Here is a 120143-nt window from a genome sequence, read left to right as displayed (position 1 = left end):
CGAGTAGAAGATTATTAGAAGACGTATGTAAAAGTTGAACAGATCAATTTGGTCATTTTTTTAGGACTATATGCCAACAAATAATGAAAGAGAGGAAGATATATGCACAATTAATTAGAGGTAATAATTATGAATGCCCCTGGAAGGTAGATTTTGATGGTTACTGATGCTTAACGAAAGTGATTGAAGAACACAGTTAAAGATGAGCCAGGAAAATGTATTGATTGAAGTAGGAAAGATTAAATATAGTGATTGGGCCAGGAGATAGATAGGGTGAGGTAGTGAGATAGGGATTAGGAACAAGGAATTACCTTAAGAAGAAAGCATTGCAGTTCTGCAGAATAAGTGGTTTAATCATAACGAAAAGCTGGTTTTAACATCACAATGCACTTAGACATGGAAAATACCAGCAGATCAGAGAGATATCATTTAGATTATATCATGGTGAGGTAGAAATTTAAGAACTGGGTATTTAATTTACACAGTTTCCCGGAAAGTTTTGTGGATTCCGGTCGTAGTTTAGGCCCAACAAAGTTTAAAGATAGATTCGAGTGAATATAACTGTAAAGACGGTTGAGAAAATTGAATGAAAAAGAATTAACACGGATGAGAAGAAATGAGTACTAGTAGGTGATGAAAAATTTATGATTGATGACAGGGACAAGGGTAACTACTTAGAAGAAAGATGGGATATTTCAAAAAAGGTACATTAAAAACCGCAAACCAAACTATAGCAACAGTATACAGCCAAAGAATAAGTAACTGTGGATTAAAGACGAAACGATAGAGGAGATAGACGTGAAATGGAATTATGCAAACAATAAATTGGGTGCAAATTGATAAACCTGAGGTGGGAAACCAATATTATGAAAGAATCATAGTGGAAGACGCTGTGCGAGAATATAAAAATTTTAAAGAAAAATGATGAAATTAATGTGATATACAGGAACGCGAAAGCACCTTCAGGAAGTAAAAAGATAAAATCTGTGAACACAATTAAAGGTAAGTCAGGAAAATTTATTCATTGAAGCAGGAAATATTAAAGAAGAGTAAGAGTTCAACAGATTCAAGCGAGATGTAGTGGAATTTCGTCATCTTGAGAGAGTGAAAATTTGTTTTTTCTCATAATGGAAAGAATAAGTAAGAGAATCTATATGGAAAGCTGCGAAGCCAAGAAGTTAAAACAGAGAAAGGAAAATGATTTCAATAAGGATCACTCGCGTCGAAGCATACTTTATTGCGAGGTAGAAAGGGCGTTAATAGAAACGGCACTGCTTAAGGGCCCAGGAAAACGCGGAGGAAGAATTTTTATGAGCTAATTCGTAGGATCAATGAAGGAAGAATCTGGCTTGAACATTTTGTCCGATCATTGTTAGTCCCCATTCCAAAAAAAGAGGAAAAATCAGCCATATGTGAGGTGTATAGAACAATAACTTTGATTTCGCAAGCAGCTGAGATGATACTTGGAGTATGATTACCTAGGGAATGACCAGTTAATGCTCAGGAAGCAAATACGTGTAATGCAACATCATGTTTATCGTGCAATTATAATGATGGTACTTATAGAAAGGAACATATAGTGCTAACATCAGTTATGTGTTAACTTCATTGATTTCGTTAAGATGTTCAATAGAGTTATTTGGGTGGAAATAATAGATGTATTGCAAAATATATTAGCAGAATGGAAGGAAATATGTGACTCATCCATAATCTTTATGTTAGGGTGGGTCAAAAAAACATTCTTTTTTCGCAACCCCTTCAGCGCTAGAGCTCAGCATTTGAAATTTTTTGCCATTAAACTAACCTGCTCAAAATTTCTGGTAGGTCAATCAATTTGTTCATATGCTTACATTTCTTCAGTTTACGGGTCCGATCTAGTCTGAAAAGCACTATTTTTACATTTTTTTCCGCGATCCATCGTTATTGCGGAGCGATCACTGTTGGTTCCACCCCAATGGTGTTTTAATTATTTTGAATTCATAGAATTCAAATTAAATCATTAAAATCTAAATATATATAATCTATCGCTCTAAATTCATGGCGATTTTTTTATTAATTTTCTACTTATTGTGTTTTCGCGCAGTTCTTGGCTTCACAAACGAAAACGATGGCTAAACGAGTTCCTCTAGTCTCCACCCAACCCTCCTTTCATAGGAAACTTGGGGAAGAATCTAATGGTATGAATACACTACTTCCTTAGTACTCTACATCTATTATAAATATTCTCTCTATGCAGATTTCGTTTGGTAATGACGGCTTGTTCGCAATTACTGGTATAAAATGTCTAGACATAGTATTAGACCAGATGAAATTAACTCCATAGTCTCCCCAAAAATAGAATATAGGTGCTTCTCCAACTGTAAAATTCTCAATACTCGTGTCCATGATAATAAGGCGTGCGTTTGCGCGTCTGGGAAATAAGCGACCCCTGTCTCACTTTATTTTTACTTCGAATTCCCTCCCTACCATCCCCTTTATCGGCTGTCATTTGGCGGTTAATACCTCCCCTCTAGCGGAAGTAGAGTTTTGGAGTCAACTGGCTTTCTCTTTCTCAACAACTGGAGAGGGAAGGGTCTGACCCTCAAGAGGGAACAAGTGCTCCTTTTCGGTGGAAGAGAAGGTAGTCAATCATCGAGTACGTGCCAGGCAACCGGTAAGTTAGCAACCCTCTTCTGAGGATATCCCTATCCACAATTTTATTTTTTTGTTACTCCCACGCATTTTCCATCTCCGTACTCTTAAGAAGATATCTTCCGAAAGATTGGGGCTTATTCACGGCAAAAGGGAGTACCCTATTCGGCGCCCATTCTTGGGCATTGATGAGGAGTAATCAGTTCAGTAGTCGGGTGCAATTTTATCGGATAATCTGGTAATCACGGCTGATGAATCAAAAGGAGTCGTCACGCGAGATCAATTCAACGCAGAATTTAAAAATTCCGTGGTTCAGACGTGACCATGACCAGTTTGAAAGGTGACTGCATTCGTGGGTTTCTCGGTCAACGAACTGGATCAATCCGTGAAGGATTTTTGCGTCGTTCAAAGTTCAGCATTTTTCAAACGCACGTTGATTTTTCGTACGAAGCTTATTCCAACTTTAAGATTCCTTAAGACCTAAGTAAAAATTATTCGGGTTTATTTTCCGTAGCCGCAAAGTTTTCACCTGATATTGATGGTAATTTTTTTTCTCGGCATTCAATGTTTGTTCATAGTTCCATGGCATCACCGCCCACTTTTTTGAAAATATCTTGTTATAAATGTAAATTAGGCAAACTTAAAACCCAAAATTTGCGGAAGTTCATTTTGTTTTATCATGCTAATAGATTTTAGAACTTTTTTTTTTTAATCTGAGAAGATGTTGAATGCCATTCCCTTGGCTGAATAAACTCTTTCAAGTTTTTGTCAATAAAAATATTCAAATTTTGCAGACATCATCACGGTCCAACCTTCAAATATTCATCTCCTCGTGGAGGTAGTCGACCAGTTAAAGTGTCTTTTCCCACCAAAGTTGAGGAGGTGTCTGAGGTAATGTCTTTAAAAAAAAGGGGAACAGTTCATTGCCCTGCGTTTTCTTGTATGAATGTAATCGTCATTCATTCAAGCGTTCAATATATCCCCATTGAGTGTGCGATAGCGAGAGGAGTTCGTTCGGTCAATGTAATTGTTTGAAATCGGGTCGTTGGTCCCCGAAATACAAGGTGAAGGAAAAACGCTCTGTGGCCTTCGGCAAACGATAAACTTTTCTGTGGAATAAGAGGGTACTTGTTGTTCTGCCTACCCCATTCCTCGGGACACGAGGAATTCACACGCCCCTTTCGCAGTGCCCGTTCGTAGCTCGGAGTCTAGACACGAGAGCTCGACATCCATTACGCACTACATCAATGTCAGAATGTATTGCTATCTACATCTACATAATACCCCGCAAGCCTCCGTAGAGGTGTGTGGTGGGGGGTGTTAGGTCACCACCAGTAAATAGGAACAATACCACATGTAACACGAAAGCGATACAACATGAAAAACTAAACCCACAACGGCGTACACACTCATGCAAAAATCCCTTCATCCAACACTCATACAAATACATATACCATAAACCAACAAACAGCTGCACCCCAGGATGCAGCACGAAAGCCACCGAACAACACGCAAGCCAGGACACAACAAGCAAGAATGTGAAACTCCAATACCACATGAGCATGCACCACAAAACGCTCTCCTCCCCAATGTGACTGAAAAACTACACTATCAAATACATAATATGTGTACAATAGACGGGCGACGAAATTATGTGGCCCATTCAACTTATACGCTGGATCACGAGTTTGTTATTTCCTCCGCTACAGTCAAGAGAACGAAATAACCTGTCTGCTTATCGTGGAACCTGTCGGCTAATCATACGAGCTCTCTCAAAGCTTTTGAAGCAAACTGAAAGTTGTTCGTCTTCTGTTACAGCGTCGAGGTATATTACTTATCCAGATTTAAGGACAAAGGCTGTTTACTTTTCTAACATAAATTGACGAGCCATATTCCGTAGTACTAGTAGTAGTAGTTATGGGAGGCGATCGGCGGCTAAGCTCATTTGCGCCATAGGGGATGGACAGGAAAGGATGAAGGGTGGAGAGAAACCCGGCATCGGCATTACCCTACTCTTTAAGAAAGGCGCCAAGGGGTCCGCAGCTTAACGTCCCATCCGACGGACGGTGTACTCACTCAAATTGACCTCCACAAAGCACCTCTAGTAGGGATCGAGATACCTCTGACAAATATTCAACACCGCCGGGATTTGAACCCGGGCCCTCTGGGTGGGAAGCCAGTACGACAGCCACCGTACCAATCCCGATTCCCTCCATATTTCGACCGCATCTCTTCCACTTCTGGCGCTATAGGAAGTGTGGACTTTGGGTCATCCGAATTGCGATCAAATGGGGATGAAGGATATGGCGTGAATTTAATTTCCTCCATTCTCTACTCAACGAGCAGAGGAAATTCGAGTGCAATGGACTTGTTTCCGATGAACTTTGTTTACGTTTGGATCTTAATGGAACACGAAGCTTGTTCATTCAACTCTTCAGGTCATGAATCAAAAACTTACGACCATTCGTATTCGGTTTTTGAAGCGATGCCTTTAGAGGTGACATAGTTTTGGGAAATAAAAATACCCACTTGTCAAACTTTCAAAATCCACGATGCTCATCTATATACAGACGAGCGTGCGTATGTTTACAAACTCATTACATGGATTTAATGGGATGATATGTGGTGGGTCAGTCCTACAAACAGTCGGTTTGCCTTCACTCAACGTCGCAAATGGGAAAATACATAGTGTAAACTAAACAATCAACCAGAGTTGAAGTCAAAATAATTTTTTTGCGAGTACATCAAGTCCTTGATCAAATTACTTCAAAATTTCGTCTGGGGTTTACTAAGAATTTCTTGGAATTAAGAAATCTGCGCGACTAGTTTCATGCGTCGGCGAGTACGTCGACCTTCGAGTATTCTGCTGGTAGGATCTATGAAGTACGAGTAGGTCCTCGTAAGTTGCCAAAGAGACATCCTTTATAACTTAATCAAATTGATTCCATGATATCGTCTTTGTTGTGGATATTCAAGATATACGTACCGTCGCATTTCATTGCATTCTGATAATCTTAAGTACGGAGCGATTCTAGGTCAGCATATATTATGGCGAATTGATTGCCTTCCGCCAAGCCGTTGAAAAGTATGAATTAAATACTTAATACGAGGTGAAACCCTTTCTTGCAATTAAGAAGGCGCTTCATCAATTACCACGCGACGGAGGAAAACATTTTCCCTTCGCCAGTCATGCCATTCTTAGCGATGCTTACGTGGATGACGTCGTAATCGAAACCGAGTTAATTATAATGGAGTTTAAAATTCAAAGTGAATTAATCGGCCTGCTATTCAAAGAGGGATTTCCACATCACGATTTATGATCCAATCGTTGCACTGGTGCGTGTTCATTTCGATGTTGAACAATAGTTCACGAAGGAAAGGGTAAAACCGGTGTGCTGTACAGGAATATGAGATAACACTCAAGAACAAAGAGGTGAAAAACTCGACCTAACTATCAAAGATAGTCAAGGAAAATTGTAAATAATACCAGGGAAGATTCAGAAGAGAGGAACTTTATGACAAGGACATTATTCCTGCAGGATTAGACTTGGAAAGAGAATATGACGTAGATAGGTATAGCTTAGGTCCAAGCTTACTCAATTACGTGATAGAAATTGCATTAAGGGAATTGAAACCAAATAAGGCCGTGGGAGCAGGCAATATTCCCATAGAACTGCATAAAAGTTTAGGAAACCACGGGAGAAAGAGTTTTCATGGACTAATTCGTAGCATTTATGACAGAGAAATATAGCCGGAAGATTTAATCAGATGAATGTAAGTTATTCATCCAAAAAAGGGAAAGGTAGCCAGCTATACGTGAGGACTATAGAACAGTAAGTTTGATTTCGCATGCACCTAACGTCACTCTTGTGATCAAAAATAAGAGGAGAGAGAAGAGGGAGAATAATATGCAGGGGATGATCAGTGTGGGCCAGAAAGGGGGAGCTGCTGCTATGGCATCACTTCTACCCACAATACGTGGGTACAAGTGATGCCATAACAGTAATGAGGTCATTAATAGAGAGGATTATCGAACGCAATCTGAATGCATTTGTTTGTTCCGTAGAGTTCGCGAAGGCGTTCAATTGAGCAAATTAGGTAGAATTAGTTAATATATTGCAGTAATTAGGAGTAAATCGGGGGGATAGGAGACTTATCGGCAACCTGTACGTGTCACGTACTCTTCAGGTAAGAGTGGCGGGTCAATAGTCGGGATAAGCAGCATTAGGAAGAGAGGCGAGACAGGCGTGTCAATTTTCACAAGGGCTATTTAATGTGTATATATAGGAAATGAAGTAAAAGGAGGCATGGGAATAACTTCAGATAGGAGTGAAATTCGGTGTGGAATTCATAAATTTGGCCAGGTTTTCGAATGATAATGCTTTAGCTAGCCAGTCAGCCGAGGGTTTGCAACAGTGCTTAAGCGCATTGAAAAGTCAGTGCAATAGTTATGATTTGAGAGTCAATGCCAACAAAGAGAGGCTTTGCAGTTTTCGAGGAAGAGGAAAGCTAATTTGGCGGCATTTTCGAAGAACATGGTCAAAAGAAGTAGGCATATAAGAAGAAGAATTATGCTAAGCAAATTAGTTGTCACAAAGAGGAAGGAGTTGAAGGCAGAAACGTTGAATAAGGATATAAAGATAAGATTTCTAAAAACTTTGATATGGTGTGTGGATTTATACGACGTGGAAGCATAGTCGCTGAAGAAGACTTCATAGTGAGCGTAGATTGGAGGTTTTTGAAATGTGGGTGTGGAGAAAGATGGAAAAAGTGAAATAAGAATATAGGAAAAGAAATGAAGTGCTAGGAATTGTTGGGATAAATCCAGAGGAGACAGTAAAAGTAAATATCGAGCATTTTGTTTGGCAATGGGGTGTAGAATATTCTGGCATTGAGGTGAGAATGCTAGACAAACGAGAAAGGGGTAAAAATTGGATAGGTATGCTCGATGTAAAGAAGGGAGGAATAAAGTATGCGGATTGGAAGAGGGGCTTATTGAAGTGTGGCATGTAGTCTCTTTTTGGGAGAGGCAATCAAATTTTTCGTTGCTCATTTTGTGTACGTTAAAAATGTACCTAAAAAGGCAGAATACCATTAATAATAATGAAAATGTAATGGAGTCCTTTGGGCAGTTATGGATGTTTTGAGATAATCCTCTATCCATAGAAATCAATTCAAGGTCGTCCGAGTTAGTAGCTCAGGAATTATAACTGTTCAAAATTAGTATTGCCAGGTGCAAATGTTCTTCGATTGAGTGTATATATCAACTAACTGGAGTTTTCTGAATCATCAGAAAAGTTTGATGTGGTGGTATGTTATCTCAGGGTTATCTTAAGAGGAGAAAAACGTAAGATTAATTTTCTCGCTGTACAAAATAAAGTAGTCTTTTTGAGAACTCTTACCATTCCCAGGTTAGAACCTAGAGTGGCATTATTGTTGGCTAAATTATCGAATCCAATTAATTATTCGATGAGGAATATGATTCGTGTATCTGGCGTTTTTTTCCGGGACAAATTCTGTAATTGTGTTAGCATGGTCTAATGCGCCCATTTATTTACTCAAAATACTTGGAGAAAACCAGGTGTCTGTTTTCGTTGAGATAATCCTTTTATTTTGTTTATTACGTGCCATCGACTCGCACCTCTGCGGAATATGCACCTTACGGGTGGTCTCCTTGTAAACTGGTAGGGATAGACAATCACAAAGCCTGCGGTCTGTCATTTGCTCCAAGAGGAGGCTTGATAAATCAAGACGGTATTTAGTGACTATGTCGAATCTGGATCTTGTATTTACATTTACTCAATACCCCGCAAACCGCCGCAAGTACGGATGGCAGGGTGCAAGGGCACCACCCGTATTAAGAAAAAAACGCATGCGCAAGCCACAAATTTATACCAACTACAAACAAAACATGGTATACGTTCATGCAAGAACACTTACCCCCCACATACATGCAATCACTCAAACTACCAACTAACATACGCATGTACCTGCAAGTATACCTAATATATTTGCAATGTTTAATTTTGTTACGACTTGTAAATTCAATGTTTTTAATATTTCTAAAGTGACTTCGGTTTCTTACTATTGTGTTTTCTGATTGTTCGGGGAATGAATGAATATTTGTATCTATCTGTGCTGGAATCTATCTCCCTTATTTTATCTTTTTGGTCTGATCCACATAAGTTGTGTGGGGCCATTATAATGCCTTTAGTGTCATCGTTTAACTCGCTTGTTCTGAACCTTTCTAAAAGTCTAAGTCTCGCTTGTTCCCTTCTTATTTCAAGTGGCTCCCAGCTTAAATCCCCTAAGATACCTGTCACACTTGTGTCCTTGTTATATCAATTTCTTACGAATTTGGCAGATTATCTCTGGACTTAATCTAAATCTTTTTGCCAAATTTCCTCACCAGAATCCCAAATACTTACGGCATATTCCAAATGAGGTCTAACTAGAGGAAAATAACACCTCTCTTTAACTTCTCATTACATTTCTCCACAACCCGTTAAATGAAGCCGAGTTTCTTTGAAGGGGATCCGCATATTATCCTGATATGTGTTCCCAATGAAAGGCATGGTGTTAGAACTACTCCAAATGTTTAACTTGATTGGCCGTAGTTACCACTGAGAGTATGAGAGAAGTGCTCTGCTGAAATTTGGTGCTCCCGTAAAATTTTAGACCACATTTTTCTGTTGTGAAGTTTGACCTTTTCTGCGTCAAATAGAAGGGCAGTCTAAATGACCAACAAAGTATTTAATCTACTTCGTACTTCGAGGGTTTTTGTGCTTTTGGAAACTTTTTTGTATTTCAATTTATTTTGGATCTGCTGAACTGATGGATTTTTGGAACGGACAAATATATATATATATATATATATATATATATATATATATATATATATATATATATATCTTCTCTTCCGGAAAGTATAAAAGGTTGAATCCCATTTAAATGTCTTTCAAATGTAATGGGAAGATATTCTTCTTACATGTATATCAATTTAGAGAAGTTTATGATTTTAATTAGGAAATTTGTGAATTTATTTGACAGAAAAAGGATTCACCTTCTTGTCCAATTTCTTGAAAAGGACTGTTTGCCTTCTTCACTGGATAAAACTTGTTCGAGGATATCGTTTTATGGTACTCTTAAAACTAGTAAAACGAGGACGTATGTTATCTTCTGGGCATGGCAAGCTTCACCCCAAAAGTAGATGCAAATGGACTCCTTAGAGTTGAGGGCGGAATCCAGTACGTTCATCGTTCGTTCAGCGACCTCTCTTCCTGCCCAAGAATACGCAATCATATGTAGAACTATATTATTAATCACTGCCCCTGGGTTACCATTTATGACGGACCATGCAACGTGGAAGGACTTGTTTATCATTAATTATGGCTTCTCTTCTAGTTTTTGAAGGGCAGTAATTTTTCCTATGCCTAAGTTTTTGACTACATACGAGGGTCGCTGCAAAAGTTTTGAGGTAGACTATGTTTAAGTCTATGTATAATTAACTTTTCAAAAAATCGGGTCGATGACGGTGTCCTTTCCGAGTAAGGCGTGCGAAGGTGTGCGTGTTGCAACTTGCTCGCCTTATCGCTATCAGTAATCGTTCTTCTCTTTCTTTGAGTTTACACGGCATGTAGGTGTTGTGAAAATGGAGCCGTTAAGATAGCACTTTTGGACAATTATTCTGTACTTCCATGTGGTAGTGGGAGTTCGCCTTCTTAAATTTCAAATTCTAGCTTGCACGTATTTGAATAAATTTTGACTACGTTCTAAGGTGTATTTGTTTGTTGGTTGATGGTATATGTATTTACATGCTTGCAAGATGAAAGGGTTTTTGCATGAATTTATACGCCACTGTGGGTGTAGGTTTGCATGATTGTGTTGATTTTGCATGTAGTATTGTTCTCTTTTCCGGGTGGTGACCTAACACCCCCCGCCACACGCCCTTACGGCGGCTTGCGGGGTATTATATAGAAGTAGATGATGACTTTAAAAGTGGTTTAAAGAAATCTGAAACCCTTGATCTTTTGCAAAAGACATTTGGAAAAATTAAACCTTTCCAATGCGTCAATTTTTCGGTGGTTTCAAGAATTTGGAAGAGATCAAAGTACGTTGAAAGACGAGGAGAAGAGCGGACGTCCGGCGACAGCAGTGTCTGAGGAAAACATCGCTCCTTTGGAAAAACTGGTGCGCGAAAACAATCGTATGACATTTAAGGATAATGAAGCGTCACAACCAATTGCATTGCTGGCAGTTTCCAAAATCCTGCACGAAAATCTTCGAGTCGGGAAAGTTTCATCTCGATGAGTGCCTCACACTTCTGACCGAGGCACAAAAGCCCATCCGTGTTGAATGGTATGAAAAAATGTCGAAAAGATTTGACCGAGGCAACTCTTGGCGCGTTTTGACATAGCTACTGGTGATGAAACGTGTATTTATCAGTTCTTGAAAATAAGCGCCGGCCGACTTTATGAAAATTTTTATTAAACTTTAATTACAAGAGCAATGGGTAAATGTGATGAAAAAGTCAAAGAGAAATGTTATCTTTCGCTGGTTAGCCATAATTTAAAATATGCTTCTTGTATATGGAATCCACATGAAGCTGGATTGATTGCCGCATTGGATCGCGTCCAACATAGATGAGCTAGATTTGTAAAACGTTTTTATGATAAACTCAGTAGCGTATCAAAAATATTAGAGGAGCTAGGTTGGGAATCACTCACAGAACGAAAGTTAAATTACAAATTAAATCTCTCGCATGAATTGGAAGGAGGTCTCTTTAGAAGTGATGTTTAAAATGTATTATTACCCCCATCGTACTACAGGAGGAGAGATCATGCCAATTAAATTATAAAGATCAAGTGTAGAATAGAGAGATTTAAGATGTCATTTTTTTCACGGGATCAGAATCACATTATATAATGAAAAGAGAAACTTTGTAATTCCACATAGATCCATCCATCCATGTGGAATTACAAAGTTTCTCTTTTCATTATGTTAAGTCGATTCCATGAAGTCACGCCCGAGACAACGAATTAGAATCACATTATCCGACCGCGGCAGGGTCATATTCTGGTCAAAATTAGTCTGGTGAGTACTCAACCCCTGCCACACACCCTGGCGGTGGTTTGCAGGGAACTTAAATAATTAAATTTTTTTAAAATAAATAAACCCAGAATGGTTGGACTACTGGTCCTAACACGGATCATCGGAGAGAACTCCAACAAAAGTGAAGTGGGCTCTGAAGAACCCGAAAGAAAATTGTTGCAACTTTCTTCTCTAAAAGCAGTCACGTGACAATTGTTCTCCCGGAAGAACAAATACCTTATACTGTTCTGTGTCGACACAACAGTATGCCTACCGAAATTTACTGAAAGATTCAAGGACGGTGGCTGGAGACAGGACTGCAGGAAATCGTCCTTCACCATGACAATGCGTCTGCGCACACAGCCAACCTTACCATGCAGTTCCTGGATTCCACAAGGGCTAAACTAATGACTCACCCTCTTTACCGTTCTTACCTGACCCCATGTGATTATTTCCCGTTTTCTTAAATCAAAATTCGTATGTGTGAAAGGAGGTTCTCCAACCCTGAAGAAGCAAGCCAACTAAAGTGAAATTTCAGCACTCGATGGAAATGAGTGGAAAAATTATTTTGAGGAGGGGTTCACGAGAATTCAAAAATATAAAGAATATCGTGGCGAGTAATTTGTGAAAATATAGTTATCAAAATAATTTCATGTTTCTTAGGTTTTGTGAACCTAAAAACATTCGTAGCGACCCTCGAATGTAATCGTTCTCAAAGGTAGTTTCTTCAGGGGAGCAAAATTTGATTTTACCTTGACTCTGGTTTGAAAATAAATTGTATAATTTGATGCATTAGTTTGAAGAAGATTCAATACGTTGAAAAAAACCTGAAAGATCTAAATGTGCGTAATGAATGACTTTCAATTTAAAAAAAAGCATTGTAGCGTATACATTTATGATACGCGTCAGAAGTTTTCTTTGATTTTAGGGTGAGTTTTCTGTCCGAGTTAATAAAATAGAAACTAGACGTTATCCATGGGGCATTTTAAGTATTTCCAGGTCGCGGTCGGCTAGATCATGAAACACACTACAGTAGACGTGGCTTTACACATTTAATATAAAAAATTTCAATCAATATTGAGAATTCGTTTGTCTATTTCATTTAAACGTTAATTTCCAATCGCTTAGAATCCAATAAAAGGCGAGGATTCTCATAGTAAAAATCCGAATGTCATTAGAAAACTCTTTCCTGCAAGTGTAACAAAATTAATCCAATCAATAAAATGGCGGTTTGGTATTTCATTGAAATTCACGTTAAGACTCGGTGGATGTGGTCAACCCGTATAAACATATCATTCTCCTCACCGTATACACGGCTGGTCCTTGCACGTCCGGAATCACCTGAATGTACCGAGCTTACATTTAAAACTTTAAGAAATCCTTAAAAAGTGTTTTTAACCCTTAAAAAAAATGATCAAGACGGTGTTCAGTGACCAAGATGTATCGAATCTGGCTTTTGTATGAGAGAAGCTCCATGATGAAATGTGGTACAAATGTAAAATTTTGTACTGCTTTATTTCAGTTGCGAAGTTTGATCTTTCCTGCATCAAATTGGGATGATAATATAGATGTCCGTCGAGAGATTTCATTGACTTGACGAGGGGCTTCTAATTCTCATTTCTTTTCTTCTGACTTTATTCTTGATGATAAATGTTGGTTTGCCTGCTTCAGCAACTACCTGTATTTCAACGCCTTTTAGAGCTGCTGACGCAATGGTTGCTGCTATGCTTGAGCTTGATTTATTTTTGATACGATAACATATTTTAGCAACAGAGGGCAGTTAAATTTTCGTCTGAGTTCATTACTTAGCGAGTTCTTAAGTCCAATAATCACATGCGATCATGGCTGTACAATCGTTCACAATCGTATGCGAATTTAATTGAACTCCCGAGGAAAAAGCCGTTTCTTTACGACCATTTGATTAATGAAATAAATGCACGAGCAATGATAGAAATATTCAGAAACTTGTCACGTTCACGCTTGTTTTTTCATCTTATTACCGCAATTTCGACTTCAGTTGTTTTTACAGCTGACACACCGGAGCTTTTGATAAAAGGTTTGTTACTTTTGGTGAACGTAAAAAAATACAATCACATAGACAAGACAAACCACTTCAATGAATGACTGAGGTTCTGGCATTTGTTTGGAAACATGAATGACATTGCTGCGTACGTTAACGGAGAATTTACGTTGATTCCTTACGTTAACGTTTCTTACGTCTATGTCTTACATTGAATATGAGCCGGTATTAAGGTTGTTGGTGAGAACTGAATTGTCAGCATTTTTTCTAGTATGCGATTTATTCGTACTTCATGTAAAATTTAAAAAATGTTTTATCCAAACAATTTGGAAAGACTCCGAATGTAGGAAACGTTGGATCGTGGAAGGCACCTGGAGGGGGATGTGGATAGCACATGGTCTTCTGATCCTCCCTGGGATCCGCCACCGACTCTTATGCGACTCATTTCTTTATAATGCAGGTTTGCTGCACAGGCAAGGCGAACCTGAGACTGATTTCAATCGGAAGTGGCCAAGAACTACGAGAAGAAACGAAAACACCTTTCGACATGACGCTCTACAAGCGACCAGAAGACGTTTGGGCTGACCTAGTGACTGGAGAAGGATGAAGGACCTCCAAGGACGACGCTCTGAGTAAGTCAGTCAACAGAGTTGGCTTATTACTCTTTTCCCCACCCCCCTCCGAACACCCCCACAGCCATGTTGGTCACTCACCATCTTAAATTTCCGAAGCCAAGCATGGTGCGACTACTGGTCCTAACGCGGACCATTGGAGTTAGGCCACCGGATCTATGTTCTTCAATTGACATGAGGAGATAAATCACGTTATGGATAGCGATTAAATTGCCAAACGAACAAAACCAGATCTGTGATCTCACTCCAGGGTTCAAAGGGGTTCAGATCGAGAAAGAAACTCTCTCGGTCGGCATCGACAACTTTTCTGTTTGAATTGGCTTTCAGTATTCATTTAAAAACCGTTAACGTATCGAAGTGGAGAAATGTGCGTGAAGTAGAGTTGACTAAATCACGTTGTAAAAGAAGAATTAACGATGTCTGAGCATGTGTCCTCAAATAAACTTCAAATTAGACTTCACAAGGGAAAATAGAACATTTGAAGAGACGCATGAGTGGACAGAATTTAGTTTCGCCACCACGTCAATCACCACCCATTGATCTAAAGGCTAAATGGATAGAACAAGTGAGGAACGAGGAAGTATGTACTTGTAGATATATGAGCTTAAGAGGAAAGGGCCATATGGAGAGAACCCTTAAGGCAGAGGAGAACTAGATGGATTGGACACACCTTGAGGCACAGTAGATTAATTACAAACATAATAGAAGGGATGGGGGTAGACCAGAGGTATTGTGTCAGCCTATGGAGCCTAAGGTCGCTAGTTTGATTACTGTAATTGGTGAAAATGTTTTAGCTGAGAAAATTGGGTAATGTTTTTTTCGGAATGAGACAAACACACATCAACAGAAAAATACAATAATGATATTTCGGAACGAGGCAATGAGAAAAATAGACTCCTAATAAAAAGCTACCCTGAACCCATGGTGAAAGGCAGCAGTTTCAACATTAGGCACAGGTGGCGCAGACCGAGTGGGTCGGCCAGGTATCAGCTGCCACAGCTCCTGGCGAGAGTGAAGTTCACAGTATCGGCCGCAATACTGCGATGTGGAAGGCAACGGGAAGCCACCACATCAATCTCCCTAGAATATACAGTCTTGTATTCAAATAGAGTAGAATTTAGTAGCTGCAGTAAACCAATCCTTGGATTGAAATACAAATAACATGACTGATGACACAATAGAAGTAAAGATGCAAGAGGCAGGTAAATGTGGACGTATTAAAAAGGACGTAAAACGGAAATTCTATCACAGGGATTCAGTCATAAATAAGGGCAATTGGAGGTCCGTAGTACACCAATATTGATGATTCTTGATTCTTTAAATATGGAGGTTTGATTCACATATTTTGAATTTTTACACAATTTTCGATCTTTGGTGAACACGTATGGCATCCAAATCGTTCAAATGAAACAATTCGAATGGATTAATAACAATTAAGCATCAGTTTGCATCATCGATCTTGGAGGACGAATCTTCATAGGTTTCCGCTGGTAAATAGTCCTTGAGATCAGGACGCAGAGCTGCCAGCGTCTTCTTCAGCCCCCCTCCGGAAGCTGATGATGCTGTCGTCCCTCGCCACGTCCTGATTGGTCGAACCATGCAACAATCCCCTCTTCCGCACATACCACCTCCAGCCCGCAGCACCGCCAACGGCAGCTATGATAACCACGACGGCAGAGACGGTCGCGACGGTGGCGACGCTGATACCTGCGGAGGCGAGGGGAGAGAGAGGGTGTTGAGACGAAGGCAGAGGCCATCCACATCCTCAGAGGGAATGATGGTATTTAAGAGGGAACATGCATCTAAATCAATACTTAGTGACACATTAGGAGAAGTACAGACTCTTAATGGAGAGTCGTTTCCCAGTTATAATCCTACAAGGACGCTGGTGAAGTTTCCCCATTTCTTATTTTTTATTGGGAAAAACAATGCTTGTTTAAATGGGGATTTTTTTCAATATAATTAGTAATCTCTGATAATGTATTGACGCGAAAACTGTTTTTTCACCTTTTTTCTTCATCTCTTTTTTATCCTTAAAATATAAATAATAATTTATTGAACTTTAATATTAATAACCATAAACTCATATTTATTATATAAACAGAATTTAGGCTGTTATAAGTATTAGGCATATTTATGAAACTAAAATTATGATATATGCAAGATAAAAATTAGTCATCTGCTAGAATACTGATCTTCAAATAGACCGATCGTATTAACTTAGAGAAAACCACAATGTCATTTTTGATGGAAAGAGGAATATAATCAACTCCAAGCCAAAGTGAGCATAGCAGATTTCAATTAAGTGTTTAGTAAGTAATATTAATGTGTCATGCGCTTCGCTATTTTTACGCCAAGTCCTTTCAGGTCAACTTCGCGTGAAGAAAGGCTGTATACAGGAGGTTAGTCTTAAACAGTTTTAAGGGGAGAAGTAAACTTCCGGGGATTTCATATTATATATTATATATATACGAGGGTCATCCGGAAAGTAGAACCCGTTCGTGAAATAAAGACACAAAAGTAAATATTAACAAACATAAAAAATTTTATTTGAAAGAGGATACTTTAAACTACTTCTCAACATAATCTCCAAGCAAATTAAGGCATTTGTCATAACGTGTGACAAGTTTCTGTATTCCTGCTGCATAGTCCTTCGCCGCCAGCTCATTGAGATACGCGAGGGACCCATCTTGCACAAATTTTTGCATAATGCAGATGGTGTTTAACAATTTCATGAACAATTGTTCGAGAAACATTGGGAAAATGCTCACAGATGTCATCAATTGTGACGCGCCGATCGTTCCTCACGAATTCGTCAACTGAGCTCACCAGTTGGTCTGTAATGACAGACGGTCTCCCCGAACGCTCATCGTCGTGTGTGTTCCCCCTCCCCATGTTGAAGTTGCGACACCACCGCCGAACAGACGACTCGTCCATTACATTGTCTCCATACACCTCCTTTAATTGGCGATGAATATCACATGGGCGAACGTTTCTTGCATTGAGGAATTGAATCACTGCCCTCACTTCACAACTGGCGGCGTTCTCAATTTTTTTAAACATTGTAAACAATCACAGAAACAACACAGGCAATGCTAGCGTCACGCAACTTGGCTCAGAGAAGGCAGACAAGCCACTGAAGCTATCTGACCTCGTCCAGCGGCTACTCGCGTCGTCAGCACTTCATGCGGCACGAACGGGTACTACTTTCCGGATGACCCTCGTGTATGTGTATATATATATATTTACTAATACATGTGTCCATATGTATTAAAACGGCGGAGAAACGATGCGGTATTTCCAAGTGGAGATCTCAACAGTCAAAATGAATGATCTCAAAATCTGTCGGAAAGCCAAATGAAAAGACAGTTCAGCCAGCACCTCCTAGTTTCACAAAAAGTATTTATACTGATTATAAAGCTCAAAAGGGTATATAAAACTATATTCTGGTCATGTTTTTTTATTATTTTTTGAAAAGGGCATAGCCATATATTTTTAAACCATTTTAATCCAAACCCTATTCTGCACACCATTTTAAAAAATATTGTTTGAGTCCATGTTTAGTAGTTGACGATCGGTGTTATGCGCCATTTCCTTGTTAATTGCGATTTCGCTGGATATATTCTAATTTACTTTTGAGGTGATATCATTGATGTAAACAAGAAGTTGAGGGCCTATGGCGCTACACTGAGAAACGCCGAATGTCATTTGTACACCATTAGAGCTTGAATCAACCATTATTTTTACTTTTTGTTTGTGGTTAATGAGGAAGGCCCGAACTAAATTTATTAAATTATCGTTTATTCCGTACCCTCGTAACTTTTATATCAATTTTTTGTGTGGGACTTTAATATCAAAGACGTTTTTAAAATCCAACATTTTGGCATCTTCTTGTTTGGCAGCTTCTTGTTTCTTCTTGATGAACATATTTTTTATGACGCAGACGCCATGATTGCATGGCCATCGAGAACGTTTTTGCAGTTTGGGTTGTTTTTGCCCACTGGAAAAACCGGCCGTCTGTGTTCGAGGCTTTATTGGGTTCGTTTGGGACTTATTTGAACTGACACACACACACGAATGCACATATTTATACATTTTCAAACGCACATGCATTCTCAGATAAAAAACAAATTTTGAAATTTTACTCAAACACACCCATCATTACATGAAGGAAGTAAACAAGCATGTTTAATTATCTGAAACATGTATTTATATTTATGCAGAAGAAATATACTACATAAATGTTTGGTGTCTTAGCAGCCCATTGCAGTGGTTTGTGGAGTATGATATTTGTATGTAAATTCTTTCACCTCCTCAGGTTTTCTTCCACTCACAATCCTTATTCGCTTATCCTCAAGACAGCTTCTCAGTTCCGAAATCAGATTTCCTGGGCACTTTTATAGTCTTAATTGGTTTAGCAGGCCAGTGCAACACTCATCGTATTACTCTATATCTAATTTCTCTATAGTCCTAATGAATGCCTCGATTTCAAGCACATCATAACACAAACATAGTAAGATATCAAGTAATGAATAAGAATTACTTAATTTTTCCACACAATCTTGTGTGTGTTGTTGTGTGGATTGTGTGGAAAAATTAAGTAATTCTTATTCATTATGAATCGTTTCCACAAAGTGACGGCGGATACTATACAAGATATCAAGTAGTCATTTCCTTACCTTCCACAAAGTGATATTGTCTTCCGTGGAAATAATCCTTGATTTTTACCTCGGCCTTATACTGAGCCTTTGTTCCACTATCTACACCATCACTGACTCGATCGAATGATTGGGTCGTCATGAGTTAATTTTTTTTAATTAAAAGCTCTCTGAGTTCCCTTAAAGCAAACTCTGCAGTATGCCCATCTGCCATGCCATTGGTAACTCAATTTTTTTTTAGAATTCCGTTGCTATTATTCAGGAGCACGTCCATAAACCTTAGATTGGCTCTTTCGATGTTACGTGCTTTCAAGCAATCTATTTCGGGCGATTTCTATTGCTTAATGGTTTTTACAGCTCGGAAGTATAGTTCTTTCATCAACTGTCACCTTTGATTTCCAAATTTTTTTAACCATTCACATTTCCTGTTTGTCTTCTGGTCTTGGTCGTCTAAAGGTTGAAGTATTTCTAGAGGGAGCTGAGCAGTTTTCTGAATGGTGGATGTGTGAATCGCCCTCATTAGGCGACCCGAAACAGCTGATGCTAGTTCTTTAAATATGCGTACTTATATTTGATCATGTTGACCATTATCACCGTTGTTGTTCAACCTGTATGTGGAGGAGATGATTAAAGAGGCATTAGAAGAACTGGAGGTAGGAATGAAAGTGAGCGGCAGATTCGTAAAATCAGTTAGGTTTGCTGGTGACCAAGCTTTAGTTTGTCAGTCAGCCAAGGGGCTGCGAGCATTGCTGAGTGAATTGAAAATTCAGTGCGACAGGTATGGGATGAGAATCCATATTAATAAAACAAAGGTAATGCGATTTTCTGGAAAGAAAAAGGCTAAGCTTAACATTAAAATAGGAGGGCAAAAACTAGAGCAGGTAGAACAGTTTACGTATCTCGGTAGTGTTTTGGACCAACACGGTCAAAGTAGTAGAGACGTAAGGAGAAGAATTGCGCTAGGCAAAGAGGCTTTCACAAGGAGGAGGGAGTTGATGACGGGGACGTTGAGTGAGGATGTTAAGAAAAGACTCGTAAAAACTTTGATATGGAGCGTAGCTATGAACGGTGCGGAAACGTGGTCAATGAAGCAGGAGGATAGACGTAGACTGGAGGCTTTTGAAATGTGGGTGTGGAGAAGGATGGAGAAGGTGAAATGGACAGAGAAGAAGACAAATGAGGAAGTACTTGGTATGGTGGGCGAAGAAAGGGGTTTGTTGGGAGAAATCCTAAGGAGGCAGGAAAAGTGGATGAAGGGGGTATTGATAGGTAGTGGGATGTTGAGGACTGTAATAGAGGGGAGAATGTTAGGCAAATGAGGAAAGGGAAGAAAAAGGATAGAGATTTTGGACGGGATGAAGGGAGAAAGAAATTACTCAGAGATGAAGAGGGACCTGATGTAAAGTAGGTGGCTAGATTTTGTTTTATTAGGAATTACAAAATATTTATTTAGTATTTGTGTCCATCCATAAACCTACCTTAACCGGTAGATTACCTTATAATAATAATATTTGATCGGGTCCGAAGGATTTTATAGGGTTGATGTTTTTGGCAAACTTTCCATTCCATTATTTGGAATTTCAATTTTGGTCATTGGCTGACGAGAACGATTTGGTAAGATATCGGAGGTATTCTGTGACATATTAGTGAAGACGCTTTGAAAGAAGAAATTTAATAAGTTAACCGTTTCCAAACTGCTGTTTACTCTTTCGCCTTTATCGTTTTTGGGTGAATCAACTGTATACTTATTTCTCTGAACCTCTCTGACGTACGATCAAAATGTTTTCGGATTCTCTTCCAAATTTTCTGAAAATCTTTGCCTTTTGAATTCGCTTAACGCTTTCCGAAATTCTTCCTTGGTGTTAATCAAATACATCTTATAGTCCTGAGTAATTTCATTCCTATTGTGGCCAGAGATGTCATTCCTTATATTTTTCATACTGGTGTGGCGCATAGCCTTTTTACGTCGTAATGATTTTCTAACATCCCACATTACAACAATAAACCTTGGGATGAGGGAAAAGTGAGATACTATAAAATTCTCATTCCTAGAGGAACGATGTTTATGATTCAGTCGTTTGTGATATGAAAATGAATTGAAAATGTATCGCGTAATTTTATCAGTCAATAATACACGGAAAGTAATAATAATTCCGAACGAAACATGTCGACGGGGTATCGTTCACATACCTTTTCTGGAGAGACTTGTCAGAATGGTTTTGATTGGTCCGCGGGCAAGTTCGTGCATAAGGGAACAATATTTCCCTTTTATTGACTCAATTTACTCGACTTGCGATAATGTTACCAAACAAAGGATATAAAAGAAGCGAATGCCGTCCTGATTCCCAACGGTCGTAATCTTCGCCTCGACTGGCTTTCCAAAAATACCTACTGGTCTCTGATAGCCGCGCGACATTCACCCAAAAGGGAAATGAATTGCGTTTGACTATGTTAGAGATAAAATAAAAGGACGCCGCTGACCTACATTCAAAATATCCAGTGCCATCTCAAGTGGTATGTTCTCATGTTTTTGATGGCTGCGATCACCGCAACCACATGAAAATAACCACGGGGCGAAGACTCACAAACGGTAGCGATAGCATTCACCTCCAAGAGAGCAAGACATAGTATGTACAAAGCGGTGAATATATTTTTCCGGCAGTGAGATGAATGCATAACCCCTTCGGCGTCAAAATGTTGCCTCTTTCGACGTTGAAAATTTACACCCGGGTTTCGGTGAACGTGATTCATAATATTAATAATTATAATAATAATACTGGATTGTTTGAAACTTCGTCAATACATTTCATAACGTGTTTTTTTTTTGGTTTTCCTCCTGTTGCCGTGGAATTGACATCTAGGCTTCTACATATTATCCTTAAAGCCATCTCCAAGGTGTGTGGCAGGGAGTGAGATGAGCACCAGATATGCAGTATAAAACATTAGGTTTGTCTTACCTTTAAGCCATAAAATATATGCATAATAATTACAATAAGGAATATACTGATAACTACAGATGCATATAGTATGGTATTTACACTTCTCTACGCGTACCAGAGGAGCTATAGGTAGCAAGAAGGTCGACAACCGAAGAAAAATAAGAAAAATACAACGTATTAGGCTAGTTAGTTTAAAAAATAAAAATAATATTCCCTCCTAGCGCGGTCAGATACAGTTATTCTTATCCCTTATCGTTCATAGGAGAAATGACATTTTAAATCATTCTGCTCTACACTTAATCTCTCTACTTTAATTGAAATTCTCTCTCCTGCCGTAGTAAGATTGGGCTAATAATGCATTTTCAAAATCATCGCTAAAGAAACAACCTTCCAATTTTTGAAAGAGATTTAATCTGTAATTTAACCTTCACTCCATGAGTGATTCCCAACCTAGTTCCTCCAATAATCTTGATACGCTACTAAGTTTGTCATAACACCTTATTAAAAATCTAACTTCTCTGACTATTTGTTTAATGAGTATCTTGGGGTTCGTCTTTGTTAAATATCCTTAAAATATTAACCTGAGTTTTTTTAAGCTCACTATGAATGTTTGTGTATTTTTTTATTTCCTGTTTGCGCCCGACGATCGAATGTTTGTCGGCGTATTTTGGGTCTCAATTTTTTCTTTTGAGATTGTGTTCCTGTTTCTCGATATCTCAAAAGGACAAAAACTAAAAACTGGCAATCATCTCTCGAGAACACATTCAAAAGAGGAAGCCTTCAAGTTACAAGTTTTAACACGTGAAAAATTGATCGAGAGGTAAAAATTGAAGAAAAATTCTGAACCTGATTAATTTGTAGTGACGAAAGCAACTCACAGGAAAATAATGTCAGGACTTAATGGACACGAAGGATGGAAAATTAAATCCTCAAGTACTTTGCTCGGATCAAATAGACTTTTTTCGTTTCAAAATAGACAATAACTATTTCTAATCGTTTATAATTATTTAATGTGTCAACTACGGCAAAATAATTGGGACTTGAAAATCTTTAATTTTTTTTATGATAACCAACATGAAATTTATTTTAAAATTGTATTTTGCACTCATAAATATCCTTACTAATCGTGTCAACTTTTGATGAAATTTCATTTTTTTTAGATTATCTAGTACTCATTTCCTTAGATGCGCTCAAAACTTCAGGAAGTTGACCGATTCGCCTGTTTTATGGCACGTAGATTTACTTATTCGCGTTTCAGTGTGTATATTTTTGTATCTGTTACTACTTTAAAAAATATTGCTATGGTGGCAATAAAAGTTGGTGAGAAAGGATGTATACCATACACGTGTATTACGTAATCAAAAACAGAAACCTTGGCATAGCTTGTGAAAGTGAATTGGCACACCATTTGGACGCCAAACATCACAGAGTGGAATATTGGCGGGACTATCTTACGATCGCATAAATCGCCCAGATATGGATGTGAAGTGTTTGGAATGACCTCAACGAGCCGGAATGGCTTAATCGAGGGCACGATTAAGGCTAATGCAGGAACCGTTGGGGAAATGACAGCGTATGAATAACACACATTAAGCTAAGTGGGTAGAAAATAATCGAAAAAAATAATTTCCTTCGAAATGTTCCTGTCCGTTTTCCGCTTCACCAATATCCTAGAATTTGCGGACAAGGAGAGAGAAAACCAGAGAATAATACTTCATTGATATAATTTTTATTTTCATATTTTAGCACCTTGCAAGTAACCTAGGGTGCGTTATAGGCGGTGAATACACACCAGACTAATTTTGACCCGAATACCTACCGCGGTCGGATAATGTGATTCTGATCCCTTATTTTTTGGGAAAAAATGACATCTTACATCTATTTGTTCTACACTTAATCTCTCTAATCTTATTGATATGATCTTTGCTACCGTAGTACGATGGGGATAATAATAGGTTTTCAACATCAGTACTAAAGAGACGTCCTTCCAAATTATGCAAGAGATTTAATCTGTTATTCAACCTTCGCTCCGTGAGTGATTCCCAGCTTTGTTGCTCTAATATTTTGGATACGCTACTATGTTTATCATTACAACGTTTTACAAACCTAGCTCTTCTTCGTTGCACGAGATCCATTGCGGCAATTAATCTAACTTTATTAGGATCCCGTATACATACATGTAGCATATTCTAAATGAAGCCTAACCAGTGAAATATAACATTTCTTAATAAATGAAAAAGAAACACTTTGTTCCAATCCACCACTTAAAGTGGTGGATTGGAACAAAGTGTTTCTTTTTCATTTATTAAAATGAACTTCCACAAAGTTGAGGCTGAAACTATTGAGATAAAATTTCTTGTTGACTTTTTCATCACATTTACCTTGCACTCTTCTGATAAATCCTAACTTTTTGTTTGCTTGTACACATATTCCCCGTATGTGTTTTGCCCAGGAGATATCGTGAGTGAGGGTAACGCCTAGGTATTTAATTGAGTCTACACATTCCATTTCGGTATTCCCGACGCAGTAGGCGTTCGGGTGGGAATTGCTCTTTTTCTATAAATTCATCACAACGAGATTTTTTAAGTTTAATTCTAATTGCCAAGTGTCGCACCAGCGTTTTATAGCATTTAGGTCAATCTAATAAGACCTTATTAACTAGTTGTCCCGATTCAATTTTGAAGGCTGTTCTCCGTATTCTGTTTCAGATCCGCTTACTAACTCTGTCGTACTGCGATAAAGTCTTATAACGATGGGTGATTTCTACTATCAAAAATTAGAATGCCAATATAAAAGTCACCCCTCTTCATGGCGGAGTTATTGGTGTAAATCAATGAAGAAAATGGAGAATAAATGAAGTGATTCAAGTAACCGATCGGAAATAGGTTTCCCCTCCACTCGGGGAAAAGGGGCAAGGAAAGGGACAGAGCAAGAAAATGTCGCTCGTAAATGCCGTTGAGATAGCGATAGCTATTAGGGGAGGACCGACCGACAGATGAGGTCTATCGCGCAATTAGGTATGTTAATTTGGTAGGTTAAGATGTTCATGGGTGATGAGAAACCCGACGTGGTCATTAGTCTACTCTAATAACGAAAGGAACCAAGGGGTCACACATTTTATCGTCCCATCCGACGGACGGCTTACTCAGTACGAGGTGCTATCTCTTCATATGGCACGCCAGTAGGAATCGGGATAGCAATGAAAAATTCTATCACTGTCGGGATTCGAACCTGGTCCTCTTGTACGTTCTCATGAATTTCAATTCATACCCTGTTGTCCGACAACTTATAGCGTCGCCCAGGTTATGGGACCGAATACAATTGCTGAGCAAAAATGCCACAAGGACGTGTGGCAAGGGGTGGTAGGTCACCAGCCATTCTACATACCTTCCCTCTATTTCCTCATGCACCTGGTACCCCTGATCCACCAAAACCCGCGTGGAAACGTGCGACCCTACATCAATCATGCAATATATATAAACATATGATGAGTATTACGCGGTTAGCACATATTCCTATGCCTACACAAAGAGGACAAGAAAATACGTTGGAAGAGGGCAGGCGCACATGCAATTCAGTCACTTATTACCGGTTAGTATTCTACACGTTCCGTACGGAAAATTTACAAATACAATAGACTTTATATACATTCACCTTCAACCCACCTGGCACAGGGGCGCATGGCGTTAGGACCCCAGACTTAGGGTTTTTTGGGAGTTTAATCTTGTATACCCCTATTGTAGACGGCTTGTACTTATTATTTTCTTAGGTGTTCCCTCTTTTATTGTTGTCACGAATAGTGCGCGGGAAAAAAGGAATACTTGAACCCATCAGTTCGACAGTTGAACTCTTTTCTTAGCAATTGTCGGTCCTACCAATGCCATTAGGGGGCATAATTATATCTCCAATGTCGGTTGCAAAATTACACACATTTTATCTTTGTAATGAGTTTAATCTTCTAGGCCTGAGTCACGTTTCCTTCAATTTTTTGCCGCTACACCTTTCGACTATAGGCATGACGAATGCCAGCTTTTTTAGCGCGCCTCCACAAATAGTGCGTATGTTTTCCCCAAGAAAGATCCGATTCAATGGTGATCCCCAAGTATTTTACTTCATCCACAACGCTCATCTGAACACCTCCGAATTTGTAAGTTGGTTAAGTTTGGCCGTGTTTTCTATTATTTAAGAAATGCATAACGGTACATTTCTTCGTATTTAATTCCCGCCTCCATTGTTCGCACCATTTTTATTGCTGTTCAAGTCAGATTGTAGTGATATACGATCTGCGTCATTCGCTATTTCTCTGTAGATTACAATGTCATCGGCAAAGAGTTTTATGTTGCTTTTTATTTTACAAGTGATATCATTAATGTATATAAGAAATAGTAGTGGTCCTATGACGCTACCCTGTGGGACGCCGGATGTTACTTTCACATAGGTATCACTACCCTTTGTTTGCAGTCAGTGAGGAAGTCCCGAAACCAGTTTTTTACTTTGTAATTTTCCTTATCATTGCAAATTGTGAATCAATTTAGTCTGTGGGACTTCATCAAAGGTCCTTTTGAAATCTAAAAATATCGTGGCTACTTGTTTATGTATTTCCATTTTTTTTAGAACTTCATGTATAAAAAGTCCCAACTGCGTTTCACATTATCTCTCCTTTCTGTTTTTTTCTGTTGGATAAATAGGTCGTGAGTGTCGAGGAATGTCATGGCGATACTAACAGTAATGTTTTCCAAGACTTAACATGAGAGGGAGGTTAGCAACATTGGTCGGTAATTACTCGGTCTTGTTTAATTCCGCATTTAAAAATAGGTGTGACGTTAGTTATTCTCCAGTCCAGGGGAGCAACACCTGCTGAAATCGATTTGTTGAATATTTATTTTAAAAAAAAGGCGCTATTTCGGTCGTGTTCCCTTGCGGGATTATCCTCTGGTCCGGGTGATTTATTAATTTTAATTGGTAGGAGTTGTTTCGTGATTCCTTTGCGCGTACTTCTAATATCATCCATCTTTGCGAAAGGTGTGACGTGGCCTTCACTGGGTATTTCTCTGTCATTAGTGTACACGCTGTGAAAGAAATTATTTAAAACATTCCCTTTTTGGGTACTGCCTGAATGTATATTACCATTGCTGCCTATGGGAGACTCTTGGTTGGAGGTTTTCCCAGTAATTCCCCAAAGTACGACCATAATTCCTTAAGGTCATTCTCCAAGCAATCGCTCCGAATCTTTCTTTAAAAATTTATGGCGGCGCTTTGTATTATTTTCTTTGTTTCCCTACGATGTGTTAAGTATTTTCTTTGTGCTTTTTCAGAAGGCGCTCCTTGGCCGTTTTTCAAAGTTTTTTTTGTATTTCGAATGCAATTTCCTTTGTTGACTTAAAGGCCTTCTAACCTCACTGCTGTTCCATCGTGGTTCATTATTATTTTTCTCTTTGATAGGGATATATGTCTCTTTAATGTGTCTAATTAATCCCAATAAAGTCTTCCATGCAGCCTCAGTCCCAGCGTTGAGCGTTTTCGTAATGTGTAATTGTAGGCTTTTTCTAAGACACGCGGCAAAATCCTTGAAGTAACTTTTCTCGAATAGGTATATCTTTTGTCTGGGGTTGACGGATTTTGTTTACCGAAACAGATAATTCTATTACACTTGCTTTATGGTCACTTATTCCTTCCGTTACATATGAATAAGTGAACATTTCGGGATGCTTTATGGAACAAAGATCTAGAATTTTGCTGTCCCTAGTTGGTGTTATTATTTGGCTAATTGTGTTGGTAGTGAGCATATTAAGGGTAGCCTCGCATGAATCGTGGTTTCTCGCAGCGGTATTAATGCAATATTTATCCCAGTCTATTGAAGGAAGATTTGAAGTAACCCCCAACCACAGTATAATATAAATTTTCGTGTTCATACGGATAAAATGCGTTATTTGGTTATTACATCTGAAGCAGAATCAAGTCATGCGTGTATTTTTTTCTGGTTATTTCTCTCTATTGTGCATCAAACGCTATCAATCTGGTCATAAAATTTTTGCGCACAGTTTAAAAGTGTTTCTTTATGGAAAAGAATACGCCTCCGTATCTATTAACCCTGTCTCGTCAGTATATATTCTTATCTAAAGGCAAAAATTCGCCGTTAGCCAGCTCTCCGTTCCTAAAACTATGTCCGCATCTAAACCTTGAAACGTACGTTCGACCTCGGCTCTTTTGTATTTGATATTGCGACAGTTTAGTATTATTATTTTGATCCGTTTCTCGACATATACTACCTTTAGTTTTGGTTAAAATTGTTTGCCAGGAGTATAAAAAGGGTTTTCCTTTACATGATTTACTTTAATGATTGCTGCGTCTGTTTTCTCGTGTTGGTTTTGTTTTCCATGCGTTTTACCGCTGATATTGTTATAGCATTCATTAGCTGCAGCATAATTAAATGTTCAAAGCGACTTACTTTGAAACTTATTGTAATCTCTTTCCGAATTGCTAAGCTGTAACAATTGTATTAGCGGCCCAATAAATTAACTACGCATTGCCCCACTCTCTATCCTAAAATAGGCCGAGTAGAATAGAGGACGAGTATCCTATCCGCTACCTTACTTGCCGCATCCGCCGTGTAATGGGTCCCAGATCGGTTCAGGGGAGTCCTGCACGACGATTGGTCTCCGAGCAGAATCTTCAAAGTATCTGGTTAATGCCTTCCACTCGGATCAAAACCAGAGACCAACGATCCTCGGCCTAATACTGCAGATCGTTAAACCCAGCTTTACACCATGGGCGCCCTGAACACACTTCACCTCTGAGCTACATCATCCTCGGAGCTACAGTCCTCGGAGGGCGTAAATAACTACAGGCCTCTAAGAATACCTTTAGCCACTAAGGTTACCACCACACTATCCAAAACTAGCAACAAACAACACAAAAAATAGCTAAATTAACTGCTTCGCTAGATTTTAGCTAACACTACACTGCACTTTACTAAGGAAGAAACAAGCGCAGATGCACAGATGCAAATGCAAACACGTGGGTAGGATCAGATAGGGGCAAACCGATTCTCAGGAGCGAGTTCCAAACACGTCCGTCCTCGTCAAGAAACAGGAAGAGGGGGATCGGGATTGGTGCGGTGACTATCGTACTGGCTTCCCACCCAGAGGGCTCGGGTTCAAATCCCGGCGGTATTGAAAATTTTTCAGAGGTATCTTGAAGTGCTTTGTGGAGGGCACTTTGAGTGAGTACGCCGTCCGTCGGATGGAGCGTTAAGCTGCGGACCCCTTTGTGCCTTTCTTAAAGAGTAGGCTAATGCCGACGCCTGGTTTCTCTCCACCCTTCATCCTTTCCTGTCCATCCCCTATGGCGCAAAACACCTCAGCAGTCGGTCGCCTCACCTAAATACTACTTCTACGACAGGAAGAGAGTCGGTCAGGTTATCGTGGTCAGTAAGGATTTGTTCACGCTCTCTTTAGCATCTTACCCCTGTTCGCACATTGTAGGGGGAATGTATTTGTGCGTATGAGCAAAGCAGTGACGCTTAAAGGAGTTGGGCATCAAACTTTCCAGAGAGAATGCCAAATGATGTTCTTTCTCCAAGTGGCTGAACAGCGGGAGACCGCAGCGATATCTTCATACTGAAATATACGCGATGTTAAATGCGTGATTTTACGTTCCTTGCTATATAAACACCTCGTCCTAAACTCTGGCGTAACTATCTCCATGATGGTATTGTAATTCTGCGCCCGGATCGACAAGGACAAGAACTGAACAATCTCTCGACCCAATTCCACTCATTGGTAGTTATCCCTCTCTATCAAGCGAGCATATCTTATCCTTAGAAGGTGGTGGTGAAGGGGGGAAGGTGGCGAGCTGGGGCAACAATTGACTTTCTCAGAATCTAATACAGATTTCACTCTTGATGGGGATCATAGAAATATCTCTAGAAGGCACTTGACGCGAACATAAAACATTTTTCAAGATTAAGGAGTAATTAAGCGGAAAAAATTGAATATCAAAGCGTTTCAGAAACACAAATAAATAATATTCGGAATAAACAGATACCTAATTGCATATTTCTGGAATATAATCTCACTAAATCTCTCGAACAATAAATTTTATTCGATTCGGTATCATATATACTAGGCAGGCATACTTAAGCGATTGAACGGTACACGAAAATGCATGAGTCAAATAATTTTTTTGAACTGCTGGACCACATTTTGCGAAAAGAAGATTTTGGTCAATATTCTCCAAATACTACCTTGATCAAAAAGTTCCCGGAATAACCACCGTGTGGCGCTCCCATCGTTCCGATTTGAGTTCTGTTTTTTTTTGTTAAATTGGTACATCTGTTGTTGATATTCCCTTTAAATCTTAGTGTCATAACTTGACATTTGCAAAAGTTACGGTCGGTTTTCGGTATGTCCATCAGTGCTTCCTGCGATTTTTCCATTACTTCCTCTCGGCTGCTAAAACGCGTTCCCCGTAATGGTTTTTTAACTCGATTGAACAGAAAGAAGTCACAGGGAGCCAAATCAGGTGAATTCGGTGGCTGTTGGATGGTATTTGTTGCATTTTTCGTCAAAAAATTACGAATAATGATAGCACTGTGCGACGGTGCGTTATCATGGTGCAAAATCCACGAGTTTTCTGCCCACATTTCTGGTCTCTTTCGGCGAATTGCTTCACGCAAACGTCTCATAACGCCCAAATAATACTCTTTGTTTACTGTCTGGCCTTCTGGCAAAAATTCATGATGCACTACACCGTTGTAATCCATGAAAACCGTCAGCATTGCCTTCTTTTTTGACTGAAAACGACGTGGTTTTTTTGGTCTCGGCTCATTTGGTGAACGCCATTCACTTGCCTGATGTCTGGATTGCGTGTCGTACTCATAAACCCACGTCTCGTCTCCAGTAATGATCCTTTTGATGAATGTGGGATCGGATTCAGCCTCGCAAATCATGTCTTTTGCGACGTCAACACGGTCTCTTTTTTGCATGAAATTGAGGTCTTTTGGCACCAACTTTGCTGCTACACGACGGAAACCCAAATCATTAACCACAATGTCTTGGGCGGATCCATAGGCAATGTTCAAGTCCTCCGCTATTTCTCTGATGGTTAATTTGCGGTTATTGACCAACATTTCTTTTACTTTATCAATTTTTTCACCGACTTTCGATGTCGATGGTCTGCCACTGCGTTCATCATCTTCGATTGACTCACGACCACTTCTGAACCGCTCGTGCCACCGGTAAACGACCGTTTTTTTTAGAGAATCGTTGCCGAAACACTTTTCCAACATTTCCAACGTCCGTGCGCCACTAAATCCGTTTTTTACGCAAAATTTAATACAAGTTCGTTGTTGCAAATTTAAATCCATTTCTGAAATTGTAAAAAATCGCCAACACACACAGAGATAGATGTACTCTTGGCTACGTAACTTTTGTAAATGTCAAGTTATGACACTAAGATTTAAAGGGAATATCAACAACAGATGTACCAATTTAACAAAAAAACAGAACTCAAATCGGAACGATGGGAGCGCCACACGGTAGTTATTCCGGGAACTTTTTGTTCAAGGTAGTATACGAATTCAGAAAATTAATCGAAAGAAAAGAAAGTTAAGAAAAAATGTTGTCCTATTTTTTTAGTTTCAGTAATCCTGGGTAAAATAAATTTAAAAAAATTAAAATCATTTGGAATTGAAATTGAAATAATATTTGCTTCGCAAAACTCTTTGAGCCTACCGTTACCGCATTCCAAATAGAGATTGCGAAAATCACGACAAGTCTGCCGTGATTCGCTCACCTCGGTCGTAAAGTGTGATTAATGTGGGAGAGGGTGTGGGAGGGGGCATTCGAGACTCGAGGGAGGGCCCCCGGGCGGCGGCGTGGGTTGTAGGCGCCGGTGAAGGGGCGTAGCTGGTGGTTCCGCGTGAATGAGCCAGCAAAGACGGTAAAGCTTTCGGCAAAGTTTGCGGAGACAGACGGTGGACGTGCGGTAAAATCGGTCGATTTGCACTCGGCCCCAAACTGCTCGCGATCCTCCGATTAATTTTATTCCATTGGCATTGATTCAAGTATGTCCTCAAATTGTTGGAACATTTAAAAAATTAAACATTGCATAAATCTTCACTTGATGTGGGGTTACCATCGCAAGACTTCATTGAATGTTATGTCCGTACTATAGATCGAATTGAAAATTACGTAAAGTTTTGGTATATAAACCTCCACAGGCAGTATAGTCGAAATATATAAGATGCATTATGAAGAAGAAGGGGGGGATGTATCAATGAAGTTACAATTATTATTCCTTTAGTTAAAAAATACTTTGGCGAAGAGGCGGGAGAAGGATGGAAAATGCGGAATGGGCCGAAAGAAAAACAAATGAGGAAGTGTTAAGTATGGTGAGGAAGGAGGGGGATTGTTGACAGAGATTTAAAAAGGCAGGAAAAAATATGAAGGAAATACCGAGTTCCAATGAACTGTAAGAGAATGTGATAGAGGATAAAATGTGTGTATAAGTGTATGAATGTATATACAAGTAACTCTGGGCACCTGCAGCTCCGCCCAAGCTATGTGATTTTTCGGGTACCAGATCTTTCTGGGAAACCATAACCGGCACAGGGAAAGGAACTGGCCCCCCTACCCTGATATGTGAATTATTTCACTCGCCGTCGGGCTTAGTACTGGGTGAACTCTACAATCACCTACCAAACCGACCTTCCGGTTGATTACTGTGTTTATGGTTTATATATATATATATATATATATATATATATATATATATATATATATATATATATATTTTTTTTTTAAGTAATCTACCGGTTAAGGTAGGTTTTTGGACTGACACAACTACCAAACAAATATTTTATTACTCCTAACAAAACACAAAATCAATCATCCTACTCTATATCAGGTCCCTCTTCATCTCCGAGTACTTCCTTCCTCCCTTCATCCCGTCCAACAACCCTATCCTGTTCCTTCCCTTTCCTCTTTTGCCCAACATTCTACCCTCTATCACAGTCTTCAACATCCCACTGCCGGTCAACACCCCCCTCATCCATTTTTCCTGCCTCCATAGGATTGCTCCCAACAAACCCATCTCTTCGCCCACCATACCAAGTACTTCCTCATTTGTTTTCTTCTCTGTCCATTTCACCTTCTCCATTCTTCTCCACACCCACATTTCAAAAGCCTCCAATCTACGTCTATCCTCCTGCTTCAATGACCACGTTTCCGCTCCGTACATAGCTACGCTCCATATCAAAGTTTTTACGAGTCTTTTCTTAACATCCTTACTCAAAGTCCCTGTCATCAACTCCCTCCTCCTTGTGAAAGCCTCTTTGCCTAGCGCAATTCTTCTCCTTACGTCCCTACTACTTTGACCGTGTTGGTCCAAAACACTACCGAGATACGTAAACTGTTCTACCTGCTCTAGCTTTTTCCCTCCTATTTTAATGTTAAGCTTGGCCTTTTTCTTTCTAGAAAATCGCATAACCTTTGTTTTATTAATATTGATTCTCATCCCATACCTGTCGCACTGAATTTCCAATTCACTAAGCAATGCTTGCAGCCCCTTGGCTGACTGACAAACTAAAGCTTGGTCATCAGCAAACCTAACTGATTTTACGAATTCCCCGCCCACTTTCATTCCTACCTCGAGTTCTTCCCATGCCTCTTTGATCATTTCTTCTGCGTACAGGTTGAACAGCAACGGTGATAATGGGCAACCCTGCCTTACACCCCTTCCTAACACTGCCCATCCTGACTCCCCGTTTCCCACCCTCACCTGAGCAGTCTGAGACATGTACAGGTTGCGGATTAGCCTCCTTTCCCTCCAATCTATTCCTATTTTCTGCAATATACTCATTAGTTTTTCCCAATTTACTCTATCAAACGCTTTTTCGAAATCTACGAAACAGGCAAATACCTCCTGGTTGTGTTCTATATTCCTCTCGATTAATAATCTCATTACTGCAATGGCATCACGCGTACCTCTCCCCTTCCTAAACCCAAACTGATCATCCCCTAAGTAATCATTTGCCCTACTCTCTATCCTTTTGTTTATGATCCTGAGAACAACCTTAGCTGCGTGGGATATCAAACTAATTGTCCTTTAGTCCTCACATGACGTGGCCTTTACCTTTTTCGGAATAGGAACTAAAACTGATCTCACAAAGTCTTCCGGCCAGATTCCCTCCTCATAAATACTACGGATCAGCCCATATAGCCTCTTCCTCCCACATTTTCCCAAGCATTTCAAAAGTTCCACGGGAATGTTATCTACCCCCACGGCCTTATTTAGTTTCATCTCCCTTAATGCCCTTTCTATCTCATTGTCTAGTATGCCTGGACCTAAGCTATCTTCCTCTACGTCATGTTCCTTTTCAATGTCTAACTTTGTTGGTCTAAGCTCTTTACTATACAGGTCTTCTACATATTCCTTCCATCTCTCTTGGATCTTTCCTGCGTCAACTATTACCTTACCGGCCTTATCTCTAACTGCTATCGTTGATCTCCCTTTCTTACTTCCCGATAAAGATTTAACTATGCTGTAAAGCGCACCGATTTCCCCCTTCCTCTGCAGACTTTCCATATTCTCGCACTGCGTCTTCCACCATGCTTCTTTGGCTTTATTTGTTGCCCGCCTCAATTTATTGTTCAATTCTTTGTACTTCATTTTGCCTAATTCTGTATTTATATTCTTCCATTTTCGCCGCTCATCCATTTTTGTAATCATCTCATCCGTGATCCATGGTTTACGAGTCCTTTTAGCGTTAACGGTTCCAATAGTGTCTTTTGCCGCTTTAGACAACCCTTTTTTGATACATTCCCATTTTTCTTCAATAGTACTTAGCTCTTTACCGTCCTCCATGATTTTCTCTACCGCCTGTTTGTATTCCTTTCTTTTCAACCCATTTAATGCTTCTACATTCCATTTTCTAACTCTCCGCCCCTGCCTTATCTTTTTAAAACGTACGCTACATTTCATAACAACTAAATTGTGGTCTGAGTCCGCATCCGCTCCCGGGAAGCTGTGGGAATTTATCACACTGTTCCTAAACCTGTGTCTAACCAGGATATAATCTAGCTGATATCTTCCCGAGTCACCTGGCATTTTCCATGTATACCTGCGTCTTTTGTGGTGTCTGAACCAAGTGTTGGTGATAACTAACCCCTGTCTCCTGCAGAACTCAACTGCTTTCTCCCCGCGGTCATTCCTCGTGCCTAAACCGTAGTCCCCCACCTCATCACCATCTCTTCCTTCGCCTACTGTCGCATTCCAATCCCCCATCACTATCAAATGTTTCCCTGCAGGAACACATGCAATCATGTCCTCTAACTGATCGTATATCCTATCGACCTCTTCTTCCTTATGGTTGCTCGGTGGCATGTATACCTGGATAATAACTAAGTTCGTCGGTTCTGCTTTTATCTCCACTAGTAGTATTCTATCCGTTACCTGCTCTATGTTGACGACGCTTCTTCCTACCTCTTCATTTAATACTATGGCGACCCCTCGTTGGCTCTTGTCCCCACCGCTGTATATTATTCTATACTTATCACTCCAGTAATCCCCGCTATCTTTCCATCTCACCTCGCATAGACCTAAAATATCTATATTTCCCCTTTCCATCTCTCGCTTAACATTCTCCAATTTCCCCGTCCTCATCATTGTCCTAACATTCCACGTTCCTATTCTAACTAATTTGGTCTTCTTCTCCTGCGTCTTCTGTCCTGCTGCTGCTGGTTTTCCCTTGCAAGGGTTTCGTGGGATGACGACCGCGGAAGCCTTGCCTCCCCCGCTGCCGGGCACGACACACGGCCGATTGGGCCGAGCCCCGTGGTTGCCAGGACTCAAAATATCTCTATTGTCCATCACATTGTTCTTGGGAATGATAATTGAGGTGGTTTCCCGTTGCCTTCCTCATATATATATATATATATATATATATATATATATATATATATATATATATATATATACACACACCATAAACACAGTAATCAGTGTGTGTGTATATATACACATCTATATATATTTATATATATATATATATATATACATATAAATATACACAAACCACAAGCACAGAAATTGGATTTCTCTCAACAATCCCATCTTCTCCAAAACCATGCCTAAAGCTTCGTTTGTTTTTCTTTCCATTTCACCTTCTCTACCCTGCTCCCACATTTCAAAAGTCTCAAATCGACTCATTTCGTCTTGCTTCAATGACCATGTTTCCGAGACGTACATGGCCACACTCCATATTCAAGATTTCACCAATACTTTATTAATGTCCTTATTCAACGTTCCTGTCGTCCCACACCTATACGCTGAGCTGATGTTACTTTGGCGAGTAAAAAACTTGGCACTAAACCTATGCAAGAATGAGGTGTAAAGCAGTAGTTGGAGTCCAGCTCCACGAAAATGCCGGCTCTCCCAAACCAACCATGTATTTACTTCGTGAATCGGTTTGCTATTCTGCTGCCAAATCTACGTTGCCTTTATTTGCATGTTTTTCACCATTAATTTCCCACTGATTATCCCTTTATCAATTCTACGGATTTCATTCACTTTATCATCTACACATTTCCTTTCTCTTTTCTTCCCTTTTTAAAATTCGTACTTGCGAAACTTGAACTCTCCCTCTCTCGAAATTCTCATTTGATAATGATGTAAAAACATTGATACAGGTTGAAATAAATTCCTTAAAGTGGGAAACTTAATTAACTCATTATATCATAATGAATGAGTTCCATTACATCAGTCCAGACCTGCTATCCGTCGATCGTAATACGTAGCAACACCTTGATTGTCCACTTGTACCCTGCCATCCATTTCCGTGGTTCCGTAGGCCATCAATTATAATCCCTGAACGTGCAATGCTCTTAAGCGCGTCCCGGTGTTCGGTCATCTTAGCGTCGTATGCCGTGAGACATGGCGATTGTCATGTCGAGTTACGGTGCTTGAGACTAAGAGCGGCGTTGAAGACGACTTTGGAGGTAAATCAGGGATGCGACCAGTGACCGAAACTCTGGAGGCGAGCCTAGCAGTAGTAGTATTTAGGGGAGGCGACCGGCAGATAAGGTCATTTGCGCCATAGGGGATGGACAGGAAAGGATGAAGGGTGGAGAGAAACCCGGCGTCGGCATTAGCCTACTCTTTACGAAAGGCGCCAAGGGGTCCGCAGCTTAACGTCCCATCTGACGGACGGCGAACTCCCTCAAAGTGCCCTCCACAAAAACCCCCCCAAGGAGGGATCGAGATAACTCTGAAAAATATTCAACACCGCCGGAATTTGAACCCGCGCCCTCAGGGTGGGAAGCCAGTACGATAGCCACCGCACCTACTCGATCCCCGAGGTGAACCTATTCATAACGGTTGAGTAACCGGTTGAAACTTGGGGTCCTTTTTTTTTGCCACAGTTATAATTTCAGTTTAGGTTACGTTATTGATTGCAGTTATCATATCGGTTAAAGTACCTGTTCCGGTTACAGTTATAGTTTCGGTTAAGATTACAGTTATAGTTTTGTTACAGTTATGGTTTCGCTCATTCGTACAGTTATGGTAGCGTTAACAGTGACGAATACGCAAAACCATGCACCAACAAAAAACAATCAATTTCTTGTCCGACGTAGACTGAATTAGGACTGAAACCAAAAAATAATAAGAACAGCAACTAATGAGTTATGTTCAGTTTCTTCACCTTCAAAAGTTAATTCATATTTTCGAACTTTTTCCTTCTTGTCCTGCATGATCCAAACCTACTGATTCCTCCCACGTTTGACCAAGGCCTGTACGTGAGCTAGGTTAGATCTGCAGTAGTACAACTAGCACTGCGCATGAAGAGTATTTACAAGAAGATTTTAGTTTGGGGCACATATGATCTAAGGGAGCTATTTTTTGCCCAGTTGTCTCACTTCCGGAAATGTATGCCACAGTAGCGTAGAATCCGTTTTCAAGTTCTTTATCGGAAATTGAAATAGCATTCACATGGCGAACTGTTCCGCATTGGATAAAAGAGTATTGTCAACATCGATTTCTGTTGTTGCGAATGCGTTAACAAATTGATTTATTCCGTTATTTGAAGTATTAATGAGTAATTTAAAGTGAAAGAAGTAACTTGGCAACTCCATACGAACTTTATTAAAGTAAGACCTAGGTTTCGACGCTAGATGTCATCATCAGATATGATGATGACGTCCAACGTCGAAACCTAGATCGTATTTAAATGAAGGTCGCGTAAAATAATAGTAAATTAAAATAATAATAAAAAGTTACTGCTTTAATTTTAAATATATTGTATAAAGTCCATAAAATTACGCCAGAGACAAGAAATTTCATAAACGAGTAAAATAACGTGTCGTTAATATAGCATAACACCTTTATGGGATCGAAGGGTAACCTTAGCGGGAACGGAAAGCACCTAGAACGTTTTTCCGAGGCTTTTTTTTCCTCAGCACTTGTTCTTTTGTACTGAAAGCATCCCTGGAAATCGCACCAGTTTAGGACTGAAACGTCGTCTCCCCAACCGTCGGTTCTCATAACGACACAAGTGGACACAAAAGTCCGTGTCAGAAAAAATTAGTTTTATGAATGCTCACGACACCACAGTGTTACTTAAACAGATGTTGAATGAAGAAAAACTGTTTTCATCCGTGATCGTGATGGACTAGTGCCTTAGAATCCACCCCCTCCCACCCTGACCCATTGAAACTCACCCTTCTCGACAACCTGGAACCGGATGTGGATGTCCTCCGCGGAATCCTGTGCTTTGGCAACGCAAGTCCACTCCCCCACGTCTTCCGCCCGAATAGACGGAATGCTGACAGCGCAGAAGCCGGCGCCCAAGTCGCCCACGGCTCTCACCCCGTGCCGCCACGAAGTCCTGCCGTAGAGAGGGATCGATTGAAAAGTGAAAAAATTTGGTCAAAATTAATAAAGCCATTCTCTCAATGCCTTAATGAAGCATTTGGTGAGACACTTCAAAAAAAAATGTTGAGCCCTCAAGTTCAATTATGAAATCAATTTTTAAATTCTCTAACGTTTGTCTCTCTGAAAAGTTCATGATACATTTATCTTGTTTAAGTCCTTGGAATTTTGATGAAAGTCTTATTTGGGTACCATTTAAGGCTTAGGGGCCGCAAGAGTTTCTCGGGTAGGAAAAAAATCCACAAACGCCCCTTCCTGTGAAAATATGAAGCGCATTCATCTCAGAAGCATGTCGACTGATTACAGTACGTAAGTGTAGGCGTACAATATGTTACTTCTCCCTCAGCAGCGATAGAATTAATCGAGTGGGATTCCCATTTGCTCGTACCTGTGAACGTCCGGATGCCGAGAATCAATGACGGTGACAATAGAGTAGTCCGGTCTCTCGAAGCGACAGTGCTCCAAGGCCACTCCCATCACACTGCGGCAGCGAAATTCGGCTGGGTAGCCTCTCGACACATCTCCTTTCACTTCCGCCACCAGTTGCTTTTCTGTAAGGATACGGGAAGGCGTGCCACAAGGGCGCGCAGTGTGGCCGCTCAATTTCCGAGCGGCGGTGGATGCAAGAGAAGCATGTGCGTTCAGTTGGCGTGGTAGCAATTTACACGGTGTCGTTTAAGTAACTCTAGGAACTAAGGAAATTATATAAAAGAGTGAATAATAATATCACTAATTGCTATTAATTTTTGAGTTATATTAAATATAAAAGTGTAAAAATCATTAATCTCTACATATGTCGTCAGATAAATGTTAGTTCCTATCTCATAAAAAGAAAAGGCAGCCAGATGTGAGGAATACAGAAGAATAAGTTTGACTTTGCACGTAGATGAAGAGGTTCTAAGGATCATCAGTAAGAGGACGGAGAGCAAGGTGAACGGTTACTAAGGGGATGATCAGTTTGCGTTCAGGAAGGGGAGGGGCACGCCTGATGCCATAGATGTAATGCGGTCACTAATAGAGAGGAACATAGAATACAATCAGCGTGTATTTGTCTGTTGCGTAGATTTCGAAGAAATGTTCGACAGAGTGAACTTGGTAGAATTAATTAATCTATTGCAGGAAATAGGAGTAGAGTGCAGGGATAGCAGACTTATCGGCAACCTATACATGCCTCAAACTGCTCAGGTGCGAGTGGCGGATGGAGAGTTAGGATGGACAGTATTAGGAAGAGCTGTTAGACAGGGTAATCTATCATCACCCGTATTTTTAACGTGGAGAAAATGGTTCAAGAGGCATGTGAAGAACAGGAGATAAAAATTAAACTCGGTATAGAATTAATATAGTCATTTCGGTTTGCTGTTGATTAAGCTTTACTTCGCCAGTTAGCCAAGGAGTTCCAAGCATTACAGAACGCATTGGGAATTGAGTACGATATGCATGGAATGAGAATAAATGTAAACAAAACGAAGGTTATGCTGTTTTCGAGAAAGAGATTGAATGATAAAATTGGAGCTAACAAAATAGAGCAGGTGGAACCGTTAACGTAGTAAAGGCCGACGGATAAGCAGGTTATGTTCAGAGGATTATCAACTTGAGAAGTCATAAGCAGAAATAAAGCTTTTTGGAGGAGCTACATACTGGAGGATTACAAAAAGGAAAGTGTATTTGCGAGTTACGACAGTAACAGAGGCAAAAAGGTATCTGTTGAAGAGTATAGCGTGGCTTAACTTAGATCAGGGCCAAGTGGCGTTTTGGCAATGAGGCATTGCTTTTGTACAGGCTTGAAAAGCTGTACTCGACGTAAGAGTCGAATGGAGATACGGCAATCTTAATATGTAACTTGGTTATTCGGAATCATCTTTAATTAAGATGCTGGCAGATATTTAGGGCAAATTCATAGGACTATCAAAATCGATCGATACTTGCGGAGGGATAACAAAAAAATATCGATAGGGAATGAAGACAAATTCAGGAACGAAGAGTTGTCCGCTGACAGTAGAGTTTGCATCTAAGGTGTAACAGGTATAGGAGGTGAGTGGACGAGGAACTTGGAAGTTTGGAAGGACTTCGATATTGTCCAAGGTTCATGTTTAAGACCACCACAAACCCCGTTTCTGGCTGTTATAGGCAAAAAAATGTCCGACCCCCTTGTAGTGATCGATACTTTGAAATATCGTCGACGGGAGGAGTGTTTCCTTCGGATCATAATCCTTCGCTCTGACTGCATCGAACACTCACCGTGCACGTGAGTTCGGATGGGTAGCGCGACTGCATCGCCGTAGTCGATGCTCACCACACACTCCCATTTGCCCGAGTGCTCGGAGGTGGTGGCGGCTTGCACCTGGAGGCCGCAGTCCCCCAGTCGCTCCCCTCTGCCGTACGGTTGGAATGGCGCGCCGCTGGTGGCTATCCTGGGTGGTACCGTTGCGTTGCCGTCGGGAAGGCGGATGAGGCAGAGGGTCAGAGGAGCGTCGGCTGAGCAACCGATGACCAGTGAGTCGCCGGACATCACCTCCATTTCGACTTCATCGCCAAGGTTGTCAGTTGTGCTTCGTATGGTGTTCTTACGTGGTATCCAGGTCCTCAGCGTCTTCAACTTCTCTTCTCTCGTCCGACTGGCTGCATAAAGAAATCGCAGTAGCGTCTTAATTTTCATTTCCATGTCCGCAATACTTGCATGAGAGCTCATACGTTCAACAAACTAGCATTTAATCACGGGCTAAGGAGGTGCAAGATAAAGCAATTACTTGGGTTCCTCGAGTGCGGATTCGAATGATCAATGCTACTTTATATACAGGGTGCAGCGAAAAAATCCGGACAAGCACGCGTGTCCTCGAATGAGATTTCCTTACTGGGGTAGCGAAACTTTTCCCAGACTTCTCAAAAGCATCATACTTAGCCACAATATCGTAAACAGTTTTTGTGGGGTACCAGAAGAATCGAACTATTTCGAAATATAACGCCCAGCACAAACACTTTCGAAAATAGCGGCTCTTCGATTGTACTCCGCACTTGTACGTAACATCGCGGCTATTTTGAGGTTACGACTGTTTACTAGATTCCTATAGCTTTCAAGAACGCCAATCGCGACCTCCAGTGGAACTACGATGTGGCGAGTAATTCAAATTGAGGTTGTCCGGATCTTAGCGCCAAACTCGATATTTATCTGTCATATTGGCATAGCTCAAAACAGTTAACAATGCAACTGTTCACAGTTCATAATTGCCCAGGGAAGTAACTGTTCGATGATAATTAAGTGCCATCATATTAAAATATATGTAAGACATCTAATAATTGAACGATTGAATATTTTATCTTTACTTAGGTGGCGAAACTCAAATATCCAATTGGTGTGTATGGCTTGAACCCATACCATTACGTTCTGAAAATGTATGAGTGACTTCTTAGCCTCATCGTCACTTTCACGATAAAACAGCCTATCAAAAATCTATTTTTCCCGAAATGTTTAGTATTTCTCATCATGAGATTTTGTTTCACGTTTACCACGTTCAACTGTTACTCGACCCTTCGTACTTTTACGCTATATGCACCGCATATGAGACCTGAATGTTACGGAAACTAAGGCAATAGCTTCCCACCTAGAGGTTCCGGGTTCAAATTCCTAGGTTGGAGGACTTTTCAGTGGAATATCATACCCACTTTTGAGTAATGTGTGGAGATCACTTTGCTAGTGGACAACGTCTTCTGTCAGATGGAGCGTTAAAAACTTTGTGACCCCCTCGTTGTCTTTAGCTATTTGAGTAGGCTAATGCCGACGCAGCTTTTTTGTTCACCCTTCCTTCATTCCTTACACATTCTACTCCGAATTACACAAATAACATCAGCTGTTTGGCTCCCCCCCCCCCCTATTGTGACCGTTCTCTTAGAATTCCCATGGCTATTGTTCAGAGCATATGACATGTACCAAATGTACAAACGTATGTAGCAGTTAATGCGAAGTTAAATACTCAACTTTTTACAGATGTTAGTGCTGAAAAGTATATGAAAGAAATTAAAATATGTAAATAAAATCTACAGAAGTAAAGGCTGTCGAAGTGTAGGTAGACAGAAGTTAACATTTGTTTGCATACTAAAAGAGTCACTAGAGTAATTTTCTTCCTTATCCTAGAGAATATATATATACACGAGTATGTATACATATATATATATACGCGCAACCATAGCATATATATATATATATATATATATATATATATATATATATATATATATATATATATATATAAAATATCTTCGAAATGGAACGCTCTTCGGCGACACACAAATATATAAAAACACAGATGTAGATTTTTAGAATATAGAGACACAAAGAAAGGACACTCACAATTTGTTATTTTACGTTTCGACAGCACGGCTGTCGTCTTCAGATTCTGAAGACGACAGCCGTGCTGTCGAAACGTAAAATAACAAATTGTGAGTGTCCTTTCTTTGTGTCTCTATATTCTAAAAATCTACATCTGTGTTTATATATATATATACGCGCAAATTTTTATTTTTTTTGCGCGTGTATATATATATATATATATATATATATATATATATATATATATATATATATATATATATATATACATACGCGCAAAATTATGTTTTCTTTAGCGGTAAATGATAACGACTATAAAACGGCAATCACTATTGCGCGTTACCTTCTTTGCCATTTCCGTGTCCCCTTGCGCGTCTTTTCGCTATCACATGACCTTTGTATCGACCTGTGATTGTTTTCAATGTTCCCTCTCCGGTATGATGCACCATATTTGGGTCTAACCTGGGACACGCTTTCAGGTTGTCTGGTACCCTTTCTCATGTTCTCTGACACGTTCTGGGGATCGAGTCCTCTCTGTCTCTGAGTGCCATCGTTATTGCCCTCCTTGGCCATCTGGAGGTAATCTGGGTGCTTTAACCTAGGGACTGATCTTCTAAAGAGTACGCAAAACTATCATCGCTCCATCCCAACATTTCCTCTAAGGTTTCGAGTATACGAGCACAAGTTGTTAGTAAACATTTGCTCACATTCATAACCTGGATTGGAAATGGTACCCTACCTACCTTCTCTCGAAATATCACTCACCGATTCCGACTTCGAGGAATCCCCCTCTAAGAGCCCAGGGGTCGACGGAGCTGATGTAGGCCTCACAGCGCCATAGGCCGATTTCTTGAGGCTTTAGGGGTTGCTCCACACTCAGGCCACAATCCCCGTTCTTCAGGCCTCGCCCAAAGTAAGAGTACCTGAAGGGAGGGGAAAGAGAGGGAGAGAGATGGAGATGAGAAGTCCGGGATTTTGACAGCTCTCGGCTGATGTCGCTGTGCATTGCGATGAACTCATCCCTTCGACCGACGCTGCTTATCCGTCGTTTTCTCTTAGGTGCGCTATAATTCCTGGAGAAGCTACTTGATACTGGAAAAGTTACTTACTACTTACTCTCCATCTCTATCACTATCCCGGTCAAGGCGAATGATTTTTACTCTCTGAAATTGTTCCATTGTAATGCACATTTAGCGGATGACTCTATTAAAAGGTACTGTCGTGGCATCTCTTGTTACTTGGCAATTACTTGGAATTTACTCACTCTCTGTTTATTGTTAGGAGAGGTTTTCATTGAACAAAAATCATTGATTTGATTCTCAGAATTGTGGCGGTCAGATTTAATTCCATGAATCGCGTTAGGATAAAAGAGATTGGAGTTTTAGATAGAATTAATTGGCAAAGACCAAACCATAGGCATGGTGAAGCAGGGGAAATGGAAGAAATAAGGATAACTAAAGGGACTGGAGAGGTTAGAATCACAGAGACTGGTATAGCTGTCGACCGGATAACACTTTGATAAGTCACGTGCTCATTCACGTCACTCGTCCAGAACTCTTGCCAGTACTATAATCACATGACGATCAGTTACCCCAGGTCGGGTTTTAAGTTGGCGTCAATCATCAAAAAACGTAACTTAGATACACGTTCACCGATATGTTTTGCGATTGATCAATTAACCGAAAAATTAAATAAAAATCATCGCCCATATTTTTTAATGATCGGGTTTAATGGTCTTCTCTTTAACGGTCATCGAAACACGTAGTACGTGTGGGCATTGTTTGAACATGCAATTAGGAACCAGTCGCACTTAGTACTCGACGGTTGACGTACGCGATTGACACCGTCGGAGATTGATGGGAGTCAGTTTTTGCTTCGTATTACTTTATATTATTGTGGCAAAGTATGCGGAAGAGAGTTATTTCTGAAGGCCAGGGACCCAAGCTTGTAGCTTGGGTTTTCTGACCCTGACTACTGGGTCAAGTGGTCAGAGCCTGTAAATATACCTGCCAGAGGCTAGTCCGTCCCTGGGGTAAAGAGTTCCCCCACCGGGCATCACGAATTTACACACGTCCACAACTGCGTTGGCCAGATAGTTGCAGTGGAGGTTGAGGGCAGGTTTACTGCGTCCCGAGGGTGAACTGGTGTTCCTCCACACAAACCCTACATCTTGGTCACTGGGTACCGCTGTACACGGGAGAAAACATTTCATTTAGAGTTTACTAGTAAAAGGCATGCATACAGGCGAAGGTTTTGTGAGGGTATACAATGGCTGGGAGGCTTTCAGGTCTCTCTTGAGGGGTTCAAAATTAACGCATCCCCAAGGGTCATCCAACCGTTTGAATACCCATATTACAACCTCTTTCGTCATTTCCCTATTCCCGCCAAGCGGTTGCTGCCTGCAGACTTTTGACGGATATGCCTACGTGTTCAATGCTACGCGCACTCACCGGCATACTCTAGGTCCACCTTGGACGTCCGCGGCACCATGGACCCGCTGCTGGTCCACTCGCACGTCCAATCGCCAACCACCAGGTTGCTGAAGTTCACCTTGGGTGTCTTACAAGACTCTACCTGAGGAGAAGTTGTGGCCACTTTAAGAAAAAATCTTCCGGATCAAACTGGGGAAACAAAACCTCGTATTTCGGAAGATTTCATCACGAAACAATACGTATTTCTAAAACATTAGATGAGAAAAAAGTCGTGGTATGGATACTATACACTAAAACTATGAATAATAAAAAGACAATGGTCATGCGGTGTCCGAGATAGAGAAAAGTTTAGCTAAATAAAATAAGTGAACTTGAGAAAATGAAACAGCGTACCTAATTCAGTTTTTTTAGGCCAAAATGGTTAGAGTAACAGAAACATAATCGAAGTTGACAAATAAAAACTTCCACAAGAATGCAAAAATTTCAGACTGTTAAAATCATTCGCCTTGATCGAGATGGCGAATTATTTCTACACTCTGAAATTGCTAGGGAAGGTGGGAATAGATGAGAAAAATGTTGATTAAGGATAAGAAGAAAGGACTTTTTAAAACTAAAGTATGGAGCTTGGTATTGTACAAAGCGGAAACATGGTCATTTGAGCAAGGTGATAGGCATATATATGAGGATTTTGAAATGTGGGTGTGGAGAAGGATAGAAAAGATTGAGTGAACAGAAAGGAAAACAAACGAGGAAGTAAATGCAACAGTTTCTGGCGTCACTTGGTGGAAATTCTTCATATTGAAATTAAGTTTAAAATACTTCGCCTTTCCACATACACCACTTTTATTACTACCTAGGTTTCGTTATGGTATAACATCATCAGGTCTGATGATCAGACCTGATGATGTTATACCATAACGAAACCTAGGTAGTAATAAAAGTGGTGTATGTGGACAGGCGAAGTATTTTAAACTTAATTTCAAAACGAGGAAGTGCTAGGTATGGTGGGGTAGGAGAGAGAATTGTTGAGTTGAACTATTACAAGGCAGGAAAGATGGATGCAGAGCATTCTGATTGGCAAATGAAATTTTGAAGACTGTGATAATTAGGGGAAGAATTAAGGCAAAACGAGAAAGGGGTAGGAATAGGATAGGGATGTTGGACAAAATGTAGGGAGGAAGGAAGTATGCGGAATTAAAGAAGGGTTTATTGTATTATCTACCTCTACATCTACTCAATATTTATAAATTTTATTTATTCGTCTATATCAATGTTAACTCCTTCGAAATAGTCCCCATTTTATATTATACACTTATGCTAACGATTTTTTCAATCTTCTAATCACTTCTGGTACTCGATTTTTTGCATAATTTTTAGCTCCCTCAGCGATATCAGTGGGCCTCCCAGTGAGTTTTAATCTATCTAAAGGGTGCGTTCCGAAAGTAATTTAATTATTTAAAAAATTAATTTATTGAACAGATTTGCACAAACACTTACAATTCTTCAAAGTACTGTCCTTGGGCCAATACACTTTTTTTCCTGTGTCTCTACGATGATTGGTACGCGCCCTGGAAGACGTCCTCGAGGACCTCTCGCAAGGTCTTCGTCACGGCTGATAAGATCTCTTCTATGGAGGAAAAACGGGTTCATTTCAGGGCCACCTTAATCCGAGGAAACAAAAAGAAGTCTGCTGGGGCGACATCGGGACTATAGGGGGGGTAAAGCAGCGTTGGCATCTGGTGTTTGGCGAGGAACTCGCGGACTCGTAGCGCATTGTGGCAAGGCGCGTTGTCGTGATGGAGTTGCCAGGTAGCGAAGATGTTTTTTCTCGTCCTGATGAACCTTTCCGGAGTTTTTCCAGTACATCCACGTAGTAATCAGCATTGAATGTCTGTCCTTGAGGATCAAACTCCTTATGGACCACTCCTTTACAGTCAAAAAAGATAATGAGCATTGTTTTCACTTTTGATTTGCTCATTCCTGCCTTTTTGGGCCTGGGGGACTGGTCGGTGTGCCAGTCAGAACTTTGGCGTTTTTTCTAGGCCATATTCAAAAACTCAGGTTTCATCACCAGTGATGGTGTTGTCCAAATAATCAGGTTCATTTTCAATGCGTCGCAAAAGTTCACTTGAAATTTCCGCTCGGTTGGTGTTTCGTGACACGGTTGGTGCGCATAGGTTTACAATAACTGACGTCCTGCCGCTTCCACAGCTTGGAGAGTACTAAGACCAGTTTGGCGGCAAATCTTGATGTACCTCCCACTCTACTCCAAGTAATTTGATCCCACTCCAACTAATAGGAGCGGCACAGTAAATTCAATTGAATTACTCCTGGAACTTACCCTGTATGATTGTAAAACGACGACCTCTTAAGGTTCTCTTTATTATTGGGAACAGATATAAGTCACAAGTGGCCATGTCTGGCGAATTTAGAGGCTGGAACATCATTTCAGTGTTTTTTTTTGGACAATAATTCATGAACAATTAGAAATGAGCAGTGTGGCCAGGTTCATCATCGTGGTGGTTCAAAAACCATGAATTATTTCGTCACAAATACGGGCATTTGGTTTGTATTGCTTCACGCAAACGGCGTTGAACTTGTAATAAGTACTCCCTATGGATCGTTTTACCTTGTGGCAAGAAGTCAAGCACTATGCAAAATTACAAAACTCCTGTTCCTTTTTGAACACACCTCGTACTAGTGACTTCGGCTGTTCCGCCACACTCCGGAGGGTCTTGTTGGGAGTTTACCTGTATGGCAGTGGGACGCTCTGGGACTCCGTGGTCGCCCGGAGCAGTGATGTAGCAGGTCTTCAGCTTTTCCGGGCCACATGTAGAGGTTGAGTCCTTCCCTGGCAGGAACTCATGGCGAGCATTAGAGCCATTCCATGAACAATCTGCGGGCAGCGAGAGAAAGAGAGTGGCAGAATGCTCGGTCAGAGGGAGTTGACAAAGCAACTCCGACAGAAAAATATCTTATTGCTAGCATATCGGTCTCATTGACGCTGATAAAATAAACATAAAATATGATATGTAAATTTATCATTAATTTATTTTTTACGTGCCTCGGCATATGGAGTGCTTTGCCAGCGTGTGTCGTTCAAGTTCTGAGAACTAATTTTTCCTGACAAATTACTTTTAATCAGATATTTTTTCTTCTGTTACTTTTCAAAATAATGTTCATAAGAAATTCTTTCAACCCACTCAGTTCCTTCTGCCCCCGAGAAAGGTGGTGCGCCACCGAAAATTCGGAATATATAGGAGTTTTCTTTTTGTGTTTCTGGGTTTATTTTTTCGCTAGTGCTACCTTGGTGTACCTTTTGATCCACATCTGTGACACTTTCACCAAAGTTATATATATATATATATATATATATATATATATATATATATATATATTAGGTAATCTACCGGTTAAGGTAGGTTTTTGGATGGACACAACTACCAAACAAATATTTTATTACTCCTAACAAAACACAAAATCCATCATCCTACTCTATATCAGGTCCCTCTTCATCTCTGAGTACTTTCTTCCTCCCTTCATCCCGTCCAACATCCCTATCCTGTTCCTTCCCTTTCCTCTTTTGCCCAACATTCTCCCCTCAATCACAGTCTTCAACATCCCACTTCCGGTCAACACCCCCTTCATCCACTTTTCCTGCCTCCATAGGATTGCTCCCAACAAACCCCTCTCTTCGCCAACCATACCAAGTACTTCCTCATTTGTCTTCTTCTCTGTCCATTTCACCTTCTCCATCCTTCTCCACACCCACATTTCAAAAGCCTCCAGTCTACGTCTATCCTCCTGCTTCATTGACCACGTTTCCGCACCGTTCATAGCTACGCTCCATATCAAAGTTTTTACGAGTCTTTTCTTAATATCCTTACTCAAAGTCCCTGTCATCAACTCCCTCCTCCTTGTGAAAGCCTCTTTGCCTAGCGCAATTCTTCTCCTTACGTCCCTACTACTTTGACCTTGTTGGTCCAAAACACTACCGAGATACGTAAACTGTTCTACCTGCTCTATTTTTTGCCCACCTATTTTAATGTTAAGCTTGGCCTTTTTCTTTCTAGAAAATCGCATTACCTTTGTTTTATTAATATTGATTCTCATCCCATACCTGTCGCACTGAATTTCCAATTCACTAAGCAATACTTGCAGCCCCTTGGCTGACTGACAAACTAAAGCTTGGTCATCAGCGAACCTAACTGATTTTACGAATTCCCCGCCCACTTTCATTCCTACCTCGAGTTCTTCCCATGCCTCTTTGATCATTTCCTCTGCATACAGGTTGGACAGCAACGGTGATAATGGTGAAACCTGCCTTACACCCCTTCCTAACACTGCCCATCCTGACTCCCCGTTTCCCACCCGCACCTGAGCAGTCTGAGACATGTACAGGTTGCGGGTTAGCCTCCTTTCCCTCCAATCTATTCCTATTTTCTGCAATATACTCATTAGTTTTTCCCAATTCACTCTATCAAACGCTTTTTCGAAATCTACGAAACAGGCAAATACCTCCTGGTTGTGTTCTATATTCCTCTCGATTAATAATCTCATTACTGCAATGGCATCACGCGTACCTCTCCCCTTCCTAAACCCAAACTGATCATCCCCTAAGTAATCATTTGCCCTACTCTCTATCCTTTTGTTTATGATCCTGAGAACAACTTTAGCTGCAAGGGATATCAAACTTATCGTCCTATAGTCCTCACATGACGTGGCCTTTACCTTTTTCGGAATAGGAACTAAAACTGATCTCACAAAGTCTTCCGGCCAGATTCCCTCCTCATATATATATATATATATATATATATATATATATATATATATATATACACACACATACATATGTATATTAACACCCATTCATACACGAAAAGCTGGCCTTTGGTGAAAAAATATTCATTCACATGGATACAGACATAAGGAAAATCGATAGGAACACATACAAAGGACGTACGCAGGAGAGGTGGGTAAGGCAGAATCGAGCATGTCACGAGTGTAAAAATATTTCCTTGTCCGGAACTTGAACCACGGATCTTTTGACTGGCTGGGCCGATGCTCTAACCACTTGAGCTATCGTGGAAACGTAAATTACACTTAAATCTGCGGGTATTTATGCAACCATGTGCCCGATTCTTTGGCCAGGAGATGGTGTTACCTTTGGTGGGTGAAACATCTCCATAGCAAATTTTTTTGCACTTATGATCTGCTCGATTCCGCCTTTCCCACCTGTACTCAGTTTGTCTTTTATATACGAGGGCGATTCGAAAAGTAAGATCTCCTATTTTTTTCATGAAAAATAAATTTTATTCTCCATTTTGTGTTCATCGTCGGATGGGCTGAGCAATTATGTATTTTTCTACATAGTCGTCTTGATGATCAATCACTTTTTGCATCTTTGTAAGCAGCTTTTTAATACCGGCGTCGTACCTTTCTCCCACCGCGTCACGAAGCCAACTGACTACTGCTGCTTGCACTTCCTCGCCTGGCTTGAATTTCTGTCCTCCGAGGTGTTTTTTGAGAGCGGGAAACAAGTGGTAGTCGCTGGGGGCAACGTCCGGGCTGTAAGGAGGGTGGTCGATGATATCCCAGCCGAATTCATTGAGTATGGTGGTCGTTTGATGTGAGATATGTGGACGTGCATTGTCATGATGCAAACACACTCCTTTGGTGAGACACCTTGTTGTAACCGAAGACCTCCGACACAATATTCTGCACAGAGAAGTAGCCACTCTCTTCATTAAGGCATTCCTTTATCTCATGAAAGGTAATTCTCCGGTTATTGCGGACCATCTCGTCAATTAGAGCCAACACTGATTCCGGCAAACTCGGCCGCCCCGACCGCTGCTCATCGTGGATGTTTTCCCAGCCAACAAAAAACTCTCTGCGCCACTTCCACACGTTTTTGATGTGCATACACTTCTCACTGTACACTTCCACTAAATGGCGATGAATTTATATCGGACATGCAGTCGTTATTTGGCTTCACGACGCGGCGAGAACAGGTACGACGCCGGTATTAAAAAGCTGCTTACAAGGATGCAAAAAGTGATTGATCGTCAAGGTGACTATGTAGAAAAATAGCTAAATGCCTCACCTTTCCATCGATGTGCGCAAGGTTGAGAATAAATTAGATTTTCCATGAAAAAAATAGGGGACCTTACTTTTCGGATCGCCCTCGTATTCCTAACCCTTACATATATGTACATATATATTTATATATATATATATTTATATATATATATATATATATATATATATATACATATATATATATATATACATACATACATGCATATATATATACATATATATATAAATATATATATATATATTTATTTATTTATCCATGCATGTATTTAATTATTCATTTGCCATAAAATTTTCCCTTAACATGGGAGAGTGATAGAAAAACGACTGGATTTTCAGAAACCCATTGGTTGTCAGAGGGAGGTGGTGAGGTAGAGGTGGATCGCCCCTAACCACCACCCACTTAATCGCGCACCCACTCACCGAAAACAGAGATGCCAACCCTTTCCGAGCGCTTAACGTTTTTAGTCGCGGCGAACAGCTCCCAGCCTCCGTAGTCGCTCAGCAGGGCGCCCCGGATCCGAAACCCGCACCTCGTCCCCTCAATTCCGGAGTCGTAATAGACGATTCTGGAGCTGGAGGAGGAAAGATGTAGGTCAAACGGGGTTATCGTAAGATCACTTGGCTAGGATCACTAGGGCACCTCTCTGTAGGTTGCGGGGTATTTGACGACTACATCCTCGGCTACAGGTACTCGACTTGCGGCCCAAGTATCAAACTCGTCGCAATTGCTGGTATCACCCCTTTAAGACCCAGTATGTACAACTGAGTACGCCGACCGTCGGATGGGACGCTAAAGTTTTGATCCCTTGTCGTCTTTAGTTAATTGAGTTGGCTAATACCGACGCTGTGGGAAATACTACTCCACCCTTACTCTGTTACATTAGCACCCTACGCTTATCGATTTGCCCACCTATACTTCCTGGCGTAAATAACCTTAGCTGTTGGTCGTATCCCGCAATAGGGGGCACTGTCCATTTTGTAGGCCGGGTATGGACTCGTCTGGAAGAACTTTCGTCTCCTCTACATTGTCTTTCTCTTGCATGGTTCCGCAATGTTCATTCAGGGGTATCCCGATCCTTGCTTTGGTTTCAGTGAAGACCAAACGCAGTACAACGTCGTTTGGATGGTACGTTAAATTATTTGGCCCCCACTTCGCCCTTTTTCATTGACTAGGCTAATGCCGACACCGAGTTTTCTACCCTTGTTCCACCATTCCCTCAATACCCTATACTGCCCCAAATCACCTGTCTCTTCCCATAGTGACCAATGGTGAATAACTTAGCTGTCGTCTCCCATAATATGTACTACTTACTCAGAACAACTCGGGCGCAGTTCTCCTTTCCCTCTGACCAATCAGGAAGATGACCTGTGTTTGAGCCGAAAATTCAAACTAATTGAGTACCCCTGTCCTACGAGCTAACGGGACGCCGTTGTCGATGAATAGACAATAATTACAAACAGTTGCCAGGGGGAATCTGCAACAGAGACTGTGAATACGTTCCATTTCTCCATTCTAGAGTAACGGTTTTATGTTTTTCAGCAAACTATTGAAATTCTGACCACGAGGCATCACCTACCTGTATGCTCAAGCGTCGCTAAAATATATGTACAGAGAACATCGATGGCAGGACAGGGTATAAATAAATCGAATGGACATTAATGTAAGTTATTACGTGAACTGAACTGATTGCGACTTCCCAAACCATTTAACACAAAACCCAATAGAACCCACGATATTTGACCGAAATAAGGGCATTAGTTAATTTCAACGCAAGAGACGGCATATTATTAAGAATTGAGAGCACAATCGGCCAACTACGTAATGACAACTATAGGGAAAATCGTGGCAAGGGAGCGGGATTACCTCCCCTCCAAGGAGGGGAGGGTGCGCGGAAATCACCGCGCAGGTTCTTCTTACCGATGAACAAACTATAGTTAGCTTATCAGTCAGCGCCTGGAATTCAAGTCTTCTACCTACAAGGTTTGATGATATTCGGTGTTTATCTGAGGCTAGACTCGATAGTAAAACTGAAAAGCGGAGACAGCATGCCACAAGTGGAGAGGAGTGGTCATCAAATGGAATCGCTTACTCTTCGGACTGCTGCTGCTTCTGGCCAGGTGGCGGAGGGTAGAGCTGCACGGAGGATCCGTTAATGGTGAGAAGGGTGCAGTTGACCACGGGTCCATCCTCAGGCTGCATCCGGTAGACGATGATGATGTCCTCGCCAATGCAGACGGTGCCAGCTTTCGGGAACACGCCAAAATCGTCTGACGAGAAAAAAAGCAAACATATTAAGAGTTAAAAAAACTTGGCCATAAATACAATTAGCTTAACTTAATATACAGCAAAGCGAACTTAAATGATAAAAGATCCTATCATCCACTTAATGAGGACGTGGAAAGAGTTGACCAGATATCATTCATGCACCAGTTACATGTATCAATCAGTTACACACGTTACAGCTGTTATACTGTATGAACCACTTAACTGAATACACTTATAAAAGAATAAGGAATCCTATTAAAAAGGTCGGTTAATACAAAACACAGAAGCATAGACGTGCTGACAAGTAGGTGGTGACTGGGGTGAGTTTTATTCGTACTAAATTTGATGTGATGAAATAATGTTCACTTAATCACCAAATACGAGCAATACTCAATAACAGTAGAAACCTTATTAGTGGATCTGTCCTTCGATTACCAAGATCACTTGCTTTTCATGTATTTTCCTATGCAGGAACTAGGCAAATATCAGCAGACCTTCGCCTTTTAGTAATGTAATGTTATTATCATTCTGGGATATCATTCCCACGTGTCTTTGTCATCACCCATATTGTTGTGACCAGTGCAGGTCAGTCACCAATTTTACAATATTTAAGAGAAAATACTTCCTTCTTAAGAATTATTGCAGAAACTGTCGCGTGAATTATTTTGGCTGGGATGTTGAAGACAGTGGCAGAGAGAAGAATGTTAGGCAAGCAAGGAAGGATTATGAAATGGATAGTCACGTTGGACGAAGTGAAGGCAGGAAGGAAGGGTGTGAAAATGAAGGGAACTTACTGTAATTTGGATTTTCAGGGGGTCTAAACCTAAGAAAAGTAGGTGATTTGAGTCTCTGTTCATTGTAAACCTACCTTGAACTGTAGAGTACCAGTAATAATAAATAATAGACACTTACATGCTGCAAATACCAAGTTGGACCTCGGCATTTGCAGACATTATAATCCTAATAACTCCGCGAAGTGCAACTCCGCTAATGGAATGTGATAAATTTAATGAGAGATGGTAGGCTTTGGTTCCAAACCAAGCAGAAAATTATTAAAGATCGCCATTTCTGCTTCGATGACGTCTTGGAAACAAATCGATGGTAAAATAAAAGTTATATCAGAGGCGACCGACAGGTGAGGTCATTTGCGCCATTACGCAATAGGTGGGTAATTCGGTATGGGCAGGATTTTCAGGGAATGGAGGAAGGATGGAAGGAAACCCTGTGTAGGCATCAGCCTACTCTGTTAACAATATGCGCCTAGGGGTCACAACAAGTTAACGTACCATGCGACGGACAGCGGACAATACTTTAAGTGATCCCTCCACATAGCACCACAAAAAGACCTCGGTATACCACTGAAAAATCCTGCCATCTCAAACATTTGAATCCTGGGCCTCGGGGCGGTTATCCAGTTCATTAGCCACCTCACAATCCTGATCTCCTAAATGTATTGAACATCTAGAATCAAAATAAAATATTTTCACGAGAGAAACCGTAGAAACTGTGATCAACAAGAACAAGAAAACTAAATCAACATCATCAAAACGAACCATGAATGAGACATTTTGCGTTTATGTGGATGGAGATTTTGATGACGGTCTTAATGGAGTTTAAAACGCTTTCGTCTATCGTTCGGAAATTTAATTTTTTCTTGTTGAGCAGAAGTTATGATTTTTTGCATTCCAAACATGGTCTAAATACTTATACTTTCATAAACAGCGTTTCCAACCGTGGAACACTAGAATCGGAAAAGATGAGTTTATAGTTGCAAATAATTTACCGAGAAAGAAAGAGGCTGGCCATCGGGGAGGTCGTCGCGAAAACCGAAATCAACAGTGCGTAGAAAAAACTGCGCGGTAATTGTTCACACCCCCTTCTGGGCTGGGAAGTTCTCTCTCCCTCTCAGAAGTATTATGTCAACACTATTGTCAGCCGTTGCCGTCTGTTCACGGATGAATGCGATCTCAGGTACTTCAGTTGGCTTTTTTATTTGATTCGCCCATTCGTTTTGCACTCATTTTTTCCAGTTAATTTTCTCGGCAAAACAATAAGAGACACAAAAACGTACAGGAACGCTGGGAGTTACCCGTGTTTTTTTATTGGTATTTGGTGATTTCATTTTTTTCCTTTTATGTACTGAGAATATTTGGTTACAAAAAACAATGATCACTTCGAGGTCTGGATGTTGGATAGTTACGACTAGCTCCGTCTACTTGCAGCCTAAAGATTCTTTTTTCACATTATAGAACGAAAATGCCTTCCTTTCCCCATAATTTCATATACTTCTTCGATTCCTTCGAGCATCTCAGTGACAGGAGCATCGATTTCGTCTGTAGTACCAGCGTGGCAGCACGAATATTCTCCAAGAATTAAGAAGAAAACTGTTAGAATTACAGGGGAAGGAATAGGACTAATTTCAATTAGGTCGGAACATCAAATGTGACGATGATGTCTGATGATGACGGTCGAGCCGTCGAAACGTCAAAACTACATATGTGAGTGTCCTTTCTTTGTTTTTCTATGTTTTAAAAATCTACATCTGTGTTTTATATATTTGTGCGTCGCCGAAGAGCGTTCCATTTCGAAGAAATTTATATATATAGAAACACTCACACGAGCAGTATAATATTTGGACGGCACAATAGAACACAAATAAAATAGTAACATTTAAAAGAACACTCACATTGTTGCTTATTTAAGCTTTCAGCCTCCTCCAAGGCCTTCTTCAGGTAAGACTCCTGAAGAGGTTAGTCTTACTTGAAGAAGACTACGGAGAAGGCCGACAGCTTAAACAATCAACAATACGAGTGTCCTTTTAAGTGTTACTATTTTATTTGTCTTCAATTGTGCCGTCCAATATATATATATATATATATATATATATATATATATATATATATATATATATATACATATCAAAGTTTGCTCACTCCTCTGCTCCTCTGTCAATAAGTGAGTACATATATCCTGATGATGGGCAACTTATCGTTAAATGTACGTATTGAAGGATAATTATGGACAAAATGGCGGGGCCTACCGTTGTGCTTAGTTTGCCGAGGACTCCTCCCTCCTGCCGGAATCTCATCATCAGGTCGGAGGCGAGGGTTCCAATGCAGTAGATCGCCGCCCTTCGCCGCCGGTGCATGTGGAGAGGGTGGCGAGCGATGTTTCGCCGGAAACTGCAGGGACTTTTCGTCGAGAGGTTGGCGGGGCACAGGGGTTCCCATGCGGCGGAAGGTAGACTCTTCGAGCCAGATCCTCTCCTTGCCGGAGTTTCCACTACAGCCGCAGAGGTGGAGACACAGGAGGAGGACAGATACCAGCCACAACGAGTGAATAGACTTCGGCGCCATTACCGTCAGAGTGACGATAGCTAGATCCTAGTCTTCAACACCTAATGGGGTGTTCAAACGTGCATTAGTGATAAAACAATAATTACATTTTTCATACAGCGAAATTTGAAAATGAGATTGACTTCGAAACTAATTTACATTTACAAGAATATCCCGCCTTTCAGCTAATAAATACCTGTAGATGTGTGGTAGTGGGTGAAAGCACCAGGTGTATCTGGAAAAGCAACGGGAGAGAGAGTGTAAGGGGCAAGAGAAAATGGGTAAAAATGCACTTAAAATCCCTGAAAAGACGTGCGTGGTGATGCGATTGATATATGTATATCGTTTTCTCACTAGCTCAAGCGGTTAGAGCATCGACCCAGCAAGTTGAAAGATCCGCGGCTCAACTCCCGGTCAAGGAAACATTTTGTGTTCTGTTATGCCGTCCAAGCGTTATACTTATTCCTCTCGTTAGTGCTTCTACTTATGTAAATACGTGCCCTGGCAGTGGCTTGCAGGGAACTAAAATATCTAGCATATATGTATACATACCTGTATGTTTGACATTTTAGTACCCTTCAAGTCACCGCCAGTGAAAGTGGTAGGGGGTAAATACACACCAGACTAATTTTGATCCGCATATGACCCTACCGTGGTCCAAAAACGAGCTCACTGAGCCCAAAAGCGTGTGAAATTCACATACCAGGGTAGCAGGGCCACTTATTTCTCTTATGCCACCTACGGGTTCTAGGAAAATCTAATAATCGATAAACTATACAGATTGAGTGAGGTGAAAATGCAGTTCCCTCTTGCCCCATGATAGCTTTTTCTCTTTTACGTCCTCCTCAATACCCTATGCACTTGTCTCTTGGTCTTCCTCGCGGGATCTTCCCTTCAATTTACTATTCTGTTACGTTCATAACTAATAATCCATTTTGCCTCGAGGCGAGCATTGCCACCTAGTTCTTTTTTTAGTAGAGCTCTCCAATAATCCTTTCCTCTTCGTTCCTTTGGTGGACACTCGTTTTTCACTTTATCAGTCCATTTAATCTTGAGCGTTCCCTCCCTAGCGCCATGTCATCTACACTTCGCTGGTTCACTTTTCCATCTCTCATATCCGTAGAGGGCGATTCTCCATTTTGTAGTGACCATTAAACATGTAAAATACTTCAAATAATGGAGGTAATATTAACTACGACTGCATAAACTACAGTGCACTTCTCTACGCAATGCGAGACGAGCCACTTGCAACTAGAAGGACAGTAAAATTAGGGTTAGATGAAATAATGAAAACGTATTAGGCTACTTGGATAATATAAGAATGCTTTTTCCCCCATAAGGGTGGCTGCTTACAAGTATTCTGATCCTTTGCCGTTCGTGGGATAAATGGCATCTTCAATCTATCTATTCTACGTTCGATCTCTCTCTTATCTTATTTTCATAATCTCCCTTATCTAAATACGACGCGCGACGTCGGGGCTAATAATACATTTTATACATCATCGCTAAATATATCTGCCGACAATTTAAGCAAGAGTTTAAATCTGTTATTTAACCTTCGCGCCATGAGTTAAAAGCCCCCTTCTTTGAAGAGGCCTGCTTGGCAGGCGAAACACCTGGTGTCAGGTTTTCTCTGGGCACTTACCTACCCCCGCAACTAAATTCCGTGTTTTTGTTTGTATTTGTATGATTGGCGGGTCCCTGGTACAGGAGAAATCCTTGTAAACCCCGTAACTGAGAGTACGTGTGATTCGCAAAGGTCCCTGTTTCTGAACACACCCGAGTGAATGAGTGAGAACTTATATCCATCCGTTTTATATGTTTTTGTAAGAAAGGCGGGTCCCTGGCTAAGGTGAAATCCTTGTAAACCCCGTAAGTGCGAGTACGTGTGATTCGCAAAGGTTCCTGTTTCTGAACACACCCGAGTGATTGAGTGAATGAGTGAGAACTTATATACATCCGTTTTATATGTTTTTGTAAGATAGGCGGGTCCCTGGCTAAGGTGAAATCCTTGTAAACCCCAAGCGAGTGAATACTTGTGAATCGCAAAGGTCCCTGTGCGCGAATACACCGGAGTGGTCGAGTAAATCAGCGGAAACGTGCGTACATTCGTTTAATATAATTGCATTTATTTGTGTGATTGACGGGTCACTGGCATAGGAGGAATCCTTGTAAACCCTGAACGAGTGCGTGAGTGCGGTTCACAAAGGTCTAACACACCCGAGTGGTTGCGGATGAGAATTTGAACCTTTTCTTTTTATTTTTTTCATTTTTTTACATTTCTGTGGGAGTACAACGGGTGCCTGGCATAGGAGATATCCTTGCAAACCCTGAGTGTGTGTGTGAATGCGATTCACGAGAGTGACTGCTGTTACTTAACACACCCTAGTGATCGAGTGGTTTTTTTGTTTATTTCTCATTAACTTTGCTTTTTTGTGTGTGATTGAGGCATACTTGGGTCGCATGTTTCCCAAACACACCTAAGTAACCTAGTGTGTGTTCCCTATCTTTCCCCTAACTTGTAACTTGGTTTTTACCTCCCGACCTTTACAAACCTAGTGCCAATCAAGTTTACGGTCTCGGCTATTTGATTTTTCATTGCTTCATGACCGTAGGTACGTTCATTTTATATTTAAAAAAACCTTAGAAGCAATGCAAGACCACCAACTCGAGAGTGTACATATCTATGTTATACTCACACAGTTAACTCAACTGAAAGCATGTTCACCTTCCTGTTTACAAACTTGGTTCGTCAAAATGGAAAATATTGGTTCTCATAGATTATATTAAATGGCTGAGGTATAAGTTAAAACCATTAAACGTTTTATAGTTGTATTTATAGCACTATTGTTCGTGAATTTCTGTTACATAGATATATTTTTTGCTCTGGGAGTGTAGTCAATATCTCACGCCCTCCCTTTGTTTCTAATTGTGGGTTGGCCTCCCGCCTTTTAAATCCTGGGTGCGCCCTACTGCTTCAGCGTGGTTTGCAAGTTTTTTGTCGCATTAATTCCTCGCCGACTTTCTTCCTCTATCCAACATTCCAAATCATTGAGAACTTCGGATCGTCCTTTAATTATGAAAGAATATTTTTAGTTTTTTTTGACTCCCTCCCCTTATTTGTACCATTTTATTATTGTTGGTACTCTAACCAGTTAATGTAGGCTTTAGATTGGCAGATTTTATGCAACGGTACAGCGATACATTAACATGTCTTTACTTTTGCAACGCAGCTACAACACTACAATAATACCCTCTTCAAATTATGATAGTTCCTTTCTCCCTTCATTCTACCTAATATGTCTATGCGTACTATTCTCGCTTGCCTAACGTTCTCCCATCCATCATTCTTCAAAATCCTATTGCCAATCAAAATGGTCTGCATTCGTCTTTTCTGCCCCTTTGGATTTCTCCCAACAATCTTCCTCCTACCCCACCACATCCAGCACTTCCTCGCTCGTTTTCCTTTCTGTCCGCTTCACCTTCCCCACGTCCATATTTCACAAGCCTCCAATCTACGCTTTATAATAATGCTTCAATGAACATGTGCAACGTATACGTATAAAACCATACTTCGATGCCTTTCTTAAAATCCTTGCTCAATATTTCTGTCATCAAGTGTCCCTTCCTTGTGAAAGTTCCCTCGCGCAATGCAAATCTTCTTCTCATCCGTACTAGTTGGCCATTTTGGTCGAAAACACTTCCGTGATACGTAAACTGTTCCACCGGGTAAGGTTAATGAATTTCTATTTTAATATCTAACTTAGCTTATCCAAAACAATCGTGTAATGATAATGTCAGTTAGATATTTACCTACTGATAAAACACGCCAGCATGCTTATAAAACATATTGGAACTAGGGAGCCAGGGAATACATACCTCGTTGCAGTTAATTGGACGAATAGACGCAACGCATATGACTTACGTTAAATTATATTAATGTTTTCACTGGTGGTAAATTTTTGATTTGTGAAAAGTTTTTCTTACGACGAGAAAATACTTAGCGTCTAGTATAAATACGACCCTAGGTGTTGGAAGGTAAAGGGTAGGATGGTAAATAAGTGGTTATTATCACAAAAGTTAGATTGTGGGACAAGGGAGGGTGAGGGAAAAAAGTAGAATGTGGTGTGTGAGAGGTGACCACTAGCGTTGCTTATTAGGCCGGGTGTGTATCATCTCGCTGGTTCTCACCTCGATTGGTGCCTGCGGTAGGTGATGAAGATTTCGCTACCGCCACGAAGAGGTACCCATCAAACGGTGGATGCCATATGGTGGTGGGGTTATCAGGAAACATAACCGTTGTTGTGATTGGTTGTTCATCTGGATGGAAAGGGTTGTTGTGCATTCTCCAATGTAAAATTAGGGCCAAAGTTGCAAGAAAAGTACTAAACCAGATTTTTTTCAAGGTGAATGTAACTTATGAATAGTAAACGGAGTTTGTGTAAAGAATAAGAAGTAAGCGAGTGCGTATTGAGCGGCTATATCTACACAATACCCCGCAAACCGCCACAAGGGCATGTGGCAGGGGGTGTTAGGTTACCACCCGTAACCTAGAATAAAACCACATGCAAAACCAAATCATGTTACCTCTACACAAATATTAGTTTGTTCATGCACTCGACAAACCTTAATTGCATGAAAGAAAATACTTACAAGTAACAATATTTAATAACAGAATTCGTACGTTCAAATCATGCTGCAAACTGTTAAAAAGATGAGTCTATTAAATAAAAAGAATGAAATTCAGGAAAAAACATGCAAAATATCGAAAAAATTATACACTACCAATTCTAATTAACTTCTACGCGATTGGTGTCATATCTATTATCATCTCCAAAGGTTAGAGGAAAAAACGACAATTTAACTCTATCCTTTCTGCAATAAATCTCCCTGATTTTACGTTGGTGATCGGATCTACCATAGTAAGTGGGGGCCTGTAAAATGTCCGTAAAATCCTCAGATCATTAAACATCCTCAAATTTACGCAGTAAATTTAACCTGTTTAAAACCTACGGTCAACTAGTGGCTTCCATCCTAATTCTTCCAATAGTGTCGTGACACAGCTACCTGTTACATGCCATAAGATGAGATTAAACAGTAACATGTGAAATATCAGGTATTTTTGTTTTAATTATGACGCTTCTGATATTCGTGGAATGTGTATGTGTTAAGGGAAGTGTTTGAATATCAATGGCGTTGATCGGATTTTCTGGAGTATAGAACTATTTTGTTATTTTATCATAGGGTTTAGACGAGAGCGCGAGTATCTGAATAATTACACCGAAAATAGTGAAGAAATTAGCATTTGTTGTAAGAGAGGACTTACATTAGGGTGTCTGGCTTAACAATAATCCGGGAGGACCGCGAAGGATGGAGTCTTGGAGTGGAACGGTGAGCGTATCTCTACCAGGCCAGAACCTACGAACTTGACGTGCGATCACCCTGCGATGACCTGTCCTAATCCACCCCATTTCCAGGGGACCTTAAATATGGTTCTGGACGGGGACGAGGGTTTGATTAGGGAGTGACCCTTGAGCATAGGGCCACGTCACTCCTCGTGGGAGATGACAAGAGGGAGAGGACTATTACCCTTCGTGACTCAGTCGCATCCTTCCTTAAATAGATAATTTGGAGGAGATTACGTATCGGGTATCTGGAAGACCTCCCCTCCGTGCGAGATCCAAGGAAATGTCCCATAATACTTTACGATTTTTGTCATACACGTAAGATCTTCCCATACGGGGTCCGACGAAGGAAAGATATCGACCACCGACCGCTCGCTCGTAGTCGATGTTTTCCGTTGCACCAGAGACGGGTTCAGTAAAATTATTCAGAAAAACTTATAAATTTTTGGTAGATACTGGCGAGGCCGTCACTACTGTGCTCAGCAAAAGAATTCCCACGGAGTCAATAAATGATTTCTCGATCATTCATCTCGGGTACGAAGGGCGTCTGGTCATCCCTTGTCGATCGTGAGGCACAGCTGTATACGCTTTGAAGTAGATAGTAAATTCCAGGCATGATATCTAAATAGCGGACATTAATAACGCGAGTAATGGCGGCAATATAGGTCCTGACTTTATGATTCGCTACGTAACTAGCATACCGTTTGAGGAACGAGAAATGAAAATTAATTAAGGACCCGGAACTAGCCTCAAATTCGCTAATGACGGATCACCAGGTTGGAGTAGTCAAAATCTTCCTCGGGAAGAAATGTTGGAAATATCTTCGATGGCTTCAGGTTCAACTATGTGGAAGTCCATGGCCATGAAATAAGAAACGCACTGTTCCTTACTTCGTCCAAGTACCTATTGATGACGCTGGTACGTTGAAACCATTTTTACCTGAATAAAATTCTTACTTTTCAAATTCTGCTTGCACGTTATTGGATACATTTCTTACTGCATCTTAAGGTGCAATTATTTTTTAGATGATAGTATTTGCATGCTCGTAGGATGAAAGGATTTTTGCATGTATTTATATGCCACTGTGGGTGTAGGTTTGCATGCATGTGTTGATTTTGCATGTGGTTTTGTTCCTTTTTACGGGTGGTGACCTAACACCCCCCGCCAAACACCCTTGCGGCGGCTTGCGAGGTATTATGTATATGTAAATGTAGAATAAAATTCTGTGGACGAATTCAGTTGGCACCATATTTCATGTGGAAATGTCACATTAGTTAGGCACCCACCTTGAGCATACTGCAAGTGTATGGGATCCTCATGAGGTAGGCTTAATTGTGGAACTAGATCAAGTGCAACGTAGAGCAGCTAGGTATGTGAAAAGCTATTATTAATAGCGTCACGACACTATTGGAGGAATTAGGATGGGAGGCACTAGTTGACCGTAGGCTTAAATATAGGCTAAATTTACTGCGGTTACAGGGTGTTACAGGTTTACAGGTTAAATTTGAGGTAGGTTACATATCTGAGGATGTTAAAGACATATTAGGGGCCCCACTTACCATGGTTGATCAGATCACCAACGTAAAATCAGGGAGATTTATTTTAGCACGGATAGATTTAAAATGTCGTTTTTTCCTCGAATCATTAGAGATCATAAAAGATATGACAGCAATCACGTATGAGATAATTAGAGTTGATAGTGTATATATTTGTCGATATCTTGCTTGCTTATCTTTTTATTTAATGGACTCATCATTTTGGTAGTTTTGCTGCATGATTTGAATGTTCGTATCCTGTTGCTGAATTTTGTTCTATGTTATTAATTTTTTCGTGTAGTTAGGTGTAATCGAGTGCATAAACAGACTAGTGTTTGTGTAGAGGTGGCATGATTTGGTTTTGCATTTGGTTTTATTCTAGTTCACGGGTGATGACCTAACACCCCCCAGCCACATGCTCTTACGAAGGCTTGCGGGGTATTATGTAGATGTCCCCCGTCAATTGACAATAGTATGGATAATAAAGGTCTGGGAGCAGCAGCTCCTGCTATAACGCTAGGGTGTAAAAGTAGGTGCAATAATAGGGGGAAAATGTTCTAACGATGACTGAAAGAAGGGAGTAAACGTTGACCCAACTAATTGATGAAAGTATGGAGTGAATCAGGAGAGAAATATTAATTCACGACCTGATATCATACAATGAGGAATATGGGCACGAAGAGAAAACAATAAATTATCCAAAGGCGTAATCAGGTTTGAAGTAAATAATGAATGATTACCGCCAGATGGATAGGCGAGCTTCGTTGCAGAAAATTTGACTGCTAATATCCTAGAAATTACGAGTACAACCTCGTACAACCGATTTGATGTTTGGGGTAAAAGAGTCGGGTGATATTTTGCCTCAGTCACTCTGTGGAACAGATCTATTGACGATGCTAGCGTATCTACATCTAATGACTGCTCCTCAAGGTTTCGCAAAGACGTGTGGTAGGGGTTGAGGGGTTGTTTTAGGTCACCATTCCTATTACATCTAATCCAAAAGCTACACGAACACATGACACCCCTTGATCCACCGAAACGGCTCTTAGAAGGAAGTGACCGGACGTCATTCATGTGACATCCGTTATGCACATTGCAATTTTAATCCTGTCAGTAACTACTCAACTGACAACACTAAGAGCACATTTAAGATATCCCATTAAAAATTGGGCTAGCAAATTGCGAACAAACGATACTCGCCAAAGTATTAGAAGAAGCAGTTCGATGTTCGGCGCGACTCATGAAATGGTGTTAAAGCAGAATCAATAATTGTACCCCAGTCCTCCATCGTAATGTCAAAAGTAAAAAGTGACTTCGTTAAAGCCGTAAAAGTAATTTGAAATGACTATGATCTCCCCATCTGGCCCAGTATGTTGTATCCTCGTCAGTGTATGATCACACCCTCCTCATAATAATGTGCAATACGAATAAGTAATGAAAAAATGTTTATGCGAGGCATTAAGTCCCGGGACTTATTGAACAGAATATATTTTGGGATGCGTAAGCTATAATTTTCAACGATTACGTTGAAAAGGGAAAATATTTTGACTTATTGGTGCTTTGGAAGGAAGAAATCGCAAAAAAAACGACCGCAACGTGCACCGTGCCACAAGTCAATGAAATCAATGGCCAAATTGAACGAGTTAGGCTTCAATCTGCTTCCCCACCCACCATACTCTCCAGATCTAGCCCCCAGCGACTTATTACTGTTTGCTGATCTCAAAAAGATGTTCCAGGGAAAAATATTTGGCTCGAATGAGGAAGACATCGCTACAACTGAAGCTTATTTTGAGGACAAGGACAAATGGTTATACAAGCATGGTATCGAAAAGTAAGAAAGCGTTGGAATGATTGCATATCTCTTGAGGGTGATTGTGTTGATGGAGAAAAAAGAATTGTGCGAAACTAATTTTGTTTTCTTAGTTAGTCCCAGGATTTATTGAACGATGCCCGGGACTTATTGAACAATAGGTTATCTTAGAGATGGAGAAATTTAATGAAAACACCCTTGGACCTGTCATCATTGAAATAAAGACAAATGACGAGATTTTTGGTCAGAAGCAATTTCGGTCGAAGATTTGATTTAAAAATCATTCTTTTATATTGTGCTTCTCCACCGAAGGTATTGATCCTATTATAGAGATTTATACAGGGTGAAGCAGAATGGACCCCATGATTTTACGAGTGAATTGTAAAAAAACCAACCTAGATAATTAAAAAAGTTTTTTTATTTCTGAAAAATAAATCCAATTGTATTTTATTTTCATTAGGTTTTGAAAATTATTTCATCCTGGCGACCACCTTGGAGAGCGATGAACAGGTTCAATTATTAAAAAATGTTTTGGAAAACTCTCCTCAGCATATCTGGCGTTATTCCAGCGATGACATCTACCTCCTTAAGGGCTTCCAAGGTCCTTGGTTGAACTTTGTAAACCTCATCTTTTAGATATCCCCAAAGGAAAAAATCACATAGGCTCAAATCCGGGGAGCGTGGGGGCCATGGAACATCCCCTCGTAAGGAGATCAGGCGGCCGGGAAATTGTTCTTGCTGGATTTGGCGTGAACGACGGGCGATACGAGTCGTGGCACCATCATGTTGGACGCTCTCATTGCAACGATGTTTTCAGGTGTCCGTACACTTTTAGATGGGTTTTCCAGGAAGTTCAGATCCTGTCACTTGTACACTAGTAATTCATTTCCTAATAGTTTTAGCATCAGGCACCCTGTCATGACGAGTCAAACCAAACCGCCTACGAAAAGCCCTCTGGGTCGCCACCACACTATCATTGTTTTTAAAGAACGTTTCTAAGACAAAGCCTCAATGCTCACCAGAACTCTGCAGAGTAATTACTAAAAATGGCGCTGTTCCCCCAAGCTAACGCCACTACTCCCATTGCGCTAATTTATCTGTGCGCTCTTCAGTGATTTTTTTTTAAATTGGGAGTTCATTCTGCTCCGCCCTGTACGTGAATATGTGGGTATCTTTATGCCCGGTACTGTGAGGCTGGGTGTCACCCATCTCGTGAAACACAGCATTGACGTGAGCGATGCGGAACCCATTATGAAACAGCCATACCGCGTTCCGAATTCCCAACGGACTAATTTGAGTGAGGCGAGTGAAGACGCGCTCGATCAAGACGTTATCTCCCCCATCCGCTTTCCCATGGTCAGTGACCATTATTTTGGTAAAAAAGAAAATAACTCGTATAGGTCAAGTCAAATATCGCCTGTGTATAGGTTATCGCGGCTTGAATACAGTAACAAAGAAAGAAGCTTTTCATGCGCCCAACATGGACGAGATGTCTTACCAGTAAGGGGGCGAGGCATTACTTTCCAGAATGGATCTTGGTAGTTGATGCTGGCAAGTGAAAATGGATGCCTTAATCAAGGAATACACAGAACTTATCACCTCCGATGATGACTTATAATCCAACACAATGAGATTTGGTTTAGCGAACTTTTATGAGACTTACGTCAACCATCTTTGCCGGAATCGCGAATAATGGTTTTGCTTTTCCTTTGGACAATTTTATAAGATTCCAAGGACATAAGGCCGAGGAAAATTTTTGAGAGGTTTCGCAAAGAGTGAACTTGATACTAATTTCAAAGAAAACCAAACTCTTTCGTAAACGCGTCTCATTTCGGACACAGATTTTCAGCTAACGGCCGGTACGGCACACAAGGAAAGAGGTGGAAGCGAAGCGATAGAGAAGTCTTTTCATGGTCTGGTCGGTTATTACCGAAAATTCATTCCTGCTAAACTCATTTTTTTGTGAAAATTTCAAGCCCACTTACTTTAACTATTCGGTTAAAACATGAAATACGCTTGAGATGCTAAAACATTTAATAAACGAGGTGCGTTCAATAAATAATCGAAATTCGAGTTATTTGGAAAAGATTTTATTTATTCCTCAATATCAATGTAATAAGAATAGAAGAGAAGATTCCACGAGGAAGACCAAGAGATATTTACGTAGGACAAATTAAAAAGGACGTAAAACAGAGAAGGTATCAGGGATTGAAGGAATTGACATTAAATAGAGTAGAATGGAGAACTGCAGTAAACCAACCCTAGGATTGAAAAGCCAATGATGATTATCTATTTAATCGCCTTCGAAATAGTCCCCATTAGAAATTATACACTTATGCCGGCGTTTTTTTGAATCCTCGAAACATTTCTGGAACTCGATCTGCGACATAGCTTTTTGCTCTCTCTCGGCGATGCGTTTTTAATCTCGTCTATAATGTAAAACGAAGGTCCTTCTAGGTTCTCTTTATTTTTGGGAACAGAAAAAAGTCACACGGGACCATGCCTGGCAAATATGAAGGCAGGGAAATCATTAAAGTGCTGTTTTGGCAAAACATTTACGAACAAGCAGTCAGCATCGTCAGCAGGGCATCAATCGCGGTGGTTCAAAAGCCATGGATTTTTTCGCCGCAAATATGGGCGTTTTGGCCGTATTACGTCATGCAAACGGCGTTGAACTTGATTGTATTACTCTTTATCGATCGTTTGACTTTGTGGCATGAACTCATGGTGCACTATGCAATATAATAAATTACAGATTTCCCGTTAATGTTTTATCAAACCTCATACTAAGGAGATTCCTCTCGTCCCATGTGATTTCACGCATCCCGGACTTCAATAGGCGATTTATTTGAATCACGGATTGTGTCTTCGCATGCATACGCTCGAGTACTTTGTTAAGAATGGTAAGAAATACAAAATTCGATGGTATTTGCGAGCAAACAACCACATAAAGCTTAGAAAAAACTTCTTCGGGGAAACAACTTCTATGCTTAACGGTGATTGAAATGATAATGAAATTCCGAATCTATTTTTTAAGGCGTCATTTTCAATTGCGTACCGACCACAAACCCCTCCAATGGTTCATCACTCTAAAAGAGCCGAAATCAGAGCTTTCCCGGTGGATAATGGAGTTGAATAATCCTTCGACGCAGAGCATCGTCCGGGAAGGCACTCCCGCATGTTGATTTGTCAACTCCTGCGCAGCAGACGCTGGGGTATCGTTTATGCTAGCGGATGCAAGAGCAAGGCATTAGATAAAGGACAGAAAGATTGCCCTGCGATGAAACCACTTCATAATGTGCCACTGAAACATGATTTCATTTATTTTTTATGACGAGAAGAGTCTATTCAATGCGTTCCTAATCAAAACGCCAGCTCCTCAGTTTATATACTTCGTAATTAATGAAGGAATACGGGTGGTGACCTAACACCCCCCGCCACACACCCTTGCGGCAGCTTGTGGGGTATTCTGTAGATGTATATACATCCAACAGCGTTGGTCCATGATAGCTCCGTTGGCAGGTCCCTTTGGGTTAGGCAAAACTTTAGAAATCGTTCAAAGACACTTAGCACTGGAAGGGATGCTATGTGGATACTTGGCTATGTGTAAAAAAAATGTGCTTGTCCTGGAGGAACCGAAAGTTCAAAGAATTCGCTGTTGCCACATCAGCCAGTAGCTTGAGGTTTCGCATCGCTTATAAAAGTTATCTCTTGATATAATTGGAGTAGAAGTAGTAGTTTTTTGGGGCGGCGACCGACAGCTGGAGTCATTTGAGCTATTAGGGATGGATGGATACGGAGGAAAGGATGGAGAGAAACCCGGCATCGACTAACTACCCGGCCTACTATTAACGAAGGGCTCTAAGGAGTCAGCATATTTAACGTCCCATCCGACGGACGGCGTACTCACTTAAAGTACTCTCCACAAAGCATTTCAAATAGGGATTGGGATACCACTGAAAAAGATCTGCCGTCTCCAGGATTAGAACCGTGGCCCTCTTGGTGGGAAGCTAGTACGCTAGCCACCGCGCCATCCTGATGCTCCATGGTACAATTTGACGGACCATTTTTCCCGCTACCCAGAGACTTTCGCCATCCCTGACCAAAATGCAGAGACAGTGGTGCAAGTGTTCTTTGAGAACATCATCTCTCGTCATGGTGTTCCAAGATACCGTCTCACTATTAAGAGGTGCAAAATTTGCGTCGCGACTTATGGAAATTGTATGCAATGCTCTGGGAATTCCATGTATCTCCACGCCTCCCTGTAACCCTGTAGCCAATGGTAGACTTGAAGGAGGCCGCGATTAGTTCGGGCAGCCCATGACACTGAAGGTCCCCGATTTGTCAACTTATAGTTGATATCAGAGTCTAAGATGGAGGCCATGGCAAAATGATATTCAAGGAGAATCCGTATCCTTCCATGAAACTGGGAACACTATTGTAATCGAATATATTTACACTCATCTGGTCCTAACGGTACAAAACTGTAGTTGCATGCTAAATTATAGAATAATTTAGTGGTCTGTGGTGTTAAAGTTTATGGATGAGACTGGAGACAGCACAATCCTACATTTAGTAACTCCTTCTAACAAGACACTCCCTGAAGTCACACACAACATTGAATTTTTCATCAATTTCGAATAATCTGCATCTAGTTTCATTCTATCCAATATCTCTATCCTTATCTTTCCCCTACTTTGCCAAACTTCCTCCCCTGTATCAATGTCTTCAATATCCCACTGCCAATCAACATGCTCTACATTCATCTTTCCTTTCTCCTTTGGATATTTCTCGACAATCCTCTCTCTTTATCTCTCATCATGCCTAGTTCTTCTTTGTCTGCTTTCCTATACGTGAATTTTACCTTTCCGCCCTTCGCCATACCTAAGTCTCCTAAAAACCTCCAATCTATGCCCATCATCTTGCTTCAACGACTATTGTTTCCGTACCGTACAAAACCAGGCTCCACATCAAGATTTTATCGAGTCTTCTCATAACATCCCTGCCATCAAATCCCTCTTTTCTTTTGAAAGATTCTTTGCATTACACAATTCTTCTTCTTTTTTATGTCTCTACTGCTCTGACCATCTTGGTCAAGGACACTGGTGTGTTAAATCAATTAAGCGCGCCCTCGACGCGAAATGTTTATTCAATGCATTCGAACAATCCATTCGTACCAGATACCCATTGGAAATTAAAAAGACTACTATTTCCAATCGCTGCACGCTTCGCAATGAATATAGACGAGTCTCAGGGACGAGAGTGGAATTAAGAGAAGGCAATGCTGCTTCCGTCGCGATGATTTAATACGGCAAAGTCGCGGATTAGTTGTTCCAATCAATTGCAGTACGTCGTGCTCCGTAATTCAAGCGCTGAAGGATAAATATCAAGAAAATAGGTAATGTTAGCTCGCGTTTGAAATATTTCAAGTATTGTAAAGTACAGGTTCATGTTCACAGTACCTGTACATGTTACCCCGTCGAGTGATGTCTTTAAAACCCCATCGGTTAACTTGGACATGAATACAATACAATGCACGTGTTTAACCGAGATTGAAATCTGTGAGTTTTTTCGTCTTTGCTGAGAATTGAATATTTGTTTTCAACTTGCATTCCTCAAACAGCTGAGAATGAGGAAGAAATGGAATGGATGGTACTGTGTATACACAATAGCGAAGAATAGTTTGAGAATGTCCTGATGAACTCCAATTGGTCATCCTGTTTTGGGAGATTATTAACTTGCGAATTAAATTTTACCAGTCTCATTGTGCAAGCGATTGATTCGAGTAGCTCCCTATTACTTGTCGTAAATAATCCGTTGCCGGCGTTTTTTTAGAGAGTAGTAGTAGTATTTAGGGGAGGCGACCGATAGCTGAGTTCATTTGCGCCATAAGGGATGGACAGGAAAGGATGAAGGGTGGAGAGAAACCCGGCGTCGGCATTAGCCTACTCTTTACGAAAGACGCCAAGGGATCCAGAGCTTTACGTCCCATCCGACGGACGGCGTACTCACTGACAGTGCCCTCCACAAAGCACCTCAAGTAGAGATCGAGATACCACTGAAAAATATTCAACACCGCCGGTATTCAAACCCGGGCCCTCTGGGAGGGAAGCCAGTATGATAGCCACCGCACCATCCCGATCCCCTTTTCTTCAGAGATCAATAACTCTTAACATATGTTTATCTCGTCACGTTTGTTGGCCTTTTATCCTAAAGGGCGAAGAGAACTGAACAGAGTTTACATCGCAAAACTTTAATGGGGCAAGAAAGATGCGACACATTTTGATTGGAAATGGGACGTTGAAGACTGTGATATGGAGGGGAGATTGCTGGTTAGGCGAGGAAGTGGTAGGAATGGGTAATAGGCATGTTTTACGGAATGAAGCGAGGAAAGAAGTATGCAGAATTGAAGAGGGACTTAATGTTTTGTTGGAGGAGAGGTCCTGTTTTGTGCTGGAGGCAAGAGAATTATCGTCGTACCGATGTGTAGCCTGTGGCCATTCAAAACCCACCTTGATCGATATATCAGAATCAATAGTAATAATAATAATCAGGACTTAATCGTATCTTCAAGAATATCCGTTAAAAAATGACATTTCGCGAAAAATCAAGGAAATACGACACTGTACGCCGAGTGACCAACAGCCGATTTGTGCTAAAACCTTTCGTTGTGTGCTATTCACTCCCGGGGTTAAATTTTAAAATCCACGCGCGCATGCGCAGGAGCTGCTAGATGAACTGAGGAATTAATCATTTTCCAGCCTTTCGCCATTTTATTTTAATGTGTTCTTGGACATATGGATTCCTTTTGGAAATCTTTGCGAAGGGGGAGGGGTTACCAATAGTTAGTTTGCCCGAGCTTACCTAGGTATTTATATCCGTTTGGAATCGTGAACTGCGATAAATTATTGATGAATTATATGCTTGTGTTTTTTTAACAGTGCCATGTCTTAACCTGTTCACTAGAATGGTGATGAATATACGCCGGCGAAGCGTCAACTGGATACAATTCAATCTTTGTGGCGGTGGGCCCACGCGGGATTGTTGGTGCTTCAGGGCTCCCTGCTGTTGGTCACCGAGGCTAGAATTGAAGCATCCTTGGGTGGAACAACAGATGGTAGGGGGGAGGGGGGTTGGTTCCGCGAAGGACCCTTTAGGGGACGACTAGTCGTGTAAATAAGACTGAGGACTTAAGAATGACTTGAGTCTTGATGACATTGCACAGTGGCGCAGTGGCGAAATCTTCGCTGTAGCGAGAGCAGTCCGAGGAAGGTGTGTGACGGTACTGACCTAGCACGGTGGACGATCCGGACTGGCTGTCCGCGGCACTGTTCACTCACTGGTGCCGGGCTGAGTCTCCGAGATTCCCGACGAGGAGGAACTGGCGAGGTCGGGGATGAACGCTTGCTTGTCTCGGCTTTCAGCGGTTACGTCGCGAAGGCGTGCAGGGTGACTGGCGGAGCAGTTGACATTCTCTGATGCCGCTCCGCACCCCTGGGAAAGGGAAGGGGGAATGAGGGGGTATTGGGATGCAGCTGCCGTACCCCCCCCCCTCTTACGTCTTCCCACACTCTTGGGGCGGGGGACTGGTGGGGAGGACTCCTCCGCCTCTTATCGCATACTACACCGCCTCCCTCACTGCCTCGAGCATCTGGGTCCGACCGTCATTAGTTGTCTGCTCACTGTTCCATTTTCAAATCTCAGAACGGGGCAAAATTTGAGGACATTTCATGGAATATTTAATTAAAAATAGCAATTTTCCACAAAAATAAAATTTAATGCGACCGGTTTCAATGTTACTACATCATCATCAGGTGATCTACATCATCATCAGGCCTGATGATGATGTAGTAACATTGAAACCGGTCGCATTAAATTTTATTTTTGTGGAAAATTGCTATTTTTAATTAATCATGATATTCCACCATATCACGCCTGAAACGTCTCTTTTTATTCATGGAATATTATTGTGCGAATGATTTCGCCACGATAATTTTCAGGTTAAAATTATAATTCTTTTTTTACGAAGGTATTACCGTGCGTAGGACGTCCTACATCCACACAATACCCCGCAAGCCGTCCCAGGGGGGTGTGGCGGGGGGTTTTAGGTCACCACACGTGAAACAGAATAAAACCACATGCAAAATTAATAAATTCATGCCAATGTACTTCCACAGAGACGAATATATTATTCATGAAAAAACCAGTTACACGCATGCAAATACATACCGTACTAGTAATGGGCTTTTGTATGTCGGATATCACGTTGAGTTATGTTATGGGAGGCAAGATGTATCTTTTAACCTTTGTATAGGCTGTTTTCATCTATAAACTACCTTAAGCGGTCGAATACTAATGATACAAAAAATAATAGCGTTAAATAGAAGGACGATTGTTGGAGTGGAGGAAGAAATAGAATGGGTTCAACATCCGATTTCCATAATATAAGCCTTATACAGTTGAATTGATTGAAAGTCACTCTTCGCCATTAATTTTTTCAGTTATTCGTTGGGTGTTCGTGCAGTTCAATGGATCTGCGGAGCCATAACGCCCCGCTCTCATCTGATAAAGGCTGTATTTCTATTATAAGTGTAGATGTAATATTTGGGGACTTCATCAAGACGGTAGAGATTTGAATTAAAAGAGTCCGGGATTATCTTGCACTTCCGAATCCTTTCATACAAGGTGTGATCAACAAGTGATAGGTCTGATTTTATAACTTATTTATTTCGACGGATACAGCTTAATCAAACTTGTCGCCCTCAAAGTATATTCCTTGCCTGACGACACACCTTTGCCAACGTTTCTTCCAGCTCTCGAACCCTGCCTGGTAAGCCCCCTTAGGGATCCTCTTTAGGTCCGCCGTACAATTATTTTTAATGTCCGCAATAGAGTCGAATCGAACCCCTTTCAAGGTTGATTTTAACTTTGGAAACAAAAAAAGGTCTGATGGAGCCACGTCTGGAGAGTAGGGTTGTTGCGGGATCTCGGAAACTCTGTCACGATATGCGCCGTGTGAGTCTGTTCCTCTAGCTCCGTCATTGCTGCCATTGCGTGCGGCAACGAACAGGTTAAGACACGTACCGCTGCTGCTGCGTAACGACTCGACGTAAACAAACGCAACACTTCTCGTTTTAGTCGCCAGATGTGTCGCTAAATGGTCGTCACTGTGTCCTTCTTCGATCCGTTGAACGGCTTGCCGGGAATAAAATCAGTCCGATCTTTTTTTGATCACACTTTGTATTATGTGTTACATCTATGCAATATGGAATTTGGTTGATTTAATATCAGCGCTACATTAGAGTGATCAGAGCGAAGGTTAAGTTTTTCTGAGGCTAAACTTCTTGTGTAACATCAGGTTACGAAAAAGCTAATTGAAATCAAATTTTTTTTATTGATTAAGATAGAAATTCACTTGTCCTGTCGTGCATCGGTGAGAGATATCATGGAAAGAAGATCAGAGAGATGAAAATATGGAGCAGAGAGTATAATTTCGCAGAAAAAACTCCTTGAAATATCAATGCAACATTTTCAGAGTGTAAAAATTATTCGCTTTGACTGGGAAAAATTTCAGAGTTTAAGAGGACGCCTCGATAGCTTAAGTGGCTAAAGCACTCGACCGGATATTGAGGGATCTGGGTTCGTATCCCAGTCAAGGCGAATGATTTTTACACTCTGAAAATGTTGCATTGAAATGCACCTTAGCGGATGACTCCGTTAAAAGTTACTGTTGCGGCATCTCCCGCAGTTTCTTTGGAATTCGTCCTTGAAATATGTTTTTTTGCGATCGATAAGGAAACAGAAAAATCATTTATCGAAGTCACCAAGGTGATCATTAATTATCCTTGGTTGCCTAGTTCCGAGCTATTATGCTACGTATCTCAACACATTGTATTATATCTGTTATCAGCATCCTCAAACGGTAAATATCATGGTGAAGTGATTTAGTTTAAGCAAATTAAAATTGCAAACAATTAAAAAATAAAATAAACGCAAGTTTAGCATATTTCTGTCACAGTAGTCTTTTATCACTTCACATGAAATAAGACATCACCTGACTTCATTTTTAGGTTCTTTTCGCATGGATTTTATTTTGATACCGTATGGCATGTAAAGCTACGAGGGTAAGTCAATAAATAAGTCACAGTTATGTCCACCCATAGCCTTCCTTAACCAGTAGAATACCAGCAATATGTAAAAAATGATATAGTTTAGTAGAAGGGCGAATATTAGATAATAGGAAGATAGGAAGGAAGATACTGGGCATTTTTTTAGGTAGAGTGAAGTCAGGCAGAATTTATGAAGAAATGATGAATGAAATAATGTACTGCAGACAAGATCAAATTCTCGTGAAGCGTAGAAGATATTGATCGCTGGGGACAGTCCAAAATATAGTATATCTTTAAATGTTTACAATAGCTGGAAATAACCCCGCACCCCCTTCCACATGCCCCTGCGGCGGTTTGCAGGGTATTGTATAGATGTAGATGTAGAATGATATTAATATGGTGGGCGTTTTTGCCAATATTTGAAAATTTTATTAGATTTACATAGACATGCGTATTCCTCAATAGGAATCTTGACCCTTAAATGAACGTCTTCTAAGGCATTTAACAAATACTTTCCTTACAGCCAATCCTTTGGGCAATTGATTTAAATTAAGGAAAGCATTTCAACATAATGAAAGGCCTAGAGTAGGAAAGGTTGGAATACAATTTTTTCTAGTTTTTATGTTTTTTTCCATCGGTGTTTAATTTGACGTGAGAAAGCTTAAATTTATTCGAATAGGATATAATTGAACGTGAATAGTATTGGTAAAGTTCTTTAATTAACAGTTGAGTTATGCATACATTTTTAATAATAAAATAAAATAAATGAAAAATAATGGATTTTAATTTGAAATATAGTGGTTTTAAAGTGTTACTTTTACTGCTTTATCTTTATTCCTCGCGTACGCTCTTTTCCTTTTTATTGAAACTATTGAATTAGCATCCTTACATTTTTTTCTCACATTCTGCCAGTTTATTGTGATGTCAATTTATCGGATACCAAGTGTAAAATCGCACTTACCTGCCAATCATCCGGTACTGCCTTTTCATGAACCTCAAAATATAGCACATGCTATTTTCTTTGTCTCATTTCCTCCATTTTCTATGAATTTATTTTACCCTACCCAACCTAACATCTCTCCTTAATTCTCTCCTGTTGTTCTAAGTTGAGAAGAACCTCACGAATTCGCTTGTTTTTGCTTCTTCATTTATAAATTTGCCATCGCAATCTTAAATATACGTATCATGATTTTCTCTTTCCTGTCTTATTTAAGTTTCTCAAAAAAAACCATTTATGGATTATTTTCCTGCTGTAGTAGTTATATAGAGGAGGCGACTGACAGCTGAGATCTTTTTCACCATTAGGGATCGGCGAGTAAATTGAGAGAGGTTGGTAATTCAGGGACTTGAGGAAAAATGGAGAGAAATCCGGCGTTGGCATTAGCCTACACTAATAACGGAAAAAACCATAGCATGACACATCTACAGGTTGTAGATTACCCCCTTATGCCTCCATCTATCTATTCCTATTTTCTGCAGCATATTCATTAGTTTTTCCCAAATCACTTTATCAAACGCCTTTTGGGAATCTACTGAACAGGCAAATACGTCCTGATTGCATTCCATAATCCTCTCTATAATCGATCTCATTACTGCAATGGCATCACGCCATTGCAGTAATGAGATCACTCTTCCCTTCCTAAGGCAAAACTGATCATCCCCTAAGTATTTATTTGCCCAGCTCTCCATCCGCTTGTTGATTATCCTGAAGAGAACTTTAGCTGTGAGCGAAATCAAACTTATTTTTTCATAGTCTCCACCAATGCCTGGCTTTCCCTAATGAAATAGGAGCTAACACTGATCTGACGAAGTCTTCCGGGTGAAATCCTCCCTCATAAATGCCACGAATTAATCCATAAAAACTATTCCTCTCTTTTTCTTAACCTTTAAGTAGTTCCGCAGGTGTGTTATCTACCAACATAATCTTATTTGATTTAAATTTCTTTGATTCTCCTTCTCTCTCGCCATCGAGTAAGTCTGAATCTAATCTATCCTTATCTACGTCATAATCTCTCTCTATGTCTAACCTAGCTACCTCACTGTATTTACCATAGATAAATCTTCTCCGGTTCAACTAATATTTTTCCTGACTTATCTTTGAGTGTATCCTCGCATTTTCCCTTCTTACTTCCGAATATGAATTATTAAATAATATAAAATAAAATAATAGTTAAAATAATATCAAAAATAAAAAATCTAATGAATGCAAAATCATGAATATGTGGGCAATCTAAAAGAAAATTAGAATTTTTTTAGAACAGCATTGAGAAATCGTCTGGAAAGGTCAAATAGAGGTGTTATCTTTCGCTGGTTAGACCTCATTTAGAATATGATGCTAGTGTATGGGATCCTCATGATGTTGCCATGATTGCCGAATTAGGTCGCATGCAGTGTAGAGGAGCTCGTAGGTTGGGAATAACTCTCGGTGCAAAGGTAAAATTACAGATTCGATCTCTGGCATTAATTTGAATGAGGTCTCTTTAGAGATGATGTGAAATATATATTTATTATACATTGTATTACGTGTAGCAGATATTATGTCAGTTACTTTAGGGAGATTAAATGTAGAACAGATAGATTATGGGTGTCAATTTTCCCACGGATGATAATTGATCGGAATAACATTACGTATCTGACCGCGATAGGGGGGGGAGGGTTGTCAAAATAGTCTGGCGTGTAATTACCCACTGCCATACACCCTAATGTAGTAATGTATACATCCTTGCAGGATACCATGTCTGGATAGATAAAGAAAATCGAATGTCATCACTGAAACAGTCGCATGTTGCTGTGCAATCATTAAAGTAAATACGAGCAAGTTCAGAGGTCAGCCCTTGTTAATGAATCCCTTGACTAACGCTGACCCTGACCCTGTGAGGATCACAGTTGCCCTATCTCCCCTTCGCCCTAAATGGAACAGCTGCAGCTGATTCATCGCATCGAATTGCTGTGAATGCAAATGCCTTCTTCTTGGGGATGAATGAGTAATGCGCGGTTTATGGATAATATTTTGCGTCGCAATTTCGATCAATTACCATTAGTCAAGCCCTAAAACCATACTAACTAGTACCAATAAGTGAAAAAGAATGAAAATTGTGGAATATTATGGCTGCAATAAGACCTTATCAGTTAATCAACAGCAGTATTTCTTTGCACTGATGTGCAGGCCACTTTACGTTATGAGAATACACGTGCATGGTTTGCTAGACAATATGAGTTTCAAAGAAAAGCATAGCAGTTATTGTTCGCGGCGCAATTGAATATATGTAATTTCCTCTTCAGCTTTAAGGTGATTGTGGCAGCTTCATGAGTCACATCTTGCTCAAATAAACGTCTGCCTTTGAAAGATTGTCCGAGGTTCCTGAAGAACTAATTCAGAATCTAAGGACATTAGAACGCTGACTTGAGACCTTTGAATGAAGTGAAAAGAAACTTAAAAGTAAGCCTGCATCATGCATAATAAAATTCAGCGTTCTTAGATGTAGGGAAACTCCCAAATTGTCATCGAAATGCTATGCTCATCTCAGAATTAGTCAACTTTTGGTGACGAAAGGTCTTATTTATATCCATCACACCAAATCAAAGTAGTTATTTCCCGAAAAGGGTATTTCGGTATGTTCTTGCAAGTATCTGAGCATGGCATGCGCGCAGATTTTCATGTTCATATAAATTTCTTTCGTGTTTAAATATTAATCAAATATTAACCCATTTCATAAGTGCAAAGGATACCTTTGCATTGACAGAGAACCAACCATACACTCCGTGAAGAAAGTCTCAGTGAACTTTTAGTGGACAGTGTAAAATGGTTATCATTAATAATGACTAAGTGTAGTGTTGTTTCAGGTACCAAAAAATATTTATTTTCCATTATACTTCAACATCAGCGGTTCATAATAACTTTATGATCAAGCCGATGAACTATCTTTCTCTCTCGAATATTAACAATATCACTGAGAGTTGTTTAGTTATTTAGCTTATAACATCACTCAGAAAAGTCTTTTTTATAAATATTAGCAGGATTTTGGCATTGATATGCCAGACAATACGCCATTCTCACGTGGCAATATGTGCAGACTTTTAATTCTTACGTCTTTTCGGCTCGATTAAAGCGTCCCAACATAAATCACATCTGAAATTATATGCACGGAGTCCTTATCCTTCCAATAACCGAAGATTCTTCTTCAGACACTTGAAGATGATAGCTTCACTCCTTTCTCTTTCCAGATTCTTTCACAAATCCAGAGGAAGAGTTAGAACTATTATCGACAAAAATATCATGCACATAAAAACTTTGGTCGACATTTCACTTGATTATATCCCAAGGTCCTTGATTGCTATGGGCTCGCGGGGAACACTTCTTCCTTATCGGCATCGCCTGGAAGTGAATATCACGTTTTTTAAAGGAATGAAGAAGTTTACTCGAGTCCACGTTCGAAGACTGGTTCAGTAAGGAGGCTACGGTGGATCTCAAATTGAACCCTGCACCAGGCGTAATTTCCACACCCGCTCGAGGTCAATTTCAATGGAGTCGTAATTCCACATTGGGCATATTGGGTAGAGAGAATATCGCTCGGCCCTCGCTCAGCCGGGGACAACCAGACGTAATGTCCGAAGTCATCAGCCTGGCTTTGTATCCGGGAACCATCAGATCGGCGGCCTTAGTCCTCGACGCACCAGTCTACCACCCCCTCCCTATTAATGTACTCTCACTTTCAAATGCGTGCGGGCAGTCACCAACGCTCTGAGAATCGGGTCAAGTGGAACACATTCGTCACGTTGGCGCTCAGTGCCTCTCGGGCACGCTTGACAGCCTGCAATTGTTTTACCTCACTCAAGTACGTGGGAGTGTCTGCAAAAATTACGACATTCTTCAACTTAACCAATTCCTCGACGAGAGGGTGACCGCTTACGGACTTCTCCAAATGGCAAATGTACCATAATATCTCTCCCACGCAGTCACAGTACGTGCAGCCGAAGGGAGTTGGTGCTCCACCTAATCGAGAAGTCAATTTAGACTTAGAGATGCTCGAGATGTCAGGCGGTGGCCCCCCGCGGGCACCCAGTCGTGCAAGGGCGGCGAAGGGGGGGAGGAGTCGTGGGCAGGGGCGGCGGTTGGGACCTCGGGAATGGGACGAAGGCCGACTGGATTCCCGGAAACGGCGGCGGCGCCCAAGCCTGCCGGCTGACCAAACCACCGGCCCTAATTTCCGGGGAGTGGTCCGCCTCTGTTCGCCCCTCCGGAGCCGGGGTCCCTCCAGCGGCCCTCGCCGTCTCCCGGTCCCTCCTCTCCCGCGCCCTTCGGTTCTGGAACCATATTTTCACCTGGAATAAGAAAGGATCAGTGTCAGGAGATACACCCAGCGTGAAACCACGAGACGAGTGGCTGAAAGCAACAAGGCAGTTGCCTAGCGCTCAATGCCTAGCGATTTATTGATTTCATTTATTTATTTATATATACCCTGCAAGCAATCGCTAGGGTGTGTGGCAGGGGGTGCATACACACCAGAATAATTTTCCCCGAACATGACCCTATCGCGGTCGGACGATGTTATTATGATCCCCTATCGTTGGTGGAAACAATGACATCTTAAATCTATTTGTTCTACACTTAATCTCTCTAATTTTACTACGATAGGGGTAGTAATACTTTCTCAACATCACTGCTAAAGAGACCTCCTTCCAATTTATGCAAGAGCTTCAATCGATAATTTAACTTCGCTCCGTGAGTGATTCCTAGCATACCTGCTCTAACATTTTGGATACGCTACTAAGTTTATCATAGAAACGTTTTACTAATCTAGCTTCTCTACGTCGCCCACGATCCAATTCGGCAATCAATCCAACTTCGTGAGGATCCTATATGCTTGCAGCATATTCTAAATGAGGCTAAACCAAGGACAGATGAAGGTCAGTTCTCTTTGACCTTTTCTTCACATTTACCTAGTGCTCTTCTAATAAATCCTAATTTTTTGTTAGCTTCTGCACATATTCCCCGCATGTATTTCACCCAGGAGAGATCGTGAGTGAGGATAACGCTTAGGTATTTAATTGAGTCTACAAATTTTATTTCGGTTTTCCCAATGCAGCAGGCGTTCGGGTGGGAATTGCTCTTTTTCCAAAAATGAATGATTAAAGTATTTAAAGTTAAATACTAATTTCCAAGTATCTCTCGTACAACCAGATGCGTTGCAAATACAGCTAGCTGCAATTTCAAATCAGGTCTTTCAAAAATCATTGACTTTTGGATTACATTTTAATTTACAATTAACACATCAAAAACGGCTGCATAATCGCTTTCATTCCAACTGTGAATTTTAACCCTCCCTTGTTTTCACTATGACTTGGCGATAACACCAGGAATTGTCCTGAGGAAATGTTTAGCCCGAGCAGTAGAGATTTGAAGAAAAAAAAACAATGTCAGCTAAACTATTATTTTAACTAAATTATTTTCCGTAATATTTCATGCATCAAATTGTTTTTTCCTTCTAAGGAAATCATCTAATGATTTTGTTTTCCCGTTAAATCACACCAAAATCGCACATTTATGCAAAATTCTTCTTCCGAAAACTCACAAATTTCAATTTTTTTTTCACAAAAGGAAAATAATTTGCTTCCACACAGTTAACACATTTTCTAATACCTATCCTTGAGAAAGCCAACGCTTATCGGTGCGTATATGACAGGTCTGAAATAAATGTGTCGTAATAATGCTGTAGCACGGTGCGAAACTGGAGATATCTAAAAGCATTTTAGTGAATGTAATTCTACATTATAATAACTTATGCTTTGAATACCTATCATTTAAATAGTTATATTGGCGCGAAGATTTAAACATTTTTACGAATAGAACGTTTGCTGAAAAATACCAAACCTTAAAAATCTTCCAGGCTCGATTAAATACCCGCTCGTGTATTTTAGGAATTTGCGTTGTAAATTCAGACGTATATAGAAATCATATTGAAGAAAAAACGAGAGTATCACCAGATTCCCAGGAATGGGAAAAGGGCTAATGTGACACCTACATTTTAAAGCGGAGACGAGGAGCAACCGAGCAATTACAGACCTATTTTCCTCACATCCATATCATGCAAGATCATGGAACACATAATTGCTAGTTCGATAGTGAGACACCTAGATAGACAAGGGTTATTGATGAATAAATCAGCACGGTTTCCAAAAGGGATAATCCAGCGAGACACAATTTGCACTTTTTGTTCATGATATTATGATTTCGGGAGAGAGCAATGTCCCAGTGGACGCGGTTTTTATAGATTTTAAGAAAGCTTAAGACAGAGTACCTTATGGTAAACTACTCACAAAGCCCAAAACATATTACATAGATAAAAATATCCTGGGTTGCATTAAGGACTTTTTTAATAGTTGCCGACGATACAGTGGTTTAAAGGGATATCCGTAATTCTGAGGACCCATCAGCTTTATCAAATGAACTTAAAACTATACAACGCTGGCGCCGCACTTGGCAATTAGAATTAAACTTAAAGAAGTGCGTGGTAATGAATTTATAGAAAAAGAGCAATTGCCTCCCGAACGCCTACTGCATTGATATACATTGAAATGGAATGTGTAGACTCGATCAAATACTTAGGCGTCAGCTTCACTCACAATCTCTCCTTGGTGAAACACACATGGGTAATATATAGAGAAGCTATGAAAAAATTATGATTGATTAGAAGAGTACAGGGTAAATATGATGAAAAAGTCAAAGAGAAATGTGTTGTCTCGGGCGTAACTTCATGGAATTTGGACAAAAATTTAAATGAAATGAAATAATTTACTAGGTAATTCCACACACTTTATTTAAAAGAAACGACCCAGGTTTCGACGTTGAACGTCATCACCAGGTGATGATGACCGTTATCACCTGATGATGACGTTCAACGTCGAAACCTGGGTCGTGTTCTCTAAATAAAGTGTGTGGAATTACAAAGTAAATTATTTCATTTCATTTCAAAGAGAAATGTTATCTGTCGCTAGGTTAGACCTCATTTAGAATATGCTGCAAGTATATGGGATCCTCACGAAGTTCAGCGTAGATGAGCTATATTTGCAAAACGTTGTCATGATACGAGTAACCAATAACTAGTAGTCTCGTAAACTTAGTAGCGCATCAGAAAGACTAGAACAGCTAGGCTGGGAATCACTCAGGGAGCGAAGTTAAATTATCGATTGAAACTCTTGCATAAATTGGACCAGGGATTAAACAATATGATTAATATTTTGCCGAGTGGATGGGGTGGTGGTGTTGGTGATATTGAGGCTGACTTGATTGAGGAGACTTCTCACCCGCGCTTCGGAGAGCCCCAGGGCGGTCGAGAGCGCCGCCACGTCGGCACCGCTCAGATAGTGGGCGCGGCGGAAGCGGGACTCGAGGGCGGAGACCTGGCCGCTGGAGAAGGGTATCCGAGGGTTTCGGCCCGCCTTCCTTCTTCCCCCTACGGCGCCGTCCGCCGCCTTCCCTGGGCGCCCCCGCTCCGTGGTATCCTTCCTTCGGGACCCTAAGGATTAGCATTAGTAGTGGTATTAGTCATTATGGGAGGGCAACCGACAGTTGACGTCATTTGCGCCATTAGGTGGGGATACATTTTTAATTTGGTAGGTTGAGGTCGTTTAGGAAATGGTAGGAGAATGGGTGCAGATAAGCCCAGCATCAGCATTCACCTGCGCTCAACGAAAAACGCCAAGGGGTCACAAAATTTAATGACCCATCCGACGGACGGTGTACTCTAATTGAGGCGACTCCGTAAAGCACCCGATTTTGGGATGATGATGAGTTCTTGAAGATGAAGATATTTCGTGATTCTGAGCAAAAAAATGAATTTTCCAACTATTTTCGTTGGTTTACTAAGTGTCAAATATATAATAATTTATTATTCATGCATTATGTGTAAAAATTCATAACTGGTCTTACCATACCAATAGCTAGATCACTATGTATCTTAATTTATGATCGTCAGATGATATGTTATATATACGTAAGTTACGTAGGGGTGTAACTTAACTTCAGGTTCACTCGTGACATAATCCCCATATAAAAATATATTTATATTCGATATTGCTACAATACTTCAAAATTCTTCAAAGTATATCCCTTGAGCGTCGACACACTTTTTCCAGCGGCTTCTCCACAATTCGTAGGCCCCTTAGGGAGGCGGATTCCGCAAGGTCCGTAAGCGTACGCGTTCTAGCTTCTTTGACAGCACTTAGGATACCATGGTGGTACCCTTTGAGGAAGGATTTCCTTTTTAGTAATAGTAACTAGTCTGCTGGTACTAAGTCGGGACTGTAAGGGGGTTGATGGTGTCTTTGCAGAAGGTCTTCGCAAGCAAACAATCGACTCAGCAAGACCTTCGGGACGAGTTTAGCGGAGATCTTTCCCATCGCCAAATTTTCAGTGATAATGGTGTGCACTCTTATCTTATCAATGCCTATATACGATTGGCGATACGATAATATACATTTGGTGACAAGCTGTCATCCTTTTTCACTTTAGGAATCAAACTGATCGTCTCCGTACCCGATTTCCCCTGTCCAAGACAAAATTTGATGGTGTACCGCTGTTCAATCGTTCGCTGCATTTGGTGCTTGCACCGAGTCACTAGACAGGGATCCACTGAAAACACGATGTAGCCTTAATGAATTCTTGCAGGTGATTGGCGCTTGGCGCGTGTTCAAGGTCAGACAACTGAGAAGGCGCGGTGCGAGAGCGCTGCGACGTACAGTTAAGTCAGGAAGAAATAGTTCTCGATACTTTTTACATAAACCTTGTAGTTTAAATAAATCTGTGGCGTATAATTAAATACTATAACTATAAATACAATTATATTTTATTTCCAATTTATCCAATAAAATGATTACAGGTACATTTTACAAACTTTACTTTTATTGTTCACCTTCTGTTCTCTCTGAAAACTTTCCATTTAAATATACTCATAGCCATTTTCAGTTGGCAGTGAAATATTTCATAAGTTCGATTATTTAAAATGTAATATTTGCCAAACCAACTTTGGTTGATAATTTTTTCAACTAATACGATCAGGAAATAGTATAGTAGAATAGTATATTAGCGGTATATACACTCATCTATGGTGTGCAGCAGGGGCAAACAACAAGTATGTTTAATAATGCAACTTAAGATAACAGGTTTTTGCAACAGCAACGTTCACTTTGATATTTAAGTGAGATTTTACCTTTCCACATGCGAGGCGCTACTAGTACGAAGAACAATAAAATTAGGGTTTAATGAAATAATGGCTACGTACCATCTATCCTACTACATCAAATGTTCTCCCTTGCGTCAATATTTGCAGTAATTATGATCCCTTATCGTACGCCAGGGAAATAACATCATTAATCAATGCACTATATATCTCTGTTCACTTATATTTAATGTCACTTCTGCTCCAGAATGACCACCACGGTTGGAATGAAGGCATGCAGGGCAGCGATGTTGTTGAAATACCTTAAAACATTTCGTTGATTTGGCTGATGTAATCGGTATTTTAGAATAGTGAGAAGAGAAATGAGAAAAAAAAGGATCAAAATAAAAAAGATTATATATATCCACACATCACCTGTGTTCGCCCTTTATATGTGTTCCTATCCCTTTTCCTTACATCTATTTCCGTGTGAATAAACACCTGACTGTCATATGGTGGGATTTTGTGTTTGAATATGTGTGTGTACATATATATATATATATATATATATATATATATATATATATATATATATATATATATATATATATTTATATATATATATATGTATATATATTTATTTATATATATATATATGTATATTTATATATATATATATGTAGAGCCTCTGTATTGTCCATCATTTATTTCTGTGTCCATCCAAAGACCTACCTTAACCAGTAGATTACCTGATAATATATATGTATATATCATAGAAATCCATCTTAGAAAAGTGGAAAGGGGATGAAGAATATCATATTCTCCGCAGTGACCGCAGTGTTACTGTGTCGTGACACTACAATGACCCTGCCGTGACCGCATCGTGATAGCAGCACGACCGTTATGAGACCTCAGCGCGACAATAATGTGGCTGCACTGTGACAATATCGTGACAGTACCGTGACCGTATCGTGAAAGTGCGTGTTATAAACTTGATAATAACGGTATAGTGCATCCTTAGAGCTCCGTTCCTGTTATGGGGGTCTTTCATCACCGGAGCTGGCGCCCGGAGACATGGGGTGGCGCCATCGGAGGGGACAGTCGTCAAGAGTGGAATTGACAGCCTTGCAGTGGTCGGGATGGGAGGATCGACCCTTCCCGTTTCATTGGGGCACCATCCCCCACTCCCTCATTCCTTGCTGTTCTTCCCTACATCCGCTTCAGTGGACTTTCCCTCTTCGGACGTCCGCTCCTTCCCTTCCCGCACGCACCTTTCTCTCGCTTTGTCCTACCGCCAGGAAGGTCATCGTCGGCGCCACAAAGTGGGCTTTCACTCGTCGCCAGGGTGTTTTCCACCGCGTTAATCATGGTTTCAGGAAAATTTGGGTCCTCGTTTTCGAAGGTATTCGAGTGGGAGTGTCTTACTTTCCCACCTGTTAACTCTAACGACCGACGTACTAAACGCTCGCCAACAGACAAGGCCGCGTTGACTAGAGTTCTTACCAGGGCAACCTGCAGTTCTAAACACTGCTGACTTACGATGGTAAGCTCTGACAGCGTGATTGAAACTGGAAATAATATGAACTGGAGGTAGTATGAACTGAATCACGATGATCGAAAAGAGAAAATAAGGTCTAATTGATTCGGCTATTTTCTGAGGGGCTAGTGGATTTTTCCTGAAGTTTTATAATAAATATAAAACATCCAGAATTATAGCCACCATTTCACTTTTTTAGGAGATTACTTTCTGGGCAGCCCTCCTGTGTATGTATATATATATATATATATATATATATATATATATATATATATATATATATATATAATTGATATGTGATATTGATTAAGATTTTTAAAACACAGAAGAGAGTTCTGTTTTGAAGATATAAACAGAGGTTTTTATATATATACATATATAAAACATATATATATTTATTTAAAGTATTTACATATGTATATAACTACGCTCCATATCAAAGTTTTGAGGAGCCATCTCTCTCTTGTCTTCCATTTTTGCCTATTCCAAAAACTAGATCAAAGAATCTGTATCAAATTTTGTTTTAAAAACGAAATTAAGTGCGCGGACGCGTTCCGAATGTTGACTGTGGCATATTAAGAAGCTACCTGGGACCGAAGCAACGTTTGTCGGTGATATAAAATGTTCTCAGAGGGCCGAGAAGATGTGAACGACGAAGAGCGTGCCGGATGCCCGAGCACGTCAGTAACAGGCGAAAACATTGATGAAGTGAAGGAAATAGTATTAGTCAACCGTCAAATCACCGTTAGAGAAGTTGCTGAGGACCTAAACATTTCGATTGGCTCGTGCCATTCGATTTTTACCAATGAATTAGGCATGACACGGGTCGCTGCGAAATTCGTACCAAAATTGCTCAATTTCGCCAAAAAACAGCAACGCATTAACATTGCCAATGAGGTGTTGGGCTCTGTCCGCGACGACCCTTATTTGCTCCAGAGGGTCATAACTGATGACGAATCATGGGTTAAAACGGTTGTGACGTGGAAACTAAAGCTAAATCATCCCAATGGAAGCTGCAGCACGAGCCAAGACTGGAAAAAGTGCGCCAACTTCGGTCGAATGTGAAAGTTTGGCTTACAGTTTTCTTCGATTGCAGGGGCGTGGTGCATCTTGCGTGGAGTTCTTGCCACAGGGTAGAACGGTAAATAAGGAATATTACCTGCAAGTTATACGCAATTTGCGCGAAGAAATCCGCCACAAGTATTGGATCACTTCCACAAAATAAAGTTTGAAACTATATCTCTCTTATTCAATCCCAGTGGTCCAATTTGCCAATGGAATGTGGAGTCACAATGATTCTCCCAGTGTCTATGATAAATTTGCTGTTATGTACCTCTCCAACAGTTTCAGTCTTGGCCCCACTCTTCGTGGGTCAAGGTGCCATCCAACAATTTCCTACAGAATACCGATCACGCTTGATCGTCTCCCCGTAGCATTTGTTTTTAAACAAGCTAGGCGAGTTTATCCATATTTTTTTATATTTCCTTAGTCAAAGCTAGCGATGTAAAGGCGTCGTACGACAGAATGATTGCTGAAGCGTGCTTGTATATGTAACGTTGAGAGGGAAGAGGGTAGAATGGGGGGAGAGTGAGCTATACTTTGCGCAAAAGGACGGAAGTAGTAGTGTAGATGGGAGGAGGAGGAACTAATGCCCACAAAAAAAAAGAGACGCCTGAGATTTGAGTTGCTACAACTCGATAAGGTAGGAGTCAGTTGTGAGTAAATAAACAATGAATTTTATAACATTTAATTCGAAATTCTTTTAGATATATATCGATTTTTTAACCAAGCCATATCTGTTGTTATGTTGTCTTTTTTCATTGATCACACTTTTTCCCCCTTTAAATAAAATCCGTGCCACCAACCAAAGTGCTTAATGCTGATAGATATTACGTCATTCGATGATAATATTAATAATGAAACTTCTTGACTGGGGCGAGGTTAAGACTAGATAGTCTTTTCTTTCACCAAATTCATCGTAATTTACATGTATAAATTCGTAAAAAATCCAATAATAAAGTGTTTAGAAATTTTTGATAGTGGTTATAAGGAATATGCAAAATGGAATAAAGAAACATCGTTATAATACCACATGGGCAATAATTGGGTAAAGTGTGGCAAGATATATACATTTTTGGGAAGTAATTAAAGATTGTGGTCTGATATATCCTTAACGAAAAAAAAAACCTCTACAGGAAAACACTACCACTTAAACGGGCTTGTGAAAACAAAGTAATATTTTCAAAGAAAAAAGTTAATCATTTCTTAAACCATGTATTTGTAATTATGTGTACACCAGAACAAAATTAATTGACCAATTTTGTTAATAGTTTATAACTGCTGTCTTCGAAATTTCACATAAAATATAACGTTGTCGTAGTTAATGGTAGGGATTTTGAATCAGAAATATGCCAAAAAGAATGCCCGTCATTTATTTTATGATTTATTACAGTCTTCATTCTTATCTTCGTTTAGGAAAGCCACGAAAATACCTAAATTTCAAAGAAAGGATTTAATGGCACTATCTTTGATAATATGTATTGATGGTGGAAAATGAGCACTACTTACTCAGAAAATTCTGCGACAGACATTTGTTTGACATTGATATTTCATAACTGATGACGAAAATCACATGTGGCCAGATCAGTTGGTAAATAAATGCATGCTGCTAAAATGATAATTTTTCTCGTTTAGGCCCGGGGCTGTAATAACCTCGGTAAATTTAATTAGGCCAAAAACGATGTTCAGATTTTAGAGTGCTTCGTTAAGTTCAACACCGACCATTAAAGTATTCTTTTGACTCAAATACAACGGTAGTATGCCCACTAAAAAATAACAAGAAGCCTGAACTATTAGCAAAATTGGATTTTTTATTTAACCACCACATCATGTCATGTTAAATACCGATGGCATTTAATGAAACATCACAAAACTGAAACTCAAAGGGATATAGTAACATAAACAACGTCACTCTCTTAACAAAAGTAGCTTCAACGATTCCATTCAGTCAAATGCAGCTGAAAAAGTTTTTTTTCGTTTGATTTGTACTTAATGAATCTTAAATCTGGTATTTAATGCAAGAGGATAAGAGAGAAATTGGCCGAAAGAAATATTAAAAGGTACTTTGGGTCGTGATAGAAGGGAGAATGTTGGGTAAGCGAGTAAATAGAGAAAGGAAGAGTGTCGTGGGCTTCTGAGAAAACATAAAGACAGGTAGAAATCGAGAAAATTTAAAGAAATAAATGCATAATTTAGAATAAAGAAGAGGAAGTTCTTATGATTATTAGTGGATAAAAGGTAATGGCGACCGTACAAGAAACCTGCCTAAAATAGATGGAACTCACGCTGAAATGAATGGACGAATTATTTGGAGTGTTGACTAAACCTATACAGTGTGTTAATAATCTATTTGCGTCCGCGGACGTAGTGACTTGTGCTTTATTCCTTCTTCTGGTTTCAGTATTTGTCCAGGTGCCAGAGATTAGTATCAGGGAGTACGGGGAAAGTGAGCGGGTCTCAGGAGTCGATTGAACAACGGGGGCAACTTGGCCGACGTACGGGCAAAGGTTCCCTTCCCGATCCTCATCTGCTCACCGACGGAGACACGAGAGGCTGCACCCCTCCCCCCTAACTCCAGTGAGTAGGAGATATTCCAGAGGTGGGCATCAGAGTGCATTAGCGAGCATTCCCAGCTTCTTTCTCCCTACCTTGGCACTCAAAACACCAATGAGCTCGCCCCCCGAGTGGACTTGGAGGAGGAAATAACATTTCATAGTTATGTGCGGTTTCATAAACGTAATAATAAAAACAAATGCATTAAAATTTGGGAGACATAAACTAGTACAATCTAGAACAGTTCACCTAAGAAGGGATTGTGTTCATAGGTGAGGGTGGGTGGAGTGGTGTTGACATTAAAACATGAATTGCGTTCTTTAAAACGTTCACAAAGAGGCAGGAGTTGATAACAGACACCTTAAGTCTAGAAATAAGGGAAAAAATGGGGAAAATGCTGGAAAAGCGAGATAGAGGAACGAAAATAATATGAATTTTAATGGATTTAAGGGATATAGAAAGTATGCAGAGCTAAAAATTGAATTATTGTAGCGAGGGATTTAGGGATATTTTCTGCCATTTTAATTTGAACTTAGTACGTATGGACTACATTAAGTGTTTAGCCCTAAAGTCCATCAAAAATTTTACGCAAGCTGGTAGACTACTGTTATTATTAGTTTAATAATAAGAGTGTAAAAGTGCTTCAAAATCCAAGCTCACGAAAAACTGAATACGGTAGAAATAAGATGTATATACTTAAAATAAAAATCAGAGCACTAGAAAAAGCGTGTTAATAGACTGAACCATATTTCAACACTTTCTAAAACTCTGAAACCGGAAAAGGTTTTTACTTTACGAAATAGGAGCAATCGTTGAAAAGATGCTGTGCAAAATTGAACTTGTTTTACTCCTCCATTTGGGTTAATTTTTATTAATCGAATATAATTGAAATTGGATTGCACGCCGGTATTTAGGTCCGTGCCTATTCTCGGTACGAAGTTTTAGGTTCTGGTAAACTAAATAAAATTTCAAATTAAAGTCAATGCAACAATTTCAGAGCGTAAAAATCATTCGCCTTGACTGGGACTCGAACCCAGATCCCTCAATATCCGGTCGAGTGCTTTAGCCACTTAAGCTACCGAGGCGTCCTCTTAAACTCTGAAATTTTGGGGCTTTTAAAGGAACTAGATGTTATGACGAAATACCGTACATACAATGTCACATGCATTCGTAGTCGTGCGCGAGGCGCCACTGTCCACGAGGTTAAAGCCAACTTTAAACACGTATGGTGTTTTCCCTTTGACAAATTCCACTACGGTATTTCGTCATAACATCTAGTTCCTTTAAAAGCCCCAAAATTTCAGAGTTCAAATTAAAGTTTTGAAGCACATGGTAAATACTTGTGAATGCAAAAGCATTGCTTGAAAAGTTCCAGGAACCTCGTTAAAAAGAGGTCGAGGGCACGAGGAGCAATGCGTAAAATCGAGTGCAATGGAAATTTAAAGGACTGATTCCGGAATCTCATCAGTTTTTTTTTAATAGTTCTCAGATCTAACGCTCTATTTCAATGGTTTATTTGCGGCGGTGGCGCGAGTGGACAAATTATGTCCCAAAAGTAATAGGACTGAGTCCATAAAAAAATCCAACTCCAGGATTGATTTAATCACTCAAAAGCCTTCGAACTAGCACCCTTGTGCGTCTACACATCGCTACCAGCGGGTTTTCCACGCCTTGTACGCCTTCTAGAAGTCGGCGCCCGGAATGCTGCTGACTCCCTCGTCACGACCTGTTGTAACGCTCCCACCGTAGCCTTGGGTGACGTCCTTTCAGCATTGATTTGAGGCGGGGGAGATGAAGAAGTCTGTTTGGGTATTGCCTAAAAAATTTAGATCTGCGATTCATTTCACGTCAAAGAGTTACAGGTTGAACTCCGTTCCAAACGTTTAGAAATCGAAATGTCAAATTATATACCGACAGTTTAGACAAACCGTGCGTCGGACGTAATTAATTTGAACGAGCGTAAAATAACGATGACCCAAAACCAAGTGAAAATAGCGAGGGCATCAATGAACCGTTGTGTAACTTAATCATTTACTCTTCAATGGATTCATTGACTGCACTCAATGGACTGCAGTGCATCCAAGTTAACGAAACCCCAAGGACCAGAAGAGATTCCGACTCGAGTGGCTACTGAAAGAGTTTGCAGCGTCATTAGCCGAATGTATGAAAGCGGAAATGAACAGATTTCCAGAATTCACTGTTAGATATCAGCATCAAAGTCAGTTAATTTCTATATGGTGGAAAGTTTTTAACAAGCACGCATCACGGTTACCGAAATATCAGAACTTGTGAAACGTTTCTGGGGTTATTCATTCAGATCATGCTACGTGGGAGAACCGCGGTAACAAGAAAATAAGATAAAATTTATTTTTCAACTGCAAGAAAGAATTCGACCGGCAATACGAGTAAGACACAGTAAGCTGATGAAGAAGCTTCAGTCATGCGGAATGGAAGACTAGGTAATGAATTGGATTGTAGATTTTCTCTCAGAATGAAAACAATAATAATAATTTAAGGTATTATTTATGTTTATGTTAAGCAGCTTCTGGGGTCCCTCAGGTATGCATGATCGGTCCTCTACTTTATCCCATTTACGTGAATAAAATTAACTCTAAATAACTAATAATATCAGATTATTCGCTAGTATTCCACTGAGAGCTACGTATTACTGAGCAAGTATGAGTATTACTGAGCAAGTATGAGTATTACTGAGAGTATGAGCTACGTATTACTGAGCAAGTGGCCAAGTGGGGTGTTGGGCGGTGTTTGCTAGGCCATGAGAGTATTTATTGATTTGTTTCACAGTTGTTTCCCCAATATTGTGCTATAAAATAGTGCGAGGGAGAAATTATTCCTCATACATCGATCACTTCTGTGGCCAATGTCCCTAATAACTCATTACTATGGTCTCGCCTTTCGATGCAATGCGGCATTAGGAATATTACTCCCTTGTTATGGATGATTTTTTTCCGTTCAAAAGGCTTGAGAATTACATGTACTATTCGTGCTTGCGGGATATCCTGATCAACACACTCCAATAATATTAAGACGATTTCTGTTCTTGCATTGAATTTTGTCAGTAATCTTTTTATTTTCATCCTGTTTTTATTCTCAGTTGTTCCAATTGTGAACACATTAGCAATAAAACGAATTTTTTCACCTTTTTTTAACCTAAACATTAGCGAAATTTCTTGTCTCCGGTGTAACTTTATGGAATTTACATAGCATATTGAAATGAAGTTGTTGACTTCATAATTTGTAAAGTGTGTGGAATCACAAAATCTATAATTTCATTTTAATCCAATATAAACAATAGTGATTTGTGTCAAGATTGTCGATATTAGATTAAATCTGAAAATAAATAAACGTCCATTGTTTCAGCTGAAAGAGATCTACGCAAAATTTAATCCTCTCCTTGATAGGTAAGACAAAAAGTAAAGTCGAAAAAGGCAAATAATTGGAAGACAGGTTTAGAACAAGGTTAGCATAAGGAAAACACGTTAACTTGAGGAGCTCCATTAAGCTTCGTAATGTGATTAGTAGAGAAATATTAGTAAGAAAACACTAAGAAGAATGAAGTCCTCTCGGTTGTTCCACCGGGTTAGTGTCTCCATAACTTCCAACGATAACCGACTTGGCCATCGTCCTAAGGGCTTCTGATTACAGAAGCCCTGAGGACGATGACCGAGTTGGTTATCGAAATGTCGGCAGTTATGGAGACAATAACCCGGTGGAAGACCCGAGAGGATTTTACTCAACAGACACGACGGAAAAGCACAATATCTTTCACTGAGAAGAAGTTTCTCTTTGACTAGACCTCGTCCTGAACACGCGCCGAATATCTTGAGTCCTGCGCAGGTGGCCTTCATTTCGGGATACTATAAGTCACCGAGAAATATAGATTTGAGAGACAAAACTATTTAGTAAGGCATGTTATAGAATTAAAAATAATTGAAAAGGACACGAGGGATGTCAATGGACAAATACATCGGCCGAGTGAAGAGGGATACAGAGCAGGAGATTTGCGAGGGCGTAAAGAGGATGAGTATGGCATTTGAGAGGAGCGAATGGAGGGCTGGAGCCAACCGAATCTCCGGATTGAAGGAATGATGATCATGACAGATATATATATAAACCTTATAAACTGAAAAATACTTATGGTCCAACAGGAAGCGTGATAATATTAATGCAAAAGCTTGGTTGAGAGTCATTTCAAACATTAAGAGTACATGAAAGACTTAGAACTTCTTGTTCAATATTTAAATCACTCGTATTCTACTCAATAAAATCGTATGCGTCAAACACAGGGAATTATTCCAGCCTGTTGTGGATTGGTAGGCGAAATCACAACTATAGGTTGAGGAAAATTGACTGTCTGAGAGAGAGGGAATTGATTTTCCTTTACACAGCTCGTAACCGAAACATAAAAACACACCACGCACGGCATGAGGTTGTCAAATGTTTCCATTAGTGAAAACTTATACTCGTCAATTTCCAAAAGTTTTTTTTTACAATTTTCTTTAGCACAAATGTGTTACAGACGTGATTAAAGGATTTGTAATGGGAATAAGGGGGAGGGAAATGTGAGGGCTTGTCTATATCCTACATGTTACCCTATAGACCAGCATGAGGGCGCGTGGCAGGGAGTGTAAAGTCACTTATAGCAATCCGAGCAACCGCTAATGTTGTGAATGAATTACTTTTTATTGCTCCTGGCTTTCATATGTATGTACCTCTACCGCCTTAAACACACAATCACATCATTTTCAATAGGGTTTATCACTGTCCTTAACCTGCGACCTTCTTATAGATATGCATACCGGAGGCTTCATTAGATTAAGGTGAGAAGTTGAAGGCGAAGAAGCATTCCCCGGGTAAAGCCGAGTGCAAGGTTGGCTCAAACCCATGGTAGGAGAGGATGAGGGAAAGGAGTGAGTGGAAATTTTGACATGGAAGAAAGGATTCAAAGGTAGAATATCAGATTTCGAATTGGAAGCCAAGATTTATGATTAAGTTAAAATTTTTTAAGTTTTCCATGGAATTCAGGTTAACCCTAGAGACACGTAAATATAAAATCTTGGGCTTAAAAAGCTGGTCATTTCAGCACATTGATTTAATAACTGATAAAGCATTGTGATCAAATTTAAAAAGGATTTAAAATTTTTTCTTCATTCTAAAACTTTTCCTCCTGCTAGCTAACGCCCATTTCCTCAAACGAATGGCGAACTCATTTCGTCCGATGTTAAAAATGTTTTCCCTCCGATATCAACTTAAGGGTGAGTGATTGTTGGTCTTCATTTGTTTGGAGAAAGCAAAGTGCTCCAAATACATGTGTACAGGGTTTGAGACTCTCTTAAATACGTCTATTAATCAGAATTATTCTTATTTTAATGATTTTTCATGTGCTCAAAAACGCACGGTTTATTCACGAAGACCAATTTTAGCGGATATGTTCCCAGATAATTTGAAGCATTAATTTTAAACGTCCCCTCTTTAAAAACGCCAGTCTTTCTTTATTTCCATTGCTAAGATTATGCAGTAGCAGATTTAGGGAAGATGACCGACAGTTAAGGTCATTTGCGTCATTGTTGATGGCTGGGAAAGGTGGAAAGGTGGAGAGAAACCCGGCGTCGGCATTAACATACTTTTAACGAAAGGCGCCAAGGGGTCGGGAGTTTAACGTCCCATCCGACGGACGGCGTACTCAATCAGAGTGCTATCCACAAGGCACCTCAAGTAGGGATCGGGATTCCACCGAAAAAATATCTGCCAGGATTCGAACCCGGGCCATCTCGGTAAGAAGCCAGTGCGTTTGCCACTGCAACATCCAGATCCCCACGCGAAATTGGGTGTAAATTGCCATTGGGTGAAGAGTCAAGAGACAACTATAAATTTTATTGATTTTAAATAACTCTCCCCATTCCTTCCTGTCGTTTACTTTCAAAAACTTTCAACTGTTTAGACATTAGGTTTCCATAGAGTTTTTCCAGTTTTCGAATAAATCGGTGAGCAAATGTTATATCTCCCAACGAGTCATACCATCAACCCTTACCTTATGCATTCATTCATCCATGCTATGATTCACCATTTCTATCCCTCTAACGGAATCAAACTTTCTCAAAGATCTAAACACCATCTGACTCACATCTTCCCGTAACGGGTTTGAGGAATCCCTTTTCGAGAAAAAGGTGGATCGGAGATGCCGAAAACAGGTCGATATTTTATTCACCAGCCTTTCCCTTACGAGATACTTCTATAATGTCACTAAGTTAGTTAGTAATGTACATGCGTATTTTTTTCTAAAAACTATCCAAGATGATTCATAACAACAATAAAGTGTTTGTTGTAATTCTTTGAGAATTAAGCTGCAGCATATGGAGCAGTTTATCTATCCTGGAAGTGTTTTGGACCAAATGGGCGTCAGAAGAAGAATTACTTACGTTCGCCAATGAAGCTGTCATAAGGAAGAGGGAATCGATGAGAGGGACGTTAAGCAAAAATTTCGAGAAACGGCTCTTCAAAACTTTGATATGGAGCGTCGTTTTACAAGAATACACAAGATCTGTGATTTAGTCAAATCATTGTACGAGCTCTTAAATGCTAGCGTGGAAAACATTCCACTGAGCGCCTGATAGGAGTCCCTTTGTTACGTAGTTATTTTTTAAAGAAATAAACTTACCATATCGAAATAAAATTCTACGTGGAATCGAAAGACGAAGGCCTTGAGCTTCCTAACAATATCTTTCCCATCTTGTTGAGCAAAATGCAGTTTCAACTCATGTTAAGCATGGCTTACTATCAATCTCTGGACTTGAAAAAATTCAAAGAACTGCGGGAGTCACACTTCCACTGTGTCATTTATTGATGGGTACCTGAATATGTGAAATTCACGGAGCAAAAACCATTCACCTTGACCGGGATTCAAACTTGGATCCCTTGATTTCAATAGATTTTCGTCTCCTAGACATTTGAATTGCAATAAAAGAACGCCGTGGTAGCTTAATTGTTTAGAGAACTTGACCGAACATCGATGGGTCCATGTTCGAATCCCAATCAAGACGAATGCTTTTGAACAGTTTAATTTCTACTTTTATTAACTTCTACTCTATTGACACTATGAAGTAGTCGTAGACTTGTTAGATTACACTCGTTTCTTTAACCTTTCTACTTCTCATTGTTCAGAAAAATTACGATGCATATTTTAAATTGCATTATGATTTCATTATAACATGTTCTAATTCCATGCTGTCATTGTTTGGTAAGAAATGTCACGATTATAATGCGTTGTGTAGTATTGATCTAATCGACAATCGAATCGGCGCATATCGCATAAAATAACCTATAAGTAATTAGTATAGGGATAAAAAATTCCCGAAAGAACTTTTCGGTGCCTACAGTGCAGATATCGAAATCTCACCTTTATCGATACAATACAGCAGTTCAAGAAAGTCCAAATCCATATTATTAGGAAGTATTTGGCGTACTTTTATCGACTGAAAATAAAATTTTTGCATCGAAGTGAAAATTAGAGTGCTGTTTAACTACGCCACGGTAAAAAAAAAGAACTCGCTCCACACAGTGAGGTTTCTTTGTTCAGTGAAACAGGAGTACACTTCACAGCTACTTAACGTAAAGTTAAACGTTTGGGTCACGAAAATCGCAAAATGCATTTTCGACGGCAGATTCGATTTTCACACTCAACAACGATCCGACGCGCCACAAGGGGGACCAGTCGTGGAGGTTGACGCACGTGTCAGAACGCAGTTCCGAGGGTACCCTGAGGGTATCACGCCCCGACATGGTTCGGGAGTTAGCGAACTCACTGGGCAGCTTGGGCGGATGGTATCGGGTGCACTGGAGCCACTGGAAGCGGGCGCCCACCGGGTGTTCCTCCGCCACCTCCTTGCTGCCCGCACGCCGCAGGATGTGCTCGATGCTGAAGTCGGAAGGCCTCTTGCAGGGTCCACGGGGGGTCAACTCCCCCGTTCCCGGGGGTGCCTCCATCCAGAGCCGGCCAAGGGGACTCCTCGCTAGCCGAACCGGGCGAAATAGACGACACGGGACGAAGGGGAGGCGAGATGATGCTTCGAGGCTTCGTTCCGGGAGACGATCGGGGGTCTCTTGGTGAAGGGTGGCCGGTAATGCTTGCGGAGGAGAGATTCAGGACTGACTGGGGCGGGAGGGGGGGGGATCCCACCCATCCCTCAAACCCTTCCCTCCCACCGAAAGCGTCTCCGTCGCTCCCTGGACCAATGGGAGTCCGCGCGTCTCCCGAAAACCCGTCCGGGAGGGAGGTGCGGTAGCCCCAGTTTTCCCCTCACAGACCCTCCTCCTCTCTTGCCCCCACTGCCTAATTAGCCGTGACAACAAAGGCCTCCGCCCGTCAAACTCTCAATCCCCCCTCAGCAACCCTCCCCCCGGCGACCAACCTAGGGAGCACCGCACCCCCCCCCACCAAAAACCTTTCCCTCCTCCCCTTTTAGCGCGTGGTGGGTGATACGCACGCCGCCAATGGATGCGGCGACCGTGAACACCCCCCTCCACTCACCACGCACCCGCTCCTTTAATTATAATAACACCGTGCCGCTCACCTGCACGCACCGCCCCCTGCCCGGTCCCGCCCAATACGGAGCGACATGCACACCACGTAACCAACCTCCCCCCCCCTTGCACCCATCCCCTTCCCCCGGTGGCAGCGGCTGCAGATTGACACAACAAGGGGGGGGGAGCATCGTCCCCCGTTGACTGTGGAGGAGGTTGGGTGGGGAGGAAATGCCTTTGCTGAGGAGACCGGGGGCGACATTTCGCCCCTGAGGGGGCGGGAGGATGATCGGAAGAGGCATCCATCAGCTCACCTTCTTCTGTGGCATCCTCGAGGAAGGTAGCCAACTAGAAGGGAAGATGATTTCCATGCGAGGTTCCGAAAGGGAATCGAAAAAAAGGGATGTCCTTTTGGCTTCTTGCTGTATTCCGCCGAGTGCACAAAGTACACGCGTCCATATGAATCCGCCGAGGCAGCGGAGTTAACTCCAGTTTACGTTTGATGCCATCTTAGGTTCACGTTCATGGTCGTGGTGCCAGAATTATACTTCAACTGCAACGATAGTTCGCAAACGCTGGCAGGCATCGTTCATCTTCGTTGATTTTCGGTTTTTACGGCCCCTCATACGACACGTATTGCGCATGCGCTGGCGTCAACCGTGAACGTGGAATTTAGGACCAGGTTAACTCTTCTGATGTTTGATGTTCACGTCTGTTGCCTTCTCACGTTTGCGAACCCCTTTGTTGTAATTTCCGTAATGAGCTAGGAGTTGAATCTTGCGGTGACTTCTATCGTAAACTACGGAAACTTAAAAAGTGTTGCGTCATTTACGCCGATCCTTCAAAACCGTGGTTTTGAACTATAAAACTGGTTTACTTTTCCAAAAAAATTTCTCTCTAAAAATTGATTTCCTATATCAATATCTTGAGAATAAATTTTAGAATCGTTTAATAATAATAATAATTCGGCTTTATTCGGGCGAGGTTGAGACTGTGACAGTCCCTTCTTTCATCTAATTCATCGTCAAATACATTAAATGAAAATATAATTAAATTTGAGTGCTGAATAATATTAAAAAAACTAGATAATATCAATCAATTTACAATGGATATGCATAAATACAAAGAGTGTAGAATGATATATAAAGTTGTGGGAAAAAGAGTAAGTAATAAGGCTTTTATCCTTCACGAAAAAACCCACTGCAGGAAAACACCCACACGTGAAGGAGAGTGTGAAAAACCTGTGAAAACCTACAGATATATAATGCTAATGTTAGAATTTACTAAATTAAATACATAAATAATAATAAATAAAAATAAATCAATGCATGAAAAATAAGAGAAGAACCAAAAGGAGAACTGATATACACAAATAAATGTGGAGAAAAATAAATTAAAATAAAATCACTGATTAATAATACATAAATTAATTAAGAATAATTAAAGAAAAAAGTGAAAAAAATTACTACAGTAAGATTAAATGATAATTTAAAAAATTAACTTCAACCCATCACCAGAATTGAGATGTCAACAGAAAGGTTAATATACGAAGTGGATATTCCTGACTAATTGTTGTGTGGATATGATATGACTGTTAGCTCCTGAAGTGTTTTACTTTCAATTCTGATGTGATTTTAGGAGTGTGAAATGTAAGGTTCTCTTAAATGACGCAATTGAAGGAGCCTCCTCAAAGGCTGGACCGAGTTTGTTCCACTCGCGGCAAGCAGTGATAGTAAATGATTAATTGTAAACCAGGTTAATGATGAATTTTTACGTCATTTTGCAATACTTAAAATAAAGTATGCTAGTAGTTTTTAATCAATATTATAATAATAGAAGCATGATATTGCAATGTCGAAGACCGTGATCAAGAAATGAACGTATCCTAGGATTAGCATGGAAATGTTAGTGCCGAGTTATTTGTTAGTCTAACGGAGACTTGTCTCTTCGTTCGGGGGATTACCATGTGTATCAGTGTCACGACACTATTGGAAGAATTAGAATGGGAACCACTAGTTGACCGTAGTCTTAAATATAGATTTAATTTGCTGCTTAAATTTGAGGAAAGTTTCTTATCCGAGTATGTTGAAGACATATTACAGGTCCTCACTTACTACGGTAGATGTAGTTCACCAACGTAAAATTAGGGAGATTTATTGTAGAACGGATAGATTTATATTGATGTTTTTTCCTCTAACCTTTGGAGATCATAATAGATATGACAGCAATCGCGTAGGAGATGATTAGAATTGGTAGGGTATAATTTTTTCGATATCTTGCATGTTTTTTCCTGGATTTAATTCTTTTTATTTAATATACCCATCTTTTTAACAGTTCTACAACATGATTCGAATGTACGTGTCCTATTATTAAATATTGCTGCATTTAAGTACTTTCTTTCATGTGGTTCAGGTTTGTCGAGTGCATGGACAAACTAATATTTGTGTAGAGGCAACATGATTTGGTTTTGCTCGTTGTTTTATTCTAGTATATTGGAGTAGTCTTCGTCGCCTTCATCAGTGTGTGAGGAAATGCACACTCTCATGCCGGTGAAGGTGGCGTAACTCACTGATATGTTTTTGAGTATTTTAATTTTGCATAGTTTTCATTTTTTTTATGTTGATTTTGTCACTCGATGATGTGTTATGTGTTCATCCGGATTTGAAAACCTGAACTCTTTTCTCAAGAGCCTTAGATCGCACCAAATCTTCCTCCCTTTCTGTGTCAATAGGCTTACGAATTCTGCGAAACAGACATATGCATTCTGGTTGTCCTGTATGTTCCTCTATATTGACTGGCTCATTACTGCCATATACTCATTAGTTTTTCTCAATTCACGCTATCAAATGCCTTTCCGAAATCCACGAAACAGGCAAATACCTCCTGGTTATATTCTACAGGTGTATTCCTCTCGATTAATAATCTCATTACTGCACTGGCATCATGCGCGCCTCTCCCCTTCCTGAACCCAAACTGATCATCCCCCAAAGTAATCATTTGTCCAGCTCTCCATTCCCTTATTGATGATCTTGAGAGCCACTTTAGCTGCATGGGAAATGAAACTTATTGTTCTTTAGTCCTCACATGATGCAGACTTTATCTTTTCCGAAATACACGTAGGAACTAGCACTGATCTCGCAGTCTTCCGGCCAGATTCCTCCCTCATAGATACTACGAATCAGTCCACATAGACTCTTCCTCCTCCCACATTTTCCTAAATATTTAAGTAGTTCCGCAGGGCTATTGTCTACCCCAGTGCCTTATTTAATTTCAATTTCCTTGATGTCCATTCTATATCCCCGTCGAGTAATCCTGGACCTAAGTTATCCTTATCCACGTCACATTCTCTCTCTGTCTGCTCTTACTGATCCAATGTCTTTAACAAACAGTTCTTCAAAATATTCCTTCCATCGCCCTTGGGTCACCCATGGTTCAACTAATATTTTTGCTGGCTTATCTTTGATTGTTATCACAGATTTTCTCGTCTTACTTCTTAATAGTAAATAATATACACTATAATAAAATAACATGAAATATAATAATAAATAAAATAATATTATGTATAAATAATTTGGATATGAAATCTTGAACCCGAGGACAATATTAAAAAAATTAGGATTAGCGAGAAGAGTATTGGGAAAATGTGACGAGAAGGTTAAAGGTAGTGTTATATTTCGCAAGTTGGGTTTCTTTTAGAACATTCTGCTGGTACATGGGATCTTAATGAAGTTAAATTGGTTAACGAGTTGGATGGGGTGCATCGTAGCGGAGGTATGTTTGTAAAACGTTGTTATGGTAAACTTCGTAGCGTATTAAAAGTATAAGAGGAGGTAGGCTCAGAATCACTCAAGGAGTGAAGTATTTATTGCAGTAGTAGTAGTATTTATGGGAGGCTGACGTCATTTGCGCCATTAGGGATGGACAGGAAAGGATGAAGGGTAGAGAGAAACCCTGAGTCCGCATTAGCCTACTCTTTACGAAAGGCGCCAAGGGGCCCGCAGCTTAACGTCCCATCCGACGGACGGTGTACTCACTCAAACTGCCCTCCACAAAGCACCTCAAGTAGGGATCGAGATTTTATTACAGATTAAATCCCTTGCATACATTGGAATGACGTCTCTTTAGCGATGATGTTGAAAATTTTATTATTAACCCCATCGTACTACGGTAGCAGAGATCATGTCAATGAAATTAGAGAGATCAAGTGTAGAACAGATAGATTTAAGATTTCATTTTTCCAAAGAATGAAAATAGATCAGAATAAAATTTTCCGACCGCGCTAGAGGGGGGAGGGTGACAGGAGTTCGTTTCAAATGTAGTCTGGCGTATAATAATCCCCTGCCATACACCCTAGTGGTAGCTTGCAGGGTGTCAGGTATGGAGAGTCTGGATCTGTTGGTAAGTGCAGTACAAATCCGTCAAGCTTATGGGCTTAAGCGAAAACTTTCTAATATTAAAAGCCCTCAAGGATATTGAGGATATCCCTTCAAACTTAGTGTTCCTGTTAGTATTCGGAAAAAGAATCAGTTTTTGCAACCGGACTGAAATTCTACCTCAAGAAATATTTTTCTCGACCCACCCTAATGATAATGTCACACGTTTTGAGTGGTACTCGATCATCCGGTTTGCATGCTGCTAGCTTTAACTTACGGAACCACCGCAGTCGAAGACTTGCGTTTTGAAGAACTTCTTATCACTCACTCTTGACTTCATTGTTAAACCAATGAAAATTTCTGCTTTAAGCCCGATGAGCCATAATTCTATTTATTTTCCGAGGCTTCGTGTTGAAACGTGAAATCGTCCTCAGAAGATCTGGTATTTTCCCGGCGAATGAGTCGGGTGAATTCTTCTCGGGTCTTCCACCGGGTCAATGTCTCCATAGCTGCCGACGTTTCGATTCCCGACTCGGTCATCGTCATCAGGGCTCCTGATTCCCGACTCGGTCATCGAGTCACTCGTCCTCAGAAGCTAAGCAGCACGTCTTATTTTTCGCGGGAATAATGAAATCTTAAAATCTGTCGATTAATGCTGTTGATGTATCCAATCTTATTTTCAAGATCTCTCCTACCGGTGTACCGGCAGATTGTACCGTTCGGACGAGATAAGGGAGATAAGACTGCAGGACAAATCAATTCATGGACTCTTTCTTTGCACGTACGATCCGCGATTGCAGAAAAAACTATGATAAACAACGAAAACACTACGGCCGATGGATTTTTCTCCGAAACACTAACTTCAAACACATCCATTTTGTTATTGAAGGCCGGTGGTAGCGTGAAACCCCCTGCCACATAGCTCCTGGATGGCTTGCGGGGTACAGTATAGATTTAAATATAGATTACGATGGAGCTAATAATACAATCCAATTTATTTATGTATCCTGAAAGCCTAGCCTATGGTGTGTGGCAGGAGGTGAATACACACCAGACTAAATTATACCCGAATATGATTCTACCGCGGTCGGACAATGTTATTCTGATCCCTTATCGTTAGTGGAAAAAATTACAATTAAAATCTATCTGTTCTACACTTAATCTCTCTCATTTTACTGATATGAACTCTCCTACCGTAGTACGATGGGGGTAAAAATACATTACAACATCACTGCCAAAGAGACGCCTTTCCAATCTATACAAGAGCTTCAATCTTTAATTTAACCTTCGCTCCGTGGGTGATTTCATTATACACTGGGGTAATAATATATGGAGGTAATAATACACGTTCAATATCGTCGCTGAAGATACTCCCTACCAATCTATGCAAGAGTTTGATCTCTAATTTAGCCTCCGCTACGTGATTGATTCCCAACATAATTCCTCTATTAATTTTGATGCTGTACAGGTTTTATCATAACAGCGATTTGCAAATATAGCTCCTCCACGCTGCGCGCGATCTGATTCGGCAAATGAAACAGGCTTTGCGATGTAATTAGATGTAAAATTGAAGTGGAAATGTAACCTCTCATCCGCTCCCTTCGAATTCAATGGAAAACGCTACTTCTATGGTCTCCACTCTGTGAATAGTGAATAAGTAATGGACCTCATAGGATGATCATTTCCAGCTTCATGGCACTGAGATTCTCGCAAATCACCATTTCCCTCCCCCTTCCTTCCGCCTCCTCCCTCCGCAGATTCATCCTCTCACTGTCAGGGAATAAATACCCCCTAGAACCCTAACTACTGAGCCAATTGTTAACCGTATACCACTCGTAACAATTAAGCATCATGTCGACGGAAATGCACTGATCTCATTGTTGGCATGTCAGGGAGCCATGTTAATCTCCGCAGGGATACGAGCAGTTATAAATATGAAGCCTGTTTACAGATTTAGGACGCGCGAAATCGGATATGATGGTGGAGATGATGACTGCTTTGTTCGCGCGACTTGATCCATTCGATTCGACTCACGATCGCGGCGGACCCCCGGTTGCGGCGGCGACGACGAGTAGACCATGGGGTGAGAAGGGACGGGGTTAAGTCCTGGGTTACACATCCCGCAACTGTGGTCGTGGGTCTGGGGATATCATTTCAGGAGTGGGGTTGTACCACCGTGGCCCTTTTCGGGGGGAGAAGGGGAGGGACGGGTAAGGACAGTCGGGGGAAGGGGGACCCGAAAGAGATAGGGTATGGGGCTGCCCGGGTGCTGCAGATGGGTGCACTTTTCAGCCAATGGGGGTATCGGCCGAATGGGAAGGCCCTTCAGTCCACCCCCTCCTCCCCTTCCATGTCTCCCCCTCCCCACACAACGGGAGGAGTGTTGGAGATGCCCTGATTGATGCCGTCTATTCAAATTCGAAGGAGAGTTTGCACATTATGCTTCACTGATTTCATTAAAGGACAAACCCTAAATATCTCTTACTGAAAAAATATCACGTTAAAATTTTTTCTCCCAATTTTTTTTGAGTTCCTCTGTATGTGCAGAATTTCTTACCTAGGAAAAAAAACGTACTTTTAACTTACTCACAATTCGATTTCCGCTTATAAAAAAATTCGGGGAAAATTTTTGTTGATGCATTATACTTTCGCCTGTGTGTTAATGTAAAATCTCTCTTGGGCTTGGCTCCGGAGAAAAATCATCTCTGGAAATCTATTAGCTAAGGATATTTCGGAGGAAAACGTGTTTTTTTGTGATTTTAAAATAATTGCAGGGATTCATTAGCGTTTTTCAAGGGGAGAGGCTAATAAATACTTTCGTGTAATCCAATTGCACCGATGTATCCATTTCATTGATAGTGAATAAGAAGTATGTTGAAAAATACAAGGAGAGGGAACGCTCCCGGCAAGTATTTCGTGGTAACCAATATTTCGCGCTATCCGCATTCGTGTTAATTCATCGCCATGGTAACCGTATTGTTGACCAGATACCCTATGCCACACGACATCCTGTCAGCTCTTCCAGGGCATGATGTGACTGTAATACCTATGCTGATTTGTAAACCTATCAAAACCAACCTCTAGGTTGAATGCCGTGGAAACGGAGGGGGGGGGGAAGAAAGTTGCTCGGTCACTGACCGTCACATCTCGTTTTCAAATTCCGGTCGACGTGTTTGTAGGAATCCATCGAAAATTCGATGGCATTTGAGTATTCGGGGCATGTGGGCTTCGTGGAGGACCTCGGGTGGCACAAAGGAAGAAGTGCCGACCAAGTCCATTGACCCACTGATGTCACACGCATTGAGAAATCTTGAAATAGTTTAATTGAACCATAAACGTTATGGTTTAATACGAAACAAGCTCTTCCTTCACTCTGGTCCATCGAACTTACGCTATGGATTGATCTCTGGGGTAAGAATAGCGATTGATGATGGTTTTCGTGATTAATTTTTCGAGAATCATAATTCCGTCAATCAGTCCTTAGGCAAGATTGGTTCACTCCTATAGGACGGGAAATGATTATTTTTATTGTTGGGGGAAAAAGAAAATTTGTGACACTCACGGACGTATTGGTTCCCGGATGCAGTCCCTGATTTGCCGTTAAAGCTACTTAAATTCATTTCTTTAGCAGATCATTAGTATGACTGAGAGGAGGAGAAATATCTTAAGCATGTCGTCCTTTTTCCTCTTCTCTGTCATATTAACTTTTTTTAATGGCACCGAGTGTTTATATCCTATCCTGTATAAAATTATAAATAAAAAATGCAACGTTTTTCTGCAACGCTCATTGTTTTTCAAAAACCAGAAATTGAGTCACTTTCAAACTTCGCATATTTTAAAATGTCGCCACCACGTTGATAATAGGCTACTTTTGGCACACTATAGTCTCAGGTTTGAACCCAGAACATTCAGATCAACTTCCATAATAAATGCATGTTAAGTTAATTTTTATTGCCTGCACTCTTTATTTAATCTCCTGGTCGCTGTACATAACCACACTCCATATCAAAGTTTTAACGACCCTTTTCTTAACCTGTTTACTCAAAGTCCCTTTCATCAATCGCCTACTTGCGAAAGCTTCTTTGCCTAACGGAACTCCCCTATCGGAAAAGAAATTACTTTGTTCTTCCACATATATTTTATTATTCACGACCTAGGTTTCGACTTACAAAGTCATTATCAGGTCTAGGTCGTTAATAATAAAATATATGTGGAAGAACAAAGTAATTTCTTTTCCGATATGAATCGCTTCCACAAAGTGACGCCTCAAATCATTCTATGGAAATCCCCTACTTTTGTGATTACAATTTGACCATTTGAGGGTCTAAAATATGAGAGATTTCGCTTGTTCGTGGATCCACAGGACGTTCTTAGGTCCTCTTGTGTACAATGCACCCAGATGAGAGGTTTTGACAGTTTGTTGATTGGCGTAACTGTGGGGGTGGTTAGTGGGGTGGTGTTGGCAATAAGAGGGAGGATTACTTATGGGGGTGGAGGATTGGAGAGGTGGGTGGGAGGGTGGATGAAAGGGGGCGGAGAGCGGCAGGTGGAGACCGTGCAATGCAATTCGATATTGCCGATTGCAACGGTGACACGCGAATGCATGACGGTGGGTCTCTTCCCTACCAACCCCCGACCCACCCCCGCGTCGGCCGGTCGCGTGTTGGTTGTGAACCATTCTGGGAACGAATCGGAGGGATGGTACCCCACAAACCCCCCCGTTTCCCCCCCTCGCAGTATGGTAACAGGCGGAGTGCCGCCGTCCTTTCGAGGTTCGGGCGAAATTCAGCACGGACCCGGGCATCAACCCGAGGTCTTACCCCCGGTACGACAGATACTTCGTCGACGGCCAATTCAGTGCACATTTTAATTCATCCGACTTTTGGGGCTAAGTTCGTCCGTGTATTCTTCACGATGTTTCCGTGGCTGTTCGATTGTGCGATGCATCGATTTCGATATTCATTTAAAATCTCATTGCGATATCGAGATCCACTTGGAAATGCGATATATCTAATTGTAAATTTATCCAATATGCGATACGTATATTGCGATATTTGACGATAACTTGCGCTCTAATTCGAAATAGCGCGATATTCAATTTACTTCGATATGCGAATGCATGTGATTTTCCGCCCTCTTATCCATTGACACGTGCAAAGTCGACACATCCAAATTTATATGATATTCTCTATGCAATTCGGTTTTCGATATTAAAATTTGAACGTGGTACGTATGCCATTCTGGATGGATCTCTTGTGCCGTAGACCTTTTCCTAGGTCGAGTGGGGTTGGGGCCCTTGAGTTGGCCGCAGATTTTGCTCCGAGATGGGGCAACAAGAATTGGGAGCTGGGAGACAGGGCGGAAGGCTTGCAGTGAACCGAGACTCCATGAGTTTGGTCCCGCCGAGTGGGATCGGAGAGGGTGGGGGACATTCGTCGCCCGAACCACCTTGAGGAAAATCAAGACGCCGTGATCGCTTGAGGATTATGTGACGATGCCTACGACTGTGAAATGAAGACCTCAAAGATTCACGAAATAGGAACCCATCTTTGGACACTTCACCATTTGTTTTATTTGAGTCGCCAAACGTTTAAATGAGACCAATGCCGAGAATATATTCATTCTTTCATAATGAACTGTAATGTAAATGTCCATCCGTTGAAGCTGTCACACTTTTTCTTAAAGTGGGGTTGAGTATAATTAGAAGTATTGTCATGGCGTAACATTTCCAGATGAGAAAAACCGGAAAATGTCGACTTTGAAAACTGTTCCAATCGGTATGTGATTGTCATTAAGTCGATTGCATGCGAACGATTACTGACATGCAAACAGAATTCTTCAAATCCTCATTTGGTGCAACCCTAACGTTGCCGAATAAACGGGTCTGATAGCGACCTCTTGAAATGATATCACTTGAAGTGCCGTTGCACCGTTGTACCCCTATCTGTTCAGTAAATATGACCTGCGTATGCATAATACTGTAGATGAGTGGTAATGATGTGTCCCAAAAACGGTGGTTTTCTCCTTAATTCGATTCGTAAACATTAATTTAATGCTTTAGGGTAGATTTTTGATGAACCCTGGCCCTGCAAACTGCTGTACTCCTAAGCCCTGGATTACACTGCAAAAAATATCCTTAATGCCAATGCTACATATTACATCAATTCATTCTTTATGTCTAAATGCTATCCCCTTCACCTAATTCCATTCAATACGCCTATTCGTTCTTCCCTCCACCTTCATTTTCTAGCATTCTCCCCTCTATTACAGTCTTAAGCATTCCATTGTCTCTATCAGTATCTACTGCATCCACTTGCCCTACCGTCTTCGAATCCTTCCCAACAGCTGTCTCTTTCCATACATTTCCATGCCCAACACTTCGTCATTTGAGTCCCTTCCCGTCCATTTTATTTTTATCTATTCTTCTCCACACTCGCATCGCAAAAACCTTTACTAGACAATAATCCTCTTGCCTCAACGTTCAAGTGTCCGAATCATATAATAATATATCTACTTTAAAGTTTTCACTAATGTTTTCTTTACATTTTTGCGTAAGGTGCCTGTCATCAACTCTGGTCGCTTATTTTGCAAACATTTCTTCAGCTAACGCGTAACTTCTTTTTAATTTCCTTCCTAATTTGCCCTACTTCTTTTAAAACACTCCCTAAATTGTTGAACCGTTATACCTGCTCTCATCAATTTCTCCAATCTTTAATGTTCGCGGGTTTAGCCTGCCTAATTGCTGAGTTCAAGATCTACTCAATGCATCTTTGTTTCTCTGAACTTCATCCCCAGAGGAAAATAATGTACGGTTAACGGACTGCAGGCTAAAAGAAATAATATTTATTCGAATGAGTGCAGGAAAAGTGTGGCGAGAATGTAAAGGATTAGATGAAGAGTGGTAAAGATACTGTAATAAGTTCACGTTTACTCTCTTGATAACATTTTGAACTTTTCGAACTATTTCGGTTCGATGTAGTTTCCATTAGTAAATCGATAGTCTCAAGAATGTTGGGATTAAATCTGGTCTGTTTTTAACAGACATTGCTATAAGTATACCTTGCAGATAAAAGGCAAGATAGGGGAGTAAATTTCTTAGATAACTTTGAATTCGGTCTCCTTTGTGATAATATTGATAATGTATTGCAAACCCTGATGAGATGATGATATAGTATGCGAGAAGCTCAATGTATGATAAGGGAGATTAATCATGAAGTAGACACGCTTTGAATGCAATCACTCTGCTGCTAGCCCGATAAAAGGCCAGAAGAGCTTCTTCTCAACGCGTTAACAATCGAGATAATTTTTTAGGCTACATACTTACTCGAGTTTGCTGACACTGTGCTATCTTAGGTTATTTTATTAATTGAGAATTTTTTTAATCTCTTGATCGCAAAATAAGAGTCTAAAGGCGGATAAGGTGAATGCAGAGTTCCTTTTATCACATGTTATTCAGTCAGTGAGGATGTTAAAGAGAGATTAGTGAAAGTTGTTCTGCGGAGAATGGCCTAGTACGGTACGCAAATTTCGTATCTGATGCATGAGGATAAGCGTTGATTGCCGACTTTCGAAATGTGGGTGTGGTGAAGGATGGTAAAAGTAAAATGATTGAAAAGGTTTTTGAATGAATGTATACGCCACTGTAGATTTAGGTTTGCATGGATGTGTTGATTTTGCATGCCGTTTGGTTCTCTTTTACGGGCGGTGACCTAACACCCCCCTCCACACGCCCTAGCAGCGACTTACGGGATATTATGTAGATGTAAAATAGACAGAACTAAAAACCAAAAAAAGGGCCAGGTGGGGGAGGAAGAAGGGTTCTTGGGAGAAATCCGATGGAGATAGAAAAGTTGAACGGAAAGTATTTTCAATGGCATGGGATATTGATGGCTGCCCTGGAGAACTTATAAGCAGGCAAGGAAAGAGATGGAATAGGATAGGTACGTGTTGCATATGTACATATATACATATTTATATATATATATGAACGGTATATATGTGTGTGTGTATATATATATATGTGTGTGTGTGTGTGTATATATATATATATATATATATATATATATATATATATATATATATGTGGTCGTCATTTTCCGACCATTGTTCCACTATTTGGGTGGATTCACTTATTTATTTTAGCATTAGTCCGAAAACAGCACATTTTTGGCGTTTTGGCATTTATTAACAACAATATATCAATGGATACAAATACAAACACCAGGCCCTTGGTGGAGCAAAACCCACTCCGGCGAGAATGGAACCCGCGACCTTTGGGTTGGCAGTCGAGGACGTTACCCCGCAGCCCAAGTCCTCCTGACCACGTGGGAAGTGGTCCCACCTAGGCCCGAGCCAACATCCGTCCGGGGGTGGGGCAGCTCAGAGGGGCCGCCCCTTTGGGATGCGGGAGGGGTTAGAGGGGTTCATCTACCGCCCCTTGGAGGCGTGGCTGGGGTAATAGGCGAGCGACTGGGTCAAAGAGTAAGGGGTCGCTGAGCTCCATTCTTGGCAGGCGCTCACTCGGCATCCATCGTACCGTGTTTTTTTTCTGCAGATTATTCTTGGGAACAACGTATGATTTGGTGAAATTCAGCCGACGCCTTTGTTTGATATCTTCATTCTTCTCTTTGTTTGAAATTATTATTAATAAATTTCTTTATTCCTCAAATGTGATGAGTATCTACTGCACATAAAAATCCAAATCAGTTTCCAATGTCACTTAAGTTATCAGGTCACGCCACACCAAAATTTTCACCGAGTATAAACGCATTTTGTTCCGATTTTCAGCGGAGCTGATGATCAGTTGTGAGATATAGGAGATACTTAGGACGTTCGTCACAAATGAATGACTTCTTATGAGTTAGTTGTAGGCAAAGTGATTTATGGGTGTCATGTTGTGATGGAGTATTTGGGGCGTTTGTGTTTGAAATGTGGGTGTTTGTCATAAGACCGTTATTCGGTGAAGAGTGGATTCGGAGTCTTTTTTAATGAGTGAGTTAAGAAAGTAGCTAGTTTAATAAGGTGGAGATTAAGATCAGGGATATTTAAATTTGATTGGATATATGAATTTCGGAAAAACCACGATGCTTCGATAATTTTAAGTAGTTTTGTTTTGGAATGTAATGAGTTTCTGTATGTGGGTGGCAGCTGTGGATCCCCATTCAGGGTAGCCGTAGGAGAGGATTGGTCTGATGATGGCATTATACAGAAGAACTTCGGTGATTAATCGTAGGGGACTTGTCGATTTGATTAGCGGATAAATTGAGAGGAGTGCGGCACTAGCTTTATTGCGAGTATGTTCGATGTGTGTATGAATGTGTACGAATGTAATATGAATGGTGCCGAAAATTCTGCCATGGCGCGCTCGTCGTCAGACAGCTCCTGGCCAAATACGGCGTTGCCACGTTGCCGCACCCGCCCTATTCTCCCGATCTGGCACCACCGGACTTCTTCTTCTTCCCCGTGATGAAAAGACAGCTCAAGGGACGACGTTTTGACTCGATAAAGGCCGTTCAAGAGGCTTCGACGAGGGTCATCAACGGCATCTCCAAAGAAAATTTCCAGCGGGCGTACGGGGCATACTTTGAAGATTATTAAGTCGATGTAAGTATATCGTCAATAAAATTCTTGTAAAAAAATCAGTCCTAGCACTTTTGGGTGCGACCCTGTAGGTATATTCCCAAAAATGTTGTATACGTAATGTGGCTACGGGGGATGCGGGCGTCGCCGGAGAAGGGTGTTGAGCTGTTGTATCTTTTCCAACTGCGCGCAAAGTTCACGTTGACGCATTTTGAGTGGTTGACGAAGAGTTTCCATTTCGACATCCAGTCTTCAATTTCATCAAGACGTTCCTGAATATTGTCGGCAGCGACGTTTGGGTCAAATGAGCTTGAGGCGACTGATGTGTCATCTACATAAAGATATAACTGATTTTTGTCATGAGAGGGGATATAATTTATATAGAGATTGAAGAGGATGGGAAAACTTTTCATTAATAAGGATAAATAGTGTTCCGATCATGAGAGTCCGCCATAATATTAGCGAAGGTATTTTTATTATCACTGTCACAAAACATTCTTAGACCCTCCCCGGGATGAAATCGATAAAAGATAGGGTCGAAAGACGACTCGTTAGTCGATGACAGCGAGTGGAAAACAATGATATTCCTTGGAGACAGAATTGAAACACCTGACGACTGACCTATGCAGGAATGGATACATGGCCGACATGATTCTAAAAAGGACCGCGACAGTGGAAAATAAATTACGTCAACTGACCACTCATGACAACGGAGAGGAAGAAGTATCAAAACCAAGGGCGCGAGTCACCATTTCATAAGTCGCGGGGATCTTCGAAAGGATAGTCAGGGTCCTCAACAAACACGACGTGGTGACAAGGTTCAACACCGTGACCAAAATAAACAGCCTATTGCATGGACCAAAAGACAATATCCCTAAGGAGTTATCAGAAGGCGTATACACAGTGCCATGCTCCTGCGGCAGATCCTACATCGGGGAAACCTGCAGGTCACTCACAACAAGTATTAGAAGAATCGCATTCAGAAAAAAACAAGGTTAACATCGGGGGTCCCACAAGGTAGCGTACTTGGCCCGCTCTTGCTTTTAATCTGTATAAATGATCTCCTGGAAAAAATTAAATCTCAGATAAGAATTTTTGTGGACGACTGCATTATTCACAGGAAAGTCGAAAATGAGAGCGTCCGCGAAGTACTGCAAAGAGACGTTAATAAAATGGCGGATTCGGTGACAAATAATGGGATGGATAGTACTGTTAGCAAATGCAAATCCATCACTTTTAGTAACCAGGTAAATGGAACCAATAGGGACTACAAATTCTCGGAAAATAGCTTTCCTAGAAGTGATAGCTGTAAATACTTAGGTGTATATTTATCCAGGGATTTAGGGTGGGGGCGAAACGTGGAATATTTTGTTAAGAAAGCTTTCAAAACTCTGTATTGGGTGATGAGAAACTTCAAAGGGAGTATTAGAGTAAATAAGGAAAAGGCGTGGGTATAAGAACCTGGTAAAACCAGTTTTAGAGTACTCATCACTTGTATGGGACCCGCACGAAGAAGGACATATTACAAAACTGGAGATGGTACAAAGAAAGGCTGCCAAATATGTACTGAGGAAGCATGGGAAGATGGAGAGAGTGACTGAAATGTTAAAAATGCTGGGCTGGGAACTTTTACAAAGTTGAAGGAAAATAAGCAGACTGTGGAATGTTTCGCATTCCGTAGGGAGAGAAAGCTTGGGCAGAACAAAGTAAAGGGGCGGGAAATCCAAATTTTATAGGGAGAAATGATCAAAAATATAAGGTAAAATGCGGGGCACAAAGAACAAATTAAAAAATTTCATTTTTTAATAAAACAAATGTTGATTGAAAGAATTTACCTGCAAAACGATTCGGGTCCTTTCCTAACACTGTAAATACCTTTAAGAGAAGATGTAAACAATTTGTATTATAATTTGATTGATGTGGTGTGTAAAATTGTATCTACAGCTTAGTTTTGATTTGTTTTCTTGTTAATTGGGAAACTGATGTTAATGAGATGGGGTTTTTCTTTTTTTTGTGCTAGAGATTGGTGTTTGGAAGTTTCCTTTAAGTGAATTGTTTTTTTTCTGACTGATTTTATTCATTATCTTTTGCGATATTGATTGGATTTGAGACGTCATGTTACTTTTCTTAGGCAAGTTTGATTATAATTCTAGGGATTTGTGTACCGCATGACATTATCAATATGCACATGTGGGTTTAATAATACTAATCATAATAATGAAAGAACATCGTGGGGCGACAGAAAAACAATTTAATTTATCAGCCATCGCCGAGCATGCTTCGAGGGAGCCGGGACACGTCATTGATTTCGAGGGAGCGAAAGTAATAGCGAAGGAAAAGGACTAATTAATCAGAGCGCGGCACTTAACTACCAGCTCAATTCGCATAGGTCTGAAAAAAAAGCTTCGCAAAATACCTTCGACCTGAAGACGCAGGCAGGGTGGTCAGCGAAACTGTCATCACCCAAAGACAACCAACGCGGATGCAGAACCCAGAAATGCAGAGAAAAGTATTAATGAAACAATTATCCGTTGTGTAACCCAATTAAGTTCTCAAAAATCTGATAAAGGGGTGATATTAGGTTGTTTACACACACAAAGCGTGGGGCATAAAAAAATGTCTTTATGAAATATGGTGGCACTGTATTTCGAGTAAATTTCTGGTTTTGTTTTGTACGGCACGGAAATATAGTCGTCGAGGCAAGATGATGGGCGTAGATTGGAGGCTTTTGAAATGTTGGTGAGGGGAGGACGGAAAAGATGACTTGGGGAGAGAGGAAAACAAATGAGGAAGTGCTGGGTATGTTGGGAGAGATCCTAAGGAGACAGGAAAACTAGCTGCAAAGCATGTTAATCGGTAGTGGGCTATTGAAGACTATAAAAGAGGGGAGGAATAGGTGAAGGATGTTGGGCGGAATGAGGGGAGGAAGGAATTATGCAGAGTTGAAGAGGGGCCTATTTCAAGGCTGGTTTTCGGGAGTGTTGAACAAATCCAAAGGGGACAGTAAAGATGTATTCGGAACTCACCGCATTAAAATATATAAATATATAAAAATATATAAAAATATATATATTTATATAATATAAATATATATATATATTTTTTTTTCTTTTAACTTTTGGATGCATGGGATGGAATGAGTTATCTAAAAGGTGACTTTTGGAGCGAGCAAGTAAGACCGAAAAAAGAGGATCAGGAAATCCATCGTGCGCCTACTTTGCCCAGGTGGCCCGGCGGAATGAGGACTGGAGATCGTGTGGAGTGTCTGGGAAGAGATCCCTCCGTTGCGACTGCCCACAAGAGGATAGATAGCCTGTCGCTTTCAAGGAAAGATGATGTGCATCACTTCGCCTCACCAATTTCGAATACCCCCATGGAATTTGCTTCGTTTCTCGGCATGCTCTTCAAAAAAACTGCGTTCAGGATGCTCTCGACGCTGAGATCGATAAGCTTCGCCACGTCCATCGGCTGCCCACAACGCCGGAGAAGCTGTTATCGAGATCTCAATCATAAAATTCAAGTGTTAAATCCTATAGGGTGTGGAGTTTTCCAGTCGGGACCCCATTTCGAATTTTGAAACTCGGCAACTAAGGACGTGGAGGCAGTATTTCCATTGCAATGAATTTAGAATCGTCCTCGGGCACGATTTAACAATTGGATAACGGTTAGATGAACTGAAACGCGTTGTGCGTTACAAATAAATCTGTGTAAAAGTGCAAATTTTTTTTCCTCATGATGACGAACTTCCACTTCATCTCGCCTGAATCTGTTGAGTAGTTTGGATAACCTGGGAGTAACGATAGGATAACGGTTCGATACAGTTGGATAATTACTACACATCGTATTTGAGGGGGTCTTCGAGCGTTAGAAATATAACTCAAGAGAAAGTTGACATTAGAACCTTTTATTTCAAAGTAATCTAGCTTAATGTGGAAAGGTAATCCCACGAATTGTACTTTCACGATTCATTTATCAACGCGACACGTTTTTCGATGTTTCAACACCGTATCATCAAGTGTGTGGACATTTAGAGCATTGTTTTTAGTCAATGACGTCATCATCAAGCTGGAGTTAGATCCCATAATTAACGCCACCATCGTGGCGATGACGTTTGAACAGCAAAACACGTGTCAAGATGATAATCAAATAATATAAATAAAGCATTATGACATTCAAAGTACAAAATTGTCAAAGATATCACCAAAGGTTATGGTGACATTTTTGTTCTAATTTATTTTTCCCAATTTTAATATTTATCCTAACCTTCTTTTTTCTTGGTAATCTAGTTTTCCTATTAATGATTCTCATCAAATATCCACTATGCAGCTTCTGCAGTGCGCTAGGTAATGATTGTAACAGTTTGACTTACTTGCAAACTCAGGCTTGATAGACCTCAACTTTTACTTTATGGGTTTCCCATCTACTTTCCCTCTGGCCTCCTGCTCCATGCCTCCCTATTCATTTTCCTCCGCTTTTACACTGAAAAGAACAGGTGATAAGGGGCATTCCTGTCTTGTTCCTCTGACTAGCTCTGCTTATCCCGACTCCCAATGACGTGACTCCATGTGCCTGTGCAATCTGAAACATGCAGAGGTCCCGGATTGAGTCGTCTCTCCCTCCAGTCTACTCCTATCTTTTGCAAATTGTAAGTTAATGGTACCCAGTTCACTCTGTCGAACACCTTCACAAAATCAACGAAGCAAACCAATGCATCATGGTTGTACATTTATGCTAAGTAAGTGACCTTATAATTGCTGAGACCCATTCCCTTTCTAAATTCACACTGATCTCTTCTCGAGTACTTTCTTGCTCTCTTCTCCATCCTAGTGACGATGATCCCAAGTAATACCTTTGCCGTATGTCCAATCACACTTACATTCATATTGCCCTCTTTTTTCTCCAGTGTGGTTCTTTTTCTCGGGATGTCTATCAACCCTGACCTAAGAAAACCTTCCGGCTAAATTCCATGCCTACATGTCTAGGTACCAAAAGCCACGCCTTGAAAGTATACAATCCAAAGCCAATCCATGTTTATTGAAAGAATAAGTTTGGCGGTATCTTTTGTAAAAGATATTTGCTCCATTCCAAACCCTTTAAGCTGGGATATTGCCAATCAATTTTGAATTTGCGTGCTTACCACTCGTGGTACTGTATTTTAGCAATTCAAAATAAAAGGAAAGAATGAAGCTGCCAGATCGACACTTAGCCTTTACGAAGGGAACAAGATTAAATGCCATTAGGGTTTAAATAAAATTTTTTATTACGTTTCTATAGAAACTGTATCAAGAGATCGATCAAGCTGTATCAAACTGTATCAAGAAATGCCTAGGCCGCCTGAATTCCTTGTGATCTCGTGAACGGACTTGCTGAATTTAAGGATTTTGAATGCATTTAAGAGGAATTGTATTTGTGTCCTTAAAATTTTGTGCTTAAATAATGTAATATTTGGGAATAGGCGGGGTATGTGTCATTTCACTAAGTTTCCTTACTGGGAGGACTAGTGGGTGGGGAGGAGGATGTTTGAGGAGGAATCATCTTATACGTAAGGTCGACACTTAGCCTTAGTCTTTGCAATAATTGAGCCATTGTTTGAGAGGAAAGATTTTTAAATATGCACGACCATCATAAAGAACATTGTATAAATGTTTACAGAATATACTTTCACTTCAGAATACGTGCATTTAATAATTTATGAAACTATTTATACGGTTCTAAGGAGTGGTAAAAATAAACTAGGCAATTCCAAACTTCAAAATTTATTGTCACTCATGGCCATGTTTCCGCTTTCAATCATGGCACCTGACGGTGCGGGAGCGGAATAACGGTCATTTATGATAAATAATTGTGAATTGCTGAATTACAATATAGTTTAATTTTCCCATTCTTTGGAATATACTACCTTGATCAAAAATTTCCCAGAATTTATTCAGAAAATTAAAAATACAAGTTTACTCATCTAAATCTATATTGTCCCCTTCAAAGTAATCCCCATCGACTGCAACACACTTATGCCAGCGCTTGATCCAATCCTCGAAACATTTTTTATATTCGGTTTTCGGTATGTCCATCAGTGCTTCCTGCGATTTTTCCATTACTTCCTCTCGGCTGCTAAAACGCGTTCCCCGTAATG

The 120143-nt window shown here is 40.6% G+C and overlaps 1 protein-coding gene across 1 annotated transcript; it reads right to left on the bottom strand.

Moving 5' to 3' along the window:
- Positions 1-14035: 14035 nt before the first annotated feature.
- Positions 14036-73554, bottom strand: LOC139698691 (uncharacterized). Its single transcript, XM_071597566.1, has 12 exons — positions 73396-73554; positions 57061-57417; positions 53845-54022; positions 52175-52326; positions 48406-48551; positions 45674-45797; positions 45230-45410; positions 43989-44146; positions 41138-41518; positions 39288-39450; positions 38689-38855; positions 14036-16080 (listed from the first exon to the last, which is right to left on the bottom strand). Exons 2-12 carry the CDS (start codon positions 57374-57376, stop codon positions 15881-15883), a joined length of 2166 nt encoding a protein of 721 aa, XP_071453667.1. The 5' UTR covers positions 57377-57417; positions 73396-73554; the 3' UTR covers positions 14036-15880.
- Between the last annotated feature and the right edge of the window lie 46589 nt (positions 73555-120143).

This window comes from Hetaerina americana, unplaced genomic scaffold (assembly GCF_022747635.1).
Source record: "Hetaerina americana unplaced genomic scaffold, ioHetAmer1.1.p SCAF_9, whole genome shotgun sequence".
NCBI classification, from domain to species: Eukaryota; Metazoa; Arthropoda; class Insecta; order Odonata; family Calopterygidae; genus Hetaerina; species Hetaerina americana.
This window is presented reverse-complemented; position numbering and strand designations above follow the sequence as displayed.

What these genes read in the sequence shown, in the direction of transcription:
- LOC139698691 (XM_071597566.1), bottom strand. Translation starts at nt 57,376, where the DNA reads ATGGCGCCGAAGTCTATTCACTCGTTGTGGCTGGTATCTGTCCTCCTC. An exon ending in ATTCCTCGAAGTCGGAATCG is followed by an intron (nt 41,519 to 43,988) that starts GTGAGTGATATT and finishes TTCTTTATGCAG; the next exon opens with CCAGTCGGACGAGAGAAGAG. An exon ending in CGGCATCCGGACGTTCACAG is followed by an intron (nt 38,856 to 39,287) that starts GTACGAGCAAAT and finishes TCTCTACGGCAG; the next exon opens with GACTTCGTGGCGGCACGGGG.